This window comes from Halichoerus grypus, chromosome 4, assembly GCF_964656455.1.
Source record: "Halichoerus grypus chromosome 4, mHalGry1.hap1.1, whole genome shotgun sequence".
NCBI classification, from domain to species: domain Eukaryota; kingdom Metazoa; phylum Chordata; class Mammalia; order Carnivora; family Phocidae; genus Halichoerus; species Halichoerus grypus.
Genome location: NC_135715.1, coordinates 183,355,394 through 183,499,572, shown reverse-complemented (window position 1 = coordinate 183,499,572; position 144,179 = coordinate 183,355,394). Strand labels below are relative to the sequence as shown.

The window sequence follows — 144,179 nt, the reverse complement described above, 5'->3', positions numbered from 1 at the left end:
ATTTCTTTCCCTTCTGGGTCTTACATTTCAGTGAAGGGTGCTGGAAAATATCATTTAAAACTAACTCTCCTTATCACCCCAGAAAATCTCTCTATAAAAGTAAAAGAGAAAGAAAGCACTTTTATTACTGAATAACCATTAAACCATAATGTGATGCCCATCACAGTCAATCCACTAAAGTCATTACCATGACAGAAAGAAATCGTGTCCTCTTACACTGTAAAGCAGATAAAACCCATTACGTGCATGTTCACAAGATAAATAATAACTAGTCCTCAAGTAGGAGGAAATGAAAGCAACACTCGTCATATAATCTACCCTAAATTTACTTGGTAATTGGGATAGTCACCTGTGTTTGCTAATGCCTTTTAAAAAATAACTTTCTCATATCTCTATGATCTGAAGTAGTTTGCAACTTGGAACCAGGCACCAGCTAAAGGTAAGGGTCCTATCCTCCCAGAAAACTAGGGACTAAGGGTTCTACCTTCCTTGATGATTGCATTGCAAAGAGATGGCTCCCAGGTCCTTAAAGAAGCCTTCCTAAGTCTTAAATTCGCAGGAGGCTTATTTAGCTTTTAAAAAGATTTACATACATTTCAAAGAGACAGGGAAAGAGCTTATAATTACAAGTTCTCTAAAGTAAACACGTTAAAAAGAGGGAGGGAAAGTCTCTTCCTTCATTTTCAACAGAGTGAATTAAGTTTCTTATTTTTAATTTGTATTTGCCCGGTAAAGGGAGATAGGCCATCAATAAGTGGATTAAAAAATGAATAAACATATTTAAACATCAGAAAAATTTCAAAGGAATGTGCTATAAAAAAATTAAGTAAGTTAACGCATCCTGGAGGTATGTCCTGGAGCTAAGCATCAAGGATGCACTGTCTGAGCAAGTGACATTTGACCAGAGACCTGAAAATTCCAAGCACAGTAAGTACCGAGGCCTTGAAAGAGGAAAAAGACTGAGTTGTTCAATGGACTAAATGGGTCAGGATAAGTGGGCTGGAGTAAAATGTGGGGAGAGGAGAAGAATAAAGGTGAAGAGGAAGATGGGGGCAAGATCCTGAAGACTTCATAGGCCTCAGCATGGCGCTGAGATTGTATTCTGGTTGTAGGGGGGTTTGCAAGCAGAGGAATGACATGATCTAATTTATGCTTGAGAAAGATGCCTGGCTGCCCTGTAGCCCGTTGACTGCTTGGAATTGGTGACAGTCATTGGAGAGACATGTTGAGGAAGGAGTGGGGGCAGCGAGTAGATACAAAGCTGTTGTGGAGTTCAAACAAGCAAAGAGTTTGCAAGGGACCAGGGCTGGGGCCGTAGAGGTGTCGAGTAGAGGGACAGGTTTGCAATACAGTTAGAATCAGAACTTATCAATGAACGGGATGCATCCTGCGTCATGGAGGGCATGAGGGAAAGAATGGAATTAAGCATGCTTTCAAGGCTTCTGGTCTGAGAAATGTGGTAGGTAATGGTGCCATTTATGAAAAGGGTGCGCACTTCGAGGGAGCTACAATTGGCAGAGAGAATTATGGTGTGCGTATCAGGCATTCAGGTGGCGATCTGAGAGTTCGGAGACTCTGAGGCTAGGAGAGGAATGTGCATTTGCATTTCCTGCTCCATGTTTGCTGTGATTTAATATTCCCAGTGGCCACTGTGGACTCTGCTGGACACCTATGCACTCCACGTATCAAAGTTACAGAATATTCTGTCGCCTATAGGTGATGGACAGATCTCTATTTTTGCTGTTACTTCCTCTTTATCAGGTTCAAAAGCAATGTTTCATGTGACTCCTTGTACTGACAAATTTGAATAAAAACCAATAAGCTAAAGTCAGCATCACCCCTCCTGCTCACTATACTTTCTGCCTGAATCAAGGCTTGTTTAGCCAGACGTCTTTTCCTTCTTGGCGAATTCTTCCATGTTCAGTTCCTGTATCAGGCACATCCTGGCTCAGCTGGATCTCTTCTCTGGGTAGCACAAGGACAACTCAAGGTTCTGGCAGAGTTGAGATCCTCCTGGGGATGAATATGTTTCCAAGGATTTTGACCATTCAGGTTGTTGGCAGAATTCAGTCTATGGGGTTGTAGGACTGCACTCTGTTTTTTAGCTGGATAAAGAGCTTGAAGTCACTCTCGGCTTCTAGAGGCAGCTCACATGGCTCAGCCTGTGTTCCTATCCTCTACCTTCAAAGCCAACCAGGAGTCCTTCTCATCCTTGAAATCCCTTTGACATCTTCTTTGGCTCCATCTTTTCTCTGCTTACCTCTTCTGATACCCTCTTCTGTAACCAGCTAGAGAATATTCCCTGCTTCTCAGGTCTTTTGTGATTACATTGGTGCATCTGAATAATCCCAAATATTCTATTAAGAACACTTATGTGGTAACCTTAATTCCATCTGCAAAATCCCTTCAAAGGGATTAGATTCATGTCCAACTGAATAACTAGAGAATGGAAATTTCAGAGGGAAATCTTTTGAGTCCTGCCTATCCAGTTCTTCAGTTTTAAAGGGTCTTTTTAATTTTTTTTGAGCTTTTACACCATCTCAAAGGGCAAACTGATTAAGAACAAAGAGCGCCTACCACACTGCCTATGACCTAAGTAAGTTGACTTGCCAACATCATTTATTTTACATTAAAGGTTATATACTGTTGAGTTCCTTGAAATTGCCCACCCTACAAACAGGAGTTATTAAGAAAGGAGTCTAATAAACTTTGAAAACAGACTGATTAATCTGACTTAGATGGGTTGAATAGTTTTGTTTTGTTGCTGTTATTTTTAGTGCCAAAATTATTAGGCATATTTAATTTATAGCAAAGAGCAGATGGGAATGGAAGGGAGGCTCAGAAGAGGCAAAATGTACTTAGGTTTCTGCTTTAACAATGAATGGTTGCATTGGCTTTGAAGCCTGAAAGGTGAGGGGCTTAGCAGAGTCCCACAGTTCTGTGAGTTCCAACTGTGCAGCCGCCTTTTGAAATGATGAACCGTTGCCAACATGGTATTTAGAAATCCCAAAGAACTTTCTTACTCCCTTTCACTCCAGTCTTTCAAAAATATTTTTGAAGTGAAGACAAGTACCAAAGTCTGATAAAAAACCACTGTCAATGCGTTTGAATGAACTTTTACCCAGTCTCTACTAAATCCCAAGCACTATCTTGAAATTATCTTAAAGTCCCAGATCATTCGGTGGGGTTGTGGGGAAGTCTACACTTAAAACAGAAATAATACCTAGTAACTGGCCCAGGTCTGGTTGACCACACCAACACTCTCTCCTTTCATAGTTCTGTGGAAGGCAGACAATCCCCCCAAAAGTGCCAATGGTATTCGGGATCGGTAAGAGGCAAGAGAATTCCAAGGGTAAACAGTTAAAGAACTTTAGCTCTTCCTGATGTTAAAAAATCCGATGAGCTTGTTGGCTTATTGCATTTTCATTTTCAAAAGATATTTATTTATTTTTTTAATGGACAGGAGAGAGGTATGCTGTCCTTTGTCATGAACAATGAATAGATTGTGTAATCACTTGGAGTTCTCCCCCTCTCCCACCTCATGATAAAAGTTTGAGAGTTATTCACATGCTATCTATTTGTAATCCAAGCTCAGGGAGAGCCTTGTGTTCCCACATAAAGATAAAATTCCATCAGAAAAAAAAAAACCAAATGTTTTGTGTACTTCTGTTCCTCACTGTTTCCTTTCTCTTTGGCCTCCCAAAACATTTGTACTCAAGAATTTTTACAGGTTAATAAAAAGAAGCGGGTCTGGAGTGATAAATAAATGTGACCTGTAATATAGGCAGACACGATAAAGCTTATCCTCTGGGGACTGTGCCCAGATGAAATTATAAACGAACTCATTACCTATTTGGGAAGAGAGAATAGGCAAGCAACATGAAAGCAACAAAAGAAGGTTTATATTATTTTAGTTTAGTTTTTGGCTCCCAATGCTCATCCTTGGCCCTAGAGACAATTCCGTGACTCTTCTTGGGAAAGACAGAAATGAGACCTAGGAATACTCACTTTGTTTTTTTGCTTTGTTTTGTTTTGTTTTGTTTTTTTAAAGAAAGGCAGACTGCCACATGCAGTGCCTCATTTGGATGTGTCTGGAGTCTTGGAAGCTTGACTACCCTATGTTCCCCTATAAATGGATCTTGAGAGTTTGCTTGGAGGTTCTAGCAGGGGAGCGCCATTCCTTGTATGCCCCTGACCAAAGAACAGTCCTCCTCTATCTGGGAAGGTCATCCTCTTTGAGTGACAGCTTCGGGAGGGATACACCTGGAGCCATGAGGGAGGAAGGGGACACCTGCCTAGCCAGCCAGATCAGCCAAATCAACCCTGGTGATCAATGGGGTGACAGATGTCACAGCCAGATCACCCTCACACCTGAGGACTACTCACTTTGATGCTTGCACTTGTGGTAAAAAGCCCGGACACACATCACCCACAGAGAGTAGACAGTCACCGCCAGCTCTATTCACACGCAGAGGAGACTGGCATTGTCTAAGACCCATTTGCCTCTTCTTACCACCAGCATAAAGCCTTCAGGATCGGAATCTACTAGGCCCCTGAGTAAGCTTGGTGTTGAGGTTTATCAGCTCGGGAGAAAGTGTACCATTTCCAAAGCCCAGGCAAGGAGCATTACACAATGTCATGATCTTTGCATGCAGTTCCAAATGCAAGATAATAAGAAATGACTTTTTTCAATGATCAGACTGTTAGTGGACTTGTGTCTTTACCTTGTATTTATTGACTTCTGACTCTACAGAATTTCTTGCCCTTGTTCATTAAGATAGACAAAACAAATGCCTTCCACTCAAGCAGGATAACCCCTGCTGGGAGAAAGACACGTGCATCAGTGAAGAATTCAAGATGTGATCTACAGATAACATACAAGCAAATGTTATGGGAGTAGAGAGAAACATTTGATGACATAAAACTGGGGAGACCAAAAAATGTTTTGTGAAGGAGGTGGCTGCAGGATTGAACCTTTTCAATAACCATAGACATACGTGATTTGAAAGATTGGAAAGAAGGTATTCCCGATTTGAGATTAGCGGCAGCACATTTCAGATGTGCAAAAGCACTTTGAGTGTTAAGAAATTACATGTGTGTCTGTTGGTGTGATGGTTAATTTTATGGTCAACCTGGTTAACCCACAGTGTTAAGATTTTGGTCAAATATGATGTTGATGTAAAGGTATATTTTAGGTGAGATTAACATTAAAATCAGTAGGCTTCGAGTACAGCAGATTATCCTTAATCAGGCGGGTGGGCCTCATTCAATCAGTTGAAGGTCTTAAGAGAAGAGCAGAGATTCCCTAAGGAAGAAGGAATTCTGCCTTCAGACTGGCCTGAGTCCAGCTGGAGCATCAGCTCTTCCTTGAGTCTCCAGCTTGCCATCCTACCATGCAGATTCTGAATTTACCAGCCTCCACAACTGCATGAGCCAATTCCTTACCTTCGCTCTCTGTTTCCCTCTCTCCCTCTTCCTCTCTCACCCTCTTCCTTTCCCTCTCCCTCTACCCTCTCTCTTTCCCCTCACCCCCCCCAACCCCATCTATTTCTATATCTGTTCTTCTTCTCTGGAGGACCAACACAGTTGGGAAATTTTCAAGTGAAAAAAGGAAAATTGTGGAAGAGGAATGTGGGAAGTACACTGGAGCTCTGTCATGTCCCGCCTGAGGTTCTAGTCTAAGGAACCTACTCTTTATTATTTGATATAGTAAAGCCACTCAGATTTTTAAGCAGAGGATTTTGGTGATGAGTTAAAAACGTTTCTATTATAAAGGGTGATTTTGAAAGCACTATTAACTAGAAAGAGTAGTAACGGTTTGGTTATTACTAAATAATTAGTAACAGTTTAGTTGGTTGAAGGCCTGGAAAAGGGTATTAGCAATTAAGAGGGAATGTTAGCACAGGCATTTCCAAAGTTTTGGGCCTCCAGTAATAAATATTATGTAGATCAGAGTCATTTAATGGCACCACGTCAGTAGAATTTAGGGATTTGGGATGACACAGAGTGGACATACTGTGAAGTGCTTACTAACTTCCACTCCCACCGTTGGAGGCCACATGTTTGCCACCTGGATTGCTCCAACTCATCCAGTAGCAGGAATTCAACATCCTGAAAGTGTCATCTAGATCTTTCTCACATGAACCTAAAAGCCAATTCGAACAAGCTACAGCTCCTACCCTCCCATCATCCTTTTCTGTTGCTATTTCTCTTCTACTCAACTTCCTTACTTTCAAATTCCTACTCAAAGCCCACTTGGAGAAGCCAAATTTACTACTGCCTAGCTTTATAACGCCAGCCTGTGTGTCAAGATGTTACCTCTGGATGTTCTACTTAGAATCCTTGGGATACCAAAATGCCATGAAAGCACAAGTAGGGACAAGAGAGACCCCTTGGTTCATTTATTATGTCCCCTGTCTTTTGTGGACACAGGAGCAGAATCTCACAAAGTCCCTCATAAAAAGATTTGTCAGCTTCAGCTTCTTACTCCTATTTGTCTTTAAGATGCTCAGCATCATCTTATCTAGTTGCTCATGATGGAGTTTTCTTCATTAAATCTATTCCCACTAGAGTTTGAAAGATAAATATTCTCTTTCTATTCATCTAGTTGTCACTTCTTAATTTTTGAGTGACATATGGAACAAAACATTTTTATCAGCACGTAGATAAAAATCTCACTTCTATCCTAAGAGAATAAACAAATATGCATTCAAACATTGTTAAGCAAAGATTTTTCACTGAAGACATTTTAACATAATATAGAAAAAATAGAAAGACCCTAAATATGTAAGGATATCAAAGTTTTCTAAAGCAAATATATGCTCCAATCAAATTGAAAAGGTTAAATAAATGTTTATACACTTTTATGATATGTATCCATACATCATGATAATAATTTCTTAAAATGATGAAGTGGAAGATCATTTCTAAGAAATATTTACTGGGAAATGCAGGACACAAAACGGCACATGTTATTTAATTACAAACATGCATATATGTGTCTTCATATATTTCATGGCAAATTAAGTACTTCCTTGTATTATAAGTAACAAAGTTGAACTAAATATACCAAATGAAGTAATGATGATCTCTCTTTGGTGAGATATTTTTTTGTTTGCCTAGTTTTCAGCTTTGCACATCGATCATATATTACTTTCATAATCAGAGAAATGTAATCAATATAATTTTTAGGAAGGGCCAAGTTAAGCGAAAGTAGTGGAAGGGATAGTTACCCTGAGTGATTGCCCTCATTACATCAATATAGAAATCATTTAACCACCACGTGGATGGTACACATTTAATAACTCACACATTACTCATAAATCTCTTGCTTTATGGTGTCTCTACAAAGGATCCAAGGTATACCAAGCAAGTCCATCCAACATCATGCAGTGAGAGAGGCAGTGAACCGTGGCGGAGTCAGACACGTGACTGTGAAAGCTGTACCCGGTGTTGCCACTGACATTACCAATGGACTTGACAGGACTCTTACCCTCTCTGAATCTGTTTCTACATCTTTGAAATGAAGAAGTAATACCGACCTTGCAAACACTTTGAAAAAAGTAAAACATAACATAATATATGTAAAGAGAATAGCTCATTACCTAGCGCATAGTTTCAATTAATGGCAAATTTAAAAGTAGTTGAAGTCATTACTCCTTCTACTATAAAATTAACTTGCTATGGTGATGCCACTCCGCAAGACAGGGGAGGTAAAATTTCGGTAAAAATCCTTATGATCATCATCAAAGTAACAGTAGTAATAATGTTAACATCAGTCAGGGGTTTGGCTGAATGTTTCTCCATATTGAGATGCTGTACATACAACACAGGGAGTCAGCATTTTTGCTTGGCAAAAAAATAAAGTTAATAATAATACAAATAATAAATGGAACCAGATGGTTATAACTAAAACAAACAAACAAACAAAAAAAAAAAACCCACCTCCGATACCGATAATTTATTTGGATAAATAATTCAATTATAACTGCCTAAAAAAAAGAATGAAAGCTTTTAAAATATTAGTAACTCAAATCTCATGCAATGTAGTGAAAATAAAACATACAAGTGTAACCACTAATTGGAAGCTATTTCAGCAAGAACGTCTGAAGGCTATCAGGCTGTGGTTACGACATTATACTATACATTATCATGCAGCAGGAGACAACAAGCATTAGGTGTTAGGTGGTTGCCTAGTGGGCATGAGGTGTAACTGGAACTGAGGGCACAGGAGAGAAAGTAGTGGTTGCCCAATCTTCGTTTTTTGTTTTTAATATTTATTTATTTATTTTGAGAGAGAGAGAGAGAGCACATGCGCCCCTGCACGAGTGGGAGGGGCAGAGGGAGAGAGGATCTCAAGCAGACTCCACACTGAGCGCGGAGCTCCACACGGGGCTCGATTTCCCGACCCTGAGATCATGACCAGACGCTTAACCAACTGTGGCACGCAGGCGCCCCTGGTTGCTCAATCTTTGTGATTCTACCTATGCTCACATTAATTAATGTCTAATCATTTGGTAACAGACTAAATTATTTCTGTTATCTCTTATTTTCTACATAAGACTATTAAATATTAGGGGATGATATCTGAGACAAAAAATATATATATAACCACTCAAGAAAGAACGATTTTCAAAGCAATGAAATAAATAATGTATACATAAAGAAGAGGGGAGCAGGGTAACATTTATTTTAAAAACTATGTAACAACACAAAAGAATAGACCCTAATTTCCATTTTAGAAGTAGGAAACTGAGTCTCAGAGAATTCAAAGTTCTGCAGCTGCTTAGTGGCAGAGACAGAATTCTAGCCCTCATTATGAAGTGTCTGCCTTCCTACAAAGGTCTTGATTATTTTTTTCACAACTAAAGTATAAAATGCCTGAATCCTGCTTATCTGCATTGCTGACAGGTGTGGACAACGCAGCTCTGCATTTATAAACATGTGAGACAGTAGATAAGCAGATGTGTTCAACAGTTTTCTCGTCTGCCAAACCTGCCAATTGTTTGCAAAATGTTCACATGCCCCTGACTATCTTTGATCTTGGTATTATTAAGTATCTCAAAAACTAAATTGCAAAAAAGCTGAAGTATCCTCAAACCCAGTAAAACAATAGCTGCTATTTCATTGCCCATACAATCTTCATAAACGGTTCCGTGCATAAAGCAAATTCACATAGAATATTATGAGTAAAATATTTTACAGCCTTTTGGGATTTCCTTAGAATCCAGTGAATCATCCGTGGCCAAACACAAGGACAATCTGTGCTCTCTATGGGCATATCAACATTGCATGAATAGAACCAAGAGGTCTGATGATAAATCCACTTTTTTTCTGGATGATAGAAATTATTTCATGAGAAAAATTGAAAAGAGAAGTGAAGGATAGCTTTTAAAACCCAAACTGAAGCCGTATTCACTTTGTTTCACTGCTAGCTTTATACTTGAGCACAGTAAAAAAAAAATATGATTCTTCTCAGTTTCCTTTGTACTGGTCCTTCCCTTATTCACATACCACCACCTCTGGTCTTGCTGAAACACAAGATTTTGAAGAAATTGTAGAGCTCTTTAATTTCAATAGAAAATAATAATATAGGCCACTATTATTTGGGTTTAACTTACTTGAAGAATAGCACAGTGGTAAGAAGTGGTAAGAAGCATGACTTCTTGTGTCAATTGTCTCTGTTTGAATACTGTTCTGCAATTTACTAGCTATCGGACCTCGGCAGGTTATTTATCCTCTTGTTTCTTTAGCTTTTCTGGGCTGTGAAATGGTGATAAATTGTTATGAAGATCAAAAGTTAACATTGTATATGTTTAAACACTTAGACTTTCATTTTGGACTAGGACAGCACATTTGATCTCCTACCAACACCGTTGCTGAGAGCAACTATAAAAGCTGGATAAAATTAATTTAAAAACCATTGGAATGTGTCAGAAGGCAGTCAGGACTTGAGACGCCAAGATCCCAAATAGAAGGGAGACCCATTGAGGTGAATAAGACATTCTGCACAGCTTTTAACACTCAGGGGTTTGCTGATTCTCAGCACAGAGCACAGAAAGCAAAAATACAGTGTTTCCCTGTGGTATGCAGCCCCCTCCTTGGGCTGGGGAGGTGAGTACTGCAGCCCACCAACATGGCTGGAACACAAGAGGCCAGGATGACAGCAGAATGGGAACCCACAGAGAAGTGAGCAGGTATTCTAAAATCAACTCAGTCTTGAAGTATTTGAAAACTCCTAAGATGTACTTGAAATGAAAGAAAAAATAATTATAGAAGAAATGCTCAGAAAAGAAGCAGAAAGCTAAATAAATATCTAAGCCAAATTTTGACAGTCTTAGGATGCTAGGAAAATGAAAATTAGAGTTTAGGGCTGCCAATGAGGGAGAGGGGTTCAGGATTTTAACTGAAATTTCTAGAAGGCTGCATCCTAAGATAATGGGCAAGCTTCAACTACATCGTGGTTTTATGCCAGTCTTCTATTTGGCTATTAGGAAAAGCATGTCCCTTGAGGAAGAACATCTACAAGTTTTCACATACAGTGTTCAAGATTAAATTCTTAAAAAAATACATTATGCCAAGAAGTAGAAACAAAAAGATGAACAATAATAAAAAAGATTATAGATGTAGAAACAGCATTGAAAGTGATCTACATATTGCAGCTATCAGGTACAGATTTTCAAATATTGGTAAGTACTATTTTTAAAAACAGAAGAATATGGAGAATTTTGCCTCAAAGCTGGAAATTCTTTTTGAAAGTGGAATTCCTGCATCTAAAGAATTCAATAGCAAATGAAAAATTCAACAGATAGTTTTAATAAGAGGAAAGACTAGACAGAGAATTAGCAGAGTGGAGAACATGGCTGTGCGAGTTTGCTGGGGCTGCCAGGGGCTGGGAGTAAACAACAGACCTTCATTTTTTCACGGTTCTGGAGCTAGAAGTCCACTGTCAGTAGGTCTCGTCTCGTCTGGGCCTCTCTCCTTGCTTTGCAGATGGTCACCTTCTTGCTGTGTCCTCACAGATCTATTCCGTGTGTAGGCACCCCCCACCAGGCCTTTGTGGGCCCAAATGTCCTCTTCTTACAAGCTCATATGTCAGATGAGATGGGGGCCCACCCTCATGGTCTCATTTTAACTTGATCTCTTCTCCAAAGGCCCTGTGTCCAGATACAATCGCATGCTGAGGTTACAGGGCTAGGGCTTCAACATTTGGATTTTGGGGGGGCACGATTCAGCACATAACAGTAGATTAAAAGAAAGTGTCCAGATTGAAGTAAAAAGAAACCAAATAAAATAAGATACAAGAATAAATAAATAAAAGGAGCATAAGAGGCACACGGGGCATGGTTTGTAAGGCTGCCACTCTTAGAAGGAAGCCTAGAGGAAAGGGTGGGAGAGATATGGCAGGAGCACTATCAGAAGATATCACGGCCAGGGCAATTTCTAAAACTTATAAAAGATATTATGCTGCTGTTACATGGATTTCTAAACTGTTCCAGCAACATAAATTCAAAACAAAGCACCTCTCGCTAGATCACAAGAAAACTGCTCAAAATTAAAGACAAGGGGAAGGTTGTAAAGGCAGCCAAGGTAGGGCCACATGCACATACGTACACATGCACGTGCACACATCCACACAATACCTTCACAGAAATAACAGCAAGAGTGAGAGTTAACTTTTCTATACAAATGGTATAAGCCAGAAGAAAAGAAAATACCAAAATGTATACCAAAGTTGTTATGAAGTGCGTATTCTATTTCTAGTTTCTGAAAGATGATATAAAATACTGGTGGTTTTCTTAAATTGACTGCAAATATAATGGATAGATGATAGATGTAGATAGATAGATAGATAGATAGACAGATAGATAGACAGATAGATACATGCATAGATACATAGAAAGTAGGATGTCACCAAGTGGTGGTATTCCATGAACAAAATAGATCTTTAACAGGTGAAATAACATCCATTCTGATTTTCACAGTTGAATAAAGGGGAAATCCTATATTTGTTATTTTTTAAATATTTTATTTATTTGAGAGACAGAGAGCAGAGTAAGAGAGAGCACAAGCAGGGGGAAGAGCAGAGGGAGAAGCAGACTCCCCACTGAGCAGGGAACCCGACAACATGGGGCTCGATCCCAGGACTGAGCCACCCAGGTGCCCCAGAAATCTTATATTTGTATAAAATATATAGAAAATATATAGAAAAACTATTTTAAGAAAGTCAATATACATTCAAGAAAAAAGCACTTAGTAGGTTGAAAATAGGAAGGACCTTTCTTAATCTCATAAAGAACACTTTTAAAAACATACAGTAAATGTCATACTTAGAGAGAACAATATCAAATTTTTTACCCCAAGAAAGGAAAGAGAAACTGATGTTTGCTATGGCCCCTTCTATTATAATTTATACCGGCAAGAAAAACAAACAAATGGTGTAAGCTATTAAAAGGAGGAACAAAAACTCTAATTTTTCCCAGAACCTTTGATTGGCTATAATATAGACATACAAAATAATCTACCTATTACCCATTAGAATAAGTTAATTTAGAAAGTCACTGGTCGTAGGGTCAATATAAAAAATCAAAAATGGTATTACTGCAGATTACACAATGATTAAAATTTCAAAAAAAACTCCATTTCTAGTAACATTAAAATACATCAAATAAATAGCAAGTTAATATAATGAGAGATGGGTAAGATCTCTCTGCTGGAATATATAAAACATTAGTGAATGTTTTACTTCTGGTATAACCGAATAAGTTCTTTCCAGGACAACTTCCCTACAGATAACAAACAAATGCTGGGGAGAACACTCTGAAATTACAGGAATGCAACAAAAGCATATTTTAAATGGGAGACATCAGGTACAAGAAGAGCATGGCATGGCATCAGGTTCCTGTATTTTAATGAATTTTAGCTGAGGGCAGGCTGAAATCAGCAACATGCAGAGCAATCCAAAGGTCCAGTAGAACCAGAAGACTGGGTTTTGGTGCTCCCTGTGCAATGAAGCTATTATACAATGTTCACACTTGGGATTGTCCTGTCCTGTTGATGAATCAGCCATTTTATCATTATGAAATGCCTCTTTCCCCCCTCTGGCAATACACATTTCATGAGAACTACCTTGGCTTATATTATTACAGCATTGTTTGGGAAGGTATGACTAGAAGGGGTCATGAGGTGGGGTCTGGGTTGCTAGGATCTTCTGTTTCATGGTCTGGGCACTGGTCACATGGTTGTGTTCCATCTGAAAATTCATCAAGCGATACCTTTATAAACATGCATTTTTCTGTATGTGTTTTTATGCTTCAATAATGTTTTTTAAATGTTTCTAGTTAGAAAAATAGTTTTTTGAAAGTTCTTAGAGTTGGAACTGGCAGAACCCATGGAATAAGAGATTTATTGATATTTGAGAATTTCCGTTGCCTTGGAGAACCTACGGTTCCAGAGCTTCATCTTACGGATAAAGTAGATCAGGCCCAGAAGGAAGCAGGGCTGTGTGTAGGACAGAGCCTGGAGCCCAGGTCCGCCACCCAGGCTACAGTTCACAGTGGGGCTGGTTGCTGGTAGTGTCACCACCATCCATATCTGCCAGTTACCCTGGCCCTCCTGGAGGCTGTGAAGGGAAGTGGCTCATGTACCTTTTGGTTTTGGATAAAGTAGGCAACAGAGGACAAAGCTTCTCTCCTTCATTTGTCCTCCGAGTTAGCATTGGCCTCAATTATGTCCTTATTCTGTTCTTGGAAGGGTTTTCTGTGAAGTCACTCTCTCCCAGGCAGAGTGGATTTACGTAGGAAAACACTGAGAATGGAGGAGAGGTTGAAGATTTTGTCCAGAAAAAAATGCATTGAACAAATGTAGGGATCCGAAGGGGTACGTGCACCCTGATGTTTATAGCAGCAATGTCCACAATAGCCAAACTGTGGAAAGAGCCAAGATGTCCATTGACAGATGAATGGATAAAGAAGATGTGGTATATATATATATATATATATATATATATATATATATATACACAATGGAATATTATGCAGCCATCAAAAGGAATGAGATCTTGCCATTTGCAACAACATGGATGGAACTGGAGGGTGTTATGCTGAGCGAAATAAATCAATCAGAGAAAGACATGTATCATATGATCTCACTGATATGAGGAATTCTTTATCTCAGGAAACAAACTGAGGGTTGCTGGAGTGGTGGGGGGTGGGAGGAATGGGGTGGCTGGGTGATAGACACTGGGGAGGGTATGTGCTATGGTGAGCGCTGTGAATTGTGCAAGGCTGTTGAATCACAGATCTGTACCTCTGAAACAAATAATGCAATATATGTTAAGAAAAAAAAAAAAAGAAGAAGATAGCAGGAGGGGAAGAATGAAGGGGGGGGAAGACGAACCATGAGAGATGATGGACTCTGAGAAACAAACTGAGGGTTCTAGAGGGGGTGGGGTGGGAGGATGGGTTAGCCTGGTAATGGGTGTTAAAGAAGGCACGTACTGCATGGAGCACTGGGTGTTATACACAAACAATGAATCATGGAACACTACATCAAAAACTAATGATGTAATGTATGGTGATTAACATAACAATAAAAATTAGAATATAAAAAAAAAGCATTGATCCTATAAAATTCTTACCGACAAAGACTGAGGAATAATCCCTAAAGAAGTTGCTAACTCTTGTAGTATTTGCTGGATTGTGAGTTAAAGAGGCACATGAAAAACACGAGATGAAATTTAGAAAACAAGCCAGGGCTAAAGGATCCGGGTTCTGAGAGAGGAGGCAGGATGGTTAAGGTTTTACAGGTGGAAACTCATCACGGGACTTTTGTGGTTTTTCAGTGGGTTTTAATCATCTTTCTCAAACGAGATGATGACGGATGTCTTAGTGTGTTCAGGCTGCTATAACACAGGACCACAGACTGGATAAATTATAAACAACAGAAATTTATTTCTTACAGTTCTGGAGGCAGGAAGTCCAAGATTGAGAGGCCAGCACCGCTGGTCTCTGGTGAAGGCCCTCTTCTGGGTTTCAGACTGTCAGCTTCTCACTGTGTCTTTGCATGGTGGAAAGGATCTCTGTGGTGTCCCTTTTACAAGGGACACTAGTCCCATTCATGAGAGCTCCACCCTCATGACTTAAGAACCTCCCAAAGGCCCCAGGTCCTCATACGACTCCCTTTGCAGATTAAGACTTTCAACATACGAATTTGGGGGTGGAGGAAACAAACATTCAGTCCATAGGAATGGATACTTTTGTAAAAGTCAGACACTTAGCATTTAGTGTGTGATCATTATATCAGGTAGTTAGGGTAGGAAAACAATGCCGCACGAAGCATCAACCAGAAATTTTGGGCAACTATTCATTTACCCAGTTGGTCACATTGAATTTTGGCATCAACTGTGACACCAGCTGCTTCCTTAGGAGCCAGGAGGGGCAGCTGCACACCCAGGACAACCTCAGCTCGCCTCTCAAAGCTGCAACATTTCCATGGGCCGCTGCTATGGGGACAGGGCTAAATAAGTGCAGTCTGGCCATCAGCTTCTGCAAATGCTTCCCAACACCATTTTCAGAACCGAGGGTGTCAGGCATGGGTATTAAATACATGGAGCCTGAGATGCATGCTCACAAAGCAGGGATCACAAGAGGTCTGAGTGAGAAAGTAAAAGTTTAGTCATCGGATAAGGAGAACACAGTCTCAAGACATGGCCAAATCAAAGCCAGTGGATGTCAAAATCACAAAATCAGTGCCAGGCTTGTAATTGGAGGAAAGATAAAGTTGGAACAGGTGCACAGCTGAGACAACAATGGAAAGCTGTTTTAACTATTAATGCCTCAATTAAAAAAAAAATTTTTTTTAATTCTTTTTTTTTTTGTAAAGAAGTGACCAGAGCTTGATGTCAGGAGCAGGCAACAAGGGAGCAAAGGGAATTTGTCGAAAGGTCCCGCTGCTCTCTACAGCCCCACTCCCACTCACCATCTATCTTAGTCCCTTGGGCTGCCACAACAAAATACCATTGACTGGATGGCTTAAGCAACACAGACATTTATTCTCTCAGTTCTGGAGGCTGGAAAGTCCAACACCGAGGCTCTGGCAGGGTTCCATTCCTGGTGAAACCTCCCTTCCCGGCTTGCACATGGCCACCTTCTCGTGCTCTCAATGGTGGAGAGAGAGCCCTGGTGTTTCCTCCTCGTCTTACAAGGACACCTGTGCTATCCGATCAGGTCTCCACCCTTATGACCTCATTTAACCTCCATCACCTCCTTAAAGGCCCTATGGCCCATACAGTCCCATGGTAGGGGGCTGGGCTGCAACATGTGAATCTGGGAGAACACAATTCAACCCATAGTGCCACCTAACTACTGAGAAGTATTTCTCTAAACCAGTGCATGTAAACACCTGCGTAAGCAATTTCCTGCACTACATTTCTCTTGAAAAAAAATCTAAAGTGGATGCCTATTCTGTAGTGACACCAACTGTCATAGTGACCAAAGGGAGCTTAAATCAGATGAAGGTTTGCAGAGTCCAGAAGCAGAGATTCTGCTTTGGCACATCTAGGGTGAGGTCTGGATGTCTGTTTTTAATATTTTGTGTTTTACTGCAAAGTGCATCAGGAGCTTCTGCTGGAGGTGGTCCATGGATCATATTTTGAGAAGAGATTCTTTAAATATGTTGAAAGTCTGAGATCTATCCACATCACAGACATTTTGGCAAGACCTCTTTGCCCACAGGGACGCCTGGGTGGCTCAGTCGGTTAAGCATCTGCCTTCAGCTCAGGTCATGATCCCAGGGTCCTGGAATTGAGTCCTGCATCACGCCTTGCTCAGTGGGGGAGCCTGCTTCTCCCTCTCCCTCTGCCTGTCTCTCTGCCTACTTGTGCGTGCGCTTTCTCTCTGTGTCAAATAAGTAAATAAAATCTTTAAAAAAAAAAAAAAGACCTCTTTGCTCACAATAAGTATAAGAAAATGAGCCTTCTCTACTAATTGTCCAGGGTAAGCTTTCCACGTGAATGGTAGTCTGAACCCGAGTGGATTTGATTGACTCACCGGGTAACATCATGAGCTGTGCAAATAAACGACATGAAGTTTATGTGTCATGTTGGCCTTCAACTCCTGTCAAGCCTCTGATTTCAGGCAGGTGGAAATTCTTAGACAAAGGCCATGGAATAATCTCTGATTGCATTTCCCTGACTCCCTTGGTAGCCAGGTTCTGGTGTTGTTCACCAGCAGGAGGTACTGGTAGGACCTTGGGAAAGGGAGAGAGGGACAAAGATGGCGGTGCTTCTGGGCACACCAGAGCTGTGTGGGCTCCTGAGCTTCTGTGTAGCTGCATTGGCACATTTCCAGGGCAGGAGCAACGGTAATGGTGCTGCTTCCAGAAGAGCAGGGACAAGTGAGAACTAGATTCCTGAAAGGGATGGCACCAGCTTCCATAGCTCTGGATGAGCGCATCTCCTATCTCCTCTAGAGGTCTCTCTGCCTCATTCACCCCTCCAGCCCTTCTTTTTCTTACTCTTTTTTTTTCTTTGTTAAGGATTTTGTTTATTTATTTATTTATGTGAGAGAGAGACAGAGAGACCCTGAGCAGGGGGAGGGGTCGAGGGAAAGGGAGAAGCAGACTTCTCACTACATGGAGAGCCTGATGTGGGGCTCGATCCTCGGACCCTGACATCATGACCTGAGCTGAAGTCAGACATTTAACTGACTGAGCCACCCAGAAGCTACCCCTTCTTTAAAAAAAAAAAAAAAAAAAAAAGATTTTATCCCTCCAGCCCTTCTGACACCTGAGTGAGTCCCTGAATTATACCCCTCCTTGCTTGAAAGATAGAGTGGTCTCCTATTCCCCTGGCTGGACACGGAGTGTTCCAGCTGATAAGTTATTAAACTACTCCAAGTTCAATTTCTCAGCAATCTCACTCTATATTTTAAGAAAAACCAGAAAACAAAAGGGATAAATAGGAGAAAATGTTACTTTTTATAAATTGTTTAATTCAATCCTCATGTTAATACTGGGGTTCAGATTTTTTTTTTTAAATCACCATTCGCTTCATTGATAATAGAGTGTAAATTATTTGTGCCAGGTCATATAAGAAATGGCAGAAATGCAAGTTGAACTGTGATCTTTTGACTCCAGGAACAGAGCCCTTAGTCTTAAAATTCCATCACTATTTAAAAGAAAATGACATTTAAAAAAATAAATTTTGGGGTTTAATAAATTTTGCTGATCCACAAGAAGATAATCTATGTGGCAGCACAAATGCACACATTTCCTCTATACAAATTGTTACAGTATTTTATTTGGGTATACTCAAGAGCAAATTCCTTCTCTGGTCTTATTAGCGTTTTCTTAAGATAGCTGAGTATAAATATGATAAAAAAATAGAAAAGATTTCTTTCTAACCATCAAATTCTTATGCTTCCTTGACTCTAGTCAGTGATTCTTAATTGTTCATCTCAATGATGTGTTGTTGGGGAAAATACAAAATTTTAATTATTTGGGATAATGAGAGACAGCATGTGGCCTCTACAGATAATGTCCCAAGCTTGCAGAATTTTTTTACACAAGATCACACTTATGCTTTGTGACAGGTTACACCATTTCCCAAGATGATGCACCATCTGGCTGAGGGGAAAAATCAAGTACAGGCTCTGTTGTTGTTTAAATATGATGCTGTTTTCAAGCTGAGATTCAATAAATATGTACCAGGCCATACAAGAGACTCATAGGCTTTTTATATTCCAATCTTTATTTAGATTTGTGGCAAGGCCATGGAATGAGGCAAAGATCGGCAATTCCATTGTCTTGAAATTACTAACAAGTCACTTTATTTTTAAACCATAATAATGATGATTTACAAACTGAAGACATGAAAACTTAAAGGGATTTTTTTCTCAGTTTTAGTTTTGGTCCATATAACTTTATGAGATCTCTTGTACAATACTAAGATATATAAAAAGACATTAAAATGTCCCTCACGAATTGTTAGCACAGAAGTATCTCTTGTAAGTGCTTTAACCAAGTTCCAGTTGCTTTTGACTAGAACCCTGACTTGTGATGATTTTATATCCTATCAGGGACAAAGTCAGATATGTTTTAGGAAATTTCCTATTAATAAACAGAATGAAGCAAATGATCTTCCAGTTGTTTTTATAAAAAGTCTTGTTATTTTGTATTCTTTAATTGTTCATTTTCTAAAACTTCCAAAGTTGAAAATAAGTCAAGGTAGATCTTGTCCAAGATAGGTCTTGAAGATTAAGCATACTTTAAACATGAAGACATACAGGAAAACAAGAAAGGAAAGTCCTAGGTAAATAAAATAATCAGACTGAGATATTTAGTTCATTTTTTCCTTAGTATCCAAACAGATCTCATCTGTCATGGATGTCTTGGGGTTTGAAGTCAGTGACTATAGACTTTTGAGAGTCTCATAGAACTTTACATTTGCACCTGGTTGTTGGGAGCCTAAGGAGGGTGGTGTAGCCTCGTAGTTAAAAATGTGGGCTGAGTAGTCAGATCATCCAACTCACTGTAATTGATTCTTGCTCCTGCTTATTCTTTGAGTTTATGCAAATTACTTGCCTACTCTATACTTCAGATTTCCCTGTCTATAATCTATACCTGCTGATTACCCAGGTTGGAGAAACACTTTATGATGTTGGGAAGACCTGGGAAAGCACTCAAAGTAGGAGGCTGCCATTGCTAATCGCCCAAGCTAATTTACAAACACTACCACACCAAGAGATTGAGTTCAAGAGTTCTCAATTCTATTATTTCCTCCAGTATGGCAGTGGTCATATATTTAGACCACACAAAACAGTACAGACACTTAAAAGTATTAAAATTTCATCATTGGACAAATCAGTGGGAGATACTCCAAGTCTAGAGTGTTCACAAACTTGAAAGCTAAGTTGTCTTATTTTCAAGCACTCTGTTCTTATCCTCAAACTATCAACAGATTTGTCCTCTGACACTTTCATGATGGAGCTAACTAGAGCACAGGTTTTATTAAGCATGGGTTTTATTTGCATGTAGATTTTTATGTTATATTTAACATTAATTGGAGGCTCAATTAATATAATGGTACATACACAGTTTAATATTTACGGCTAGCTTTGTCCCATTTACTACATCCTAAATGTGTTCTTGGCTTCATTGCAAATATTATCAGTCTTTATCTTTATTTCATTTCTGAAAACTATTCTTAGGAATTATTTTTCCTTTTCTTGGTAATTGAGAAAATTAAAGCATATCATTTATATTCCAAATATTTAAGTCTGCATGCTAACCACTTTTCTCATTTTTAAAGAATAAATATAATCATAGCTGATAGCATTATGCAACTTTGTTATATTATGTATTATGTATGCTATTTTTCTTACATAATTTCCTACTATATGATAGCATATTTTATAACTTCCCATATGTATTATGAAGACAGTTCACACTATCTGTCTTCAAAGGTAAATATTTCATGAGATAGTCCAGGCAATGTTCTTAGCAAACTGGCTGCACATCATTATTCAATAAATGAAAATTAACCAATATGTAATTTAAAATGTTAAGGTGAACTTTAATGAAAAACTTATGTAAAGAAATAGATTTTCATGGTAGCTCTATACATCTTACTTTCCTCTATTTCTATTTTGGCCATTCCTGGGCTCACTTCAGGGAACTCAGGCAGGGCATTAACTCAAGACTGAAATGGCAGAACAATTGGTTGTTGGGGTCATTCATCAATGTCACTCAATGTTATACAGAGGAAGAGACTAATGAGCAATGTAGAGAGACTAACCCTTGACAGAACTTCTAACCTGAAGCCTCCAATAAAGCACAATTCAATTCAGGTCAATAAGTAATATTGAGTAACAAGTATGTCCTCCCTCTGAGCAACAACAAAAGAGAGTGCCACATTTAAGATTTTTCTTAATTTTGGGTTTGCTTAATAATGACATTTCATAATGCTAGGTTGATTTGCTGTACTTTCAAATACTAATATCTACTAATAACATAAATTTTGTTCCTACTAGAAACGTATTTTCCTAATAGAATTCAGAGTCCAGATGGAATAATAATTATGTCTGAAAAAAATTTAGAAAACACAGATCAACATACCTTTAAGTTAATTTTGTATGGGGAAGGCAGATATGCAATAAAACACATCACAAAAAATAATAAATTTATTTACTTAGATATAATAAAACTTTAGGACTGTAGAAATTAAAAGAATAGCACAATATTGGAAATACATCAGCCACAGCTCTTAAAAGATTAATAAGCAAATCATTTGGAAAACTATTGAAACTTACATTGAAAGATAAGCAACATGAAAACAGGATTAACAAGTAGGAAAGAATACAAATACCTAAAATAAACACAGAAGTGATGTTAAAATTCATTACTAATTAAGTAATACAGAATAAGATAATAAGGTATTATTTTCATCTATCAAATGAGTGGATATTTAATAAATGATAATTCTCAATGATGGTAAGGGTGCTGTAAATAGACATAGTTCTACTTTCTTGGTTAGAATGTAAGCCGGTGTTAATTCTAGAGAGAATGGCTATATTAATATGGACATTGCCTGACTCATTATAAGAAATCAGCATAGGGGCGCCTGGGTGGCTCAGTCGGTTAAGCTTCTGCCTTTGGCTCAGGTCATGATCCCGGGGTCCTGAGATCAAGCCCGCATCCAGCTTCATGTTCAGCCAGGAATGTGCTTCTCCCTCTGCCCCTCCCCCTGCTTGTGTGTGCTCTCTCTCTCAAATAAATAAATAAAATCTTAAAAAAAAAAAAAAGGGAGAGTTGCCTGGGTGGCTCAGTTGGTTAAGTGTCTGCCTTCAGCTCAGGTCATGTTCCCGGGGTCCTGGAATCAAATCCCGCATCGGGCTCCTTGCTCATCCAGGACCCTGCTTCTCCCTCTGCTTGTTGCTTCCCCTGCTTGTGTGCTCTCTCTCTCTCTCTCTCTCTGACAAATAAATAAAACTCTTAAAAAAAAAAAGGGGGGGAGAGAGGGAGATCAGTATATAACCCTAACAACTTAACTTGACAGACACTACAGACACTTAACACTTACTGGGACCTAATCATGACAACGTGAAAAAGTCCTAGGTGATAGAGTGCAAATGGAATGTTTATTGTATGATAGCAGAAAATTATCTTAAAAAGATCTGACTCAGCTGGACAGAGCTCCTTTTTGCCTGAAGGTTGGACATGAAGGTTGGAGCTACACAGACATTATGAATCCTGAGTGACCTTGCAGATGGAAACCATCTCTGATCACACAGAGGAGACAAAGAGATGCCCCCAACCCTGATGAAAATGTTATGCTGCATTCCAGTCCAGTACTGCCTTCCTGTGGATTTCTTTGACAGGAGAGACTAAACTCTCATGAGTTTAAGCCGTATTGTGTCTGCTAATATTCACAGCTGAAAGCAATTCTTAACTTACAGAGCCAGCAATTTTATTTCTAGGAAATTATCATGTAAATACATTTCCACATGTGTGCAAGAATATAAATTATATTATCATTTATAAATAGGCAAAGTTTTTTTCAAAATACCTAAGTATATACCAGTAGAGGACTGTTTAAATAAATAATAGTAAATATTCATGTGATATACTAGCAATTAATAAGTATGACCTCCTTTTTATGACTGATAGGGAATAATCTGTGATATATTACTTAATAAAGAAGATAAAATATAGAGCTATGTGTATAGGAGAGTGCCATTTTTGGTGTATACATTTAAACAAAAGCATAAATGCACATACACATAAATGCAAATGCACATACATGCAAATATATGTATGCTCCCAGCAACCCACCCTACACAGATATACTGGCTAAATGTCACATACTAAACACAAATACACACACACATACTTTCGTATATGCTTGGAAAATTTGTGAAAGGATCCTCAAGAGACAGTCAACAATGGCAGTAAGGGGGTTTCTTGGAAGGTAAGTTTTCATTATTATGAAAATTTTAGAGTTGATGATTGTGAGGGTTTGAAGGGAATCAAAAGCCATCATAATGCCAAGAAAAAACTCACCAGTGACTTCTCCTTTTATAAAACAGGTACCTTCTCACCATTACCTCTTGATTAAAATAATTGGTCTTCCTGTTCATTGAATTAATACCTTTATCAGCCTCTTGCCCATTATAGGGCATTTCCAAAATGCTAATTACAAAACAAATCAACTGAAAAGTAAAATTGAAGGCTTGTCAATGATGCAAGTCTTCCTGAATCAACGCACATGATAGTGAAGCTGTTCAAATCAGCAACAATGTCATGAACAGTTAGTGGTTTGACCAATAACAATTGGAGAAAAGAAAGTGGATACAGGCAACAGAACTATCAGTCCTTAAAAGTAAAACAATTTAAATATCAAAAGACAAAAATCAGTCTTATATTAATAAAACCTACTCAGGTAATGTTTTAATTTAGGGAGTAAAATGTAAAGAAGATGTCCTGTTATGTTTATATACAATTTTGAAGTAAAAATATCCAAAAAGGAAAAAAAAAAGAACACATGATTCATTTGAAAAATTGATACATTATTATGACTATATTATATTTTTTGGTGAAATGCAAGATATAACTTGTATATATTGTATTGTATATATAACTTGTGTATATATATATATATATATATAGTATATATAACTCGTATATATTGTATTCAAACCAAGTCACAATCATCCTTTTTCCTTATGTATCATAGGATTGCCAAATGAAAGGCAGTATGCTCAGTTAAATTTTATTTTTATAGAAATAACAAAAAACATTGAGTATCTGTATGTCTCATATGTATGTCTTATGCAATGTTTACATGGGACGTACTGATATTAAAAATATTATCTCTTGTTTATCTGACATTTGAATTTAGTTTGGTGTCATGTATTTATGTTTGCTAAATCTGGGAGCCTCAATGCAAAGAAATCCTAGTTCCCATTTTAATTGGATTTTGTTTATATCATTTTTCTAGTACAAATTATTTCAGGAAAATATGAACTTTCTAAATTGTATTTAAAGGCTGGAAGGAAATATCATTATATTTTTTTTTTGACTTTCCAGCATTTTCCAAAGTTTCTGCAAAGAAGAAGTATCACACTTGGATTCAGAAAAATAGTACTTCAAAGCAAAATAACCAAACAGCATGCTAGACTAGTCAGTAACACCTGGAGTCTAAAAGGAATTGTTCCAATTATAAAGGGAACATGTTTTTTTAAAAAGTCAAGGATTGGAGGATGGAGCAAATAGCAAATATATTTTTTCTTTCATTTTATTGCATTTTTGTTATGGTTTCATAACTCATAAATGGTGAGTGTTTTGGTCTGAACTCTCTGTAAGCTTATAAAATGTGTTTGTGCTTTCACACCCTGATAAAGTGAGAAACAGAACTGAACAGATTGATAAAAAGTCACATTGTGGATGACTCCAAACATTTCATCAAAAGTATCATTTGTATAGACCAGTATATTTTAAAATATACATGAGAATGAATAAAAACATAGGAAGGAAAACAACGTTAAATAAAGAGTAGGTATTTGCTGGTATCTTCTGCTATCAGGGAGCACTTGCAAATTTATTTTAATGCGAACCATTTTGAAACAACCCATGGCTTCCTTGAGTGGCTGCAATTGTGTTTCTAACAGAAAAGATTATCAAGCCATGTTGGCTGAATTCTTAAGGAATGAATAAATGAATGAACAAATTGCATAAAAATCGGTTTGTGCCTGCTCGAGTGTTTAGATCTGAGTGCCAGTCAATAGCCATTTCACATTTTATATGAGTTACGAGCTCTCAGATCAGCACAATTACTAAAAGTGCAGCATATTTTCAGAAATAAATTGATAAGACATACCATTAGGGATGCTTCTTTCTTATATTTCCCAGATGGAATTGAATATTGAACAACAGTGTCTCAATTACATTCATGTTAATATAATGAAATAGCTTTGGAAACTCTCCAAGCTGTTCATGTCACAATATCTAAAAATCTACTTGAAGGTTTCCTTTAAATCAATCATTATCATGATGGTGTCCCTCCTATCACATACTACTAGATCTACTAAGTTACTCATTATCTAGATCTACTAAGTATGGTATGTGTCACATTAAGGATCTTATAGACAAATAGGTTCATTTTTGTCAACTTCCTTGGTTTGCATTTTCCCTGCTAGGATAATTTTATTCTGTTATCATCATCAATAATTGTGTTGATGCCCATGGCTGATAGAACACAGCTGGTACTGAAGAGATTTGCATAACTGAAGTGGAAAATACTGTACTTGATGATGTGAGTGCAAACTCAAGAATGATTTTTTTTTTTCTGAACTCATTTTATTTTTACCAACTTTCCACGATGGAATATTGCATTTATCTTATACTCCCTCCCTTTAAGGCTGATTCTAGTAATATGAGCTACAAGATCCAGTTCTTGTTATATTTTAGCAAGAGACCATTATATCAGAAATCAACTAGAAGAAAATGAAAACGTATCTCCCTGCCTCATAATTGGCAATTCTCCTGTTTAGGTAGTGATAAATTGAATGCAAAATGCAAAAGGCTTTGTTGATCTTTCTTCGAGGCTTTATTAAATCATTTTTATATTGAATTTTGGTTTTGCTGTTAAAATGTCGTAAGGAAGGAATAACCTGCAATGAAGTTCTAATAGTAACGTTTTTTTTTTTCTGTTTTGCTGAATACTTCATATAGTCCCTTCAAAATATAACATTTGAAGGATAGAATTTTGAAGAGATTTGTTGCTTCTACCAACACTGGTAAATTTTCCTGAGTTTTCTAGCCTCATCTAAGGAAAGAAATCCACAAAATCATCAATAACCTGGGCTTTCCAAAACACCCTGTTTTGGTCTCAGACTTTCTATCCCAAGCATCACTGCCAGCAGATGTTTCTTCTTTGGAAAGCCTTGGGGGTTCAATCTATGCCAAGCTACCCAGTAGGAGTGGCCTGTGCCGTAGTGGCTCACGAGTTGGAGTATGTCCCTCCAACAGGATGTCTCGTGACTTGATCCAAAATGAAAAACATGCCCAGACATTCCTGTGCAAGAACAGGTTAATTATGAAGGATGTGAACAATAGCTTGCTTCTAAGGATGCATATTGAATCCATGAAATACATGCAAAAGCATGTCCTTAAAAACACTGAACATAAGGCTCCAAAGTGGATTTGTTGGTACGTAGACAAGGGAGCATGTGGAGAGGTGATATTTGGGCTTCTGTCCTCCATACTCTTTACATGGATTACATTTTCCTTACTGACCCAAATTTGCATCGAAACTTAGTATTTATTTTTGACCGTGCCTACAGTCTGTGATCAAGTCAGATATCATCTCAGCTCTATTTTTTTTTTTCCTATGTGCACTGAACTAGTTTCATGGTGAGATTTATCACCTTCTTGCTTGGGAATTGATGATGTGTGAAGGACTTAATAGTCAAACAGTATCCCATCCTCCCAAGGATACTATGTAGAAATAAAAGCTGTTTTATTTCAGAAATCTGTTTTACCATGTGAAATGACTGTGCCTAGGGTGTTTTTTCTGTCACTTTAATTTATCACATAAATTAGTTTTTCAGACACTTTAAGTTGGCACAAAAATAGAGCTATCTCATCATGAAGGCGAGCTGACTTTTAGATGACCCTGGGATGAAAAGAATTGCCAATTGAGTCCAGGGACAGCAGCTCCATGAGAGTCACAATCAGACTGGTATTTAAAGATTCATTGAAAAGGACACAAGAAGGTGCAAAATAGAAAATAAAATGATGGTGAATACATGTGATAGTCTGCAAAAAAATGTGATATATTTTCACAAAGTAGAAAATGTGTTATCAGGTGGATAATAAATAAGTCTTCTCACTTTTTCTGGTTGAAATGGCATCTATTAAGATCACCTGCTCTATCCTTCTTAACTTCCTATTAAAACAAAAAAATCAGGATCTTTCAACACTAAGAACTAGGACTGAGAGTTAATCAGTTTTCAAATCTGCAGGAAATCTATAATAGTCACAAAACCTATGGTCTGGCAAGTGGCATTGAACTGAGGCATGCCGTGGGCGATCCCAGTGTGGTAAGCCTCCAGACAAGGAGCAGAACTTTCTTCTAGAAAGGAGGAAAGGATCCTGTGCCCTGCTTGCAGATGTAAAAAATACCTCCTCTGCTGTTCAGTCTTTCCTATTTGAAGGACATGAAGCTGATCCCACTTTTACTTCATGACCACCATCCTCAGGGAGGCCTCCCTGAAGCCTTGCCACATTACGACATTTTCTCGGCCATGTATTGTCCTGTTGTCTCACTAAGCTGTTCCACACATTCTCTTCTATTTTCAATCCCCAATATCCTTCCTTTCATTCTCAGATGATGACCCTTCCTCTTTAACAGAGAAACAGCAAAAAGTGGTGTGGTGTGGTGCTCCCACCACAAAACTCACCGATCTACCCACGGGTGTGTCCATCTTCTCTTTCCCTTACAGTGGATGAACCACTCATCATTTTAAACTGGGTTCCAGACTCTCTCGAAGACCTGCTTCTGTAATTAGCCTCTTCCCACCTTCCTGTCAAATTTCTCTCCACATCATCATTCTTATCTACATCAATACACACTGTAGAAATTCCCTTGGTAAACACATACACACGCATGCGCAAGTACACACACACACTTCCCTTGATCTCACACTTCTTCTCCAGCCAGTATCACCTTTCTGCGTCCTGATTTCAACAATGAATCTTTGAATATAACTGATTACGATCTCTATTCCCATATCTCCTTTCATTCCCTCTTGACTGCCCTCCCGTTAGCTTTTGGTTCTAACCACGCCAATGAAACTCATGTTGCTAAGGTCACCAGCACTTCCATGTTACTGAAGCCCATGATCAACTTTATTTACATCATCCAAGTCTCAATTAGTATGCACATGATGAAAAAGCCTCAAAATATGTTAAACTTTACAAATATGCAGATACATAAAATTGGACAGAACTAAAAAGAGAAATAGACAAATTCACAGTCTTACTGGGAGGTTTTTGCACACCTCTCTCAGGAACTGGGGATTCAAGTAACAACAGAAAAAGCAAAAAGTGGCACAAAAAATTTGAACATTTCCATTCATAAATGAAATTGAATTGAATTGAAATTGTATAGCATGAAATATACATTATTTTCAAGTACAGAAGGAACATTTACCAAAATCACGCATATGAAGCTCAATAAAGAAAATCTTAATTTCTTTTTTTTTAAAGATTTTATTTTATTTACTTGAGAGAGAGAGTGAGGGAGAGCACAAGAGGGGGTAAGGTCAGAGGGAGAAGCAGACTCCCCTGCTGAGCAGGGAGCCCGATGCCGGACTCGATCCTGGGACTCCAGGATCATGACCTGAGCTGAAGGCAGTCACTTAACCAACTGAGCCACCCAGGCACCCAAAAATCTTAATTTCTTAAATTTGAAAGAATTATAACAATTCAAAATATGTGTTCATACCACAGAAAAAAAACAAAAGAAAATAATAACAAAAAGATATTTTAGAAAATTGAGTTTAGACACTAAGAAATATCTATTAGACAATCCTGCATTGTAAGAAGCAATTAAATGGAAATTAGAAAATATTTAACATTAATAATTATAAAAAACATACATATTAAATGTGCAGGATGCAACCAAACAATGCTTAAAAGAAAATGCCTCAGGCACATAATTACAATAGAATGAGGCCAAAAAATCAAGGATCTAGGTACCTATCTCAAGAATCTAGGAAAAGAACAACAATTAACCCACAGACTGTAGATAGAAGGAAACAATCAAAACTGGAGCAGAAACCAGTGAAGTGAAAAAGAAATACACAATGGAGAAAAACAACAAATCCAAAATATTATATTTTAGAAACACTAACAAATTTCCTAAGTCTCTGGAAAGTCTAATTTAGAAGGAGAGGAGAGACGACAGAGTAGAAAAGGGAGAGGACAGAGGAGAGGGGAGAGGAGGGAAGGAGGGAGAGAGGTGGCAAAATGGGGAGAATTGGCTCAGATTACCAACATTGGAGATAAAAAGAGTGATATATCTACCTATATATGGGTATAAGTGGTATAAAACATTTGAGAGTAATATGAACAACTACATGTCAATACATTTCATAATTTAGATAAAATATTTAAATTCCCAGAAAAAGATAGCAGCAATACTGATCTAAAATAAATACATAGGAACATGAATAAACCTTTATATATAACAGAAATTAATTCTGAAATTCAAATCATCCCACAAGAACTGAGTAAATTGAATCCAGCAGTGTATAAAAAGAATAATATATCATAACAAAGTGAGATTTAGTCATAAAATGCAAAACTGCCTTAACATTTTAAAATTTAATGTTATTCTTCACATTAAGTCAATAAAAAAAAAAAAAAGCCTTGCGACTGTCTGAAAAGGTATAGAAAATGCTCTTAACTCATCAGAACAGCTCTTAACATACTAGGAATAAGAGATAATTCTCTAATCTCATAAATAATATCTAAGAAATTTTATAGCAAAAATTATACTTAATGGTGATGTATTTAAAGTTTTCCAATGAGACTGAAAATATTGCATTATCATCACTTGTATTTGACATCATACCAAAGGTCCTTGCAGTGGTATAAGACCAGAAAAAGAAATAAGATACATGGTAATTGGAAAGAAAGAAATAATTTGAAGATCAGTAGTTGAGTCCCTAGAAAATCCAAAGATTAATCTATTAAAATTCATATGTAAATTTAGCAAAGCCTCTGAATCTATTATGAATATGGAAAAATCAGTTGTATTCTTATATAACAGAAAAAAGAACCAATAAAATATTCCAAACATTACCTTCTAAATAGCATCAAAAAGAAATATCAAATATCAGTATCAAACATCTAATGAAAGAGTTCACTTTGTTTACCTTGTAGATACTGGAAAGACTGTCCCAATTTAACAATAAGAAAAAGATAAACTACAAAGTCATAACTCTTTTTGTTTCAAGTCATCGGAGAGCTGAGGTCACAGAGCAACAGAGTAGCATGAATTCCAGTGAGTCACAGGCTTCCCCTCAGGAAAGGGGATGTGTGACTGGCTCACCTATGGCGGGCATGGGAGGATGAGAATTGGCCATCATATAGGAGGTAGGTAAAAAGAAATCAGCTAACCCACTGCTGCTATGGAGAAGTTAGAAGGGAAAAAATCCTACACCTTGGGGTGAAGGGTAGGAAAATATCCTGGGCCAAGTGTCCTATCCAATATCGTTAGTGATTTCCTGCTGCTGGGGAAGAGGCAGGAGAATCTCCTGCATAGGAAATGCCACAGATAGAGATCAGAGCATGACTGACATGATGAGGGGGACAGGAGAGTTTAGGCTGCCTCACCTGCAGAGCCCAGGCACATGGGATCAACCTAAGTTTGAGGATAAAGCAGGAAAGCAGAGAACAGACCCATGCTTCCCACCACCAGCCTAGCGAGCACTGAAGGGCAAGAACATGGGCACAGATTCTCTCTGAGATGTAGTAATTCAGTAAGCGGACGTTACAAACACTTAGGAAAACTTTCTGGCACCTCAGCCCCCAGCCTAAGCACAAAATGACTCTAGAGGAATCTGATACTTGTGTATGTTGAAAATTACTGGAGCAACAACAAACCCCAAACTCAGCACAACTCTTGACTACTCAACACCCCACACAAACAGACTGACAGAAGAACAGAAAAGCTCTTTTCTAAGTGTAAATACTATTTACCTCGGTCCTTCCCATTCCACACACAATATCTGGGATTCTGTAAAAACTTATGACATATACAAAAAGAAAAAAATCTGTCAAGATACATTACCTTCAACTAAACCAGACTTGGAGACCACCCAGATGTTGGAATTATTGGAGAGGGAATTTAAAGCACCTATGATTACTATGTTAACCATCTAGTGGAAAAAGGAGGTATTGTGCACTTGCAGTTTGGGAATTTCAGCAAAGGGATAGAAACAATAAGATTGAGTGGGGAAAAATAAAGAATTCTTTCAATGGCTCATCAAAAGATTTGACAAAGCCAAGGAAAGAATCAGTGAATTTGAAGATGGGTTAATAGAAATTACTCAAATTAAAGCACACGTGCCCACAAGGTACTTACAAAGAAAAGAGCATCTAAAGGCTGTAGAACAATGATACATGGTCTAACATACATGTAATTGGTGCCCTAGAAGCAGAAAAGAAAGAATAAAGCAGTAGGAAGTAGACAATCAGCAGAGAAGATCAATGGTCTCTGGGAAGGGAAACAAAGGACAAGTTTGTTGGAAGAATGTCAGGACCACAGCCCAGAGTGGGCGATCTCACTGAGCTGGAGTTTAGGGCTATACTTCACAGGGCAAAACCGTGGAGAGTAGGGGGCAGCACATAGAGAAAGCCTAGGAGAGCTGCAGAGGGGTGCCCTGGAGTCTGACTGATGTGCATGAGTTAAGCAAAGCTGGAAAAAGAATCACCATACATTTCCAGGATTTCTTCTGTTACTTTCTTACTGTTCTTGCAGCCCCTGAACTTTGTTCCCTAATTTCTAAGCCCAGTGCCTGAGAAGTGCCTGAGCTCTATTCTGTTTACTCCCCAGTGTACCCGCCTTAGGGGAGGCCATTTAATTGTGGATCTCTTCCTCTGGCTTTCCTGTCTTTCAAGGTTAGCAATCCCTCTGGTTTCTGCCTTCCTGTAGTCACTCTCCAGTACCTTTGAATAGTTGCTTCTTACATTTTGTCTAAAGTTTATCATTTTTGTCAGTAGAAGGGTTAGTTTGACACGTTACTCAGCTGCTATGGATTCCCTAAGTCCCTGCACTATATAGGCTTAAAACACTGACTGAATGTTTTCTGCCATTAGACTGTCATTGCCAAGTTATTTACTGTCAAGCGATTCAGTCAAATTGGTCCCCAACTGCACATCCATTGTTGTCATTCCTTTGTTTTTAGGCAGCTTTAAATAAACAACTGGGGGAAAGTCAAGGACTGCTTCTAATTTAAAAGCCACTAAGCCAACACCAGAAGCATTGTTGAGGCTCCTAGAGTTTTCCTACTGTGTAAACCCTGAACTGAAATTTGACTGTATTCCTTGTTGGCAAGAGCTGAAGTTTCTACGTCTTTGGGAAAACTGGGGAGAATTTTCTTGCAAGTCAATACTTCCAGCAAGTGTGTTTCCTCTGCTTTGGAAAGTTCCTATGTAAAAAATAAGAGCTATCTACCCTATCCATTTCCATTCCCACAAAAATACCTTGACTAACCTCAGTACCCTTTCATACGTACAAAAATAATGGATAAAAGTTGATGAGAAATTCATTTATTTATTTTACATGCATTAAGTACCTGATCTGCATCAGGAATCACAGTGAAACAGTGTATCAAGGTCCTTCTTTTTTTATTTCATTTTATTTTATTTTATTTTATTTTATTTTATTTTATTTTATTTGACAGAGAGAGAGAGTACAAGCAGGGGGAGCGGCAGGCAGAGGGAGGGGGAGAAGCAGGCTCCCTGGCTTGACCCCAGGACCCTGGGATCATGACCTGAGCCGAAGGCAGATGCTTAATCGTCTGAGCCACCCAGGTGCCCCATCAAGGTCCTTCTTGATTGAGAATGTCATTTTAGATATCAAGGATTTCAGCACTGGTAACTGGCTATGCAGCTATCATGAACCTTTGTATCAAAACACTAAAAAAAAAGATCCTTTTATAGATACAGAAATTCTTCATGAGATCTACAAAAATAAAATTGTTGAGAGTTGCGGAAGGCTAGATTTTCACTGAGCTAAGAATAACCATGTAATAAAATGGAGGCCAGCTTGGGGAATAAAGCAGAGTGAACAGCTTGGATGAGTAATGCACCTTTCCAAAATGCCCAACGTCCTTCCACTGACTTCATTGTACAGGAATGCAGCTTGGCAGCAAAACTGAAAAATAATGTGAACTCTTGGCATCTCCTCTACACTGCATGCTGGTGTAAAAGGCAAATAACATCAAAATAGAGGTTCAAAAAATGAAAATGTTGAATGAGGTTCATGTCCTCAGAACATTACCATATGTTTTTAGGTCCTACCAAGAAAAACATTTCCTATCCATCACATTTCTGTAATTGCTCATTGGAAAGACTGACACTCTGTTCTAAACAGAGCTTTAATGGCATCAAAAAAGATAATTGGGATAATTCGTGGAAGATAGCCCACAGAGGTAAATGAGATATGCACATTACTAAGAAAGATTTTAAACATTTTGGAAGGTGACTAAATTATTTTGTGTTTTCGTGCTAATATAAATATCTCTAGTTAGATTGAAATAGTAAATGATACTACACAAAAACTGTTTAAGTGCGGGTCCACTCATTCTAAAATAAACACAACAAATAAATGAAAAAGCTCTGTCGTTTTTATTAAACTCTTATTGTGGGATGTCTTCTTGAGAGCTATTAATAAATTTCTGGAACAAGTGCTAGAACAATACTTAAGATTCTGGTAGACAGACTGGTCAAGCCAATTAAACAGTACCCTTCACCAAGTAGGGACCTCACTGTGGTCTTTACCGAAGCTCACTGCGTCTGACATGTTTGCCACCTACAACGTTCTGTGGCCTCAGTCAATGGTCAAGGAATGGAAAGTATAAATGTGTGAAGGTATTTTCATGGCAGATCACATAAAAAGTATTGGAAAACTTTTTGCTCTGAAACTTTGAACTATTTACGATTTAATTGTATTTTAATCCACACAAAAAAAGAAAGAAATTTAAAAGCAAATTCCATCATAAGAGATCTCTCTAGTAGAAACACACTTATTCGTTCTTGTAACATATAGTTGTTGAGCACTAGTGTGCCAAGTTTTGTACCACGTGCTCCAAATAACACTGTGAACCAAACACAGTCCCTGTCCTGAGTCTAAAATTTACATTCCAATTGTTATATTCATTTGGACTTCAAACTCCAACACACAGAGCATATATCATAACCTGCAGTTCCAAAGCTCAATGTTCTAGAGACAAGAGCTGAAAAACTGATGGACACTAGCATTGACATTTATTTTTTAAATACTTTGTGTAATTTTGTTTTAAAGATTTATTTATTTATCTGAGAGAGAGAAAAAAAGAGGGAGAGCAGAGGGAAGGGCAGGGGGAGAGGGAGAGAGAGAATCTCTAGCAGACTCCCTGCTGAGCGCAGAGCCCAACACATATCCTAGATCCCACAACCCGGAGATCACAAACCCAGCTGAAATCAAGAGTTGGGCACTCAACTGACTGAGCCACCCAGGCGCCCCTAAATACTTTGGGTAATTTTAAGATGAATTTGTACTTTAATCTTAATGAAGCCAATATTTCTCAGCACGTTTGATATGCAAATGATAACTGGCAATTCAATAAGGTTGACAATGGGATGAAAGCAGAAAAGAAAGAAGTTAATTTTTGCAGAAGAAAACCTCAGTAAAGTTTTCCCAAAGAGGATGAAAATGGAGTTGAGTCTTAAACTTTAAGTCAAGTCCAACATGTGAGTGAATGGAGGAGACAGGAGTGTGATCACAGCTAGAATGAAAAGCATGTGGGAAGTGGAAGGTGGGAAACTTCTGGTAGCTGGGTTGCACAGGGTACAGGTACTTCAGCTACAAGTAAACCACAAAAAGCACAAAGTTCCACCCAGAGCTACCTGGTGCCAGAGAGCATATGGGCAAAAAATCTAAAGTCTTAACTAACAGAAACAAATGACATAACGTTGAGAGTTGGTAGATTGAAAAAATCAACAAATAAATGGATAAATACCAAAATGTTGAACCCAGGGTGTGGTGGGCAGAATAATGACTCCCAAAGAAAGGATATCCATGTCCAAATTTCTAGAACCTTAATTAAATACATTATCTTACCTGGCAAAAGAGACCTTACAGATCTGGTTAAATTAAGCCGTTTGGAATGAGGAGGTTAGCCTGAATTGTCCAGATGGGTCAAAAGCAGTCACAAGGATCCGTATAAAAGAAAGGGGGAGGCGAGAGAGTGGGTCTCAGAGTGAAGCAACTTGAGAATGCCATTAGCCGCTATTGCTTCCTGTGAAGGTGGAGGAAGGGGTCAGTACCCAGGAACTCAGGAGGCCTGAGAAGCTATAAAAGCCAAGGGAACAGATTCTGCCCTAGGATTCTTCCTAAGGAACATGGCCCTCCCTACCAATATTGTGATTTCGGCCCAGTGTGACTGACCTATCTCAGACTTCTAACCTTCAGAACTGTAAGATAACAAATCTGTGTCCTTGTCCACCACTGAATTTGTGGTGATTTGTTACAACAGCAATAGAAAACAAATCACACTCTTTACAGAGCAAGGAGCAAAAAAAAAAAAAAAAAAAAAGGCAGTGAGAATAATTGATAGTTTCATTCAATTTTTATTTTTCAGGAGCATTTTAAAAAATCACATAGTGGACTTGAGACCAGTCTTTTATTCTTTACATTTCCCAGTGATTAAACGGTCACGTGATCTTAATCTCTGAAAGACAAAATTACTGACATGAGTCTTGACTTCAATACTAGAAAGAACAAAAAACTTTGAATCTTGGTGGTTGATTTTTTTTTTCCCCATTCGGTTATAGTTTAAGTTTCTCCAAGCACACTGGCACTGTGAAATCCCTGTGACTGGTTTAAATGAAGTATGAAATAACACTGTGGGGTCAGTCAGCTGCACTCAGTGGGCAAGGGAAGGCTGCTCGACTTTGAAACGCTCTTTGCAACGGTGCCAAATGAAAACACCAACCTGACAATGCAGCTGTTGTTTCCAGTTGAAGTAAGGCAAATTTGAGGTATGACACGTGAATATAATGTATGTCATGTATTCTCAACCTCTTCCAAATTGGAACTACTAGTTGAATTTTTGACTAGGATTCAACTGACCCGTGATGGCAGTAACAGGATTTTAGAGAAATTCTTTACCTTTATAAAGCATCTGAGACAGAAGAGGAATCAAAGGACAATTTATTCAGCACAAAATGCAGCAAGGAGGTGTTTTTTCTGGTGGACTGGGCTGATTCTCTCCAAAACATTTTTTTTTTTTTTTGCTGAACCTCAATTTTGTATATGTGATTCAGGAGAATGTGGCCCCATCCCAACTGCAGGGAAAGTCTCTGATTAGTTTACACCAACCCCAGAATTATTCCGAGTCACTATTTTTGGTCCAGGAATATGCACATAACCTAAGTTAGCCATTGTATTCCACTCACTCCTATTTCTAGGGAAGGTATATTGTAACAGCTTTAAACAAAGCTAAAGTGACAGCGTAGCTGGGAGACAAACACACAAACAAACAAAAACTTGGGGCCCACTCCACCTCTGGATTTTTTATTATGTGTGAAAATAATGTCATCATTTAGGCCATTTTGAGTCAAGGTTTCTTTTATTTTTTTTTTTATTTTTATTTTTTTTAAGGTTTCTTTTATTTACAGGTGCATTTGGGATACTAATGATCTTAAATATTTATCTGTTTTCCTATAACACTGGCTCTCAGAGTATGTTAATTTGAGTTCCTAAGAGTTACGGTAAAGACTGTCACTAAACTTTGGTGTTGGGCAAAAATAGTTATAGTCCCCTTGTCCATGCGTCTCAAGAATCACTAGCATAGCTGTCATCCTCATAAAACCAGTGCCTTTTCTTGACCCAGTCTTGCCTGGTATCGTATGTAAAAACCTAGTCATGAGCCTCCAGAGTCTTGAAGAACTATGTGTATCTTTAATGCAGGTTCCTTAGGACGAATACAGTGGTTCACTCAGTCTATCTAATGGAAGGTTCCTGAAATCCCGTTTGATCATATATTCCTGTCCCTCAAATATCCTATTCGTCGCAGGTGCTAAAAGCCTCCACCTATGCTCTCTGTGTGATTGGCTCTCCCATCCCCTTCCCTTCGACACACACACACACACACACACACACACACACACACCCTTAGCCCACACACTCTCGGCTGACAACCTCAGAGCCTTCACAGCTTGTATGGTTGTCTGGTTCATGAAAGTCAGCCATCCTGGAATTTGCATTAAAATAAAAATACCCTCTTCCTTGCATCATACGTTTAAGCCTCCCCGGAGGGGAGACTCCTGCTCTTTTTGCTGTCTGGGTCATTCCTTTGTGAATTGCTCCTCCTGCCAGTCCTCCTGTGGCTATTGCCCCCTCCCTTGTGGAGACTACCCCTCTGCCAGGACCCTGAAGATACTGACTGCTTCTCCTGGTTGTGCCTATCAGAGTTCTTCCTAGAACCCCTGGGAGTGGTTAAATCAGGACTACAATGTAATCCCCTGTACCTGTAAGGACAGGTACTTCAGCTATAGATAAACCACAAAAAGCATAAAGTTCCACCCAGAGCTGCCTTCAGCAGGTTGAGAAAAAGGGCCATACCCTTAGTTTCCTCACCAATGCAGGCTCTTAGCAAAAGTGGGTACAGGTCCTCCCTACTGATGTGTGTGAAATGTCAGGGACTAGATTAACTTGATACCTTAGAAGCAATTATGTATATACAATTATAGCCTCCTGACTTCCTTATTCCAACCCCCCAAGACATGGCTTATTGAGAATATTTTAAAATATTTTAATAATCTGCCACACTTTTGATTCCCCATGTGGTAGACAGAATAACCGACAGCCAAAGGTGCCCATATATTATTCCCTGAAACCTATGAATGTCGCATTAAGTGGCAAAAGGGATTTTTCAGTTGTGATTAAGTCAATGAGCTTGAAATGAGAAGATTATTCTGGATTAAACCCAATGAAATCATAAGGATCTTATAAGTGAAAGAGGGAGGCAGAAGGGTCAGGGTCAGAGAAGGAAATGCAACAATGCAAGCAGAGTGAGTGACATGAGAAAAGTGTCAGGAGTCAGAGGGTACAGGGGGTCTTCAGAAGATGATTAAGGCAAGGAAATGGATTCCACTCTAAAACCTCCAAAAGAAAGGCTGACTGGACCTTGATTTTAGCCTAGAGAGACCCATTTCAGACTTCTGACCTCCAGACTAATAAGGTAATGAGTATGTGTTGTTTTAAGTCACTAAATTTGGGGTTAAGTAGGAAATACAAGTAATACAAGTTTGAGGTCCACAAACTGTAGCTGTATTTGGGCTTGACTAAGCACACTAGATCTACATCTTTTTTTTTTGCTCCTCAGCCCTGGAATTCTCACGAAGAACAGAAATTCAGAGGAGCCTTCAGGATTTTCCTCCTCCAGATTTTGACCCAGGGGTGTGGACTACACCAAGCTGCTCTCTATTACCCCCTAGTGGACGCTGGCTCAATGACATCTCTATTCCTGGCCCTGAGGCTAAAACTAGGGATACTTAGCAGAAAGTTTTTAAAGCTTTGTTGTACCTGAGAAACTTTTATAAATATGGATGCCCAGGTTGCACCCCATACCAATCAGCATACTTGGGGTGAAACCCAAGCATCAGTATGGTTTAAATCTCCTTAGGTGATTTCAGGATGTAGCCTAGTATGAGAATCATAAGGCCAAACAACTCATCCTCACTTGTTGAGAAGTAGGAATCCAGCTATACTTCAGCCTACTGTATAGAATAGTTTCAGTGGCCCCAATTTTTTTTTCTCTGCCACAATGCACCTCAAATTTCCCCAATGTTTGGTAGCAAAAACCTGAACCCTAAATGCAGTGTGATATCATGGGTTGGACTGGATCCTGGTATAGAAAAAAGTCATTAGTGAGTGGAGGGGAGTGGGGAGGGATGGGGTGGCTGGGTGTTGGACATTGGGGAGGGTATGTACTATGGTGAGCGCTCTGAACTGTGTAAGACTGATGAATCACAGACCCCCATACCCCTGAAACAAATAATACGTTATATGTTAATAAAAAAATTAAATTAAAAAAAAATAAAACAAGAAAAAAGTCATTAGTGGAAAAACTGGTGAAATTCAAACAAAGTCTGGAGTTTATTTGATATTAATATATCAATAATAGTGATGCACCATAGTTATATAAGATTAGGGGGGACTGAGGGAAGGGTATGCAGAAATCTTTGAACTATCCTTATAACCTTTCTGTAAATCTAAAATTATTCCAAAGTAAAAAGGGCAACTGAAAACAAAGCCTGAACTAATTGTCTCAGAGAGGCAGCCAAGACCCATTTCAAAGCTTACTTGCTGGAATACACCAAAAGCTTTGAATGAATCTGGACCTGTCTGCCACCAAATGCCATTCTGTCTCACAAAAGGATTCTAATTCCTTAAGAAATTAAAAGCTCTAGATGCTGAGTTAACTAACAATTTAAATTTGCTTATTTTAACAAGAGCATCTCATATTAATTTAGCAAAGTCACATGATGCTGCTTAAATCAAACCATCTGCTTAGAATCTTTTGCAACAAACTGTGTATGCTCACAGCACTTGTAATTGTAGAATCTCTTTAGCATTGTGGTAATCCTTCAAGAGCATAGCAAGCTTAAGTCTGGCCCATCCTCATCTTTGCCATCATTCTGTCAAGAGTTAAACTGTCCTAGGTGGGGCATTCTTCTGCTCATTCCCCAAGTAGGCTTCTCCCTGGTTAGCTGTCTGAACTTGGTGTCACATTAAACAACAACAACAACAAATAACCAAAAAACAGAAACAGACTCATAAATAGAGAGAACAAACTGGTGGTTGCCAGAGGGGAGTGGTGGGGGCAGAGGTGAAATAGATTAATGGGGATTCAGATGTACAAACCTCCAGTCAGAAAATAAGTAAGTCATGGAGATGAAAAGTACAGCATAGGGAATATAGCCAATAACGTAACATCTATGGTGACAGACAGTGACTACACTTATGCTGAGCATTGCATAATGTATAGAATTGTTGAATCAACATGTTATACACCTGAAACTAAAACAATGTTATTTGTCAACTGTACTTCAATAATAAAAATAAATAGAAAAAAAGGTAAAAGAAGGGGAAGAAAAGCAGTTTTAATCCAGAAGCCTTGAAAGTACAATGATCCATTGATAAGATGACAACAGGTTTCACCAACCACATCACAATGTGCAAGAGTTTCTTAAAGCTCCTCCGTGGACATCCCTGTCCCCAGGGTTTATTGTGCATGCATGTTAGTGCTCTCTCTGTCCACATGAGAGCCCACACTCTCACATAATGGTTTCACCCACTTTCTCTGGGAAAGGAGGCCTCACAACCATGCTAAACACCCCAGCCCCTCACTATTGTGGAAAGAAGTCCCAAAGCCCCCTTATGATTTTCTCAGGAATATCAACCCTACTAGAATTCTAGCTACCTCATTACATTTCCATGGATGTTGGTTGGAATTTGGGATCACCTTATGATGGCAAATGTACCACAAAGGAAGGTGTAAATAGAAACTTTGTTCTGGTGACAAGGTCCACAGAAAATATTTGATACCCTACAACTTACTTTCAACAAAAACAATGCTAAACCAAATGGAATTAGATTTAACAAATAAAATAGAGGACTACAAGTTAAATTGGAATTTCAGACAAAAAATAATACCATTTTTAAGAACTAGGCAATACTCCAATATCCCTGATGAACATAGATGCAAAAATTCTCAGTAATATACTAACAGGAGTACCTGGGCAGCTCGGCCAGTTAAGTGTCTGCCTTCTGCTCAGGTCATGATCCCGGGGTCCTGGGATTGAGCCCCACATTGGGCTTCCTGCTCAGTGGGAAGTCTGTTTCTCCCTCTGCTTCTGCCTCTGCCCCTGCCCATGCTCGCTCTCTCTCTCTCTCTCAAATAAATAAATAAAATCTTTAAACCTGTTACAAACAAAAAGCAATATACCAACAAGCTGAATCCAATAATACATTTAAAAAATCATTCACCATGATCAAATGGGATTTATTCCTGATTTGCATGAGTGGTTCAATATTCACAAATCAATCAATGTAATACATCACATCAATAAGAGAAAGGATAAGAACCATATGACCATTTCAATAGACTCAGAAAGAGCGTTTGACAAAGTACAACATCCACTCATGAAAAAAAAAATCCCTCAACAAAGAAGGTTTAGAGGCAATATACCTCAACATAATAAAGGTCATGTATAAAAAATCCACAGTGACCATCATCCTTAATGGGAAAAAAACTGAAAGCTTTTCCCCTAAGTTCAGGAACAAAATAAGGATGTCCATTTTCACCACTTTTAGTCAACATAGTACTGGAAGTCCTAGCCACAGCAATCAGACAACAAAAATAAATAAAAGGCATCCAAATTGGTAAGAAAGAAACAAACCTTTCACTATTTGCAGATGACATGATACTATATATAGAAAATATATACAGATACTATATATAGAAAACCTGGAAGACTGCACCAAAAACTACCAGAACTAATAAATGAATTCAGTAAAGTTGCAGGATACAAAATCAATATACAGAAATCTCTTGCATTTCTATATGCCAATAATGAAGAAGCAGAAAAAGAAATAAAGAAATTGATCACATTTAAATATGCACCAAAAATAATAAGATACCTAGGAATAAACCTAACCAAAGAGGTGAAAAGCCTGTACTCTGAAAACTATAAAATGCTGATGAAAGAAATGGAAGATGACACAAAGAAATGGAAAGACATTCCATTCTCATGGATTGAAAGAACAAATATTGTTAAAATATCTATACTATCCAGACTTTGGGCCGGGGGGCCAGGCTCCCGGGCAGTTTTACCACATCCCACCTACTCCTGGTGCCTCCGAGGAGCCGGCGTCCGTGCCCTACGGGGGTCCGATTATGCACACGCAGAACCCCATGGTGACCGGGACCTCGGTCCTGGGCGTTAAGTTTGAGGGTGGAGTGGTGATTGTGGCAGACATGCTGGGCTCCTTCCGCTCCTTGGCTCATTTCCGCAACATCTCTCGCATTATGCGAGTCAAGGACAGCACCATGCTGGGTGCTTCTGGAGACTACGCAGATTTCCAGTATTTGAAGCAAGTTCTCGGCCAGATGGTGATTGATGAGGAGCTGTTGGGAGATGGACACAGCTATAGTCCTAGAGCTATTCATTCATGGCTGACCAGGGCCATGTACAGCCGCCGTTCCAAGATGAACCCCCTGTGGAATACCATGGTCATTGGAGGCTATGCTGATGGAGAGAGCTTCCTTGGTTATGTGGACATGCTTGGTGTCGCTTATGAAGCCCCTTCGCTGGCCACTGGTTATGGTGCATACTTGGCTCAGCCTCTGCTGCGAGAAGTTCTGGAGAAGCAGCCAGTCCTGAGCCAGACTGAGGCCCGAGAGCTAGTGGAACGCTGCATGCGAGTGCTGTATTATCGAGATGCCCGTTCTTATAACTGGTTTCAAATCGCCACTGTCACCGAAAAAGGTGTTGAAATTGAGGGACCACTGTCTGCAGAGACTAACTGGGAGATTGCTCACATGATCAGTGGCTTTGAATGAAATACAGATGCATTATCCAGAACTGCAGTTGTACCCTTCTTCTAACTTTGAACTTGGCTGGTTCAAAGGTATACTTTTCTATTGTAAAATAAATCAATCCTTTGAAATGAAAATAAATAAATAAATAAATAAAATAAAATATCTATACTATCCAAAGAAATCTATACATTTAATGCAATTCTTATCAAAATACCAACAGCATTCTTCACAGAACTAGAAAAAATAATCCTAAAATTTGTATGGAACCCCAAAAGACCCCAAATAAGCAAAGTAATCTTGAAAAAGAAAAAGCAAAGTTGGAGGCATCACAATTTTGAACTTAAGTATATTACAAAGCTGTAGTAATCAAAACAGTATGGTACTGGCACAAAAAATAGACACATAGATCAATAGAATGGAATAAAAAACCCAGAAATAAACCCACAGCTATATGGTAAATTATTCTTTTTTTTTTTTTTTTTAAAGATTTTATTTATTTGAGAGAGAGAGAATGAGAGAGAGCGAGTACATGAGAGGGGGGAGGGTCAGAGGGAGAAGCAGACTCCCCGCCGAGCAGGGAGCCCGATGCGGGACTCGATCCAGGGACTCCAGGATCATGACCTGAGCCGAAGGCAGTCGCCCAACCAACTGAGCCACCCAGGCGCCCTATGGTAAATTATTCTTTGACAAAGCAGGAAAGACTATCCAATGGGAAAAAGTCTCTTCAACAAATGGTGTTGGGAAAACTGGACAGCCACATGCGAAAGAAAGAAATTTGAACACTTTCTTACACCATACACAAAAATAAATTCTAAATGGATTAAAGAACTAAATGTGATATCTAAAACCACAAGAATCGGGGCGCCTGGGTGACTCAGTCGTTAAGCATCTGCCTTTGGCTCAGGTCATGATCCCAGCGTCCTGGGATCAAGCCCCGCATCAGGTTCCCTGCTCCACGGGAAGCCTGCTTCTCCCTCTCCCGCTCCCCCTGCTTGTGTTCCCTATCTTGCTGTGTCTCTCTCTGTCAAATAAATAAATAAAATCTTCAAAAAAAATTTTTTTTTAAACCACAAGAATCCTTGAAGAAAACACTGGGAGTAACTTCTTTGACATTGGCCATAACAACTTCTTTCTAGTTATGTCTCCTGAGGCAAGGGAAACAAAAGCAAAAATAAACTATTGGGACTACATCAAAATAAAAAGCTTCTGTATAGCAAAAGAAACAATCAACAAAACTAAGGCAAGTTACAAAATGGGAGAAAATATTTGCAAATGACATATTCAATAAAGAGTATCCAAAATATATAAAAAATTTATACAACTAAATGCCTAAAAAACAAATAATCTGATTTAAAAAATGGGCAGAAGACATGAATAGACATTTCTCCAAAGAAGACGTCCAGATGGCCAACCAACACATGAAAAGATGTTGATCATCACTTACCATCACGGAAATGCAAATCAAAACTATAATGAGATAGCACATCATATCTGTCAGAACGGCTAAAATCAACAACACAAGAAACAAGCGTTGGTGAGGATGTGGAGAAAAAGGAACACTCACATGCTGTTGTAGGAATGCAAACTAGGGCAGCCATTGTGGAAAACAATATGGAGATTCCTCAAAAAGTTAAAAATAGAACTATCTATGATCCAGCAATCATCCTACTGGTTATTTACCCAAAGAATACAAGAACATTAATTAGAATGGATATATGCACCCTTATGTTTATAGCAGCATTATTTACAAAAGCCAAAATTATGGAAGCAGCCCAAGTGTCCATCAATTGATGAATTGATAAATAAGGTGTGGTATATATATATATATATATAATATATATATATAATATATATATAATGGAATATTACTCAGCCATAAAAAAGAATGAACTCTTGCCACTCACAACAATGTGGATGGATCTAGAGAGTATTATGCTAAGTGAAATAAGTCAGTCAGAGAAAGACAAATACCATATGATTTCACTCATATGTGGAATTTAAGAAACAAAACAAATGAGCAAAGGGAAAAAAGAGAGAGACAGAGTGAGAGAGAGAGAGAAATCAATAAACAGACTCTTAATTATAGAAAACAAACTGATAGTTACCAGAGGAGAGGTGGGGATGGGGGGGAAGGGTTAAATAGGTTTTGGAGATTAAGGAGTGCACTTGTCGTTATGAGCATTGGGTTATGTATGGAATTATTGAATCACTATATTGTACACCTGAAACTAATAAAATCCTGTATGTTAAAAAAAAAATCAGGTTATACTGATACTTAAAAAATTGTCATTTACCTGAAATTCCAATTTAATTGGTCATCCTGTATCTTATCTGGCAATTAGAAGAGTAACTCATGTGATCCAAGGAATGCCTTTCTGTGTAGGCCAGTACACAGAACGGGCACAACTCTCTGTGGTCTGAAATGGTGTAGAAAGACATCCTTTTTGAGAACTCCAGAATATATAAGTGACTTTCACGTTGGATGATGACATCTATGACCATGAGTAATGCTTATTCTTTTTCTCATACTTTCCATATGCCTTCCTTTATCTTTGATGTTTATGAAAGTACTATAGATAGCAATTTTAAAAAGTAATAAAATTATATTTTGCTTTTTCCTTCAGTGAGGGGAGACTTTCCAAGAGAGAGAGAAATATAGTACCTATCAATAGGTGATATCAAAATAGCACACTTTAACTTTTGCTTTAAAAATAGGGTGATATCATCCTCAAGCCTTCCTGGGTGAAATATAGATGCTCTAGAGAAGTGTTTCTCTTTCATCTCAGAACTAAATTATTCCTAAAAAATGACTTGTCTAAAGTATGCTGTGAGAAAAAAATGCCATTTTTATGATTGTTATGAAGAATGACCTTTGAAAAATAGGACATCATATTTGGCTCCTGCTGATTGATGTGTGTTTTCTTTTGACCCCAAAGATCACAATTTGAGTTTTCTGGGTTTTTTTAATGAAAGTCTGAAATTAGTACTTTCAATTGACTTGTGTTTTATAATTGGAAGTTTAAACATATGCTGCCATTTAACTTTAAATTATTTTCCCTGAAATTTTTCTAATAGATTATAGAGAAATGAACTATTATTTTTTATATGTTTAAAAAGCTTTATATTGTTCATAATAATACACCAAATCTTTATATTTCATTTAAAATATACACTAATAGAGATACCACCTCACACCAGTCAGAATGGCTAAAATTAACAAGTCAGGAAACAACAGATGTTGGTGGGGATGCGGAGAAAGGGGAAACTTCCTACGCTGTTGGTGGGAATGCAAGCTGGTGCAGCCACTCTGGAAAGCAGTATGGAAGTTCCTCAAAAAGTTGAAAATAGAGCTACCATACGATCCAGCAATTGCACTACTGGGTATTTACCCCAAAGATACAAATGTAGGGATCCGAAGGAGTATGTGTACCCCGATGTTTATAGCAGCAATGTCCACAATAGCCAAACTATGGAAAGAGCCCAGATGTCCATCGACAGATGCATGGATAAAGAAGATGTGGTATATATATACACAATGGAATATTATGCAGCCATCAAAAGGAATGAAATCTTGCCATTTACAATGATATGGATGGAACTGGAGGGTATTATGCTGAGCGAAATAAGTCAATCAGAGAAAGACATGTATCATATGACCTCACTGATATGAGGAATTCTTAATCTCAGGAAACAAACTGAGGGTTGCTGGAGTGGTGGGGGGTGGGAAGGATGAGGTGGCTGGGTGATAGACATTGGGGAGGGTATGTGCTATGGTGACCGCTGTGAATTGTGTAAGACTGTTGAATCACAGACCTGTACCTCTGAAACAAATAATACATTATATGTTAAAAAAAAAAAAGAAGATAGTAGGAAGGGAAAAATGAAGGGGGAGAAATAGAGGGGGAGACGAACCATGAGAGACTATGGACTCTGAGAAACAAACTGAGCATTCTAGGGGGGGTGGGGTGGGGGGGTGGGTTAGCCTGGTGATGGGTATTAAAGAGGGCATGTATTGAATGGAGCACTAGGTGTTATACACAAACAATGAATGGAACACTACATCAAAAACTAATGATGTAATGTATGGTGATTAACATAACATAATAAAAAAAAAATCTCAAAAAAAAATTTAGGGAAAGGTAAATATAAAATTTACCTGCTAAGCAATTTATTCTACCCATCAGATTATATCTTTCCAGTTTTCTAATATTCTAGAACATTATACCTAGGTATATGAGGCTCCTGTATCATGAATATTTATTTTACAAATGATTTCTTGGAACTCTGTTAAAATGTATCAAATGTAAAGTTATATTTTTCACCAGCAACCACATTCATTTCTTTTTTTTTTACAGAGATAGTGTGCAACCTAAATTATAAAATGTTCAAATTCAGTGAGATAAATTATCAATCTGCCTTCTCAACTTTGACCTTCATTATCCACATGCATGTTTATTCTCATGAATAATATCTACGTGAAATCACCAAACATTTCTAGCTTCCTAGTTTCATGTGAATCATCAAACAATCCTGCTCCCAACAGACCAAGTCTGGGCAACCAAGTTTGAAGAATAAATGATAGTGTGATGACAAAATGGATAAACAATACTGAAGAATAATCATAGTAACAGAATTCCCTTAGATATGTGAAAATCTACAGCTGTTGAAGTTTTTCCAGCCATGACTCCATTACATAGTCATAACAACCCTACAAAACAAATAGTCAGTTATCATCATTCCATTTAACACATGAAGACACAGGCTCAGGGTGGTTAATGACTTGTGCCTGAGATTATAACATTAGTGAGAGATGGGCAGAGTGAGGACCAGCACTCATTAAGTTTTGAACACTAGCCATGTTCTTTCTGGTATTTGCAGGAGAAAAAATTATCAAGCTATAAGGAAAAATATAGAAATAATTTTGAGGTGAGGGAGAAACCTGCTGCAATCCATCTGGATAAAAAGCATGATGAGAAAATGCTCTGTTATGTAACCCTTAACAAATGGAGCCATGATATTTTAAGTGGGGCCTCAGGGTTAACCTAAGTCTAAGAATTTCCACTTTAAATAACAACAGGCACTGATTACAATGGCCAGAGCCACCAACACAAAGATGTGTTTACAGGGATATGTGCTTCCAACAATGGTTCCTCCAGATTCCCCTGTCTGAAACAACTCTCTGAATCCCATAGCACACAACATTCCACTAAAGCACCTATATGCTCCACTTTCTGAGTGACCGCAACTCTGAATCATGTGTTGCCCTTTTGAAATAATACACATTTAAGGGGCGTCTGGGTAGGTCAGTCATTAAACATCTGCCTTCAGCTCAGGTCATGATCCCAGGGTCCTGGGATCGAGCCCCGCATCAGGCTCCCTGCTCAGAGGGAAACCTGCTTCTCCCTCTCCCACTCCCCCTGCTTGTGTTCCCTCTCTTGCTGTGTCTCTCTCTGTCAAATAAATAAATAAAATCTTTAAAAATTACACATTTAATATATCACCTAAATCAGATTCTCAGAAAGTAGAGACAAGACTTTTATATTTTTTAAAAGGTTGTCAGTTGACTCTGATGCATACTTGGGTTTATTTAAGGCTATGCTTTGAATTTATAAACCGCTAATTACTTTCAAACCATGTTTATTGAGCACCTACTATATGTGAAGTATAAAAAAGAGAATCCAAATAAGGAACTGAGAACCTTTCTTCAAAGAGCTCTTGGTCCCTTAGGGATCAGAGGACTCTAAGTAAATATATTATAAATGCAACAGTAACAAGAGATACTATATAAGAGCACTATCATGGCTACACTGTGGAATGACTGTGGGCAGTGTCTATGCTTACTGTTCTCCATATTCCACACACATTTGATGGAATGTTGTAGTAAATGTTGAATAAATCCTGTGAGTTATGATTAATGGCCTCATATGCTTTTGAAATCTATTTTTCTTGAGGTTAATTCCATGTTCATAATATGAGATATACATATTTTAAAAAAAGAAACAAAGAAGTAAAGATTTTTCCTAATCCCTCTCTAATCCTGATTCTTGTTCTTGGAGGCAAACCCTTTACTGTTAGATATCTCATCTGTTACTTACCTCCAGGTGTCCAAATAACCTGCTACTACTCTGTCTCTTGAGTTTTTCGGTTTAGACATTATCTATCTGTTCTAAACATGATTTCCCTCTTGAATCACTCACATACTTCTCTTTCATCTTTCATATGATACACAATTATTTGTTACATCAATATTTGGTGTTTGTATTATTATACCATGCAAGCATTGTTAAAAACCAAGCCACTAATTCTAAATTAATATGCATTTAAAAAAAATTTTTGGTAGCAACAATTGCCTTTTTAAATTACTTTGCTATATATATATATACACTTCTTGTACTTGTATATGTGAGTATATGGATAGATGATAGATAGATGATAGATAGATAGATGATAGATAGATAGATAGATAGATAGATAGATAGATAGTAGATAGTTGATAGATTCTTAACTCAGTCACAAAGTTGACAGCTCAAGCCTAAAACCTCTTTTATTGTGGTTAAATCCTGTAACCAACTGTAACTATACATTTATTCTCTTTTTGGAGATAATTCTCCAGGACCCCATGATGGTCTGTTTGCTCTCAGGCCCACCACATGTCATCTTGCCTGTGTTGGACTGTCATATCTTTCTCTGCCTTAATTTATCCCTTTCTTTCAGTGAGCATTCTTCTAGTAGCTTCTGAGAAAGGTAGTTACATTTGAATTCTTCACTCTTCCTTCACATTTGATTGATAATTTAGATTGGTATAGAAGTCTAAGTTAGAAATAATTTCTTCCATTTTGAAGACATTGCTTTTTCATCATTTTGGTCATGTTGTGGCTATTTAGAAGTCTGATGCCATTGGATACCCAATTTTGTGAAACTTTCCAGTTCCTTTTTTTTTTTTTCATCCTCTCTGGAATTTGAATATTGTTGGTACCAGGTGTTGTGGGGCATTCGTTGTACTGAACATTTGGTAGAAAATGAATCATTTCGGGTGCTTGAATAAAACCACTAATGTTCAGATTCCCCCACCCATTCTCCTCCTGGAAGATTCTAACTTCATTGTCTGAGTGAGGGCTGGGCACCATTTTTCAAAAATTCTCTGAGTAAATTCCACTGTACAGTCAGGGTTGAGAAGCACTGGTCTAGATCAGGGTTTTTCAAACTTCAATGTACATACATACTGCTCAGGATCTGATTGAAATGCAGGTTTTGACTCAGAAGATCTGGGGAGGGAGCCGGGAATGGGCATCTCTAACAAATGCCCCGTGGTACCAATGTCAATGATACAGATGCTCTGACTCAGAACACACGAGTGAGCTCTATTCCCTGAGAGTTTGTGAGGAAAGATATACCCTGGGCTCCCAAACTACATGGATCAGTATCTGTTCTTTATTCTGATCTCTTTATGATTTTTATGCACCTTGAATTTTGAGAGCCTCTCTTCTAGAGAAAATACTTTGAAGATAAAGAAGAAATGATTCAGACTGGACTGACTCCTAATATGCTAAAGCAGTTTAATTAAGGAACAAAATTTAAACATTATTGGGCCTGACTTCTAAAAAATTCCAGTAGTTGGGGAGGCTGTGTATGCGTGCAGGCAGAGGGGATATAGGAAATCTCTGTACCTTCTGTCCAATTTTCTATAAATTTTCTATAAATCTAAAACTTTAAAAAATAAAGTCTGTCTATCAAAAAAATCCAATTAAGAGCATAGATAGGGTTTACAAGCAACACTACTTAATTTCTGGATCATAGTTTTTTCTGAGACTCATGAGGACCATGAATACGTTTTCCAGAAAACAAACAAACAAACATGCAACAAGTATTACAGACAAAATTTTGCATCAAATCAGGGATTTGTGAATCCCCTGATGACTATAATACATCCAGTTTAAGAATTCCTGGATGATAAGCTTTTAAGCATTATTTCACTTAACAAACATTGATTGAGGAACTATGATGTAGCAGGAGCACTGTTTCAGGATATCTGTGCACAAATAAATAACTCTGTCCTCATAGAACATGCAGTCTTGTGACAAACGGTAGGGTCTCCCTGGGCATGTTCATTATGAAGTTATATGTCTTTCAAAAGCCATATTGAGAAAGGCGGAAAACACATCTGGAGACAGTGTTAGGAATAGCTAAGAAACTCAGCTGTAGAAGTGTATTTTATCTGAAACTGGTAGATAGTTTATAAGACTTAGATTATATTTATCAAACACTCTGGGTGACTACTGAGACACAAAATTACATTAAATGAGACAAGGATCTTAAGATATACATGACCATAAACTTTGATTTTATCTAGTTCCTAATGATTTGAAATTATAATTATTTTTTACTTTTGAAAAAAATTTTGATGAAGATTCTTGTGTCTCCATCTTAGCAGATATTGGAGAAAAAAAGCCATATTTAATCACTTGTGGTTCATTCTTAGCAGACCTACTTTCTCTCTCCAACAGCTATTTTTATAAATACCACTTGTTGGCATTGGATAGGAGAAAGGCAAAAAAGGGAAGGGGAAGAAAGGAAGAAGACAAAGGGGTCAAAGGGGAACATAAATGAGTAAAAGGAGGAAGAAACAATGAGTGAAAAAGAAATGAGAGGGTAAGAGTTAAGAGAAAGAAATGTGAAGTGAGCAGATGTAGGGGGATACCACAGTTATCCCCAAGAGTTATTCAGTGTTTACTCATTATATATCTTATTAAGTCTATTGCCTGAGGGGTACCTGGATGGCTCAGTTGGTTAAATGACCAACTGTTTTTTTTGCCTCAGGTCATGATCTCAAGGTTGTGAGATCGAGCCACACACTGAGGGTGGAGCCTGGTTAAGACTCTCTCTCTCCCTCTGCCTCTCACCCTCTCCCTCTCTAAAAAAAAAAAAAATCTATTGCCTGAAATATAGATGGACTCCACTGGAATCATCATTATATGTACAACACTACAGAGTAACAACAAGATGTATCCTAGACTTCAATTAAGTAACTGTCTGTGATGAAATTGGGGATAACGGGATGCAAGGAATGAGGTCAACTAAATGTGAAATAACTTACACTTAAGTAACAATCAGTAAGGAAATGCCCAAGGAGCTAGATAAATATTTCCATTCTAATTTTATTAACGTAGAAGAAAGACTGGAATACAAATGGTAACAATAAAATCTTATCCCTTTTGTTTTGCTCTGCCTGACGAAAAGGTCAGGTTTTAAGAAAAGGATGATTATCAGTTTGGAGGCTTAAAAGAGGGAGCCCCCAAATACTTAGGTAGCAGTACAGTTCAAGACAAAGGATCATCTGCAAGAAGACACCAATACCATGTCTGTTAGGTAGACATATCGCCTTGGTGAAAATGATATAGGAGGGTATGACAGCTGGATGCTACAGTTGATGATCACTTCATATTCACCTGGCAACCTTCCAAATGACAAATAACATCTCATACAAGTTAATCTCTAGAGAGAGATTATATTGACCAGTAGACTATAGTGTTTGGTCCCATTCGGTGATGTATTTTCTGTACAAATCCCTAAATTGACTTTGTGGTTTCTGTATCAGTCTATTGTGATGTTGATTAGAGAACCTAAATTACTCTGGATACCTGACAAAATCAAGTATCTAAAACAACAAATATGAAGACTTTTCTCATGTTCATGATGATCACATCAATATACCTCCATCTATGCCATGCTTTGTGGTGAACCAATCACTCTTCCTACTGACACAGCAGATCATTCTGTTTTAATCACAATGTGTATGTTCTATGCTACTTTCTTTGGAGTTTACCCAAAGCTTCACCTAAAAACTTCAAAAAAGGCTAACACATCTCTAAGTTATGAAACTACAAATAAAGTTGAATTTGCTTACATAAAGTACATATTTGAATGAGAGAAGATATGGAATAGCTTCTGATTTGTCCTTATGTAGTTATAACCAACTCAGAAAAACAAGCCATGGAGAAATAATTTTCCTTTCTCCTTAACCTCCTTTAGTTTATGTGGCTTTGAAGAGCCCCATAAAATTACAATCTCTGTTTCTAAAATGTTCCATCTGTTCCTATTGCTTATTCTTCCACTTGAAGACCAAATTCTCTTGCTTCCCAATTATCCTCAGTATCCAACTGTGATGACGGCAAAGGGAGTGGTAGCAGAGAGGATGTGGAACTAAAAAAAGGTGATTGGGTTTCCATCAAAATAGAGAGAGAAAGAGGCAGAAAATCTAGACAATATCACTGGAGTTTTATAATTATCTGAAGTTTTATCTGTGTACATTGACTTCCAGATGAATTTGCTCCTGTATCCATTTTCTTTTTTTTTTAATTTTTAAATTTATTTTAGTGACAGAGAGAGTGGACAGGGGGCAGAGGGAGAGGGAGAAAGAGAATCTCAGGCAGACTCCCCACTGAACATAAGCCCAACATGGAGCTTGACCTCACGACCCTGAGATCATGACCTGAACTGAAATCAAGAGTTGGACACTTAACCGAATGAGCCACTCAGACGCTCCTCCTATGTCTGTTTCTATGGATATCTACCTATGTCCACCACGATAAATACAAAAAAAGGGTATCCAATTTGTTTTGTAAGATAGCTTGTAATGTGTGAAGATTGAAGATGAATTATTTGGTAACTTTGGTATAGTTACAAGTGCCTGATAGATGCTCAATAACTAATAACAATAGTAATATTAATAATAAGGAGAATAATAACAACTAATACCAACCTGTATCATCCTATTTAATAATAATAATAACTTTATTTTAAAGGTGAGTCAACCAAGACACAGAAGAGTAAGTAATTCTCGCAATGCCAGACTTGGCAGTAATTGTGCAGTTGGGGAAGGTTTGAACTCAAGCAATCTTACTACAGATCTTGTGCTCTTAATAGTCTATATAATTATTCTTGTCATTATTACTGTGTTTTTATTCTTATTATCATTATCATTATCAATATTATTTAGTTTCTTTTTTTAAGATGTATTTATTTATTTTAGAGAGAGAGAGCACTCAAAAGAGTGAAGGGAGGGGCAGAGGGAGAGAGAGAGAGAACAGGCTCCCTGCTGAACATGGAGCCCAGTGCAGGGCGGTGTTCGATCCCAGGATCCTGAGATCCTGACCTGAGCTGAAACCAAGAGTTGGATGCTTAACCGACTGAGCACCCAGGCCCCCCTTATTTACAGTTTCTTAAACTACAACCCAACATTCCATAAAATAAAAATGAAATTTGTTTGATCTGTATTGGCAATGCTTGGAGAGTTGATTATTTCAGTGTGGTTACAGAAACTGTATTCATAAATCATAGTGGGCTCACCTTAAACAAGGTCCTGGAATTGATTTTTTTTTAATCCAGAAAGATAATGAATTAATGTGCAAAATAACTGATTGATGTACCTTTCCCAATAACATTCCTAAAGAATTATTTTAAGTGTGGAAAGTAAATAAGACCAATTTGGGAGGATAAGCATGCCAGTATGTCCTAGAATATTCTGAGAGGGGCAATAAGGAGGAAGACACTCTCTTTTAGATATCAAAATATATTTAAGAGATACATCAAACAAGATTGTAAAGATAAGCAAAACCATGTAGAAAGTCTTAAAATCCATTTAAAATTATGTGTAAATTTAATATATATTAAAGTATGTTAATCTAGGAAAACATTGATATTAAAAATAAATGTGAAAGAATAATTTGTTAGGGCACCTGTGTGGCTCAGTTGGTTAAGTGTCTCCCTTCGGCTCAGGTCGTGATCTCAGGGTCCTGGGATCAAGCCCCACGTCGGGCTCCCTGCTCAGCAGTGAATCAGCTTCTCCCTCTGCCTCTGCCCCTCCCTCCTGCTCGTGCTCTCTTTCTCTCTCACTCTCTCAAATAAATAAAGTCTTAAAAGAAAAAAAGAAAGAATAATTTATTAAGTGGTTCTGAAATGACTGGCCAGCCATTTCTTTTAAAAATAGGGGGAAAATGAATTATGTATCCCTACATCAATCCATAAAAAAGAATTCTAGGTGCATCAAATACTTGAATATAAAACATGAAATAATATTACTCATAAAATATAGATGAATATCATAACTTTGGTGATAGAGGTAACCCTTCGAGGAATGCTATACAGCAAAACTGCACAGAAGGAGAAAAATGAAGGCCACATACATTTTTAAATGATTACACATCAAAAATGCCACAATTGGATAAAAAATAAACAAGAAAAATGATTTTAAAGTGTATAAAACTTAGAAGGTTAATGTCCTAAATTTAAAAGTAGCTCTGATAATTAAAAAGGAAAAAAAAATGCTAATAGAAAAATAGGCAAAAGATGTTAACAAAATAACATATAGAAAACATAGTCACAACACATATAAAAAGCTATTTCATCTGACCAGAAATCAAAACAATAAGAAAAAAGGTATATCACTTTGTACCTATCATAATAGGTACAAATGTTGACAAGGATGTGGAGAAAAGCAACCCTTGTGCACTGTTGGTGGGAATGCAAACTGGTGCAGCCCCTGTGGAGAACAGTATAGAGGTTCCTCAAAAAATTAAAAATAAAATTACCATATGATCTAGTAATTCCACAACTGAGTATTTACCCAAACAATATGAAAACACTAATTTGAAAAGATATATGCACCCCTATGTTTATTGCAGCATTATTTACTATAGCCAAATTATGGAAGCAAACCAAGTGTCCATCAATAGATAAATGGATGAAGAAGAATGAAAATGGATAAAGAAGAACGAAAAAAAGAATGAAATCTTGCCATTTGCAACAACACAAATGGACCTAGAGGGTATAATGTCAAGTTAAATAAGTCAGTGAGAAAGACAAACATCATATGATTTCACTTACATGTGGAATTTAAGAAACAAAACAAATGAACAAAGATAAACCAAAAATCAGACTCCTAACTATAGAGAACAAACTGATGGTTACCAAAGGGGAGGTGGGTGAGAGGATGGGTGAAATAGGTGATGGGGATTAAGAGAACACTTTAAAGTGTTTTAAAGATTCGCTTTAATATTTAAAGAATTGCTGAATCAGTATATTGTACACCTGAAACTAATATAACACTGTATATAATTATAATGGAATTTATAAATAAATAAATAAATAAATAATAAACAAAACCTTAATAAGATACACTCCATGTGATCTTATTTAATCCTCACAATGACTAGATAGATTGAAGCTGTTATATTCTCATTTTACAAGTGTGAAGGCTGAAACACAAAAGCATTATGAATTAAGTTCATATATCCTATTGTTCAAAATTATGTGTGATTTCTACCATAGAGAAACATCTCTCTAAGCATAAATTAAAAAATAAAGGAATATTTCTTCCTTTCCTTATTTTCACAACCTGGCTTATGATCCCCAAAACTAATATCATAATAATGCCTGAAATTAAGAAAGTGGGTCAAAAATGTCCAATAGTACACATGGGCAAGCTTACTTATAAATTGAATGCAAAATATTAAGGTCGATGACAATAATAACATCCTCCCTAAGTAATTTGAAAATTACAGTCTTCTAAATTATTAAATACTTATACATAATTTTATTTTTCTATAAACCAACCTTTGTATGATAATGATATAACATATAACCTTAGCAATGGAGAAAACCCATATAGACACAAACACATACCAAGAAGTGGAGATACCCAGTCTCCACTCAAGCTGTTTGTGAAAGACACATACCTCTAGTAGCATTTAATTCTCTAAAAAATGAATCACTATGCAGATTGCCAAGATAGAATTGATCATTGAAAGCTTTATATCATCTTAATAGTATGTGGACATAGATCCCTATAAATCATCGACTGTAGATTTCGAACTTTTACTAGAGAAAGTCAAGTGGCTTGGGGTTCCCATCTCGATATAGACCAGGGGTCAAAGCCTAGTTCTTCTGCTTGGTCATGGGAACCTTAGCAAGTTACTCTGTTTCTCTAAGCCTGTGTTTCTTTGTTGGCAAATTACCAGTCCTGAACTCCCCAGACTGTACTTATAATTAAATGACATAAGGAACCAAGTGAGATGCCAGCCACAAATATTTTTTTCCCCAATGTCAGTTATTGTGAGTATTGCTGGTTTCGTAAGATGTGAGGTTGCTGGGAGAGGAAGAATGCATGCTGATGGCATGCATCGGTGCATCATTTATTAAACAAAGGTCATAAGAAGAGAATATATATAAAAAGAGAAATATAAATTCTACTCTGTGTTCAGTAACAAATATTCTATGTTCTCTGAGATAATTTAATAATCACTCTCACTTACTGCTTTCCCCAAAGTACAAGAAAAACAAAACGTGTGTCACACCAAATTTCAGCTTCTTGCCAACCCTGCACTTTGCCAGCGGTACACCCACAGAGCATATGGCTAACGGAACATTCTCTTCTGCATTCTGCACTTCAATCTTCCCCCCAGAGAGGTCCTCTTCCTCCTGGGGCTCACACATTTAAGACATACTGCAGTTTTTCAATTACCACTTAGTCCGGTAGAGAAGGAAGATGCCTTCATTTGACTTTGCACTTGTAATGGAGGAATGCAAATCTGTTTGATGTGTTTTTAGCTGATGCTATATAGTACTTTTCACAGACCTGCCCAACATTTGCTGATCCATGAGAAGTTTAAGTGAGCCCACTCAAATTGAAATAGTGATCAGTAAGAGAATTTTTGGAGAAAAGGAGAGGTGACAGCTCTCAATCATAAGCAAGAGTACACTTATTCTTTTTATAAAACTGGCTTACCTGATCGTGCTCATCAAAATCAGTTCCTGCAAAGAGACTAGTTGTATAAGCAGTGTTTATGTAACCAAGCCCGGCAGACCCAGGCAAGTACCACCTTCACATATGTACCAGTATGATCAGATATTTAGTTGAATGCACCTGGAAACAGACATTTCTGCTTTAACAACACTTGCAAGGGATTCCTTAACTTTGGTCTCCGTACAAGAAGACATTGCTAATTGAGATAAACCAGAACAATATTTCATGTGGACTGCATACTGCATAACAAACACATTACAGTAAGTAGAAAGGCTATCAAATCTTTACATGATCAGTTCTTCTTCACCAAGTAACTGCTACCATATCTTAGACATTAGTGATTGTTGGTAAACTCTCAACCAGTTTTTAATTTTTTTTCTTACAGTTGCCTTTGTTATGCTGGTTGTCTTCTGAAATGCTGGACATAACTAATAGGCCAACCAGATGCGTCTCCATTGACATAATGGAAACTGACATAAGTCAGTTTCTAATGTTTGGATTTCCTTTAATGTCACTGGTGTTTTTCATCTATCTTCTCTTGATAATTTTTCATATCTATAGTTTTAAAACCCTGATGGAGGGACATTGTTTCTGTGTGACTACTCAGAAGCCCCTAGATTCTTTATTTTATTGGCTTTATTGGTTGAACCATTTGAAGTTGCCAGTACTGACCACTTTGGGTCTAAAAAAGTGATAATTTCATATAATTCTACCTAATATTTTGACTTTGTTTTGCTCATATTATACTTTCTACTTTTGACAGTAGCTTTTCACCCACTGTGCAGGGCTAGAGGCAGGGATTATTTCTCTAAGATACCCAGTGTGGTTGTATTATCAATGATTTCATTTAATGCGTCTTCTCTCTTGCTTATTACCTTGTTGACCAAATGACCAGTACAGTCATACTGGTTAGACTGGCCTCACAGACTGACCTTGCCCTGATCTTCACATTTTTTTGTTCTGTACTAATTTCCAGGTATCAATGAATCCTCTGCTTTCTGTCCTTTTCATCATCATTACAGCTTTTATTATCATTATTACTGCAGCAGAAATTTACATAATCCTTCTTATATGCCAGTGCTCTGCTCAGTGTTTCACATATATCACTCATTTAAATAAATGAAGTTATCTATTACCTCGGCTAGGTGGAGGGATGGGTGACACAGTTGAACTTAGTTGAACTGCCAGACGACAGAGAATATTTCCAAATAAAAATTTAATTGGATTATTTTATAAATAGATTTTGTTGTGTGTACATTTCTAATAATTTAAAATGAAATTAATTATAACCACAATGCATGGCTATCCGGCTCCAATTCCACTAGATAATCATACCAATGGGGTATACAACTCCAAAGGGCTCCATCAGATAGAATAAAATGCAAACGGCAACCCCTAGAATACAGCCACAAAGCATGCTTCCTGGAGGTATGCAATAGTTTGTCCCTCTGTTTACAAATCAGTGCAAGTGTCTAAAGTAGATTAAACTATAGGTTCCAATTAATGATTTATTTTTAACAGAATGATTATCAATAAGCATATGATAGCTTCACTGTGGCCAGAGTGTACTCCCCAGCCTTTGACTTTGGGCTTGGCCATTTGATTATGATGCCTTTGGCCTATGGGTTGTCAGTGGACGTGATGTAGGAAAGGCTTTGGAATGAGTTTGTGTGGTTAGTTGCTCTCTTGCACTCCTACCTCTTGCCCTGAGAAGAACATGTCACATGTAGCTTCTGGTCCAAGAAAGATGACAGACTAATGAAGCTGGCCTAGATAATGCAACCCACAGCTTGCAGCCAAGCCCAGCTGAACCCAAATCCCAGATGACATACAGATGCCTGAGTGAGATACACATTTTTACTGTTGTATGCCAAAACATGTGCAGTAGTCTGTTAAAGTGTTAATATGACAATGGCTGATTGTTAAAAACACCCTACAGCTGAAATAGCTAAACTAGGTAACAGAATATGTTTGTGGTCTGTTTCATGTGAAGGTTATGTTATTGTGAGTTTCCAAAAAGTTTACACTGTATGATTCCTGCTCTCATAACCAAAAGCATCTGTCATGTAGGTACCTTGTTCCTTGCTTAATTGCACAAACATTCATTTGGCATTTTCTAGGTTCCAGGAATCATGGCAGAGCTTCTGGGGATACAGAGATGAATAGGACGTCATCACTGACCTCAAGGAGCCTAAAAGTAATTGAAAGTGATAGACCGGTAACACAGTAATGGAAAATCGTATGATAAACCATTATACAAGAGCCCTGAACAAAGATAGCAAGCTCATTTGTTTTATAACAAACCAGCGTAAAGCTAATCTGTGACCGCGGGTCTAAGCTTTTGCCTATGTAGAACGCAGTCCACATATCTGAGAACAAAAGCCATCATTCTGGCCTCTCTCAGCCCCATGCTCCATGGAACTGTGAAACTCAGCCCTCTGGCAAACTTGCTTATTCACAGCTGAAATACCAGGAAGCAATTTTTAAAAATTTCCAAGCAAATAAAATAGATGTCATAAATTCCATGCACTGAAGTTCATATATTGTACTCCTAATATTTACCTCAAGACCCTCAAACCAGAAAGTCTTCCTTTTTTATCAGGCACAAATCTCAGCATATCATGCAGTAGTTAGTTAGCATGTTTTCAGGCAGCAGAGTGAATGCAGGTGCAGTCTACATGAGAAATTGGAATCTGAAAATGAAATGAAATGAAGGGCCACTCCATGGACCCACTGAGATTGTGTGATTTAAGGGGGAAAAAACAGTGACCTCTCTATAATAAGAAAAGCCTATGTCTGAACCAAAATAGAAATAGCAGTTTCCATCACAGGTCGGACTGAGGATGTGGCTTTGGATGGTAGGGGAAGAAGCCCAGTGAAGGTACCTGACACTTTACTTTCCTCTTCTTTCTGTCTTTTTACTTAAGTTCAATTTGGTTAACATATTGTTAACTGTATTATTAGTTTCTGGGGTAGAATTTAGTGATTCATCATTTGCATATAACACTGAGTGCTCATTACATCACGTGCCCTCCTTAATGCCCACCACCCAGTTACCCCATCCCTCTGCCTCCCTCCCCTCCAACAACCCTCAGTTTGTTCCCTGTAGTTAAGAGTCTCTTATGGTTTGCCTCTCTCTGTTTTTATCTTATTTTTCCTTCCCTTCCCCTATGTTCATCTGTTTTGTTTCTTAAATTCTACATACGAGTGAAATCATATGGTATTTGTCTTTCTCGGGACTGACTTATTTTGCTTAGCATAATACCTTCTAGTTCCATCCATGTCCTTGCAAATAGCAAGATTTCATTCTCTTTGATGGCTGGGTAATATTCCATTATATATATATATGCCACATCTTCTTTATCCATTCATCTGTCAATGGACATCTGGGCTCTTTCCATGTTTTGGTTATTGTGGACATTGCTGCTTTAAACACTGGGGTGTTGGTGCCCCTTCAAATCACTATGTTTGTATCCTTTGGATAAATATCTAGTAATGCAATTGCTGGGTTGTAAGATAGTTCTATTTTTAACTTTTTGAGGAATCTCCATACTGTTTTCCAGAGTAGCTGCACCAGTTTGCAGAAATAGATCCTCAACTCTGGTCAACTCATCTTCAACAAAGCAGGAAAGAATATCCAATGGAAAAAAGTCTCTTCAACAAAGGGTATTGGGAAAATTGGACAGCAACAGAATGAAACTGGACGACTTTACATTCTTTCAATGTAAGTTACACTGATCACATTCTTTAAAGGACCTCTGGTCTGACCACTGATACTTCACTTGCCTCTTTTGCTGTTTCTTCTGGTGTTTTGTTCATTGCTCTCTTATCAACACTGGTGCTCAAAAAACATTGTTCTAAGAGACACCGCTCCCTCTGCTCATCCTACCCTCCCCCCAATCATACCTCTTTAATTAAAGTTAAGCTGTGCCACATTGTTCATGTTTTTTAGGGAACCACTTATTTTTTCTCAGCTTATATATCTGCATATATAGAATGGGGCTAATAAAATTTGCTTTGCAGATTTATTCCAAGGAGTAGAGATCACATGTGTAAAATGCCCATCCCAGTATCTGGCACACAGAGTGAGTGGACAAATAAAGTAAACTGAATTTGAATAGCAAGGTTTCTAACATGAGCGGTCATCTAATGGAAAGGGTTAAATACGGAAACCGTGTCAAATATGAAATTATTTCACCATAAAAATGGCAGGAATACATCCTGTTGTATATTTAATTTGTCCAGGCTATCAACGATATTCAAATAAGGGAATCAATCCCTGTCTGCAATTAACTTAATATACAATATTTCAAAAAATGAAGAATATCTCGACTTTGTCAACACCCTGAAATCTAAATAGGGGTGTTTCTAGAATAACATATTTCTGCATAGGCACAAGTTGAGGCAAAAGGAGATTAGCATTTATGGTGGCTTTTCCAACTTCAACAACAGGATATTTGGTCTGATTTGTTTCATTACCTCAGTGCTAATGAAGGTCGTGCATATCAAAGGCCTTAATTACAGATGAAAGACATGACTCACAGTGGCTAAGAAAGAAAGACATTAGAGTCTCACTAGCAACCAGCTTTCCTGAGCAACGCTGTGGTCTGATGGAAGAATATTGCACTGTAATTAGGGCATCCTTTTCAGGATGATTGTAACTGCAAAAGGCTTGTCTTCTGACCACAATCTGCTTTTTGTTCATGAGCTAAATTGTCACTTGTTCAGCAACTAACATATCCTTTGTGCTTTGCCTTGATTTGCCAGACGATCAAGAACTCAACAAAATATGCAGCTAATTGTTTCTATTTCACTTAGCAAATATTGAGAAGAGTGAATATTTCCGCTAGTCATTTTGGAAATTGTTCCCACTGAGAAGCTTTAAGGAGTATTAACTGCCATTCATGTGGCATGAAAGAAACAAGTTTTCATTTTGAAATGGAATATATCTTAGATTAGGGACTCATTAAAACATTAGTAACAGCAAGGTAGGGCAAATTAGAATCACATGATCAGTTTTCCATTTTAGGGTCATTCACATTTGAATACCAAAATTGACTGCCAATCACTTATCATCTCAATTTATAAAATGTAATCAGAAATTGCCAGGTGCAGAATGTCCAACCAATCTCCATAAGATTTTTTTTCCCCTTAATGATAAAAGGGAACTCCAAATTCATACCTTAGGAGTTCTCTAGGGAATGGTTTATAAAGGTATGACATAGCGGGAGAAGTGCTATGTCCCCACAAAAATTTTCCTCCAAAATCTCAAGTCATTAATTAAACCATGCTTAGTTTTGACAGATCGGTTAATTAAAATTGCATGCTCTCTCCCTGGATCTTTTCTCATTTAAAAAAAGTGCTTTCTGAGAACAGTCAGCAACAAATTCTGAGGCAATTATCTCACTGCAGGAATTATTTCACTACGGGGAAAATATAGGTCTTGAAATAATCCCTACTTTGTGGTTTTAACACACCTTTCCCCAGCACCCTGCACTCCCCACGTTGTGTGCATGCAGGCGCGTGCACACACACACACACACACACACACACACACACACACACAATGAGCACACCTGAGTCTATGGAGGGTGGTGGAGGTGGAGGGATGTCGAAGTCACTCTTATTTAGGTCAGTTCTTCTCACTGTGGTAATCAGCTTTCAGGATCCTGGCAGACTCAGGCATATTTTAGGATTTCAATTCTGTGTAACCATATAGGCTATATATAGACTTTTCCCTGCAAACTTCTATTTTCCGTTCCTCATTACCAATCTCAAAATTTCTCCTTTAGGAATGAAATGTGGCTTATTACGTATCAGTCCAAATGTGGAACATTCAAATATTTTCCAAGATGACCATGGAAACAAAAATTTATTTTTTTCAAGTATGGGGGAATTAGTATTTCATCTTATCTTATTTTTATTGAAGTATAATTGACATATAACATTATATTAGTTTCAAGGGTGCAGCATAATGATTTGATATTTGTATACATTGTCAAATGATCACCACAATAAGTCTACTTAACATGCAAAGTTAGTATTTTGATTATTACAGAATGTCTGAAAATCAGTATTTTTATATTAGAATTTAAAAAGTTAGACAATATATAATAGTTTTGTTTATTTAAACAATAAATTAGAAATGGAAATTTGTTTTTAAAGAGTTCAATAGCAACCACTATGTATAGCTTTTTTTTAAATTTTATTTTATTATGTTATCTTAATCACCATACATTACATCATTTGTTTTTGATGTAGTGTTCCGTGATTCATTGTTTGCATATAACACCCAGTGCTCCATTCAATACGTGCCCTCCTTAATACCCATCACTGGGCTAACGCATCCCCCCACCCCCCTCCCCTCTAAAACCCTCAGTTTGCTTCTCGGAGTCCATAGTCTCTCATGGTTCGTCTCCCCCTACAATTACCCCCTTCATTTTTCCCTTCCTACTATCTTATTTTTTTTTTTAAACATATAATGTATTATTTCTTTCAGAGGTACAGGTCTGTGATTCATCAGTCTTACACAAATCACAGTGCTCACCATAGCACAAGCCCCTCCAGTATCCATCACCCAGCTACCCCATCTCTCCCACCCTCCACCACTCCAACAACCCTCAGTTTGTTTCCTGAGATAAGAATTCCTCATATCAGTGAGAACTGATGATATTTGTCTTTCTCTGATTGACTTATTTTGCTTAGCATAATACCCTCTGGTTCCATCCACGTCGTTGCAAATAACAAGATTTTGGTTTTTGGATAGCTGCATAATATTCCATTGTATATATATACCACATCTTCTTTATCCATTCATCTGTTGATGGACACCTTGGCTCTTTCCATAGTTTGGCTATTGTGGACATTGCTGCTATAAACATTGGGGCGCACATACAACTTCGGATCACTACATTTGTATCTTTGGGGTAAAAACCCAGTAGTGCAACTGCTGGGTCATAAGGTAGATCTATTTTCAATGTTTTGATGAACCTCCATACTGTTTTCCAGAGTGGCTGTACCAGCTTGCATTCCCACCAACAGTGTAGGAGGGTTCCTCTTTCTCTGCATCTTCACCAACATCTGTCATTTCCTGACTTGTTAATTTTAGCCATTCTGACTGGTGTGAGGTGGTATCTCATTGAGGTTTTGATTTGGATTTCCCTGATGCCGAGTGATGTTGAGCACTTTTTCATGTGTCTGTTGGCCATTTGGATGTCTTCTTTGGAAAAATGTCTATTCATGTCTTCTGCCCATTTCTTGATTGGATTATTTATTCTTTGGGTGTTGAGTTTCATAAGTTCTTTATAGATTTTGGATACTAGCCCTTTATCTGATATGTCATTTGCAAATATCTTCTCCCATTCTGTCAGTTGCCTTTTGGTTTTGTTGACTGTTTCCTTTGCTGTGCAAAAGCTTTTTATCTTGCTGAAGTTCCAATAGTTCATTTTTGCCCTTGCTTCCCTTGCCTTTGGCAATGTTTCTATGAAGATGTTGCTGCGGCTGGGGTCAAAGAGGTTGCTCCCTGTGTTCTCCTCAAGGATTTTGATGGATTCCTGTCTCACATTAAGTCTTTCATCCATTTTGAGTCTATTTTTGTGTGTGGTGTAAGGAAGTGGTTCAGTTTCATTCTTCTGCATGTGGCTGTCCAATTTTCCCAACACCATTTGTTGAAGAGACTGTCTTTTTTCCATTGGATATTCTTTCCTGCTTTGTCAAAGATTAGTTGACCATAGAGCTGAGAGTCCATTTCTGAGCCCTCTATTCTGTTCCATTGATCTATGTGTCTGTTTTTGTGCCAGTACCATACTGTCTTGATGATGACAGCTTTGTAATAGAGCTTGAAGTCTGGAATTGGGATGCCACCAGCTTTGCTTTTCTTTTTCAACATTCCTCTGGCTCTTTGGGGTCTTTTCTGGTTCCATACAAATTTTAGGATTGTTTGTTCCATTTCTTTGAAAAAAAGTTGATGGCATTTTGATAAGGATTGCTTTAAATGTGTAGATTGCTCTAGGTAGTATTGACATTTTCAAAATATTTGTTTTTCCAATCCATGAGCATGGAACATTTTTCCATTTCTTTGTGTCTTTCTCAATTTCTTTCATGAGTATTTTATAGTTTTCTGAGTACAGATTCTTTGCCTCTTTGGTTAGATTTATTCCTAGATATCTTATGATTTTGGGTGCAATTGTAAATGGGATTGACTCTTTAATTTCTCTTTCTTCTGTCTTGTTGTTGGTGTATAGGAATGCCACTGATTTCTGTGCATTGATTTTATATCCTGCCACTTTACTGAATTCCTGTATGAGTTCTAGCAGTTTTGGGGGTGGAGTCTTTTGGGTTTTCCTCATAAAGTATCATATCATCTGCAAAGAGTGAGAGTTTGACTTCTTTGCCGATTCAGATGCCTTCTATTTCTTTTTGTTGTCTGATTGCTGTGGCTAGGACTTCTAGTACTATGTTGAATAGCAGTGGTGATAGTGGACATCCTTGTTGTGTTCCTGACCTTAGGGGAAAGGCTCTTAGTTTTTCCCCTTTGAGAATGATATTCACTGTGGGTTTTTCATAGATGGCTTTTATGATATTGAGGTATGTACCCTCTATTCCTACACTGTGAAGAGTTTTAATCAAGAAAGGACGCTGTACTTTGTCAAATGCTTTTTTCTGCATCTATTGAGAGGATCATATTGTTCTTGCTCTTTTTTTTATTAATGTATTGTATCACATTGATTGATTTGTGGATGTTGAACCAAGCTTGTAGCCCAGGAATAAATCCCGCTTGGTTGTGGTGAATAATCCTTTTAATGTACCATTGGATCCTATTGGCTAGTATTTTGGTGAGAATTTTTGCATCCATGTTCATCAAGGATATTGGTCTGTAATTCTCCTTTTTGATGGGGTCTTTGTCTGGTTTTGGGATCAAGGTAATGTTGGCCTCAAAAAATGAGTTTGGAAGTTTTCCTTCCATTTCTATTTTTTGGAACAGTTTCAGAAGAATAAGTCTTAATTCTTCTTTAAATGTTTGGTAGAATTCCCCTGGGAAGCCATCTGGCCCTGGGCTCTTGTTTGTTGGGAGATTTTTGATTACTGGTTGAACTTCCTTAGTGGTTATGGGCCTGTTCAGGTTTTCTATTTCTTCCTGGTTCAGTTTTGGTAGTTGATACATCTCTAGGAATGCATTCATTTCTTCCAGATTATCTAATTTGCTGGCATATAGTTGTTCATAATATGTTCTTATAATTGTATTTCATTGGTGTTGGTTGTGATCTCTCCTCTTTCATTCATGATTTTATTTATTTGGGTGGTTTCTCTTTTCTTTTTGATAAGTCTGGCCAGGGGTTTATCAATCTTGTTAATTCTTTCAAAGAACCAGCTCCTAGTTTCATTGATCTGTTCTACTGTTCTTTTGGTTTCTATTTCATTGATTTCTGCTCTGACCTTTATTATTTCTCTTCTCCTGTTGGGTTTAGGCTTTATTTGCTGTGCTTTCTTCAGTTCCTTTATGTGTAGGGTTAGGTTGTGTATTTGAGACCTTTCTTGTTTCTTGAGAAAGACTTGTATTGCTATATACTTTCCTCTTAGAACTGCCTTTGCTGCATCCCAAAGATTTTGAACAGTTGTGTTTTCATTTTCATTTGTTTCCATGAATTTTTTTTAATTCTTCTTTAATTTCCTGGTTGACCCATTCATTCTTTAGTAGGATGCTCTTTAGCCTCCATGTATTTGAGTTCTTTCTGACTTTCCTCTTGTGATTGAGTTCTAGTTTCAAAGCACTGTGGTCCGAAAATATGCAGGGAATGATCCCAATCTTTTGGTACTGGTTGAGACCTGATTTGTGACCTAGGATATGATGTATTCTGGAGAATGTTCCATGGGCACTAGAGAAGAATGTGAATTCTGTTGCTTTGGGATAGAATGTTCCGAATATATCTGTGAAGTCCATTTGGTCCAGTGTGTCATTTAAAGCCTTTACTTCCTTGTTGATCTTTTGTTTAGATGATCTGTCCATTTCAGTGTGGGGGGTTGTTAAAGTCCCCTACTATTATTGTATTGTCGTTGATCTGTTTCTCTGATTTTGTTATTAATTGGCTTATATAATTGGCTGCTCCCATGTTAGGGGCATAGATATTTACAATTGTTAGATGTTCTTGTTAGATATACCCTTTAAGTAGGATATAGTGTCCTTCCTCATCTCATTTTATAGTCTTTGGTTTAAAATCTAATTTGTCTTATATAAGGATTGCCACCCCAGCTTTCTTTTGATGTCCATTAGCATGGTAAATGGTTTTCCATCCCCTCACTTTCAATCTGGCGGTGTCTTTGGGTTTAAAATGAGTCTCTTGCAGGCAGCATATTGATGGGTCTTGTTTTTTTATCCAATTTGATACCCTGTGTCTTTTGATTGGGGCATTTAGCCCATTTACATTCAGGGTAACTATTGAAAGATATAAATATAGTGCCATTGTATTGCCTGTGAGGTGACTGTTACTGTATATTGTCTCAATTCCTTTCTGGTCTATGTTACTTTTAGGCTCTCTCTTTGCTTAGAGGACCCCTTTCAATATTTCTTGTAGGGCTGGTTTTGTGTTTGCAAATTCTTTTCGTTTCTGTTTGTCCTGGAAGCTTTTGATCTCTCCTATTTTCAATGACAGCCTAGCTAGATATAGTATTCTTGGCTGCATATTTTTCTCATTTAGTGCTCTGAATATATCATGCCAGTCCTTTCTGACCTGCCAGGTCTCTGTGGATAGGTCTGCTGCCAATCTAATGTTTCTACCATTGTAGGTTACAGTCCTCTTGTCCTGAGCTGCCTTCAGAATTTTCTCTTTGTCTCTGAGACTTGTAAGTTTTACTATTAGATGTTGGGGTGTTGATCTATTTTTATTGATTTTGAGGAGGTTCTCTGTGCCCCCTGGATTTTGATGCCTGTTTCCTTCCCCAAATTAGGGAAGTTCTCTGCTATAATTTGCTCCAATATACCTTCTGCCCCTCTCTCTCTTTCTTCTTCTTCTGGAATCCCAATTATTCTAATATTGTTTCGTCTTATGGTATCACTTATCTCTCGAATTCTGCCCTTGTGATCCAGTAGTTGTTTACCTCTCTTTTGCTCAGCTTCTTTATTCTCCATCATTTGGTCTTCTATCTCACTGATTCTTTCTTCTGCCTCATTTATCCTAGCAGTTAGAGCCTCCGTTTTTTATTGCACCTCATTAATAGCTTTTTTGATTTGACTTTGTTAGATTTTATTTCTTTTATTTCTCCAGAAAGGGATTCTCTAGTATCTTCCATGCTTTTTTCAAGCCCAGCTAGTATCTTTATAATCGTCATTCTGAACTCTAGTTTCGACATCTTACTAATGTCAGTATTGATTAGGTCCCTGGCAGTCGGTACTGCCTCTTGTTCTTTTTTTTTTTTTTTGAGGTGAGTTTTTCCATCTTGTCATTTTACCACAGGAGAATAGATGAATGAGAGAACAAAATGCTAACAGGGTAACAACGACCCCAGAAAAATATACATTAAACAAATCAGAAGAGACCCAAAACTAGGGGAAAAAGAAAGGGAAAGAAAGAAAGAAAAAAAAGAATATGACCAGGCTGGTGAATAGATCAGAGCCACACACTAGATTTTGGGCATATTTTGGTCTGTTAGAAGAAACTGCCTCCCAAAATTTTAAAGAAAGAAAAACTTATATATGCATAAAAATAAGGGTAAATACGATGAAGGGATGGAACATGACTGTAAAGATGAAAATTATAAAAGATTTTATAAAAGGAATTGATAAGAAGTTGGTTGAAAAAAGAACAAAGAGAAATTTAAAAAAAAAGGAGGGAATGTGATCAGGCAGGAGACTAGAACAAAGCCATACACTAGAGATTTAGGGTATATTTTAGTCTGTTAGAAGAAACTGTATCCCAATATTTTAAAGAGAGAACAACTTATATATATACAAAATATAATTTTAACTACAATGAAGGGATAGAATATGACTCTAAAAATGAAAATTAGCAAAAAGGATTTTTTTAAAAAGTGATTGATAAGATGTTGGTTGAAAAAGGGAAAAACAAAAATTTTAAAAAAAAGAAAAAGAAAAAAAATAAAATTAAAAAAAATTAACTTTGGGAGACTAAAGAATCATGGGGAAAAAAGCCATGAATTCTATGCTATATTCCCCTAGTGCTGGAGTTCTGCCATTCTCATTGATCAGTAAACCTGATCTTGGCTGGCTGTTCTTGCTGATCTTCTGGGGGAGGGGCCTGTTGCAGTAATTCTCAAATGTCTTTGCCTGAGACGGAATTGCCTCACCCTTGCCAGGGGCCAGGCTAAGTAATCTGCTCAGGTTTGCTCTTGGGAGCTTTTGTTCCCTGAAAGCTTTCCGTACAGCTTTGGAGGATGAGAGTGAAAATGGTGGCCTCCCAATCTCCTCCCCGGAGGAGCCATGAACTCAGGGCCTGCTCCTCAGTGAGCCCCCAGAGAAAAGTAGTCAATCACTCCCGTCTCCCTGGTCTCCAGCCACACTCTGTGCTCACCTGGCTTGTGACTGAGCGTTTCTATCTCTGGCATCCGACCCCGTGTGGAGTCTCCAAACCCAGCAGATTCCTGCAGTGTGCTCCCGCACCACTCCTCCTGGGGGATGAAGGGGAGTCTCCCTGGATCTGCCGCTTGTTGGAAGAGTAGTGGCCCGACTGTGCCACGGATCATGGTTTATGGCAACCCCAAGCTGAGAGACCACTCCTCAGCTCCGTCTCTCCAGCCAGCTTCCCTGCTCTGATACCTGGGAGCTCTGCCACACTCAGGCACCCCCGGTCTTTCTGTGACCCCGAGGTTCTTGAGACCACACTGTTCCAGCGAGGGTTCCATCCCCTGCTTAGCCACTGGAGTGATGTCCCTCAGTGGAACAGACTTCTACAAGTTTTGATTTTGGGCTCCACTGCTCTATCACTTGCCAGTAGCCGGCTCCCTCCCCCCGTGGTCTATCTTCCCAAATATCACCTCAGATTCACTTCTCTGCACATCCTACCTTCCAGAAAGTGGTCGCTTTTCTGTTCAGAGAGTTGCTGCTATTCTTTTCTTCAATCTCCTGTTGAGTTTGTAGGTGTTCAGAATGGTTTGATACCTATCTAGCTAAATTCCTGGGACCAGACAAAATTTAGGTCTCCTACTTCTTCGCCATCTTGCTCCTCTACTCTTCTATGTATACTTTTTATGAGTCAACAAATCTGCAATCATTTTATTAGATTTCTTTGTTCTTAGCTAATATGAGAACATTTTTATTTTTAATAAGAATGTTTATTTCATTAGAGCTACCATATGATCCAGCAATTGCACTCCTGGGTATTTACCCCAAAGATACAAAAGTAGGGACCCGAAAGGGTACGTGCACCCCGATGTTTATAGCAGCAATGTCCACAATAGCCAAACTGTGGAAAGAGCCAAGATGTCCATCAACAGATGAATGGATAAAGAAGATGTGGTATATATATACAATGGAATATTATGCAGCCATCAAAAGGAATAAGATCTTGCCATTTGCAACGACGTGGATGGAACTGGAGGGTATTATGCTGAGCGAAATAAGTCAAACACAGAAAGACATGTATCATATGACCTCACTGATATGAGGAATTCTTAATCTCAGGAAACAAACTGAGGGTTGCTGGAGTGGGGGGTGGGGTGGGAGGGATGGGGTGACTGGGTGATGGACACTGGGGAGGGTATGTGTTCTGGTAAGCGCTGTGAATTGTGCAGGACTGTTGAATCTCAGATCTGTACCTCTGAAACAAATAATGCAATATATGTTAAGAAAGAAAAAAAGAAGAAGAAGAATGTAGCAGCAGGGGAAGAATGAAGGGGGGGAAATCGGAGGGGGAGAAGAACCATGAGAGACAATGGACTCTGAAAAACAAACTGAGGGTTCTAGAGGGGAGGGGGTTGGGAGGATGGGTTAGCCTGGTGATGGGTATTGAGGAGGGCACGTTCTGCATGGAGCACTGGGTGTTATGCACAAACAATAAATCATGGAACACTATATCTAAAACTAATGATGTAATGTATGGGGATTAACATAACAATAAAAAAATTTAAAAAAAAGAATGTTTATTTCATTTACATTTATCATGATAACTGATGTCATTGTTATATACTTTTTTGCAGAGTTTTCTATGTTCTTTGATTTATAGCTACAGCTATTAATATTGTTTTGGTATTTTCTATATTTCACCATATTGGCAGATCAGAAACATTTTGACATAGAGAGAATTTAATAAGAAGTCATGATGATGTGCATAAAAAACAAGATTTTCACTTTGTTTTCCTACAATGCAGCACTGTCATGTTATTCTCATGCCTAAAGCACCACAAAGGCTTCCCAGCAAAGAAAGAATAAAACTAAGCTCCTTGCCCTGACTTACACAGCCTTGCATGGACATCTCTTACCCCCCATCCTACAAAGTCCTCACTCTGCTCCACACACACTGGCTTCCTCTCTCTGTTTTAATCTCACCAACCAATTTCCTGCTGGTCTTTGCAATATAAAATTCACACTGAGTTGGAAGCTTAGCCGACTGAGCCACCCAGGTGCCTGAATTCTTCATGTTGGCTCCTCTCTAACGTAACATAGTGTTAGCCGCTCCACTACAGGATCTTGTCTATTTTGTTTGCCATTTTATCTTCACTTCTTTCAGTGAAGTCATTTAGTAATATTTGTTAAGTGAATGATAAAGTAAATCATACTCATAAAATAGATTTCAAGGAATCGGCATCCAAGCTGGTCATACTATTTGGTGTCAACTCTCTTGAGTTGCTATTGGTTTCTAAATAGAACTGGAAAAGTAGCCAGTTTTGAAAAGATTAGGGTTATGGTAAATTCATTTTTATTTGGCTGGTTCATTGATGGATGGATGAACATAGAAAATATATAACCCATCTCTCTGTTGTGTTATGTGTTACACCAAAGCAACAACAACAACAACATAAAAACTTAGTCCTGAAGTCTTACAGGCAAGACTTCAAGGAAACCCATGGCCAAAATACAACCAAAAGAGTTTTCCCAGAATAAATGTCTTAGTCTTACTTTAATTGCAAACATACTATTGATTGTCTGCATGAACCCAGTGAAATATACCAGAAACCCTCATATTTTGGATTTGAAAATGCTCAGACTTCCCAAGTCTGAAAGTAGTTCAAATATTATTTTTCAGTCCATGAATCCAGATGTCTTTTTACAAAATATCTTTAAATAAAAGATATCTGGATTTTCACTAGGGTTAAAGTTGCCAGATTTAGCAAATAAAAGTAGAGGACACCCAGTTACATCTGAATGTGAATTTTAGGTAAACAACAACCACTAAAGTTTAGTGAAGTGTGTTCCGTGCAATATCTGGAACAGACTTATGCTAAAAAAATTACTTGCCCTTTATTTGAAGTTCAAATTTGACTGGAAGGCCTATATTTTACTTGGTAACCCAGAACAGGGTCTATGATTGAGCAATATTTTCTCTAAGTGGTGCACTTAGAATACCTATCCCGTTTATAAAGCACAGAAAGTTAGCATCCAATTCTTGCTGCCTAGACTTCCTGAATATAAAAGAACAGATTCACTGATTGCCTTGAACTCTGGGTCTTAATGGGTGCTTTGACCCTTAGTTCAGTGTTGACTTGGGCTGGAGATATGGAAATATGCATTTGTACACTGCAAGTCCATTCACAACACAGTTTCTTTTTCTCAGAATCTTTGGAGACTCCATTAAAAATCACTTGGTTTCATCATTCTTCTAAGGAACTGCTGTTTAGTTATTCAGTCAAAACTCTAAAGTGTTTTAAGATGATAGCACTAATGGGAAATGGCTTATGATTCCCACACAGTGTTAAGTATACCATAAAGCTAATGGGACATAAAGCATGGCTGCACCAGGGAGTTCCCTCGTTTATGTGCAACGGGAGGTGGAAGTTTTCACTTAGCAGGCGGCACTTTTCATACACTGGGGAAATATGATTGCTAGATGCTGTGTTTATTTTTAATGACTGTGTTCCTGGTTTGCAAATTCAGTTCTCCTTTTCTGGTTGGAGTTTACAGGGAAAAAAGAAAACAAAAAATGTGAACCTTTCAGATTTCTGCTAATAAAGACACAAATGGATCTGCACATGGACCCAGCCCACCCTCGTTTCTTCTGTTTTTAATGGGGACAAATGCAGCCTTCAGCTTAGCTCCCTACCTGTACATTCAGGAATCTCAAGCTAATGAGTATCACTGCTCTCTGTGAGATAGACAACTTCTCTTAACTGGGTACTTCACATTGTTTTTTAGACATTTTCACGATTTCCCATAAAATAATTCTTCCTCGATCCCAAACCACCATGGCCACACTCTTTTTCCTTTCCCTCACTCACAGCCCAACTCTGCAAGGTCCTCCATCCATAGTTCATTTCTTGCCTCCTACTTCACTCTGCACCCACTGCACTCTTACTTCCACCCCTATAATTCATCCAACCCGCATTCTCCCAGATCATCTTACTGCACAGCCTGTGGAGAGATCCTTAAGCCCCTGGTAGGCAGAACAATGGCCCCCAAAGACATCCACATTCGAATCCCCACATCCTTGAACATGTTATGTTACATGGCAAAGATGAATTAAGATACCAGGTGGAATTAAGTTTGCTAATCAGGTGACCTTAAAATGGGGAGATTATCCTGGGTTATCCAGAATGGAAAATGTAATTACAAGGGTCTTTAAAAATGTTAGAGGGATGGGGCGCCTGGGTGGCTCAGATGGTTAAGCATCTGCCTTCGGCTCAGGTCATGATCCCAGGGTCCTGGGATCAAGCCTGGCATCAGGCTCCCTGCTTACTGGGGAGTTTGCTTCTCCCTCTCCCTCTACTATTCCCCCTGCTTCTGCTCTCTTGCTCTCTCTGTCAAATAAATAAACAAAATCTTTTAAAAATATATGTTAGAGGGAGGGGCACCTGGGTGGCTCAGTCAGTTAAGCCTCCGACTCTGGACTTTGTCTCAGGTCATGATCTCAGGGTCTTGAGATGGAGCCCCAGGTTGGGCTCCATTCTCTGGAGGGAGTCTGCTTGAGATTCTCTCTCTCTGCCCCTGCCTCTCTTTCTCTGTCTCTTAAATAAACAAATAAATCTTTTTTTTTTTAAATTAAAAAAATTAAAATGTTAGAGAGGGAGAGACCCAAGAGATGGCGGTATTAAAAAGGATCTGACTTGATGTTGCTGGTGTTGAAGATGGAGGAAGGGGCCAAGAACCAAGGAATGCAGGCAACCTCCAGGAGCTGGAAAAGGCAAGAGAATGGACCCATCTAGAACCTTCAGGAAGGAATGCAGCCCTACAGATGCCTTGATTCTAGCTCAGGAAAATCTGTGCCAGACCTCTGATTGACAGAACTATAAGGTAATAAATTTATATTGTTTTGAATCACCTGGGTTATGGTAATTTGCTAAGGCAGCAGTGGGAAACTAATACAGGTCCCTTGTTGCAACTCTCCCCTAGCTTTCCTCCTACCTCTCAGGCTGTTCCAGCTTTGCATGTAGACCCTCCTCTCCTGAGCCTTTGAATCCTCATCCTCTGTCCTAGATGCACTTTCTACCTACTCTGCATTATCCTCATTCAGGGCTCTGTGCACCACCTCTAAACGGATAACTCACACATTTATATTGCAATTCCATATTTCTCATTGAGTTTCAAGTCTATAAATACAACTACATGCCTGACAGCACTTCTCAGATGAATCACAGTCACTTAAAAACAAATACAGTCTAAGAATGAAATCCTGACCTTTCCCCCCAAATCGTCATCCTCTTCCAGCATAGCATGTTTTAGCTCAGTAAATGGAACCACAGTCCAGCTAGTTATACAAGCCAGATACTTAGGAATCATCTTTGACAACTCTTCCTCTCCCTAAATCCTAAATCCTCCTTCCTCTTAAATCGAACACTATCTCTTATCCATTTTACTTAGTAAATATTGCTAAAATCCATCCATCTACTTCTTTACATCTCCACTGCCACCATTCTGGCTCTACCAGTTTGCTATTGCTATATAATAAATTGGCACAAACTTAGCTCATTTATTAGGTCATAGTTCTATAGGTCAGAAATCCAGAGTGTGGCTATGTTCTTTGTTGAGGCTGAAATCAAGATGTCAGTGGGCTGCATTGTCATCTGGGGCTCAGGAGCCCCTCACAAGATCATTCCTGTCAGCAGAATTGGTAGAATTTAGCTTCTTGCAATTATAGCACTGAAATCCCCAATTATTTGCTGGCTATCAGCAAGAGACTGTTGTCAGTTTTCAGAGGCCACCCACGTTCCTGCCCATATGATCCCCTCCAACACAAAGTTAGCAATGGTGCTGTGACTTTTCTACTTCCCATCTCTCTGACTTCCTGCCCTGTAACCAACTGGAGAAATGTCTCTACTTTTAAGAGCCCATGGGATTAGATTAGTCACACCTGGACAATCTCCCTATCTTAAAATCATCTGTGCATATACCATATAATATGGTCAAAGGTGCAATCTCTCATCAAATTAACAGATACTGGAAATTAGGGTGGGATATCTTTGGGGGAACATTTTTGAAATTCTGCCTACAACGTCAGCCTGAATTATCATCATTGTTCTCTGTACTATGAATTGACCTCCTAATTCACCCAGCCAAATCCATTCTTTCCCCTACTCCAGTCTGTTCACACTTCAGCCATAGTGATCATCTCAAAACACACACCTGATAATGTTACCCACATGTTTCCTGGTGCTCTTTAGTACAGTCATGGCCTAAAACAGCACTGCCTGATTTGTCTGCAGCCCAGTGCCTATAACTGCTCCCCCAACTCTAGGAGATCAGCACAGAACTCTCCAGTGACTACCTAGATATTTTCACAGCATTTCAGAATAATTTCACATCTGATGAAACTAAACATAAATTTGGGGCTTTTATTTGCATGCATTTTTTATTTTGAAATTTCATTATTTTAGTAATTTATTGTTATTTTATTTTATGCAAATATTAGACCGTGAAAAATTTTTTTAAAAATGGCCCTTCACCACTGAAAATTGGGGAAGTGCTGAACCAGTGGGCTCTGCTCACTCTGGCCTTGACTTCTCCAGCTCCATCTCAATGCCTATGGCCTCTGACTCTTTAAACTCTAGCCACAGTGTCCACCAGGTAGTTCCTTCTGCTTTCCGTATTCCTTGTGCCATGTTGACTGTCATTTCTGGATCACAACCTCCCCATTATAGTCCCTCATTGCCCCAGAGGTCTCCAATATGTACCTATCACAATCTCAATATTAATAAATAGGTAAATATTTATTTTTTTTAAATCTGCTTTCCTCCTAAAATGTAAGTTTTGTGATATCAGAGAGCTTATCTTCCAGCTAATCGGCACATGCACAGCTGCCTGCAAATGCATGTGGAATGAGGGAATGAATCAATCAATAAATATAATCCATATTATTCAAATTTAAATAGTATTTCAACCAATCATTACCTGTTTGACTTTAATCATGATAGCTAAGTTTCCTAAACTTCATTTTTACTGTTGGCAATATTGGAATATTTTTGCCAGTCTCATAGGATCGATATGGAAATTAAAGCATGTACAAAATGCTTTGTTCGAAAAGTACAAGATGCTTCCAAGATGCAACTGACAAGTTGGTATGAATATGTCTCTTATGTAACATTGGCAAAAGGATGAAATGTATAACAAATCTATGCCTTTTGGAAATTATGTACCAAAGTCTTCAAATATATTCAATGTTTGCTTCCATCATGGAGGTTCTAAAATTTCATTCTAAAATATAATTGGGCAAATATACAAATATGTGGTAGAAGGCTGTTCATTCCAGCATTGTTTCTAATAAAAACATAGGAAAGACCCTAAAAGTGTCCTCACATATGAAAGGGCTGATGGAAGAGGCAACCTGGTTGGCATAATTTAAGAAACAACCCAAATATAGCCTCACTTTGTAAAAATGTTTCCTCAGTGCTACTAGAGGGCTGCTTCTGGTACATTGTACAGCTGATTTACACCCAGATACACAATGCTCAGAATGGGCTTTGGCTACAACATCAAGAACACATGAGTGTAAGCTAAAACTGAAGACATGATTTCAAGTATGTAGCAGTCTTCTTTTTTTTAATTGAAGTATGGTCCAAATACAATGTTATATATAGGAATTCAACAATTCTGAACGTTATGCAATGCTCACCATGTTATCATGGTGTAGTTACCATCTGTTACCATACAACATTACTACAATGTTAGTGACTATATTCCCTATGCTATACTTTTCATCCTTCTGACTTATTTTATAACAGAAGGTCTGTACCTCTTAATCCCCTTCACCTATTTTACCCATTCCCTCACCTCTCTCCCCTCTGGCAACCATCAGCTTGTTCTCTGTATTCATGAACCTGTTTCTGCTTATTTGTTTTGTTTTTTAGATTCCACATGTAAATAAAATCATATAGTGTTTCTTTCTTTGTCTGACTTATTTCTCCAGGTCCATCTATGTTGTTTCATATGACAAGATTTCATTCTTTTCTATGGCTGAGCCATATCCCATGGTATATATACCACAGTTCCTTTATCCATTCATCTATCAACGTACGCTTAGGTTGCTGCCATATCTTGGCTATTGTAAATAATGTTGCAGTAAACATTGAGGTGCATATATCTTTTTAAATTAGGGTTTCCATCTTCTTTGGGGAAATACCCAACAGTGGAATTACAGGATAGTATGATATTTCTACTTCTAATCTTTTGAGGAACCGCCATACTGTTTTCCATAGTGGCTGCACCAATTTACATTCTTACCAATAGTGCCGAGGCTTCCATTTTCTCCACCTCCTCACCAGCACTTCTTATTTCTTGTTTTTTTCATACTTGCCATTCTGACTGGTGGGAAGTGATATCTCACTGTGGTTTTGATTTTCATTCCCTGATGATTAGTGATGTTGAGCATCTTTTCATGTGTCTATTGGTTGGTCATCTGTAAATCTTCTTTGGAGAAATGTCTATTCAAGTCTTTTGCCCATTTTTAAATCAGATTGTTAGTTTTTTGCTTTTGGTTTTTTGGGTTTTTTTTTTTTTTGGTTTTGAGTTGTATGAGTTCTTTATATATTTTGGATATAAACCCCTTATCGAATATATCATTTGCAAATATCTTCTATCATTCAGTAGGTAGCCTTTTCATTTTATTGATGGTTTCCTTTTCTGTGCAAAGTTTTTTAGTTTTAGTTTGATGTAGTCCTTATTTTTTTTTCTTTGTTTATTTTTATTTTTTATTTTGTTTCCCTTGCCTGAGGAGACATATCCAGAAAAATGGAAGCATGAAGCAACTTTGATTGAATGTGAAACTGAGAGAGTAGGTTGAGATCTATACTAACACTGGTAGTAGCAGGACAGGAAACAGTCCCAGCCATAAGTTGCATAACTACTTTCATAAGAGATGACACTTCTGCAGGACAGGAAACAGTCCCAACATAAGTTGCATAACTACTTTCATAAGAGATGACACTTCTGCAATGGCCATAACAATGAGCAGAGGGTCCCTGAGGTCTTCTCCTCCGGTGGCTGTAACACCATCAGCTGGCTCTAAAGTAAATGTTTCAGAGGCAGTTGTAAGTTTGCAACCTCACTGAAAAAGTACCTCTGAGTTCCAAAATATCTATACCAATACAAGAGAAGCAAAGGCCTCTAAGTATTTAAGAAGCATCCAGAATTCTTGATTAACTCTTAGGGGCCCCAAAACAAAAAATACTGGATTACTCATTCACCTGGACAGATAGTGGCTTGAGATACTAATTTGAATACAAGAGTTACAAATTATATCTCCCCCAAATTGGTAAATAGGCCATTTGATCTATGGATCAGTCTACTTATTATGTATCATAGAATGTCGACACTTGTTTTTTTTTTTTTAATATTTTATTTATTTATTTGACAGAGAGAGAGTGAGAGCACAAGCCAGGAGACAGAGGGAGAAGCAGGTTCCTCGCTGAGCGGGGAGCCCGACATGGGACTCGATCCCAGGACCCTGGGATCATGACCTGAGCCGAAGGCAGCCGCTTAACCAACTGAGCCACTCAGGCGCCCCAGTCTACACTTGTTTTAAGTAAGAAAGTAAGATATGCTGTTTTTTAACTTCTCTCCCATATCCTTGTGTTGAATTAGGAAAGGATGGACTGGAAAAATACACCATTGGTGAAGACCCATCTGTCTGATTCCTGAAGGTCCACATGGGAAATAGAGCCCAAATGATAAAGGGTGTTTTCAGAGGGATGCTGTCTGTAACTTGCTGGAAACAACTCAACTAATGACTCTCACCCCAGAGAACCGAGTGGTGGTAGAAAAATAAGAGCCACACAGATAGATGTTCCATCATGCAGAGCTCTGTCTTCTTCCACAAACATCAGAGTCAAACCTAGCAGTAGAGATAATGGCATATTGGATAGTCTGCACCCAGCCTTGACGCATTCATGCTCAGATTTTTATAAATGCACATTAGGTCTTGGACTTCTTTAATATAGATTAATTTTACTAAACCTATCCAGGACATGGGTTAGAAATTGTGCTGGTTAGGAAAAGATAGGCTTTGGTTATAGCAAAGCATGGGGAGGGGAGAATTTGAAGAAGGTAGAAAAAGCATTGCCTGGGTAGCTCTGTCGTTAAGCGTCTGCCTTTGGCTCAGGTCATGATCCCAGGGTCCTGGGATGGAGCCCCACATAGGGCTCCCTGCTTGGCGGGAAGCCTGCTTCTCCCACTCCCACTCCCCCTGCTTGTGTTCCCTCTCTCACTGTCTCTCTCTGTCAAATAAATAAATAAAATCTTAAAATAATAATAATAACTTATTTAAAAAAAGAAGATAGAAGAAATAGGATTTTTTTTTTATAATGAGTACTGGAAAGAATTAATAAAAAGGGATTTGAAATATAGATACGAGATTTGTAAGAATAAGTGTATGTAATAAAAATGAATGCTTCTATAGGGCTTCTGATATGCCAGGTGTTCCTGTAGGAGCTTCGTGTGTAGTAACTCTTGTAATGACCCCTACATAATTCATGAGGACAGTACCATCACTAACAGAGGAATGAGGAAACTAAAGGACAGAAGTTGACAATCTGCTCAAATAAGTGTCTGAACCAAGTTTGAACCCAGGCATCTTGGCTCTAGACCAGTCTTTTAACTACCACACCTTGTCAGAAGTGGCAAAAAGAACACTTTTATATTAAGAATTTAATGATAAGCAAGAATTTGGGAATATGGCTGAATGACATGTAAAGGTCAAGGAAAAAGGTGAGTGTGCAGGAAGAACTTGGGAAGGTGGCTCATAACATCCAGTCTGGGGTTTCATATGGCAAAAATGCCTTGTTTGTAGCAATAGCAGCCTCTTGAAATTTGATCTTCCTGCCCTATTGCCCTGGGTTTTTATTAGCTGAAAAAAGCCCATTTGTTATTTCTAGTGGAGCAAATTTCCAGTGGCTATGGGAAATAAAGCTTCAATTATTCAACATTTGAACAATCTGTTAGAAATGGCAATAGCTGGTCACAACCTTGACAAACTCTAACACTGTAGGTGATTTCAAAGGTAAAAAGACAGAGTTTTAATAATATTTGTGCATTAAGCCCTGATACATTATTCTTTGTTAGTCTTCAACTGTCTACAGTATTTGCTACAATTATTTTATTTGGGGCCTTTTTTATTGGGGGACACAATCAATAACTCCTACAATGACGAAAATTTAAGATATTCTTAAATCTTATTTTTTTCTGTTCAGTGATTTTTCTGTTTTAGGATTAAAAACACCAGTGACCAAATACTGTTTTAAGCAAAGAAAGAAAATGAGCAAATGTTCACTATTTTAAGATGACAACATTTTATAAAAGAAATAATGGACATGAAATTTAACCGAATCTTGATTTAGTTATAATATTTTCCATCATATTGAACTGTGTTAACATAAGAAGCATTGGGGAGAAGATTGCATCTATATTGCATTATTATCCTTTGTTTCAGGTAATAATGATTTATCATGCTTCAATACCAAGAAATGTGTGATGATATTTTGTTACACTTACCACCATGTTACCAAAAAAAAGAAGAGAGAAAGAAAGAAGAAAGAAAGAAAAAGAAAGAAAGAAAGAAAGAAAGAAAGAAAGAAAGAAAGAAAGAAAGAAAGAAAGAAAGAAGAAAGAAAGAAAAAGAAAGAAGAAAGAAAAAAAATAGTAGGCTTAGAGCAATGGGAATATTTATATGGAATTCTGTAATAACTGTTTAATCTGATAGCAAATAATTCCTATTGAATAGCAAAAGAGTTAACTGTACAGCTTTAAGCAATATGCTGTAAGACATTAAACAATTCTTGAGAAATCAGTTTTATAAAGCAATTTACAATTTGAATGTAGATAAAGCATTTGTTATGCAGCATTCTAAAATGCAGAATTTTGAGTTAAATGTATAAAGTAATAGAAAGTTCCTTCAATTACAGAAAAAAACACCATAAAAAGAGCTATAACCTATAATCACACAGTCAAGGTATGTAGGAGAGAAATCACTTATAGTGGGTTAAAGGGAAGAGACAAAGGGAAAGGAGAGAGAGAGAGAGAGACAGAGGGAGAAAGGGAAAGAGAGAGAGAAGCTTGTTTCATGAAGAAATGCTATAGTTTATAGATACATTATAGTAGTTGAGTTTTGTGTAAATGGGAGGTAGGTAATTTAAAGTTTTGTATGTCAAAACATTTTGACATCTTAAAGTATCTATGAAATTAGGGTATTGTATAGAAACTGACACACAGACTGAGAGAAAACCGTCTCTTCTTAAAAAAAAAAAAAAAGATTACACAGTCAAATTGATCAATGGATCAGTAAATCTAGAGAATTGCACACCCAAGACCAGATGTCACCTGTATTTCATTCAGATTTTTGTCCCAGCTATAGCTTGTTAATTTAGTGGGTTAAAAACCAAAGTTTTAAGAAGGAAAAGGCAGTTCTTGTTTTTGGCGTGCTTTGCAGTTTTCCCTCATAGACTGACATTGTGATTGCAGGTATTGCCTTGTTTGATCAAAGACTAAAACTTTTTTCTCATGTTTACTTTTAGAAAAAAATAAAGAACATGTATTTCTTTGAAGAACAGAAGTAAAATAATGCTTTCAATTTATATAAATTTTTGACAAGGACAAAAATCTTAAGAAAGTTGAATCTGAAATAACTTTTACCTAAAGTCATAAATCCTATCTAGTATGTTCAAACACGTGATTTCGAATCAGAATGTTCCGAACTACTATTTAATAATAAGAACTCTGTGATTCTAATATTTGAAAATTCAAAGTTATCATAAATTTTTGTGTATTAAATTAGATTTTATAAAAATATAGATAGGAAATATTAAAATGAAGAAAATTTAATTTTTATTATTTTTTATTATTTTTTTATTTTTATTTTTTAAAGATTTTATTTATTTATTTGAGAGAGAGAAAATGAGAGACAGAGAGCATGAGAAGGAGGAGGGTCAGAGGGAGAAGCAGACTCCCTGCCGAGCAGGGAGCCCGATGCGGGACTCGATCCCGGGACTCCAGGATCATGACCTGAGCCGAAGGCAGTTGCTTAACCAACTGAGCCACCCAGGCGCCCTATTATTTTTTAAAAAGGGATTTGTCATGATTAATATTTTTCTATGCCCTTTTAAAAATTCTTCATCAGCTGTTAGTAGTCATGTTTAGCTTTCCAGTATTTTAGATAAACTAGAGTAGAAAATTAAATCCATATTTTAGTGAACATGATCTTCATAGGTGGAAAACTTTACTTCAGCGTCTGGACTGCCTGAATTATTAGTTGGATATTACTTGAGTACTCTTGATGAAAAGGGAATTATACTGTCACACTCAAAAAAATTCAATTAGCAGGTAGCAAAGCACAGAATAATTTATCTAACCACGTTATCTCTCATGTAAAATAGCATAATCATAAAAACTTCTATTCTTGGAAATTTCTGTTTACATTACTATAATTTTCTCAATGTAATAAACTTTCTCTGCATATATCATTAACTGCTTAACAATTATGTATCTAGATCCGTTATTTCCTCCTAATCATACACTGAAATACCAGAGTCACTTGAAATTAAAATAAATCATCAGTTTTTTCCCCAAGAACAGCAAGATCCCTGCAAGCATTTGCTTTCTACAAACTTGACTCTACTTTTATTTTTAATAGTATTACTTTATTTTCTTGATTATCTCACAACACAGGGACATTAAATACCAGAATGTGAAAACCTGGAAAAGATAGCAGTTTAGATTGAGCTTCAGAGCTGGGGAAAAAAAAAGTCAACTTAATAAACCTCCAAGTAATAAACTTATGAATTCTTGAATAATGATAGCAATAATTAGAGATATTATGAACAAAGATCAAGCTTCAAACATACAAATACAGTCAAGCACATGTGTAATTGGAATGCTTTCTTCTTAAGACCAAGAGAGAAGTAGGATGTCTTTCTCATCGTTCAATTTTTTTAAAGATTTTTTTATTTATTTGACAGGGAGAGACACAGCGAGAGAGGGAACACAAGCATGGGGAGTGGGAAAGGGAGAAGCAGGCTTCCCACGGAGCAGGGAGCCTGATGGGGGCTAGATCCCAGGACCCTGGGATCATGACCTGAGTTGAAGGCAGACGCTTAACCAACTGAGCCACCCAGGCAACCCTGTTTATTTATTTTAGAGAGAGAGAGGGAGAGCATGCGTGTGGGCACGTGCAAGTGATGCAAGTTGGGGGAGGGGCAGAGGGCGAGGAAAAGAATCTCAAGCAGATTACCCGCTAAGCAAGGAGCCCAATGCAGGGTTCAATCCCAGGACACCGAGATCATGACCTGATCCAAAACTGAGAATCAGATGCTCAACCGACTGAGCCACCCATGTGCCTCTTCACCATTCATTTTTAATATCACAGTGGAAACTCTAACCTGTGCAAAAAGACATAACATAAATACTGTATTAAGTATAATAGGTCCCAAAGGAAGAAATAAAACTTTCTAACTGCAGAGCATATGATTGTCTACACTGAAAGTCCCAAAGAATCTAGGCTCCTAAAGTCAATGAATGAATTTAATATGATTATAGAATATAAGAAGGCACAAAGTCAACCATATTTCTAGATAGTAGCTATGAACAGTTTGAATTTGAAATAAAAAATTACTATGTTCAGGAACACACTCCCTCAAATACATATATCTATGTATATATATGTGTATGTGTGTATATATATATATATATATATGTATGTATATAAATACCTCACACAAGATGTGCTCGGTCAATATGCTGAAAACTATAAATCATTGATGAAAACTACCAAAGAAGAGCTAAATAAATCAGCAAGATTCCTGTATGCAGCCACAGGCTGAATCTAAAAGAGCAAAGACAGTTCTGGAAAAGAAAATTAAATTTGGAAGATTTGCATTATCTGATTCTGAAACTTTCTGTAAAGCTACAATAATCAAGACAGTGTATTATTGGTGAAAAAAATGAACAACACATTGTTTACTACAAAATAATAGATAATAAGGAATTGACCCGTATAAATATGACATAGTTTACTGTAAAATAATACAGAACAAGAAATAGACCCAAACAAATATTATCAATTGATATTTACAAAGGTGCAAAGGCAATTCTACAGAGATTTAGTCTTGGGACTAAATTGGACATCCATTTGAAAATTAATGAACCTTAACATATATCTTAAACTTTTATTAAAAATTAACTAAGAATGGATCTTGATTTAAATGTAAAATGTAAAACTATAAAAGTTCCAGAGGAAAACATAACATAAAATCTGTGAATTTGCATTTGGCAAAGTGTTTTTACACATGATACCAAAAGCATGATCCATTAAAGATAACATGGATGAATCGGACTTTATTAAAATTAATGTTACTCTCTGCAATAGCTACTGTTCAAAAAACAAAAAGGTGAATCACAATTGGAACAAAATATTTGCAGATCATATATCTGAAAAGAGTGTATATCTAGGATATATAAATAACTCTAACAACTTGCTCATAAGAACACAAACCACTCAATTGAATTATGCAGTTCATATCTATTTTTATCAGTTTATTGAAGGAAAGACAGGTAACATACAGTTAAGTAAAAGGGACCTTAGTCTTCCCTGGGGCTTTTAGTCTGCTTTTTCAACTCATGCCTGTATATAGGATTTGACTTTCAGTGTGTTTGTTCACAGCAATAAATTGAAATTATTAATAATAAATAATAGATAATAGTTTCCATATATGCATTCTTATATAATATTCATGTGTGTGTGTGTGTGTGTGTATATATATAAGTACACATATAAACACTTATACACACAGATGTATGTGGTATGAAGACTGGCACAGTGAGGGAACAAAAATTCACACTGATTTTTTTTTCCTCAGTCACCATTTTCATGGGAACAGGACAGCTAAGAGAAATATATAACATCTAAACCCTTTTGCAATAACATTGGTATAATTTCCCCACTCTTTTCTTTTGTTCTTTTGTGTGTGTGTGTGTGTGTGTGTGTGTATGTGTTTTAATTTAAATTCAATCAGCTGACATCTAGTACATCATTAGGTTCAGATGGAATGTTTAATAATGTTTCAGTTGCGTCTAACACCCAGTGCTCATCACATCACGTGCCCTCCTTAATGCCCATCACCCAGTTAACCCACCCCCCACCCATCTCCTCTCCAGCAACCTCAGTTTCTTTCCTAGAGTTAAGAGTCTCTCATGGTGCCCCATTCTTTTCTTAACAAAAGTAGTAATACCTCTTAGGCTTAGGCTTTCAAAATTATGGTTTTAAGACCCAAGCTAACAGCTCTGGTTGAGAAACCTTCTCTTTTCAAGTTTAAAACAAATTCAATTGCTTATTATAGTGAATGGATTTAAAGTTTCTCCTTGAAAAACTCATTAAGCCATTCATAATATAATGCACATGAATTACAGTCTATGAATAAATACAGTACCTATGACTGCCTAGTACGATGTCTTGCAGAATGTTCACAATTATGGTTTGAATTCAAAGTTTTTTTGTTTTTTTTTAAAGATTTTATTTATTTACTTGACAGAGAGAGACACAGCGAGAGAGGGAACACAAGCGGGGGAGTGGGAGAGGGAGAAGCAGGCTTCCCGCAGAGAAGGGAGCCTAATACCAGGCTGGATCCCAGGACCCTAGGATCATGACCTGAGCCGAAGGCAGATGTTTAATGACTGAGCCACCCAGGTGCCTCTGAATTCAAAGTTTTAAATGGTAAACATTTAATATACTTCTTGATGGTGATAAAAAGTAACTCATAAATTTGGAAGTGAAAATTACAAATATTTTGAAAGAAAAGCTGCAAAATAAATATAAGGCATTACATTAGACCCAAGGCTATCTAGCATGGTCAAGAATTGAGTATATCAACTGTTTTATTTGCCAGTTACCATAAATGTCATACTTAAAAAACCTTTTAAAAGAACCATAAAGGGTCTGGAAATTTGCCATTTAAAATTTGACTTCATCTATTTTGATATCTTGAAAGCATTTTGGTATCTTGCTCCTGACATTTCAATGTACTTTTTCATTTCCAAAAATATTCTTGGGTAATTCAGCTGACTTTTCAAGAAAATAATAAATACCTCATGTCTACTAGATGTTAACTGCATATCAGACATTATTATATTTACCATATATTATCTCATTTAATCTTTAATACAACATTATGAGATAAGAGGTATCTTTATTGCCCTTTTAGATATTTTATTTACTAAAGTAAAATCTTACGGAGTCACATGAGTAACATTGTGGGCTCTGGAAGCAAAAGGTCTTGTATGGGAATGGCCACTCCCATGTGCCCTGGTGACCTTGTAGCTACCCACATTGGGCACATAGGCAAGGCTTGACTTACAGCTAATCTGAGTCTTGGTAGATCACCTTTGCTTCCCTGAGAACATGACGGGATGGAAAGTTTGTGAGTTGCTGCTTGGAGCTACTTCCTACTTCTCTTCCTAACTTCCTGGGATGCTGGGAAGAGACAGTTTTTATTACCTCCAGGTTCTGATGAGCATGAGATTTTCTGCCCCACCCCTCAAGGTATCACTGCAGGCTATAAAACTGCATAGCGACCCTGGGCAATTGTACAATTGCACATAGTGTAAAATTGGGTCCTCAGCAACAAAGTGTCCCACAACTCTTGTTGCATTACCATCTGACTCCTTTTGTTTGGTGTCATTCTTTTGGGTATATGGGACTAGGACCCAGGACATGGCCCCTGTGGCTGTTCACCCTGTCACTGTATAAATGAGTAATAAACTAACAATCATTTTATCTTCACTGGACAAGTTTGTCAAGTCTTGCCTCACTGAATGTGCTCGGCATGTTTCAGCTTCCAATTCCTACCGCACCCCTTTAGACAACTTATATATATTTTATTTTGTCCGACGTTGCATAGTTAAGTGACACTATAAGAATTCATTTCCAGGTTTCTTGAGCTTGTTCTCTTAACCACTATCCCCAGTGAATGGCAGTCTACCTCTACATGCATGTAGCTGTCCCTTCCCAAACCACTGGAGCTTTTCTAGTCACAAACCCTTTTTGAAATGGGCTTGGTATTTTTAGTTTGAGGAATATTTGAGATAATCATGTCAGTTATATATTTTCATATAATAAATCATCCCCAAAATTAGTGGCTTTAAAAAACAATAAACACGTATTGTCCTCACAGTTTCTGTGGGTCAGGAATTCAGGAGTGGATTACCTGGCCACTTTTGATTCAGAATCTTATGAATTTGCAGATGTTGGCCGACTGTGTAGTCATCTGATGGTTTGGCTGACATTGGAGAATCCATTTCCAAAGTAGGTTACTCACATGGCTGTCAAGTGCATGCTGGGTACTTGCAGGAGACCTCAGTTCCTCCCCACTAGACTCCCTTTATTGGTTACTTGAGTAATATCTTTATAGCATGATGAATGGCTTCTTCTAAAGCAAGCAAGTCAAGAGAGAGCTACATGGTAGCCACGTTTTTTATGATCTAGCCTTGGATGTCATAGAGCATCCTCTCTGCCATATTCCATTCAATAGAAGCAAAGTCACTAAGTCTGGCACACATTCAAGGAGGGAGGGTATAATTAGTTTTGACTTTTGAGGGAAGAGTGTTAAAGAATTAGTAGGCATATTTTAAAATCACTACAGATGTAAATCATCTATAATGCATTTCATTAAAAAGTGCTGCCCTTTTTATATGAATATTATATTAAAGATTCACTGTCTATTTCTGATCATCGTGCTAGAAATGAGTTGATTTAAGGACTTGATTTGTGACTCTTGATGAAAAAAATATGGTTTGCTTTCATGAGTTGTCTCTTATTATTATAAACTTTTTCATGTTTATAATATGTGGTATAAGGTCAATTTGTGCATGTGTAACAGTGGAAACTACATATAATTCAGGGATCATCACTCTATTGCCTCCTATTTTAGGCCTTTTAAAAGTTCTGTACTTAACTCTCTGCATTTAGCTGTCCAGTGAGAAAAACGATTGCAAGAAAGACACATTTTTAAGGCGACCTCATGAAAGCGGCTTATATTACTTCCACACATATTCCTTTGGCCAGGACTCAGTTATATGACCAGCCCAACTAGCAAAGAAGGCTGGAAACTGAGGAACCACAGATATGGGGGAGAACAATCCATTCTGCCAAAATAAGAACAGAAGTCATTTCTAAAAATATAACCCAAAATATTCCTACATGTGCAACAGTATATTTACTACAACATTGTTGCAATAGAAAAAAATTGGAAATAACCTAATAATGCTTGAGCAGGTGAATGAGTAATTAAAATATGACATGTTTACAATATAGAATATTATGTAGAGTTAAAACGAATAAACTAGGGCGCCTGGGTGACACAGTCAGCTAAGCATCCAACTCTTGGTTTTAGCTCAGGTCCCCATCTCACGGCAGTCCGTGGGATCTAGCCCGGCGTCAGGCTCTGTGCTTACTGCAGAATCTGCTTCAGATTCTTTCTCCCTCCCCCTCTGCCCCTCCCCGCTTTTACTCTCTTTCTCGAAAGAAATAAATAAAATCTTTTAAAAAAAAATGAATAGGGATGCCTGGATGGTTCAGTCGTTAAGCATCTGCCTTCAGGTCAGGTCATGATCTCAGTGTCCTGGGATCGAGCCCTGCATTGGGCTCCCTGCTCAGCGGGGAGCCTGCTTCTCCCTCTCCCACTCCCCCTGCTGGTGTTCCTTCTCTCGCTGTGTCTCTCTCTGTCAAATAAATAAAAATCTTTTTTAAAAAAATTAATAAACTAGACATATACCAACATATATAAGGACATCTTGAAAATAAAACACAATGCAAAAGCTAGATTTACTATGATACATTTTCAATTATGTCATTTGTAAAAATTTTAAAAGAGAAATCAATATTGTATTATGAAATAATTTCTTTAAATTTTACAATGATAAATATCAAGTCAATTAAATCAAGGGCATCTGGTCAGGGAGAAGGCATTAGGTGTTGGGAAGGAATCAAAAGAGGCTGTAAATGTGTCTGTAATGTTTTATACCTTAAATTTCAATTCTTTAGAAGAAAATATGAGAAATAAATAAGACAAAATGAATTTAATATGATTTAGTTAATTAAAACACAAAATATACAGAAAAGTCATGTGTCCCTATAAACTATTTCAATCATCATTTGCTTGGTGAATGTCACATTTAATTAGACTGTGATTCTCCTACATTTACCAAGTGGAATTACCATGAATTTTTTTTAAAGTATTTCTTTAAACATTACATTCCCAAACACCAATGATTTATGTTTTTTTTCAGCTTTGCATATCATCATGTTTAATATGATAAAATGCCAAACTACCTTCTAAATATAACTTATTACTAAAAACAAATTTTTTAAATCTGACAAACTACGTTTTTTTTCTAGAAGTTAAAGATAGAATGGGTAATATACATCAGATGTTCCTATTAAGTAACATTTTCTCTATAGAGTTTGAGTTTTTACCTAAGGAAAAAAAGGAGTTGTTTCAGAAAATTCATCTCTCTAATCAAGTATTTATATTCTTCTAATTAACGTCTTAACCTACCTTGCTTTAATGTTTGCTAAGAAGGAAGAAAAATTAAATATGTATTTTTTTACAATTTAGCAGGAGTAAACTTTCTTTTGATGTTCGATCAGCATTCTAAACAAGTAAGCTAATCTAAATAATTAGTCAAGGATTTCAATTTACAGATTATGTGTTTTGTTGAGAACATTTATGCCTCACCTCCCATTTCATTTCCTAGGCATTGAGTGTTGCTCCCAAGAACTTCAGGACTATAAAAGGCTAAGTTTGTGTCCTTCCCAAAATCTGTATGTTGAAACTCTAACCCCCCAGTGGGGCTGTATGGAGGTGGGGCCTTTCAGAAATAATTATGTTTAGATGAAGTCATGAGGGTGGAGTCCCCATGATGCAGTTAGTGTCCTTACAAGAAGGGGAAGAGACTAGAGCTCCCTTTCTTGGCCATGTGAGGACACAGCAAGAAGGCAGCCATTCACAAGTCAAGAAGCAGGCTCTCACCACAACCAGACCATGCTGGCAACAGCTTCCAGAACTGTGAGAGATAAATGATTGTTGTGTAAGCCAACCATTTATGTTATTTTTTTACAGCAGCCTGGGCGGACTAAGAAAGTAAATGATTGGAAAAACCACTTTTTTTTTTTTTTTTGCAAATAAGCAAAACCAATATATCATAAAACGCTGCTAAAGAAAATCCAATTTGGTGCGTTGGCAGAGTTCCAAATAAATGTTTTATTTTAAGCAACAACTCAGTGAACTTATTCACCTGCAAGAAAAGAAAGAGACTCAAGTAAATTTTGGGGGTAAGCATAATTATAGTATCCTGTTGTTATAGCTCAAAAGAAGAAGAAGAAGAAGAAATAAAGAAAACAAGTTAACCACAAAATGCTACCATCAGTCTGATAATTTCAGCTACAGATTCAGTAATGGTAATAGCATAACAGACAATTGATGAATAAAAGTAAACAGACTTCTTCTTAGGTTAATGGAAGTTTCAAATTAAATATTTTTTTTTGTCCGGATACATAAAAATGTAGGAATTTTGCTTTGAGTAAACACATAAAATGTACAACAAATTTTCTTCCTAGAATGAACATTTATGTTAAGGGTAAGTGAGGGGATTATATGGGACAAAAAATTAAGATGAGGCTTAGGAAGAGCTGAGATTCAAAAATGAGGTGATTTCAGGAAAAAAAAAAGTCACAGTCATAAACAGGGTGAGTTCCTGAGATAGGACCGAGATGAGGCTTGGGAGTAGCATGGAGCTCTTAAAGGTGAAGTTAGCTGTGGTATGAAATTAAGGACCTGGGGAAAACAAAGGGAAGCAAGAAGCTCAAATGAGAGGCAGCAGTAGAGTCAAAAATAACCCCTAATAATTGGTAAGGATGTTGTGGTGATCATTCCTTCAAAATAAGACACAGTAGGCTTGGGGTGCACTAAGATATTCCTCATGCCAGCAACCATGTCAAAATAGCCATTATGTACACTCTTCTTTGGCTTTGCATCTATACTTGGAGACAGATTCTAGAATGCAACCTTGCAGGATAAAACAACACTGACTTCTGGATCTGCCTAAAATGGAATAGGCACAGTTGCTGATTACAACGAAAATTCTGGAAAGATCATATAAGGCATAATCTGAGAATTCTGAAAAGTAGATAAAAATAGGCAGACTTGGAAATATGGGGTGTGGGGGGTGTGGTGGAGAATCCAAACTTGAAGTATCACTGGTAGGATGATGAGATTCCTGTTTGGTTTTTCTCCATTATCTCCTGACCTAGACTCTAGAGAGATCTGAATTCCGGAACTGCATACCTGGAATAGACAGAAAATTCTCCAAGAAATAACCCTTTATTTCTGGTCAGAGAACAAGAAACAAACCCCCATGGAAATAAGGGTGTGAGAGAAATCCTCATGTAATTGTTTTCTCTTTTTACCCTCCTGGACCTGTCCTGAGGAAAAGCCCAGGCATAAAGTTACACTTGTGTGGTGACAGTGGTGGTTGTTCAGCCTTCTGAAACTCTCTCAGACAGACTGAGTTCCAGTCTGAATCTGAAGGCCTGAGAACCAGGAGAGCCAATGATGTAATTCCAGTCCAAAGATCAGCAGGTTTGAGACACAGGAAGAGCCAGGTTTCAGTTCAAATCTAAAGGGGAAGAAAAAAAAGCTGATGCCTCAATTTGAAATGGGAAGAATTCTCTTATGTGGGGGAGGGTCAGCCTTTTATTCTATTTGGGCCTTCAACTGATTGGATGAGGCCCACTCCCATCATGAAAGACAATCTGCTTTACTCAGTCTATCCAATTTAAATGTTAATCTCATCCAAAACCTGCCTCACAGAATCACCCAGAATAATGTTTTACCAAATACCTGGACACACCTTGGCCCAAATTGACACATAAAATTAACCATCACAGGTATAGACCAGTGCTCCAGTCCCAGAGAAGCCTGAGGGCACACCTCATGAAGCAGGTGAGAACAGCACTGTCAAGGGTTTTGTGAACTAAAATGACACAAGTGTGCACAAGACTTGGATTCATGGCCTGCCAAAAAAAAGAAACCATATTTTACAAAGATTACAAAGGTGCCTGCATTTCATTACATAATATTCACAATGTCCAACATTAAAACTTTTTAAATTAAACATTACTTGACATATAAAGAACCAGGAAAATACCTCAAGGGAGTAACTGTCAAGGGAAATGGCAATCAATAGACAGACATCAGGCCCAAAATAGCCCAGATAGTGGAGTGATCCAACAAAGACTTTGAAGCAGCTGTTATACCCAAGTCCCATGAAGTAGGGTAAAGCTTTCTTGATATACACATAAAAATAGCAACTCTCAAGAAAGAAATAGAATTACAGAAAAAAAATTGTTATGGAAAATAACAAAATGGCAATTTATCATTGGAAAAAGTTACACACTGGAAATTGAAAAATTCACTGAGAAGGACCTATAGTATACTGGAGTTAAGAGAAAGTAGTCGGTGTCCTTAAAATATAGATCAATACAAATCACTTAACCTGAAAGAAAAAAAAGTTTGGAAAATAATGGAGAGAGACTCAGAGACTTGTAAGATAATATCAAAAGACCAAATGTGCATGCAGCCATCTGAGTCCCAGAAGAAGAGAAAGAGATTACGATGGAAAATATTTCATGAAATGATGTCTGAAAACTCCCCAAATTTGGTGAAAGACATAACCCAATGGATACAGGAAGCTCATCAAACCTCAAATAGATTAAAGTCAAACCACACCCAGGTATATCACAACTGAACTACCGAAAATCAAATATAAGGAGAAATCTTTAAAACAGACCAAAGACTGACACATTACATGGAGAGAATTGAAGATTTGGAGACTACAAATTTCCCCTCAGTCACCAAGCATGCAGAAGAGAGTGAAACCATATGCTTAAAGTGCTGACAGGAAATAACTATCATCCCAGCATGCTATACCCAGTGAAAGTATGCTTCAGGAATAAAGGGAAATAAAGACATTCTAAAATGAAGTAAAACTCAGAGAATTGGTTACCAATAAACTTGCTCTGAAAGAAATGCTAAAGGAAGTGTTCAGGTGGAAGAAAAATTGGTAAAAGATGAAAAGTTGGCACTTCGACAGTGAAGGAATCCAAAATGATAAATATGTGGATAAATGTAGTAGGCTATTTTTCTCTTCACATTCTTTAAATTAGGTATAACTATTGAAAACAAAATGTATTTCATTGTTTAATGAACTTTTTAATGTCTGTAGATACAGACATACGACAACTACAACATAAGGAGCAAGATAAAGGACCCGGTAGGTTGGTAAGCTGACGACATTTATTTGAAGTGAGAAAATATTTCTAAGTACACTGTGAGAAGTTAGTCCCTAATACCACTAGTACAAAATTATACAAAAATATGTAGTCAAGATTTTCAACAAGCTGAGTCTCACAATCCCATTTACAAAACAATCCCCAAAATAATGACTCCCAAATTTATATGAAATGGCAAAAGAACTAGAAGAGCCAAAACAATTTTGAAAAAGAACAAAGTTGGACTACTCACACTACTGAATTTTAGGACCTGATATAAAGTCACAGTAATCAAGACAGCATAGGAGTGCAAAAGGGCAGATATACTGATCAATGGGGCATAATACCAAATCCAATAACTCATCCACACAACTACAGTCCCTTACTTTTGACAAAGTTTCAAAGATGGATCAAAGGAAAAAGGATAGCCTTTTCAAGAAAACACGCTGAAAAAATTGGACACTGACAAGCAAACCAACCCAAAACAACAACAACAAAACAAAAACCAAAATCCTTTGACCTATATACCTCATGACTTATATAAAAATTAACCAAATGGATCATCAACCTAACTATAAAACATAACATTATAAAACTTTTGGAAGAAAACAGGAGAAAAATCATTTGATTGTATTGGTGATTACCTGACTCTATGCTTTTGTTAAATTTCATAAAACTCAACATCAAAAGTGTGAATTTTCAGTATGTGAATTTAAAAAAATTAAAATTAAATACTAGTCATTAATAATAGATAACAACTTTTACCCACTAATGTCATACCAGTGCCATTTCTCATACTTGATTATATACCTGTGGGACTCTAACCTCTTTGGGTGGCAATGCTGAGTAAAGCAGTTTTATATACACTAGCATCTCTACATATCAGAGAGTGGAGCCATTAAAAACAAAGCTCCCTTACAAGGCTCACATGACTGAGTTTGGAGGGTTAAAACCTGACTCTTAAGCATAACAGCACTGTTATTTCCAATCTATTTCTAATCTACTATAATCTAGAGCATGCCAGCATGCAACAGTTATTAACATGCTATTGTTAAAATATTTAAAACTTTTATAACAGTTGGCAAATAGCATCTGCTCCTAACTCTGCAAGTGCCCATCATCACCCTAGTCACCCAACCACTTCTCCAGATTCTCCCTACAATCCAGCAACTAAGAAGTTAATGTCTGGCACAGTAAGGAACCCCTAAAGACTGCTCCAGCAGCGAGGCTAAGTCTACTTTGGTCAGTGCCCAAGCCAAGCCGGGTTAATTACTTTCATAATGACTCCTGGTTCAGCCTCTGTCAGGTGCATCTTAAATGTCCTAAAACATGATAGGCCCTTATATATTGAGCAGTCTTTCTCTTCTCCTGGACATGGTGCAGAATAATGTTAACAGATGAAGCAAGTTGAAGTCATAATCCGCTGTAATCCTGAAAGAAACTCTAATCTCCCTGTAACAGTTTGGTTATGGTGGTGTCCTGAAAGGAGAGAAAGGTGCCCAGCAAATTCTCAGGTTACTCCTCTGTCAAATTCAATATTATGCTGAGGATGACTGCCTTATTCTTTGTCTTCAACCCACACACCCGTCAAGTTTTCAACTAATGCTTATTGAGTGAACTAATTGAATAGAAATGTTTGTACTTCTGAAAATATAAAAACATTGTAATAGAAACATTTAAAAGTAGCAGAAACACATTGATCACTCAAAGTATGCAGATATATAATATTTTATTGTATTAATATTGTATATTATACAGAGAAATAAGCATCTTTGTTATGCTACTAATAAAAATTATAGAGTACATTATTTTTAGTCTGTATCCTAAATCTGCTTTAGTGGAATAAAAGCTGTTGGACAGGAGAATTTTACAACTATATTTTCATGTTCACATGTGATATTTATATACAGAAAAATCTATTTGTTTAGGATTTTTTAACCACGTTGTATAATTGATACACAAAGAACTGCATATATTTAATATGTACAATTTGATGAATTTGGGCATTTGCAAACACCCATGATACTATCATTAGAATCAAGGTAATAAACATAGCCAACATGTTCCAGAAGTTTCCTTGTGTCCTTTTGTGTTTTGTTTTGTTTTGGTTTCATCTTGTATGTGTGGTAAAGAATACTTAACATGAGGATCTACAGTCTTAAATTTTAAAAGTGTACAATATTGCATTGCTAACTATAGGCACTATGTTGTACAGAAGACCTCTAGAACTTATTCATCTGGCATAACTGAAACTTTATAACCATTAGGATTTTAAATGCATGCTCAATTTATTGATTACAAACTCAAAAATTTATTTTCCTTGAGCCTGGAGTACACTGTGCATATAGTATTCTATTTATAAATCTAGTAAATTTTAACAGTTAATTTCAATAATGTCCTTGATTAATATTTATCAATTCAAGTTAAGTGGACTAAATCCCCTTAATTAATTGTTTCCACTTCTAACTAATTTACATTTCCTCCAACCTGACTTGCCAAGCAAAATCTGTCAATATTAAAAAAAAACACACACATTGTCTCATAAATTAAATCAACTGTAAAATTCAAATTCTTCCATCATTCCAATCTCATTTACAAATTCAGTACAATTCTTACACACTTTTCAACTAAATGTCACAAGCTTAAAATCGGTCAGAGTTTACACTGGAATTGTAAAGCTAATTTGTTAGACATTTTTTTAGGCCCATTATCTCACCCATTTTAAATGCCAAATATATGCAAATTGTTCCCAGACTTAGAGTAGAATTATTAATGCCATAGATTTTTAAGATTTTATTAACTACATTTACTTCTAGTACTTTCCCTGATTTGACATTCATTCACCCACTAAGCAAACATTGTTATCATTTCAAATAAATTGATGTCACCATCCTAACAATTGGGAGCTATCATCTTAATTTGGCTGACTGCATGTAGTAGCCATATATATTCAGCAAAGTAGTGAGGTTAAATAAAGGGTTTTTATCCAGAGATTCTTATGGTCCATCAATGCTTGCTTCTATAATTGCTGTGAAAACATAAGATTTAATTTAGGTTCTTCAAAGGGAGTTTGTTCTGCAACTCATCTTCTTGTTCAATTTTTGCCATAATCTGATTCTTTTATCTGACTTTTTAAAACAGGAATCTGTAACCTCCTACTCACAGTGTTGAAAACTTTAAAACACACAGCCAAGTATGGTTCTGGCATAAAGATAGACATATAGACCAAGAAATAGAATTGAGGGTCAAGAAATAAATCCATACATCTATAGTCAAGAGATTTTCAACAAGGATGCCAAGACCATGAATGCGGAGAGCAATCTTTCAATAAACAGTGTGATAAAAATTAGATAATCATATGTAAAAGAATGAAGGTGGATTCCCTACTTCATATCATTTTCAAAAACTAGCTCAAATTAATCAATAACCTAAATGAAAACAGAGGCATAAATCTTTGTGACCTTGGATTATGCAATAGTTTCTTTAAACAACACCAAAAGCAAAAGCCACCAAAGGAAAAATAAATAAAGTAGATTTCATCAAAATGTAAAACTTTTGTGCTTCAAGGAATACTATCAAGAAAGTGAAAAGGCAATCAACAGAATGGGTGACATTTGTAACATTTGCAAATCATATACCTCATTAAGTACTTGAATCTAGAGTATAGAAAGAATACTTTACAACTCAATAATAAAAAGACAATTAACCCAATTAAAAACTGGACAAAAAATCTGAATAGGCATTCTTCTCAAAGAAGATATACAAACGGTTAATGAGTATATGAAAAGATGCTTGACATCATTAGGCATTAGGGAAATGCAAATTGAAACCACTATGAGATACCACCTTATACCCACAGCACTGGCTTTAATCAAAAGTACATACATTAAGTGTTGGTGAGGATGTGGAGAAATTGGAACCCTCTTGCATTGCTGGTAAGAATGTAAAATTATGCAGCTACCCTGGTATGGCAGTTCCTCAAAAAGTTAAACATTAGGGTTACCATATGACCCAATGACTCCATTCCTAAGTATATACCCAAGAGACTGAAAATATATGTCCACACAAAAACATGCACACATATGTTCTTAGCAAAATTACTCTTAAAAGCAAGAAGGTGGAAACAACCCAAATGTCCATCAACAGATGAATGAATAAAGGAAAATGTGGTAAATCCATGAAACACAATAATATTTGGCAATAAAAAGAAGTGTTGGTGCATGTTACAGGATAGATGAACCTTTAAAACTTCATGCTAGTGGGAAAAAAACATGCAAAAAGCCATATATTGTATGATTCCATTTATATGAAATGTCCAGAATAGGGAAATCCATGGACACAGAAATTAGATTTGTGGTTGCCAGGGATATGGGAGAAGGTGGGATGTGACTCCTCATGGGTTACAGAGGGTCTTTTTGAGGTGATGAGTGTTCTGGAATTAGTGGTGATCGTTGTAAAACTTTATGAATATAAGAAAAAAAACACTGAATTGTATACCTTAAAACGGTGGATTTTATGGTATGTGAACCATATATTTCCATGATAAAAGAAAAATAAAAATGAATAAACTAGACTGAAGAAGTTTGAAGACAAAAGGATAAGAGAAGCCAACACTGCTTGAGTGGATTAAGGTGACCAGGAGCAAAGGATCCACAGCAGAAGATAACTATTACACCTACTCTACTTTTTGGAAGTACTGAGGTTCAGCATCATGGAAATGGAAATTTCTAGTTAAATAAGTATCCCTCTGGATGTCTGTACAAGGGAAACTTAGGTCCAAAGCAATTCTAGGTTCAACACTCTACAGTTAGCATGGAATTTTGGCCATTTGGAAGCAAACTGCTGTGACCTTAAATATATTTGGGTAGGAATGATTTGTAATTACACCCAAACATAATGTCATCAAGCCAGAGAACTATAGTACCTTATAACTTAAAGGTTAAATTTAAGTTATACTGTAAATATTAAAATAATTGCATTTTTCCCTGAGCACTTGTGCAGGCTTTACTTATTTCTTGACATTTCAATGGCCTAAATTATAGTAACTATTTTGTTTCAGTTGTCAAAACTACACATTTATGTCTATCTTCACTCAAATGTATTCAGACAATACAGTATTTCCACTAGCCAAGACTTTATTTTTTGTCTTTGTGTAAATGTGGTTTATAGGCTTTTAATCAAGAGTTTAGAATATTTAAGAGGTAAATTGTTACTATCAGTCTGAATTTCCAACTGGTTATTAATAATTACCCCCTGAAAGTACAGGAAGTATCCCAAAATCAAAATGTATAAAGAGTAATTAATGTTTTCATCATCATGTTCCCCATTTCTGCTTGACTCAACACCATCCTCATAACCCCCTTTCACTTGCCTTACCCACAGTGCAACCAGTTAGTTCCCATTTAATCAGCATGATGAAATATCTCTCATGTCCACTAACTTTTCTTCATTGTCAGTACTATCACAATGTGAGCCTTTTTACCTTACATGTGAACAATTATAATAACCTTCACAACCTTCTTTCCAGTGCCTATCCAACTATCTACTTTGGGAGGACTAGTACTCCTGAATCATTACACTGATTGGTTTACTCCCCTACTCTAAAAATTCAAGGACTCTTCTTGCTCATAAAACAATCTAAATTCTATAGGGAGGGAAGAAACTCACATGCTATGCATATGGATAATAAAATAACCTCTGGAGTCTAATAGACATGGGTTTAAATTCTGGTTTCACATTTACTAGAATACCTTCGTCAAGTTACATTCCATAATCTCAAACTCTTTGACTATAAATATACTCTTACCACTTACCTCAGAAGAGGTGTAAGGATCAAGTGAAATTACCTTTGTGAAGTAGTTAACACATCTCAGGTTCTTAGAATAGTGCTTCCAGTAAGAAATCAGATCTGGAATCTTATCTCAGTCCCTGGCTCTGTAGGGATGGGAGTTGGTTTCCTGGTTCCAGTGCACAGAGGTCAGAATCATGAACAAATGTCTACTGAAGACAAACCAACAAGACTGTGGATAAGGTGGAATTCATCAGTGCAACAATGTGCATGTCACTCCTCACCTCATCTGGCAAACCTCAAAAACCACAAAGCAGTGACCTCTGGTTCTGAGCATGCTTGCAAATCCTGTTCAGAGGAAATAGCTCTTTTGTGTAACCCGTTCACCTGGGAAGCAAACATTTTAAAAGTAGGAATAGGGGCATCTGGGTGGTTCAGACAGTTAAGTATCTCCCTTAGGCTCAGGTCATGATCCCCGGGGTCCTAGGATGAGCCCCGTGTTGGGCTCCCTGCTGAGCAGGGAGCCTGCTTCTCCCTCTCCTCTCTCCTTGTGCTCTCTCTCACTATTTCTGTCTCTCTCTCTCAATAAATGAATAAATAAATAAAAATAATTCTTTTAAAAAATAAATAAAAGTAAGAATAACTTCATAAGGGCACTAACAAGAACAACGGAAACAATGAATATGTCAGTAGAAGATGGAGTCCTGGAATGTTGGCAAAGATTGTCGAGTTTAGCCTTTTCCCAATTTCTTAGTCTTTTATCTCTACTACACATTAAACTTACTACTTGACAACTTTTTCCTTAGTTTGCCCAACATATGGATGAAACACTAAAATAGCAGTTTATTTTCTGCAGTTTCTATGTTGGAAACGTTCAGTAGGTGTTGGAATCTGCATTTGCATTTGCTGCACCAACAATTTAAGATTACTTTTCCACATTTCTTTGCTGGCAAACAAATGCAGTGTGGTAATAATAACGTCAAATAATGTCTCATTGTTAATGTCCCTTGTATTATGTTATGGTGCAAGTAGAAGTTATGTTTTGTTCTCTTGCTCTGAGAAATATGCTGAATAGCCTGCCTGACTTTGGAGGAAGATGCCATGGCAGAAGACGAATTTACATTTCTCTCAGCTTTCATATGAAAACTAGCCAAGCTTTTACAGATGTAGTTTGTGGCCATGTGACAGGACAATGATCACCAGGTCCTGTTGCCTGCCTTAAACTGGGTTTCCTAGAAACAGACCCTGAGACAAGAACTATGCACAAATGGATTATTAGGGGGTGCTCTTGGATGATACCTACAAGGAAATAAGAAAGGTAAGCCTGGGTAGAGGTAAAGCTGATTTGAACTTCTGTTGCAACCAAGGCTTTAGCCAATTCTATGGGGAGCTCTGAGGCTGGGATAGTATTGCTCCAAGTTAAGAAAATGTGGCTGGACCTTTGTATCTTTGCATTGGCCAGTCACCATCAGCAAGCTACCTCCTGAGAGAACCTATAGCCCTGATTGAGGCAGCTCTTTATGGTTGAGGGAAACTCCCAGTGAGGGATGGAGTTGTATCAAGTGTTAATATTTCCAGGGGTTGGCAAGAGAGGGAAATGAATGTGTCATCTCTGAAGAAGAGATCCGGTAGTTACTATAAATTCCCGGAGAAATTAAACCATATGTTATAGACTCATTGGGTCTTGTCTAATGAACTAACCTGTCATGAGACTTGATCACATTGTAAAGGAAATGAAGTTATCCAGCTTATTTTAATGCTCAGAGCACCACTTAATCTATTTAAATTATACAATTCAGGGAGAGGAAAAAAAACATGAAGAAAATGAAACTCTTAAATTTTTTATGGGCATAAGGTGTTAGGGAGTAACATCTATTTTACTTTAGATACTCTAAACACAACTTTGTTTGGTAAAACAAGAAATTAATATGAATTAATCCAGAGTGCTTAGGCCTTACTTCAGTGTGAGGAGTGACTTCAATATTTTGTTCACTAGTATTGCAGTATCAACCCTAATTTGAAGCAGATAAATAAGCAAGATTGATCTTGACAACATATGATTATTTCAGATTTTGGTAAGCAGTTTCTTTGCATGAAAGAAGTTTACAGATGAGTGTTCTCAAGAATAGCACATGTGAGGGACTGAAGGAAGCTGGATTTCTCACAAGTAGAAGTTATACTTCAATGCAATTGTAGCAAAGGCTTTGGGGCTGATATGCTATTCAGAGATGTATTGAATTTAGTCAGAGGAGTAGGCCAAACACACTGACCAGCCGTCATGTATGACTGTCCTCAGGGAGAAAGTATAACTTTGGATGAGGTAGTTCCTTTAAGCCATGGGTAATTTCTGTGGATGGACTCAGCTGTGAGCCATCAGCAGGCAATGCTTCTGGCAGCTGAGGGAATTAGTACCTTAGATTTGGAAGAGGAATCTTGATAAAACAGAACAGCAGTTGCTATAGTCACACTCGTACCACATGGATCTAGTTGCTTCCTTCACCTCCTTAAGGATTTTGGTTGGCTTCTTTTCTTGGGGAAACTTATAAGAATGTTAGCGATTCTGGTGCTTCAACTGGTACCAATCACTCTCTCTTCCGCCCTTTTTAGGTTCCCCTCAACTTTAGCTAGCACGTCTGCTGCTCAAGGTGACTTACTAGGTGGGACAATTCAAATCTTCTGTGACTAAAAGGAATGAGCCCCTAATCATAATGACTACCCTATAAAATTTTACCATCAAAATTTGTTAGGTAAGTAACAAGAGATGTTCAAGTGGATGACCTAGGTGAAAATAGTGACACCTTTCTGTGTCATCTGATCTCTTGGGAAACAGCTCAAATAAACCAGGTGGCATCCATAGCTTATAGTTTGATGAAACTCTTGCTGTGTTCCCTAATGAAATCATTCCAGCTCTGAGAACCAGGACCACTAGACCTGCAAAGCCTAGAATTGAAAGGATAGGAAACACAATTCCTTACATGGTTCTCTGGGAGTGATGGTAACTGGAATATATCAGGTAATGTCCATCTGGGGATGAAATCACATAGTAATTTAAACAGGAGTAAAAATAACTCTAAATAATATAGAAATAGACATAAAAAACCATCACTACCTGTAGGTATAATGCCTTTTCTCAAATACTGATGCCTGGGAACCTATCCTGAGGTCATGGAGTCTAAGGAATCTAGAGGTTACTTAAATCCTTAAATAAATACAGCATATAATTAGTTACTATATGCTCAAGACTTTGGTTAACTGATATTACTTTTCTACAGCTATTTCCCATATCTACTAAAGATAAGAATAGTAACCCAGTTCATGCCACTACTTTAAAATTAGGCTTCTTATATAAGTAGCCTTATACAAAGCACTTGAAAGCAGAGCCATTCAAATATACCTTGGGGCTATAGGGGAAAAAATAGGTAAAAAGTCTTCATGGATATTCTAGTGATGCATTGTTGCATAATAAACCATCTTAAAACTTGTTGGGTTAAAATGACAATTTATTATTATATGTCATGTTTCTGAGGACTGACTGGGATCAGTAGGGTGGTTCTCATTTGTGTCCATCTTTCACACAGTTGCAGTCACATAACAGATGAAGCTGTGGTGATCTGAAAGGTAGACTAAGCTGAAGGTCCAAGAGGGTGCACTCACATGGCTGTCTGCTTTTGCTGGAGATCTTCTGTGAACTTAACTGGAGCTGTTGACCAGAGATCCTAGATACAGTCTCTTTATGAACTTGTGTTTCTAACAGTGGGGCAGATGGGTTCCTAGTGCTCCAAGAGGCAGGGAGCTTAAGCTGCCAGTCTTCTTAAGGGCTACAAAAAAAGCTGTATGGTGTCACTTTATTCAAATCTTTTGCTCTAAGGAATTTCAGGGTCTGCCCAGATATCACAGGAGGTAGAGAACTAAACTACATCTCTTAATAGGAAACAGTAAGTTCACATCACTGAAGACCATGTGAATGCAATCAGCAACAATCATTTAATTCAATAAAATCTGTGACAAATAGTACTTACTCAAATTTCATGAGCTAATTTCATGCAAGAAGCAAATGTCATGACATTTGCAATCTGTTTGCATAGAGAAACACTTTTCTGGTATGGATTTTGATGTATTTCACAAGAATCATCAAATTAATTGGTAGTTAAATGGAAGTGTTGCCATCTAAGGATTTAATGAGCTATAGTTTCCTTTAAAACCAGTTTATTTCAATAGGAGATCCTTATGTAGATCTTCTCCCTATGAAATGTTCTGTGAAACAAGCTAGGCTCTGAAATGACTTTGAGAGGCAAAAGGCTACATAAGCTGAACAAATCACTCAATGAGTAGAGGATGGAAAACTGAAAGCAGTTAGACCATTGCAAAAGCGGTACATTGTGATTAGGAAAGCAGGCTTTGCAGTCATTCAGAATTGGGTGTGAATCTCTGTATGCCCTAAGACAATTCCTTCTTTTGAAAAATGTGTATATTACTTCAATATATCCTGGCAAGCAATAAATGACACCATTTTTCTTATTTACAACTTTTATTTGTAGGGGAGAAAAATTCACCACTCCAAAATGTGTCTCTTTGGCATGTGGATTATCTTAAGCTGATTATTTTTAAGAAACAGAAAGCTTAGGAAGAACCTTTGACCGTCCCCATAACTGCCTAAAAGAATTTAGATAGAGAATTTTCTCCAGGAAGGGAGCTATCACCACAGATTACTATAGTATATCAGGAACTAGGTGTGGTAGACAGGGAGGAACTTAGCAAAGTCTATTTCTAAAAAATTCTTCTCTATGTCCCATTATTTCTGGATGTCCCAGCAAACATTTATTTACCAAACTTTTACTCTTTTGTATCTTCCTATGAATTGCTTTCTTTCTCTTTGAAGTTGCAGATCCCTACTCCCTTCTCCATAGTTCAAGATAACATACCTCATTTTGCCTGTCTTTGGAATCTCTCATATTTATGTGGATTCCCTGTACACACATAATTACATTTTATTTACTCCAGTTAATCTAATCAATAGATACATCTCAATTTAATTCTTAGACCAGCCAGAAGAATCTTGAACAGTATAGAAAAAATTTTTCCTCCCAGACACATTGTAATACTTTTTTTCAAAAATTATGTTTTCCATCATCTTCAGTGAGGAAGTAGTTCACTCATACACAGAGCACCATTTTATCTACTCTCTGTAACTTCTTAAAGCAGTTTCCTTGTGAAAACCATTTTCATGGTTAAATAGAGCTCTATTTCTAAAGAGTTTATTTAAAAGTGGAGAGAATAACATCACTGCATTTCTCTAACTAAAGCTAATATACTTATGAGATAACATTTCCTACGCCCTCTTTATTTCCAACACTGCAATACTTCTTATAGCAGGATTCACAAGTACTTGGTAGATATTAGACATTATATTAATATTTATTAATTTAATAAATTTTTAATACAATAACATTCATCACATCAAACTGTACACTTTAAGTGACCATTTTCTTGCTCCTAATGAGGGACAGAATTATGCTGCTAAAAGAGTCATTGCATCCAAATCATTTTAATATCTTCTAATAATTCAAAGTTAATTTCATCTGTCATTAAATTACTTTAATGGTTTTCAGTCACTAATTGCCTCACCCCTGTTCTGCTGTCATTCCTTAGCATTATCAATCAGGTATCTGACCCTACACTCAGACAGAAATAGCACTTGCTAAAATTGTGAGTGGCATGTCATAGTGCTAATGAGGGTTCCCTAGCCCTTTGGGGACAGCCAAATTTCAGTTCTTATTACTGATGAAACTAATCACATGTTGGTCTGGCAAACTATATGTTGGTTTGAAATAAGAATCAATGGTTGTATTTATGTAAGTATTAGCAAAATCTCTTTCAGCACATGGCAGGCAGACTAAGCTTTAAGAAAATCTTACCCTAGGAAAACCTGGTACAAAATTAATAAGGTTAAATTCAATAGCAGTATGTGAATAATCCTACATTCAGATTCAAAATAAATCCTACAAGACTGAATGCCAGAGATCCTTTTTAAGATCAACTCATGTGAAAAAACTACACAAAAACTTAGCTACAGTCAAGATGATATCAGCACATTAAAAATTGAATTTTTAGGCCATATACCAAGAACTAGACCCTGGCTTGCCTGGCTTTTACAAACTTAAGAAAGCTAATGTAACATTATAACAATTTCATGAATACAGACACATAGACTTATGCAAAGGAGAACAAATGGGAATGATAAAGCCAGCAGGAGCAGGGTTTCCTTTCTGGCCCTGATGGAATAGCTGATAGTTAAGCGGCCATGCTGCTACAAACAACTGGTATACCTGACTATACAGTTAGTGAACAACACAGGGGTCAGGGGTGTTGAACCCTGTACAGTCAAAAATCCACATATAACTTTGACTCCCCCAAAACATAACTACTAATAACTTCCTGTTGATAAGAAGCCTTACTGATAACCGAAACAGTCAATTAACACATATTTTGTATGTTATATGTACTACATACCGTATTCTTACAGTAAAGTAAGCCAGAGAAGATAAAACATTATTAAGAAAATCATAAGGAAGACAATAAAAACATATAAAACCCTCAAAAAAAAAAAAAAAGAAAATCATGAGGAAGAGAAAATACAGTTCCAGTATTACACGGTATTTATTGAAAAAATTTGCATATAAGCACAACCATGCAGTTCATATCCGTGTTGTTCAAGGGTCAGCTGTATATATTTGTGATACCATTTGAATGTTTGAAGGCACTGGGCAGCGATCAACACTAAGGTCCTTGAGAGAAGAGACACACAACAGGTGATTCACATCCATTCTGGCTTTTTCCTTCAAGACATTTTTCAAAACTATGGTGCAAGGAAATAGGACACAGACTAGAACACAGACTGAGAATAGAAGTCTTTCAAGGCATTTGGGGGCAAGTTATAAAGAGGAGATACCTGCAGAAAAGGAGCTGTGAATATTTTCCAAAACAAAACTTACTTCAGTTCTTTGGATGACTCCCACCTGCACATGCACAGGAAAAGACTTCAGAAGGTTTAGCAGGGAACAACCCCTGGGAATCTGGAGAGATGAAAACAGATTTCAGAGATCTCAGCAGGATGGGGAGATACTGAAATTTGGATATACCTAGACGGAGAGACCTTGGCGAACATTCTGGACTTCCAGTTGAGCCTCCAATGGAGCAACTAATGCCCTCCAAATAAAACCATCACCTAGGGTAGTAAAGTCTGTTATGAATGCACCAGGTGGAAAGCAAAAGCTGTAATCTTGTACTTTGAGCACTGAACACAGCAGCAAAATGTCCTTGACCATGGGGTCTAAGCAGGTTAGCCTGGGGTCTTTTGAGGAAGAGTCTTCTGATGGCTAGTGGTTTATAATACATTATCTGGCCTTCCACAAAGGTGAAATAAGATTTAGTGCTGTTGGGCAGTTCACAGGGAACTTACAGTTTTGCAGGCATTTTGATAGAGGCAGGTTTTGAGGGGCAAGTGGTTAGGATTTCAGAAAAATAGTACATTATTCTAATAGGGTCCATAGAATAGATTAATTGGAGACATTTTTGCAAATTTTTCCCCAGGTTGAAAGTCACCTTAGTCATTTCTCTTCTGGTGGGAAGGGGACCTGAGGCAAGGGGAGGAGGAATTGGAATATCTAATAAGTTTGAGGTTCATTGTCTCCCTCATTGTTCTTTTGGGCTGGGGTGACAACATCTGAGGCACTGTGTACTTGGGGGTGATGGAGGCCAGCCTAAGGCAATGTGGACTTCCCAAATGGACACCCATGAAAGGCAGGAGTGGATGGATGGTGTTAGATTCTGAGCATATATGCTACTGGCCTGGCTTCAGGATGGAATTACACATAGGGGCTTTACTGCTGGTGGTCTGTAACTGAGCTTTGTGGGGGCTCCATCCATAATGCATACAAATTCTGGGCACATTGATGAGTTCATTGTAAGGACATTTTTGTGGATGGCAGTTTTACAATCTTGAGATTGCTTCATTAAAATTATAGTAGAATCATTAGCACACAAACCTGTCAGCCAGATGGGTCTGATTTGGTTACTTTGGGAGGGCCATTCTGCCTGGGATGTAATTTGAGGCATAATATAAGGAGGGAGCAATTTATTTAAGCATCATTCCCATTGGCATCATTTAATGTAGGGGGAGGTGAGCTCTGGTGCAGCATCCACACCCGGTGGCACTGTGGCTGAAACCCTTCTAATAGAGCCTGCCAACACCTGGTGTTCAGCCATCCTGCACTGCCATTATATACCTGGCTGAACTCCTTCCAGCACATCTCCCAGGACTGGGTTAAGCCTGAGGGGTCTACTAGCAATCCTATTAGTCCAGGTTGTATACAATAACAGCAAAAGCCACAACAAAGAATAACATTTGCATTTGACTAGCTTGCGGGGACTACCTTCAGAGCAAGTAGCTGAATACTGACTAAGGGAGGAGCAGGGTTGCTTCAGGGCAAGGGGCCATTTACTTCCTTGTGTAAAGTGTGTTAGGAATCTGGCTGAATCTACTGATAGGACACTGGATTCTGGGTTTTTTTTATTGTATAGGGGAGAAAAAGTAATTTTCCCTCTACCCTTCAGGCTCTTGGCTGAGACACCCTTGTAATAAAAGACAGATTAATAGAAGACAAACAAGGTTAATAGCATATATACTTCCTGAACACATGAGAGAGACCAAGAAAAACTGAGTAACTCCCAAAATTGGACCAAGCCACCACTTCAAATACCATCTCCAGCTAAAGACCAAAGATGTTGGGGTTGGGAACCAGTTATGGGAGGTTTCCATGAAAAACACAGTAAATGAGGATAAGGTTGTACAGATTTAAGTCTGCCTTCCCTGTTGATGATCACTTCCAGAGATTTAGTCATCTCCCTCTTCCTGGTACAGAGAGGAAGACAACCTTACAAATGGAGATTTCCTTTATAAATGTAAATTTCTCTTACGAAAAGGTAACTTTTACTCAGTTTTTGGAGCTTTTCCTGTGTCTGCTGTTTCTTGAAAATAAGCCTAAAATAATCCTTATGCCAAAGGGGCATATTTTGGGATGGCAAATTCTGCTCCCTTCAGTGGATTTCATTTCCTAATGTGATTGGCAACCACTAGGCAGAGGATCTCTGTCCCTCTCTCTTTGAGATCCACACAGTTCCACTAATGGGTCCTGGGGCTAGAATTCCGAACTCCTGCAAGATTTTTGATGAATTTGGTTTAATTAACCAGCCTTTATAACCCGGAGAGTGAGGCAAAGCTGGTTGTCTTAGTTTTGCAGCTGGCATGGGGCCATTGTCTGAGCCAATACAATCCGTATAATCATGATCTCTAAGCAATTTGGTAGCTGTTTGTCCCCTTGAGCTATTATAAAGGGGTCATATTGCACAAGGACACAAGTCATAAATGATGTGGTTTGGAATATAGGTGAGGTTCGGTGGGGTGAGGTCCGGAGCCAATGACCAAGAAAGAATTCTTGAGACATCTTAGGTGCAAAAGGGTGGTTACTGAAGCATGGGGACAGAAAGAGCTGCTGCCCCGGATTGTGAGGGGTAGCTGATTATATACTATGGGGTTGGGGAAGGTAAGGAAAAAGGGAGGTTTCAAAAGAACTTTCATATGCTAAAGAGGACCTATAAGACAATGGAGGCCTTCCATTGTCAAGTTATGGTCCTTTTTCCTTCTAGTAAGGAATTAAAGTAAGATAGTTGCAAGCTTCCTGGAGGAACATTACACTTTGCTGGTTTCAAGTATCTGTCAATGGGAGGCAGATTATAAGGACATTTAATTGTATCTACATTCCCCTCTGGAAGCTAGGCCATTGATAGAAATGCTTTGTTCTTGTAAATTGCTAAGACTTTTGTAAACTGAGGGAGACTCATATCTTGCAGGATTGTGATCTCTATAAATTAACTATTTGTTTTTCCTTTAGGGCAGCCAGGAGTGCCTGAGCAATGTCACATATATCCCATGGGAGGGTGGGAGGGGGGGTTGTGGGGTGTCAGCTTCTGCCTGTCCTCAGCTAGCCTTCTGCTCCCTCATCAATAAATATTTGTTGTAATGGTTTCCTTTTAATGCTATGCTAAATTACAACAAATTTAGTGGCTTAAAAATACACAAATATACTATCTTAGAGTTCTGTAGGTCAGACGTCCTAAAATCAACAGGGCTAATATGCTGAGCTGTGAACACAGCAGCAAAAGGTTCCTGACCATGGGATCTAAGCAGGTTCAAAATCAAAATCAAAAGCAATTAGCAGGGCTGTGTTCCTTCTGGAGTCTCTAGGAGAGAATCCATTTTCTCACCTTTTCCAGTGTCTAGAGGCTGTCTTCATTTCTTGGCTCATGATCCGGTCCTGTCAACAGCAATTTCTGCTTTTGCCTTGACATCTTTTAATCTGCCTCTAACTCGACTGCCTTGCTCTTATAAGGACCCTTGTGATTATGATAGAGACATCTGGATAATCCAGGATAATCACCCTATCTCAGTATCCTGAATTTATTCACATCTGCAAAGTCCCTTTAACTTATTCACATATGTATAGGTTCTGGAAAGCAGGACATGAACCTCTGGGCGGCGGGCGGGGGGGGCGGGGAGAGGAGCATCATTCAGCCTACCACACCTTGTAAGTTGAACAGTCACAAGAGACACAAATGATAGTGTAACATAACAATCAGCAGGTTCTAAGTGTGGCAACATGGGGGTGTGCGACTAGGATCTCCCTTCAAGAAAGAACTTGCAAGATAGGCCCTTAGCTGGCAGCCTCTAGTTACAGCTCTTTCTACAGCTTTTTTTTTTTTTTAAATATTTTATTTATTTGACAGAGAGAGACACAGCAAGAGAGGGAACACAAGCAGGGAGAGTGGGAGAGGGAGAAGCAGACTTCCTGCCGAGCAGGGAGCCTGATGCGGGGCTCGATCCCAGGACGCTGGGATCATGACCTGAGCTGAAGGCAGACGCTTAACCATCTGAGCCACCCAGGTGCCCCATGGCGTACAGCTTTTGAGCAAATGTCCGGCTCCTCCTGGGCAACCTCCAGACCATGAGCACAGGGAGGGTCCCAGAACCTGCCCATTTCTGCCCAATGCAAGGTTCTTCTACCAGGCAATCTTTGTTCCTGATTCCCTTTTCTGCTGGCAGACAGTCCCAGATCTGCACCACAGCCCATGTTTCCTTGTCCCCTTCTGCTTTCTCCCTCTTTTATCATGGGTGTCGGATCTACATCACAATCTGAAGGCTTTTCCTGCCCCACTTTGCATTCTTCCTCCATTATCTTTCCCAGGCACAGCCCCATCCCTACGTTCCTCATCCCGTCTCTGTGTCTTCTTGTTCAGCAGACACAAGTCAGTATCCTAGGATCCCCTGACTGACCTGTGGATTTCATGTGGTTTAGAAGGAGAGTGAAGGAAGAGAAATTTCCAGAATGGAGTAATCTGGTAGAACTTCATGGAGGGACACATTGGATGTGTATGTAGAGGCTGAGAGAAGATAAGGCAATTTTGGTGGAGGAGCACAAGAAAAAGTGGGGAAAACAAGGTATTCTTGGAAGACAGGAGATAGGTCCTTCCTGAGTTCCATTGCTGACAGTTAGAAGTGAATAGGCTTTACACTAACTGTTATGGGAGTCCTGATACCAGTGACCAAGATGTGACAGACTTGGACTCTGAGCATCATTATGGGTTCATCCTAAGGTCTAAATACATTTATGTTATTTGTATTTATTGCAACCTTTTATTTTGTTAATTCAAAAGAGGAAGCAAAAGTAAGGCAACCTTATTCTTAGCTGTTACCTTGAATGGACTCCATTATATAGTGTCCTCTGACTCCCTTTCCTATAGAATCTTAGAGTGAGACTTCACTGTATAGTTATATATTTCTCTCTTATAGGGCACAAGTAAAACATTATTTTTTTCGTCTCTTTTCACTGAAGAAAGACCATGGTCAATCTAACCTCTAGGGCTTTAAACTGTGAGGGAGAAAAAAAATGTCATTGGGCTAGGAATTCACTTATTGGATATTCCTTTTAAATTCAGGTGTTAGGTTCACAGCTGCATTCTAGATGTGGTGGAAATGGACACTTCTGTTTGAGTCTGGGCTTTCCTACTCATGGATTATTATCAGACTATATTTTCAAATCAGTATGTTCCCTGCAGAAAGCATGATATCCTCACTCTTCTTTTTAATTGCTTTTACTTTGTATTAGTGTCAAATGTGTGTGTTCTATCATCCCCTGCAAGCATACCCAACCCCCCGAAAATGTAAAATTATCTTCTTACCCCAATAATTCCTACTTCTAGTGAAAAAGAGAAGGAATTCAGTGGCAGGCAGGAAAAGTCTTGGTGAGTTATGAATTTCATTTTAACCTTAAGAACAAGCCTGAAAATTATTCTCCAAGTGGACCAATGGAGTCCCAAAATAGTAACACACTTGTGCTGACAGATGGAGCTGTGGATAAAGGAATGTGTACAGCAATTGCTGCCTGGAGCATTTGCATCTCTCACCAGGTCTCTGCTCTGGCTGTGTATTGGAAACTACTCTGTCCACTAACAGGCACCTGCGCATGCTCTCTTCATTCATTTTTGCTATGATGCGGACCAAATTGTTCACAAGGATCTCTGAAGCAATAATAATTAAAACTATAGCCAGAGAGTTCTACCTCTGTGGTCCTAAAATGTTATCATTTAAAAACACCACCTCTTGTGGTTTTCCCCAGACAACACATCTAGGGAAAAAAAAGGAAGCAGATGAGTGGAATGAGGAAGGGCAGGGGAAGGAGAGAAAAATCTCCCACTCAAGTGTCAATAAACTTGCTTTCTTTCCTTAAAAAAAAAAAAAAAAGTACTTTCCACTTTCTCTTCCTATCTACAGAATAAAGAGTAGCCATATTCATGTTAGGATCTCATTTATTGGTCTGGTTTGTAGGCAGCATAGTAAATACGAACTCAGAGTCTGCATCCAGACTATTTCAATCCACCACCAGCACTGGGAACTTGGGCAAATTTCTGGAACTTTTGGTGCCTCGATTTTTTTCACCTATAAAAATGAGGGTTAATAAGCAGAATTATTCCATTGGTTTGATGAAAGTTAATCTATATGTAAATTTCTCAAAGCTGTGCCTGCCACATGATAAGTTCTGACAAACCTTGCCACCAGTGCAGACCTGACCGGTCCCACAACCTTTACTGGGACTTGATATAAACACAGCAGAGGCTTCTAGTACCTATAACCTCAGGTCGCTCCCCACGACCACAGCAGAGCATCTCCAGCCTTTCTGACCACAGGCCCTATAGTGGCCAGTTAATCAGCAGTGCCCACCAGCTCTGCTTTCTTAATACAAGAATTTCATGGCCTTCTGACCTTGAATCACCTACCTCATTTCTCCCGCCCTGAACTTCGACCCCAGAGTCTAGACTCTCCTTTCAGGCTCCAAAGTAAAACCGCTCCACTCAGGGCTCAGGCTCTTATCACTTGGTATTTTTTTTTTTTTTTAAAGATTTTATTTATTTGACAGAGAGAGACACAGCGAGAGAGGGAACACAAGCAGGGGGAGTGGGAGAGGGAGAAGCAGGCTTCCCGCGGAGCAGGGAGCCCGATGCGGGGCTTGATCCCAGGACCCCGGGATCATGACCTGAGCCGAAGGCAGACGCTTAACGACTGAGCCACCCAGGCGCCCCTCTTATCACTTGGTATTTATTTACTTATTTTAAAGCTAAGTAAAGTATTAGCTTTTATTATTTGAATATCTATGGTAAAAAAAATTACTAGGATCAACAAAATTAAGAGTAATTGGAATAGGTAGATTTGCGTTTCTCACCTGGGAAACATTAGATACAACAAGTAGGTGATGGAGAAAACACCAAGGCATCTGTGCAGCTCTCAACCTATTGATCGTATATAAATGAATAAACCCTATGGTAGTGTTTTGTATTTAAGAAATATTTTTAGAAATAAATTTGATTTACTTATAATGTGTATTGGATTTATTTCAAGAAAATTTTTAAGAGATTTATTTATTTATTTATTTATTTATTTGAGAGAGAGAGTGGGGGGAGGGGCAGAGGGAGAAGGAGAGAGAGAATCTCAAGCAGACTACATGCTGAGCACAGAGCCCAACTTGGGGCTCAATCCCACAATCCTGGGATCACGACCTGAATCAAAACCAAGAGTCAGACACTTAACAAATTGCACCACCCAGGCGCCCCAAGAAAACATTTTAAAAGAAACATTCCCACTGATTTCTTCCAATGCATATTAGATACATTTTTTAATATTTGAGTTTTGATCACCTGGAATTTCTTTTAATGAATCAAATGCAATAAGAATTTTTTTCTTATTTTTATAAATGGCTAGTTATACCAGTATTAATAATTGATTAAATTCATGTTTTACCAAATATTTAAAATATTAGTCTTTATAAGTAAAATTTTCATATATTCATATAACGGTGAGAAGTCTCTCTTTAGCTTCATTGATTTGTTTGTGCTTCTTCTTTCCAAGTGTCTTCATTAATGTAAAATTTTAATATACTTTAATATTTCATTGAACCAGGGCCCTGTGCCTATGACTCCTTATTTTCAGAGCAATCCTGGACATTATTGAATGATTCTTTTTACAAAAAACTTCTACCTTCAATGCTATTTCCTGAAATCCCACAAAGCAAACAAGCTCCTATAGTCACTTTAATTGGGATGGCTTCAATTTCTATGCCAATGTAAGGAAACTACATCTTTACAAAAGAGAATTTTCTATTCTATGATGAAATATGTTTTCCCGTGACTTCCATAATTCAGTAAAAAACACCATTTAAGGGGTGCCTGGGTGGCTCAGTCAGTTAAGAGCCTGCTTTTGGCTCAGGTCGTGATCCAGGAGTCCCGGGATCAAGCCCACGTCAGGCTCCTTGTTCAGCAGGGAGTCTGCTTCTCCCTCTGTCTCTGCCCCTCACCTGCTCATGCTGTCTCTCTTGCTCTCTGTCTCTCTCAAATAAATAAATAAAATCTTAAAAAAAAAAAAAATGCCATTTAACTGCAACCAAAGCAGGACCTCCCTGAGTCTGATTGTGTTTGGGAACGGATTGAGCAACAAGAGCCTGGAAATCCACCTACCTATGAGATCCATTCTGTGAAGATTAGGTTGGTCAAGGACTTCTCTAATACTTTTGGCAGTAAAGGGTTGGCAAAATAATTTATGAAAGTGGATTGAGAAATATTTCAGAGACAAATTGTGGCATAGGAAGACATGGTTTCTGTTCATGTGTAAAGTTACTCACTCCCATCCCTAAAGTGCAGGGAGCTCCTTCCTTCACAGTTGATTTGAATGTCACTGAACCATCCACACTTTGTCACTTGATTCCAATTAAGAACGATATGCTTTTGTCAAGTGGCTGTTTGTGGCTTGTCTGGGCAGGCAGCTTGAGGCCGTGGAGCTGCTCTTAACTAAATGGCCACTAAGGAATTAAGCTGATGCCTTGGCCAGCAGTAACTCTTCTCTAACCAGCTAAGCCAATCAGCCGTAAGTATCTTCTATACAATTTTCTTCTCATTATTTTTATACGACCTACAATTTTCTAAAATAGGATAGATGCTGAACTCCTTTGATCCATATTCATGTTCATTCAGACATGTAAAGTTCAGTAGATTCAATAGTATGCAGTGAAACTTTTTTTAAATGTCAGTTATTGGAATTAGAAAAGTAACACATGCTTATTTTAATAATTTAAACAATAATTTGAACAATGCCTTAATAATGAAGAAGCATCTGAATTAATGCCAACCCTCTCAAGTAAGCACTGCTATATACTTGATTTAGATGCCAAAACATATATACATATATGTGAAGCTGTGGATTTTATGGGGCAACTGCCTGGCTTCTCACCTCTGTGCCCCGCAGTTTTGCGCAGAACTGAGGTAACCACCTTCATCCATTGCAGGGCAGGGCCAGCACCGTAATAGCACCTTCAATGTGAAATCTTTTATGGCATTCTCAGAGTACTGAGGAAAGGTATGCATTCTCTTCTTTAAAAGAAAAGACACAGTTGGGGCCCCTGTGTGGCTCAGTAGGTTAAGTGGCTGCCTCTTGATTTCGGCTCAGGTCATGATCTCAGGGTCCTGAGATCAAGCCCAGCGTGGGGCTACACACTCAGCCCTGAATCTGCTTGAAGATTCTCTCCCTCTGCCCCTCCCCCTGCTCTCTCTCTCTCAAATAAATAATCTTTTTAAAAAGAAAGAAAGAAAAAAATCACACGGCCAATCAACAACAGCCTTTTTTGTTGTAGAATCATCATTTTCCCTCCAGGTTGGGAAAATACTGCAGAAAAGCAAAGGCGTAATCCTTGCCATTGAGAAAACTGAGACCCCCCTCTCGGTTCCTTTCTGAGGAGCCTAGAAGTCCTGACCCAGTATTTCTTAACTTTGACTGGGCCTCCTGAAACACCCTCCCACCCCCCCGATTCTTTCCACCCACAGGAACCCATGACATTTATTGTCTCTCCCAACCATTTGATGCTTGTTCTCAGTCTTTTGGAACTGCTGGCATTATCAATTTTAATGCTATTTACTATTAGGCATGTCTTGTCTCTTTAACTAGGATACAAATTCCCTGAGAAAAGGGACCTTGTATTTTATTTCTTTATATCTATCACAAAGTCCAAGAGGCCATTATGCTCATAATATACACTTGGTAAAAAGATACATACAGGTAAGTGGTCTCAACGTTTTACACACACACACACACACACACACGAACACGCACACACACACACACACACACACTTGGGTTTGAGTCTCACTTTGGCCAATTACAAGCTGTGGAATGTTGACAATTTCCTCCTTGATAATATTGGGATAAAATACCCACTTCACAGAATTGTTGTCAAGACTAAATATTACATGTAAACACTTCACTACTTATTATATAAATGCCAGGCATAAATAGGGTTGGTAAATATTTGTTGAGAAAAAATACAGAGCTCCTGGTTTGTAATCATTCATATAATAAGAGAATGAGATTTGAAAGTGAATTAGAGGGCACCTGGGTGGCTCAGTTGGTTACTGCCTTCAGCTCAGGTCATGATCCCGGGGTCCTGGAAGCAAGTCCCATCGGGCTCCCTGCTCAGCGGGAAGCCTGCTTCTCCCTCTGCCTGCCTCTCTCTCTGACAAATAAATAAATGAAATCTTAAAAAAAAAAAAAGTGAATTAGTGATTATCTATCTTAATCTTGTTTTACAGATGAGAAAACACACAGAAGTGATGTGTTTCAAGAGTATACAACCAGGGTGCTACTATACATACTTAATAAAAATTCTGTTAAATAAAACCTCACACCTTCAAGTGCAAGCATTGTTAGAATAATTAATATGCTTCGAGGAAATCTTTTATTCATAATTAACCTATAGTTGATGATTATAATCATTTTAGTAATCTCCCTGGTTAAAAAAAAATCTTTGTCTTTGAGCTGTTACATAAATACATAAGGCTAGGAAATGTGAAGGTACCTGATGGTGAGTTGAAAAACTGTGTTCTCATCACATCTAATTTATGCAGATTTAAACACGCTTATTGTGAAATCAACCGTATCTGCCTGATGTTGAGGGAAGAAATACACGAATAGGATTAACAATGCCCTATAGAATACCCAGCTCCTTGTTATAGAATAGTTACATAACTAATTATAATACTGAAGTGAGAAAAAAAAACCAATAAAGAAAACTAGTGTTCATTTCTTCTGATTTTGTGGCTGACAGCCCTGGGCAAGGCATGCTGGCCAAGTATGGAGATACTGGGCCCCTGAAAGGAGGGGCAACTGCTCACCCATCTTCACAATTATCTTCATTCTCTTGCTTCCTCTGTATTTAAATCTGCATGATTAAAGTACAGGCTTGCCAATGGAAAAAGGTGGGCCAGGAGTTCTGACAACCTTGCATTCAGCCTGCCTGCAATGTTCGTGTGCACCACCAGGCCTGTCGACCCTGTTACATGTGCCAGGAGAAAGGGCAGGAAAACTGTACTTTAAATACCAAGCTCGGAAATCATTAGGCCATCAGCCCATTTTAATAAAGAATAAACATGCTTTTTCCAAGGAAAAACAGAGCCTTCATCTTAGGATTTATTTGCCTTTTAAAACTCTAATGGAATCTTCATAGGGAATCTGTGTTATACCACCTCATAATGCCGGCTTCTGAAATCATATGTTAAGGAGTCACCGAGAAACTCGCTGCCATGTGAATCATCTCGCATAAACCATCTCTGTTCCCATGGCCGATCTTCCTGGACAGGTAGGCTATATTCTTTTAATTACGGATTTGAACACTTTGAACACAAAAGGCACAAATGCAGTTAAAAACCTCCGAAGGATGACCTGGAGGAAGAGTCTCCCAACCAAAATTTTACTTCCTGTCCTAGCTTCCCGCTGCATGGTTACTAAATCCTTTTTCTTTTTCTTTTTTTTTTTGTTTTCATAATTCAACTTGAGTACATCCAAGTGATCTTTGGAGGAAAAAAAAAATCCAAATGTTGAACTGGAATTGGATTAAAGGTATGAATAAATGATACTCCATCCATCTTTCTCTCCCACCCCTTCTTTTCAAAGACAGTTAAGGCAGTTAAGGAAGCAGTCCCTGCTGGGCGCCTGGCAAGGAGATAATGGTTTCCCACACGGGACAAACAGCTTCTGGAAAGAGCCTCTGACAAGCCCACAGCCCGGTGTTGCTTTGTCTGGCTCACAGCTTCTCTCAGACCTGTTGATAATATTTATTTTACTTCTGTAGAAGAGTCTTCCCTTCTGTGTTGAACTGAGACTGAAATGGCCTCAAAAAGGTGGTTAAAGGCAGCTTGTCCTTTGTTTCAGCGCCATGATTTCACCTTCCAAAAACAGGTGGCAGTTACTAACTGCCGAAATCTCTCTTTCCCTAGCCAAAGACAAATGCTAAGTTCAACAGCCAAATTTAATGGAAAAACATAGGCCTCACTTCATTCTGAATTTGGCAGATTTAGTACACAAGCAGGTAATCTTCCCTGTTGTAGTTAGAACCATAAATATCCAGATGCTGATATTGTGAGACTTCCAAGTCAGAAGCTTAGGGGCTTATTTCTTATGGAAATAGCAGCACACCCCTTCCTTTCTGCATTTTTTCACTGTATATGAATTATTCATAAGTATAAAATACTGAGATTTATTTTTCAGCATGAACACACACAAAAAAAGAGGGAGGAGAACGTATCATAAGCCGCTGAATTTACATTCTTTACAAATAGCTTGGGATCTCAAAGGATTCTTAAGTGAGAAAAACAGGACAATTTTAACATGACTTTTTTACAGAATATTTCTACAGGAACGTCTGGGCAGCTCATCAGTATAAACAGACTCACAGAGGAAATTAGTTCTTTGTACCAGAAGTGAGATCAGACAAGTGTCAGAAAGCACGGCAGGGCTTTTCATGTTTGTGTGGATGAAGAAACAGGAAGAAAAAAAAAATGCAGCATCTGAATCCTGTCACTCATTGTTAAGCCAAATTCTTCTTTCTCCAGTTATTTCTTAGGATTTTGGTACAGGTCACATGAAAAATTCCTCCTTACCTGCCCCACCGCCAGAGATCCTGCCTCAATACTTTTGGAGCTGTGCCTGGCCATGTGTTCCACAAGGGCCTCAGATTTTGGTGCAATGGACCCCTGGACCAAATTCTCAACACCTCAAAAGGCTAGGAAGAGCTTGAGACTTGAGTGCTGTCTGCTAGAGTCTTTATTTTAACAAGACCTTCCGGGAGGTTAGCATAGATGGCACGTTTTGGCAAAAGCCAGGCTCAGATCCAACTAAAGTGAGGGGTGCCCAGCATCACAAAGTTCTCTGCTGGTTGCAGGGCCAGCAGTGTAACGGTGCTGGCATGGGCTGGGCGGGCGGGCGGGCGGAGGGGGGAGGTGCATCATTGATGTCAGCCATTGTGAAGTGAAACACCATTCATCCTACCTCTCAATACTCTGTCACTCTGGTCAGCAGCACACGTTGCCTTATGGGTAGAAATGCTTACATTGGTATAAAAATCCTTTATAAATAGAATTCTGCAAAGCACTGTAAACCTTATACTTGGTGCCTCTGAAGTACCAAGGCCAAGGGCTCAAGCCTTAAAATTTTCAATATTTGGTAATTCGGAAGTCATTCGGAAATGAATTAGTGTATTAAACACTTGGGAAATTTATCTTGTAAGGTAGCAGGACCAACTTCCCTGGAGAGATTAAAGAGTGGAGATGCACTTATATGTAGGTTTTAAGATTCACTTTACAGGCTTCTATTTGGTGTTCAGGCAGTGAATATACCTCAAAGGAGATGACACTTCCCTAAAGTTTTCCTTCTTTCTGGCTTCCTTAAGCTATTTAGGTCCAAGATGCCTCTATTCCTAACCTGTCAACCATGACACTCTACTTGGGATCTGAAATAAGCAGGTGAAGATTAACATTAGAATTTCTCTGCCTGGGTTGTTTCTTCTTAAACAGAAACAAACAAGATGGTCAAGAAGATGGGCACAGTCAATTAATGGTATTTCTGTCTTTAAGTTTTGTATTTAGGGTAAAAGTGGAATGGTACTCCCATGAGAAAAATTTGGAGGAACACCATCTTTAGGTCATGGCTGTCTTATTACGGGGGCATTTGAAAAACTCAAAAACCTGTTTAGCAAAGTACAAAGAGGACAATGGATGTCACCGTTCAAGAGCTGTGTGCAGCTGTGTGGAAGGTAAGAAATAATTGATACAGATTTTGTTTTATGGTTGAATGGGACTTTCTCTCCTCTCCCCACAGTCTGATTTCCTGAATAAGAGTCGATATATAAGGCAGTGGAAAAAACACCAATTAAATTAATTAATGCATTAATGCACTAAATGTGCATTGGATCCTTGCTATGAACAAAGCACTTTTCTAAGCACTATGATTGTATCAGTGAAGAAAGCAAGAAGGAAGATATTCCTGCTTTTGTGAAATTTACATGCTAGTGTAAGGATACAGAAAATATACATAGTAGGTAAATACTATCCTATGTGAGAATGTGGTTAAGTACTATGAAAAAATACAGCATAGTTATGGAGACTCCATTCAAGTAATAATTGCCTTTTGACATTCCCCATCAGGTATTGTATTAGATAGAAGAGCTCCAACAGAGTCTTGACCTCTAAGGAGTGAGAGCCCCATGTTGTGACTGTCATACTCCAGGGCTGGCCAGGAAGAGGACTTGTGGATTGCCACTCAGCCTTGGCTGGTCATGGAGGGTATTGCTCATAGACCATGGCACCATTTCTCACTGGGCTCCATAGTTCATTTCAATACAGTGTTCCAGGCAGTCTCCACCCGTGAATCAGAGCTGGCCTTCAAGGGGAACCAGGAATGGTGTGAAATTAGACATGTTACCTAACTACACCTCAACCCAGCTTGCTCCTCTTTAAAGGAAGTGAGACTATGTTTTGAAAAGTTCTTGCTAGTTCTGAAATATAACATTTCTCAGGAAGCATATATCGACCAAATGAATTGTATAGAAACTATCTGATATAGGACATCAGAATAGGGGGAAAAAATCCTCATTTTCAGTTATAAAATTAGATTATCTCCTATCACTGTTGTTCCTGTAATCTGTTTCCTAGAATATTCCCACAAGATATTTCTTGGAAAATGTCTAAACTTTGTCTCTTAGGGTTCCACACAGCACTTTAGTACAAAATGCTCAGAAAAAAAAAAAACAACTGTGCTTATTCTTCATCTGGGTCTATGAATACAACATAGATAAGGTAGGATGTGATTAAGAAGAGGACGTCAGAAAAATCAAGGTACGACCCAGAGGTTCTCTAAAGGCATCTGGGAATAAAGACTTAGAAAGCAGAATAGCAGAGAAGGTGTAATGTTTGGCCCTCATGGCATTTTTTGTCATAGTCTGACCCTGTTAGGCTAATACTTTGTTTTGTCTTTTTCATGTTTCACTGATGAGTTTTTATTAAAATTATATCCTATTCTCATACATAAATTTAAAAAATTTTCTCTTCTCTTAGTATCCATATTGTTATCTTTTTAAATACCTATAAAAGCTTTCCTACAATTATTTTGTTACATATTAAATATTCTCTTAAAATCTCAGTCATTTCTCTTCTATCTCTCTGTCCTAGATTCATGCCTTGCCATCACTACCATTTTTCATGGATCTTTAATTCTTTATTCCAGAGAAGCATTAAAAGCAAAAAAGATTTTCCTAGATCCACTATTTTAAAAAAATAGATTTAAAAAGGAAAAGCCAATGGCAATATTTGATATGATATTGAAGATTCTCATTAATGAGGCTTCCCTACAGAGTTACACATTTTTAGGTTAAAAAATTAGACTGGAGGGGGCACCTAGGTGGCTCAGTTGGCTAATCGACTGCCTTCAGCTCAGGTCATGATACCAGGGTCCTGGGATCCAGTCCCACATTGGGCTCCCTGAGCAGCAGGGGGTCTGCTTCTCCCTCTCCCTCTGCTGCTTCTCCTGCTCTCTCTCTCTCTGTTAAATACATAAATAAAATCTTAAAAAAATATTAGACTGGAGAATTACTTCCAGTTCAGGCCAAGATGTACTAAGAGTGACTAGATTTATCGTCCTGCCTAAACCAACTAAAAAACTGGACAAAATATATAAAACGATGGTTTCAAATATTGGTATTGGGCAGAGTAGGACAGGGATCACTGAGAGGAAACAGAGGTGCCCTATGATTGCCCTAGATTACTGTCAGGTCATACATGGGGTTGAAGGGTGATGGGATCTCAGCTTAATGGTTTCCCTGAGTTGAGCAGGTGGAGTAGGCAGTCAAAGGAGACCAAGGTGCTAAGAATCTGCCAGTGAGAGTACCTGAAAAGAGAGAACTGCACAGAGATCGAGATCCAGGGGTCTGCAGTTTTCCCCTTCAGTTTTCAGCCGAGTATGATCAAGTGCATGCATATGAATGAAACCTCCTGTGGCCAAAGAGCCACTCAAAAGGATTAGGTGAAAGAAGAGCCAGAGATCACATCTGCTGGAATAGTTAGTGCCCCCACCAGCCAGAGTGGGAAAACTTCACAGTTCTCAGTGTATGAGCTAAAGTGCTCAGGAAAGTATTGACCAAGCATTGGGGTAAAATTAGCTCCTGGATAAAGGCAGCTCTAATCCCACCTGAATAAACCTTTAAAGCAAAGGATTAAGTTATTTGCATGTAGTTTAATTGCAGAACAGTTAATGAAGAGTGGAAGAATACTTATAGTAGTACAAAAATATTCAGCAAACAGTAAGGCAAATTTCACAATGTCTACAATCCAGTAAAAATCTTAGGCATGCAGAGTAAGAGGAGAAAAATCAATCAAAAATGATCCAAAAATGACACAGGTGAGAGAATTGGAAAAGGACATTAAAAGTTATAATAATTAGGGGCACCTGGGTGGCTTAGTCAGTTAAGCTCTGACTTCAGCTCAGGTCATGATCTCGGGGTCCTGGGATCAAGCTGGGGTTGGGCTCACAGCTCAGTGGGGAGTCTGCTTATCCCTGTCCCTCTCCCTCTGTCCCTCCCCCTACTAGTGTTCTCTCTCTCCCTCTCTCTCAAATAAATAAAATCTTTATTAAAAAGTTATAATAATTATATTCCATATGTTAAAGAAAGTAGATAAATTATGGAATATATTAAATAGAGACCTAGAATATTTTTTAATATTTTTATTTTGAGGTAATCTTAAATTTACATACAGTTGTAAAAAATAACACAGAGAGATCCCATAGAAACTTTATCCAATTTACCCCAATGGTAACATATTGCAAAACTATATTAAAATATCATAACCAAGACATTGAGATTAATGTAGTCAAGTCTATCACCACAAGGTTCTCATGTTGATCGGTTATAGGCACACCCATTTTCCTCCCAACATACCCTTTCAACCCTAGTAACTACACACCTGTTCTTCATATCTATAATCCTATATTTCAAGAATGTTATATCAACAGAATTATATAGTTTTAACCTTTTAGAATTCGCTTTTCTCACTAAGCCTAATTCACTCAGGATTATCCAGGTTGTTGCTTATATCATTAGTTCATTCCTTTCATTGCTGAGTTGTGTTCCATGGTATGATTGTTAGAACAACTTAACCACTCATCATTGAGGAGCATCTTGGTTGTTTTCAATTTAGGGTTGTTATGAATAAAAATGCTACAAACATTCATGTAAGAATTTTGTGTGAATATAAATTTTCATTTCTCTGAGATAGATATCTGGCAGTGCAATTACAGAGTCAGATGACCCAGCTGCCTGTTGTATGTTTAGTTATTTTAAAAACTGCCAGGGGCGCCTGGGTGGCTCAGTCGTTAAGCATCTGCCTTCAGCTTGGGTCATGGTCCCAGGGTCCTGGGATTGAGCCCTGCATCGGGCTCCCTGCTCTGCGGGAAGCCTGCTTCTCCCTCTCCTACTCCTCCTGCTTGTGTTCCCTCTCTTGCTGTGTCTCTCTCTGTCAAATAAATAAATAAAATCTTTAAAAAAAAAACTTGCCAAACTGCTTCCTAAAGAGCCAGTGCCATATGACATTTCTACTAGCAATAGATGAGTGATCCAGTTCCTTCACAACCTTATCAACTTTTGGAATATTGATAGGAATTGTACTAAACCTGTATCAATTTGGAGAGAATTAAAATCTTTGCCATGTTGAGTATTCCAATCCCTGAGCATGGTATGTCTCTTCATTATTTAGATATTTGATTTCTTTCATCATGATTTTATAGTTTTCAAGATTCAAATCCTATACATGTTTTATTAGATGTACACCTATGTATTTGCCCAAGTAGTCCTTTGTAGCCAGGTTCTTTTCTCCATAGAAAATTTGTGTGAATTTGGAGCTACCAAAAGTTATCAATAAAAAAAAAAAATCAAATGCAAGTATTCATCTTTAAAGATTAACACACTAACCATTCTAAGACAAGACATCATGTAAGTACACTTAGAAGAGAGACTGGTCATACTTTTTTTTTTTTTTAAGATTATTTATTTATTTATTTGACAGAGAGAGACACAGTGAGAGAGAGAGGGAACAGAAGCAGAGGGAGTGGGAGAGGGAGAAGCAGGCTTCCCACTGATCAGGGAGCCCGACGCGGGGCTCAGTGTGGGGCTCAATCCCAGGACCCTGGGATCATGACCTGAGCCAAAGGCAGATGCTTAACAACTGAGCCACCCAGGTGCCCCAAGACTGGTCATACTTTTATTGGGTATTGTGATATTTGTTTTGTGGGTCTTTTTTTTTTTTTTTTAACTGGATAACAGCAAGATACAAACATGAGGATGGAGGGTCTTGAAGAAAATTTTTACTGAAGTTGATATTTTTATAGTCTGGCATCAGACTTTGACACATGTATTCTCTGTCAGCAACTTAACAAAGTTGGTAACATTCTTAACACGCGATAAGTGCCCTGTCAATCAGTGCTTCAAAGTATAGGGAAGCCTGAAAGATTTCAGATGAGATAAAAATGCAACTGAACTTGTGAAAGCAGCATTATCACATTATTATTTCCAAGATCAGCCATGAAAAAAGCTAGTCTTTATCCAAAGGGCTCTATTAACTAGGACCCAAAATGATATATATTTTTAAATAGCCCATAAAACTTCTACCTTTAAAGGCTGATGGGGATTCCATCTCACATTTCTATAGAGAATATTTTTCCTTTAAAAAGAAAGTTCTTTTGAGATTAGATACCACATTGTTACCTGAAAACATGAATATGTATTTTGAGTACCCATAAAATAAATAATAGAAGAAAAGCCCTGTTAGCCAAGCTCAATACTATTCATCCACTTGAGGATAGAGTTTAGACTAAATTTCTATGGAATCATGTAGAATAAAGTGATTTCAGCTACCAAACTGACCCTATATTCTCCCACAGTGCATTTCACTGGTTGTACACTAAAGCTGCCTAATAAATGTCTTCCCTTCAGTTATTAGCAACTTTGCTTTCTTCCACAAAGATTTTCATAAGTCCCTGAAACATTGCCCTCACGTAATGGCTCATCTCATCCCATATCCAGATGGTCTCCGTATTGGGCTGGAGGAATACAACCCTAGCAAATTAAATGAATCTTAGTTCTTGAAGAAGTGATTTTATGCATATCAGGACTCCCATAATCCTTTCTCAAAGTGTTATCTCTCTTCATACATCAGTGATTCAGTGGGATTCTCAGGTTTTTTAAATCTATTTAAACAAAACAAAACAAGAGGTGCCCAGCTGGCTCAGTTGATAGAGCATGCGACTCTTGATCTTGGGGTTGTGAGTGCAAGCCCCATGTTGGGTGTAGAGATGACTTAAAACAAGACAAAAACAAAAAACCCTTCTCTAACTTCTGATAGCTCCTTGCCCTAGGGCAACATTTCTCATCTACATCAGACTTGATCATTGCTAATCAAAAAATGCCGATTTCTAGATCTACCATGAGTCTCAAAACCATTGCCTATTTTTAAGTAGGATGGAGGTGATTAACAGGCATGCTGAAGTCTGTAGTCCTAGGAAGCTGAATTCAGTTCCTCACGTTCTCGCTCCCACCTCTTTCTTCTGGTGGCCACAGTTATTAAGAGCATTTTAATATCAGAGAGACCACTGTGTGTTTCTGTGCCAAGGATATTAATTCAATTGAAAATAAAACTTGATGGGGTGCCTAGGTGGTTCAGTGGGTTAAGCATCCAACTCTCGATCTCAGTTCAGGTCTTGATCTCAGGGTCCTGAGTTCAAGCCCCATGTTGGGCTCCATGCTGGGCATGGAGTTTACTTAAAAAGATAAATAAATAAAATGTGGCAGCAGGGAAGGGAATCCATAGTTCATAACATAGTTCTGAATGAAGTAAAACAAGAACATGATTCATTTATTCCATAACATTGTTGAATGTGCTCCAGGTAAGTATGAAATGATAGTAAAACAGTGCTGGATTGTGAGCTGTCTCATGTATGAAGTGGATAATGGTGTAGCAAAGGAGAGAAAATGTGACAATGATTAGAAAGATAGCTTAGAATACTTCAAGACTTCCAACATGACAGACAAATTTTCTAAGAGTGAGATTTAAAAATGTCCTTTTTCCTGTCTTATTCCAAAGATAAATTTTTAATCTTCATATTCATGTTTTATTGAATACAAATTCTGTTTCATTCATATAAATGGCAGGTCTCTGCATTCAGCCACTGTAGTTAACAAAAGCTTGGACTATGGACCAAGATTATGACTCAGTCCCAGCTCCTCCACTTAAAACCATATGAACTTGGGCTTTTTATTTCAACCAGACTAGTTCTAACTTCTCGCAATAATAAAATAAGGATGTATATTGTTTCCTAGAGTCCTGGTAAGGACTAGGTAGGCTACTATACGAAAACAACTACAACAGCCCTTGGTGCAATGTAGACACTCATTTACTCTTAGTTCCTTGTGGAGCTGCTCTCTCCTGCCTTTGTGCGGCATCCTGTAATGACAACGGAGAGAGCCACTTCATGAGAGCTACTTTTATCTTTTATGAAAATCTGTAGTTGTGAACTAGATTTCAGAAGATAAACTGAGATAATGGAATTTTTTTCTCCTGATCATGATATTGAATATGCGGCAGATAAACATGAAGTGAAAGCAAAACTGTGCTTGACTATTTGTGGCTTCATGAGTAACTACCCAGTGAACGATGGTGTCTCCCTAACTTGTGTTACATATTCCAGGATCACAATTAGAGCTTAGGCTGAATATCTCAATTGGAGAACTAGGAGCTATTCTAGACTCTTTCTGAGATTTAGTGAATAAAGATATATTAAGAAATGTTATGAGTTTAGGGGCCCCTTGGGTGGCTCAGTCATTTAAGTGACTGCCTTCGGGGCGCCTGGGTGGCTCAGATGGTTAAGCATCTGCCTTTGGCTCAGGTCATGATCCCAGGGTCCTGGGATCAAGTCCCGCATCAGGCTCCCTGCTCCTTGGGAGCCTGCTTCTCCCTCTGCTTCTCTCTCTCTCTGTCTCTCATGAATAAATAAATAAAACCTTTAAGAAAAAAAAAAAGCGACTGCCTTTGGCTTAGGTCATGATCCTGGAGTCCCGGGATCGAGTCCCATATCGGGCTCCCTGCTCGGCGGGGAGTCTGCTCCTCCCCTCTCTCATGCTCTCTCTCTCTCATTCTCTCTTTCTCAAATAAATAAAATGAAAAATCTTTAAGAAATGTTATGGGTTTAATTCATTCACTCCACTACAGTGCCCAATTTCAAACTCAACCCGGGAATCCGAGTTTATCATTTATACAATAATTCTCATACTTGATACCTAGATGTAATAGTTTTTTCTTCCACTGAATAGGGAGAAAAATAATTTTTCTTTTAAGTATCCATGGTGCAAAAACTTTAGGCCTTGGCTAGACATGATAGAAGGATGTACCATCTGGAAAGTGATTATACTAATTTAATTTTGTAAGTACCTAGTAAAATCTATGCTCTGCTTGTTAGGTGCATTTATTATTTTTGCAAATTGAGCAACCCCCCCAAAAAAAGCATAAAGGAGACAGTAGTTCCCTTTCCAACTTAAACATGAGGATTCCTTACACCACCACTTTATAGTATTAAGGTAACCAGCTTGGCTTTAAAAAAATCCAAAGTCCAAATGTACATTACTGGCTTTCATCATATCACTACCTCCATTCCTCTCAAATACTTTCCCTCAAGTTCTGACAATTTCATGCCCCTTTCCTGTTAGTGTTTTATTTTTCATCAGCTTCTTAAACACAATGCCTTGGGCGAATGTCATGACCATCCCCTCTTCACACTGATGCCAGCTAAAATAATGTTTAAAAAATAGCAAAATGAATATTACTCCCTAAAGTTAATATATTATTCTAGCTTTTTAGTGCTTCTCTAGTGTCTGATAGAGATACTAAAGTTTTGTCAATGTTTTGTCTTATTTATTATACAAGTCATAGTTCAGTTAAAAGTCACATACAACATCTACCTGAAATCATTACAAAATAAACTTGAAATATTTTGACCAACTAAATATGTAACATGTAAGAATCACCCTGGATAGTTTTATTATTTACATGGTAATCTACTGTGCAGAAAACAGTTAACACAGCAAGCCCGGGGCTGCTATCTCTAGAAGAGATTGCTTTCGAGGTTGGCTCTTGGCTAACTCTTGGCTAGGCTTCTGGAACTTTCCCTAACTGACAAGGTTGTTTTCTTATGCCTATACATACAACATGATTTATTGTTAACATTTACTGGAAGTCTGGAATTTTGCTAGTTGCTAGCAAAGAATGTGACATAGGTGACCTGCTTCAACTGGGCTTCCCTGGGCAGAAACATCATATATATGTATACATATATATATACACACATTGCTGTATTTTTGCTACTAGAGGCTAGAAGGAGAATGTGCTCTGTGTGAACACTTACAGGAAAGAGGGAGCATGGGAAAGTGAATGTGTATGTAACCAGACAACTCCTGTATTCTTTTCCCTTACAGATTCAGCTGTGTCTGTGTGTTGTGTTGATGTAATTATAACTCCATGCTGAATTCTGAGTTTTTTCTAGCAAATCACTGAACATATAGGTGGTCTTGGAGACCCCCCCAAAAGAGTCACCTAATTACATAAAATACCAATTAGTATGAAATAAAACAGTAGAAGTTGCCTTTTTCAATCCCTCGAGAAGCAAATTCTCTTTTCTCATAGCACATATGTTACTTCCCTGCTTAAAAATCGGCCATCATTATGTGATGTATTTAAGATCCTAATTCTTCATGAACATCTACTAATTTCCTCCCCAACCTCCTCTCAATTCCCTTGTTCCCTTGCTCACTGGAATTTGGCCATGTTCTCCACCCCAGAAGAGAATCATGCATTATATCCACTCACCAAATGGGCCTGCCTCTCTCCTCCATTCTCCTGGTGCCATTACGAATCCATTGCTCTGCCACAGCTCCTAAAATTCACTTAATCTGAGGCACAGAAATGTGGGCATTGGATAATCTCTAAATCTGGTACTTTCCTCATAATTATTTATGAGCCATGGGACTCCTGAAACTAAGTTTAGCTGGCAATTCCTTTATAAACCATTGCAGTTGGTATGATGTTTGCCAAAATGTCAATATACACAGTTCTTATCACTTAAGATGTGTTGACTGAAAATAAAGGTACCTCTGACTACCCATGACTGAAACCATAAGGATATTTATTACAACTTACCTACCAAGAGCTCTGGGACAGGTGACTTCCAGGTCTGTTCAGGGGCTGGGCAGTATCAGACCACCGAGGTGACATTTCTGCATTTCTCTTAGCCTTCCCCGTTTAGCTACAATTTGGCAGCTGCTATCACAGACATCACACAACTAACTATATTCACACAGAAATCAGGGGTTAGGTGAGGTGTTGGTAATAAAATAGCTTTTTCTTCGCAGGCTGGCTCTCTCTTTTATCAGGAAGCAGAATGTCTCCCACAAGGAAACAGTTGGCTCCTCTTATAATGCATGAGTGGCCAGAAGTAGTTGGCATGCCATCCCCTATACCAATCCTGGTGAAAATAAATAGCATTCACGAGACTGGCTCAGACTAATCATAACTTGATCCCGATGATGGGAGGAAAGCCTTGAGCATGTTGCTGCTAAATGAAGCAGGGGTTATGTTAGCAGCAGCTGTTGGGTAGGCCAGTGGTTCATCTGGAGTACTAATTAGAACGCAGATCTGGAAGCCCAACCTCTTACGTCTGCTTCAGTAGGTCTCATGTGGAACCTGAGAACCTACATTTCTAATGACTTCTAGGTGATACTGTTGATGCTACAACTTTGGGAGGCAAGCACCAGCCTCTACCACACAACTCCATAGGTTGCAGATGAAGTCAGGGTCATCAAGTTATTTACACACCTAGGTAAGGATTCGTGCTGATATCATATACTGATTCATGACACCTTGGTCTCACCTACAACCAACAGGCAAGCGTTAGTACTACCCTCCCAATCAGAGTGGGAACATAAACTGCATCAATTCCAGTTTTCATAGTTTTAAAATCAATTTTGTGATGTGCTTCATCATGTCAAACATATAAGGGAATGAGCTATAAAATAACACACACTTTGTGCAAAAACAAATCAACTCTCTAAATCAAGCTATGAGCCAGTCCAGATCATTCAAAATAACAGGAATTCTCTTATGAAATTTAAATGCAACATAATATTGTATTTTTCTCCAAACACCTGACTGTATAAAAATGGGAAGGATAATAATGTTTTACATTTTCTAAAAATATTACATCGTAGGAAATTGAGTCTTGGCGTGGATTAATGTCAAACCAAACAGAGGGCTGGAAAATCAGCTGGTGAATACATTTTTATTGGTAGAGTTTAAGAAAATTGATATATTATGTCTAAGAGACTCCAGAACAAATGCAAAAAAGAATGATTTGGATACATTATGTAGAATAAGTTTTGTATTATAATAGGCAGATATGAAGGTAGCAGGTAACATTATTAAAGAATGTCTATTAGTACCATATGCTATCAATATGGACTTGTTGATGATTTATTATATATCTAGTGTGGTGATAATGTCCTGTTATATGCTTGTAGACAATATATAGAGGCAAAAAGTTTTACCCACACGAAGTGTCTAAGCAATAAAGGAAGTTATAAGGAACGGGATATTTCAATGGCCATAAGCCCAAATACTATGATAAAGAGTGTGCACATGCCCTGAAGTAGATGGGAAAGGCTCCATAGAGGAAAGTTCTGCCTCAGGTTCTTTATCATTAAGGGAAAAGGAAGGAATTTTAAGTTAGGATAACAGAGAGGGGTAAGAATATAAAAAAAAGAAAAATTAGAGAATAAGGAGGAAGTTTGTCTGATTCTAGGGTGAGAATTATGAACAATTAAGAGCATACTGGCTTTTGAATTCTTTGCTTTATCCTGGTGAACTACAAATGTGAATAAACAAGCCTATGGCAAAAACCTATTCAACCAAGCATTTTCACAGGGCAGATTTCTGAGATTAGGATTTCAAGATTAAAGAGCTATTGAGTGTAAAAATAAGTTCTATATAAAATAGAGAAATGCTTTGCCATGCCATAAGGGATTATCTTATAAACACACATCACATTTTACATGTGTGAGGAGCCAAAAAGACCCATCTGTGCTCCAGATATTATTTAACCATCTAGAAAGAACTCAGGCTCTGCCTGAGCCCTATATTTGGATAAACACTTATGATCCCATATAACTAATTGCTCTTTTGTCATGGATACTTTTATCTTCCTCTTTATAAGCCCCATATTTTTGTTAATTTTTATTAGCACTTCCTACACATTGCCTGTATTCTTTACATAAGAAATCTGGGCTAATATCATAAAATAGCCCTTAAATGTTACTTCAAAGATAAAGAATTTTTGAAAGAGTACAAGTGAAGGGAAAAAAGCTTTCTCTTTTTACTTCATGCACCTCTGTTTTGTTTGAAAATTTTAATTACCATTTTGGATAAATGTTTAAACTAATAACTTTTTATTGTGGTAAAATATGCATAACATAAATTTATCATGTAAAATTTTCAATGTACGTTTCATTGGCATTAAGTACATTCACTTTGTTGTGCAATCATCATGACTATGCACATCCAGAACCTTCTTATGATCCCAAACTGAAACCCATTAAACTATAACCCCCATCCCTTCTCTTCTCAGCAACTAGACACCATTATTCTACATTCTGTCTATATGAATTTGACCACTCTAGGTATCACATAAGTGAAATCATACACTATTTGTCTTTTTCTGTCTGGTTTATTTCACTTAGCATAGTATTTTCAAGATTCATCCATGTTGGAGCATGTAGCAGAATTTCGTTCTTTTTTAAGGCTGAATAGTCCACCGTTTGTCTATACCACATTTTGCTTATCCATTCATCCATCAATCCATTCATCCATGCAAGCAACACCTGGGTTGCTTCCACTTTTTGACTATTATGAATAATGCTGGTATGAAATGGATATACAAATATATGTTTATGTTCTTGCTTTCAATTCTTTTGAGTGTATATCCAGAAGTGGAATTTCTGGATCATATGGTAAGTCTATGTTTAAGTTTTTGAGGAAGCTTCATACTGTTTTCCTCAGCAGTTGTACCACTTGACATCCCCACCAGCTAGGCACAGAGTGCAGTTATCCCACATCCTCACCAATACTCATTATTTTCTGTGTTTTTTGTTTGTTTTTAGTAGTAGCCATTTTAATGAAGTGAAGTGGCATCTCGTTGTGGTTTTGATTTGTATTTCCTTAACAATTAGTGATGTTGAGCATCTTTTCAGGTGCTCATAGGGCCATTTGTATATCTTCTTTGGAGACCTATCTATTCAAATTCTTTGCATATTTTAAAATTAGATTGTTAGTTATTTTGTTGGTTTTTATCCTTTGGCATGTGGATATCCAATTTTCCCAAAGCTGTTTGTTGAAAAGATTGCCATTTCCCCCCCGAATAGTCTTGGCACCCTTGTCAAAAACCATTTGACCATGTATGCTAAAGTTTATTTCTGCACTCTCTATCCCATTGGTCTATAGATATGCCTTTATGCCATTACCACACTGTTTTGATTACAGTAGGTTTGTAGTAAATTTTAAAAACAAGAAGTTTGAGTTCTCTTAGTTTGTCCTTTTTCAAGTTAGCTTTGGAAAGTATGTATTTCTGCCATTTTGTTATTTGTTTTCAATATACCTTATAGCTCTATTGTCCCTCATTTCCTGCATTACTTTCTTCTTAGAATTTATTTGATTTTTTCATAGTGAAATTTTTAAATTCCCTTCAGATTTTCTTTTTAAGTATATTCTTTAGCTATTTTCTCTGTGGTTACATCAGGGATTACACTCCTATTTGAATTTACACCAGCTTGATTTCAACAACATACAAAAACTCTGTTCCTTCACAGCTCTGTCAGTTACCCCCTTTCAGTAACTGATGTCATAAAATTCTACCTTTATGCTTTGTGTGTCCAAAACATGTAATAATAATTTTTAATGCATCAGTTTCTTAAATCATGTAGAAAACAAAAAGTCAAGATACAAAAAGCAAAATTATAATACTAGTTGATCTTATATGTATGCTGAGGATAAATCTAAGCATCATTTACAAATTTTCTAATTTAGAAAACTTTGGTATAAATATATATATTAAAAATTAAATATGAGATGGCAGCTAGAGGTTATAGCCATTTATACATTAAGTGTTTCACTTGAAATTATACATGTAATAGAAATAATAGAAATAGAGTATATCCACAGAACATATTTTTATATAAATAATGGTTAGGAAAATCACTCTATTAAGGTAAACTGATATATTTTAGTTTTAAATCTCTTCTCACAGGACAATTGATTTTTGTGTTTAAATTTCAAGATTAAGGCCTGCAAAATGTTTTCAATTCTGTGATAAATGTCTTCAATATGTTTTGAGGCCTTAGGAGCAAATAATAGAAAAATATATTAAATAAACGTCATGAGGAAAGTAGAAACAGTGAAATACATAACATATTAGAGCTCAAGCTCAGAAAGACAGTTCTGCTTCAGGTGAATATATTCCCACCTAAAACAAGCAGTTTTAATTCTTTTAAATGAAGTTCCAGTTTTAATTTGCTTGCACCTGTTAAAAAGCCAAAAAGCTTTGTTTCAGTCTTTTCACTATATTTTAAAACACGACAGTATCTATAACCTAACTATAAACTAAAGTGTTTTTATGAGACTTCTCATTGAAATATATTTATTTTGACCATTTTTATTTTAGCAAACTGCATGGTTTATGGTGAAGTAGAGAACTGAGTCCTAATTTTTAATTCAAGCATTCCTTACATGAGTAGAATTGAAAGTGGATTAGAAAGTAAAATCCCAACCCAGGATGAAAATATGAAAAAAAAAAAAGATATATATATATATATATATATATATATATATATATATATATAGTTTCTTGAAGGGAAGTGCAAACAGAAATGATTCTATCATTGAATCGAAATAAAAAATTCAAAAAGCAGCTACTAAATTTAAATAATTTTCATACATAGTATTCAAATCATATTAAGATTGTTAATTTTAAAAACTTATATTCCAAAAAAAACAGAGCAAAATATTAATGGCACATAAAAGAGATTATTACCCACTTTCTGCCCGTGGACGCGTCCGAGTAAGCATCGTTAAAGTCTCCCCTCCCACCGCCGTCATGTCTAAGCCAGAGTCTCCCAAAGAGCCTGAAGAGCTGCGGAAGCTCTTCATCGGAGGTTTGAGCTTTGAAACAACCGGTGAGAGTCTGAGGAGCCATTCTGAGCAATGGGGAACGCTTACGGACTGGGTGGTAATGAGAGATCCAAACCCCAAGCGGTCCAGAGGCTTTGGGTTTGTCACGTATGCCACTGTGGAGGAGGTGGATGCAGCCATGAACGCAAGGCCACACAAGGTGGATGGAAGAGTTGTGGAACCAAAGAGGGCTGTCTCAGAGAAGATTCTCAAAGACCTGGTGCCCACTTAACTGTGAAAAAGATTTTTGTTGGTGGCATTAAAGAAGACACTGAAGAACATCATCTAAGATTATTTTGAACAGTATGGGAAAATTGAAGTGATCGAGATCATGACTGACCGAGGCAGTGGCAAAAAGAGAGGTTTTGCTTTTGTAACATTTGATGACCATGACTCTGTAGACAAGATTGTCATTCAAAAATACCACACTGTGAATGGCCACAACTGTGAAGTAAGGAGAGCCCTATCTAAGCAAGAGATGGCTAGTGCTTCATCCAGCCGAAGAGGTCGAAGTGGTTCTGGAAACTTTGGTGGTGGTTGTGGAGGTGGTTTTGGTGGGAATGACAACTTTGGTCGTGGAGGGAACTTCCGTGGTCGAGGTGGCTTTGGTGGCAGTCGAGGTGGTGGTGGACATGGTGGCAGTGGGGATGGCTGTAACGGATTTGGTAATGATGGAAGCAACTTTGGAGGTGGCGGAAGCTATAATGATTTTGGCAATTACAACAATCAATCCTCAAATTTTGGACCCATGAAAGGAGGAAATTTTGGAGGCAGAAGCTCTGGCCCCTGTGGTGGTGGAGGCCAATACTTTGCCAAACCACGAAACCAACGTGGCTGTGGTGGTTCCAGCAGCAGCAGTAGCTACCGCAGCGGCAGGAGGTTTTCATTACTGCCAGGAAACAAAGCTTAGCAGGAGAGGAGAGCCAGAGGAGGGACGGGGAAGCTACAGGTTACAACAGATTTGTGACCTCAGCCAAGCACAGTGGTGGCCGAGCCTAGCTGCTACAAAGAAGACCTGTTTTAGACAATACTCATGTGTATGGGCAAAAAACTCGAGGACTGTATTTGTGACTAATTGTATAACAGGTTATTTTAGTTTCTGTTCTGTGGAAAGTGTAAAGCATTCCAACAAAGGGTTTTAATGTAGATTTTTTTTTTTTTTTTGCACCCATGCTGTTGATTGCTAAATGTAATAGTCTGATCATGACACTGAATAAATGTGTCTTTTTTTTTTTTTTAAAAAAAGAGAGATTATTACCCAGACCCGTACTTAAAGATAGTAGTGGTATGCCAGCCACAACCACAACTGTTTTCTACAACTGAGAATTATGCATGAAGGGAGAAATGCATAAATGAGGTTAAGGTTCTAGGACCAAATTCTAATATGAGATAGGGAGGTTTCCACACACATCCAAGCAATTCCTGGACACCAGCTGGATAGCCTATTAATTCAGCTCCATTCTGACACTATTTGAAGATAGCATCAGATCCCAAAGGTTAAGGACTCAGTCCTACAAGACTGCCCCCCACTTCAGACACCAGTTACAAATCCAGGTTATTGTCTGTGCTTTTGGTTTTTTATGGAGGCTTCATTTCATAGACATGCTTGATTAAATCATTGGCCAATGGTGATTGATTCAATCTCTAGCCCTCTCCTCTCCCTGGAAGTCAGGGGCTGGGACTGAAAGTTTCTACCCTCTAATCAAAAGGTTGATTCTCCTGGTAACTAAAAGGTGTGTTACTAAGTCACCTCATTAACATAACAATAAGCACATTATATTTTTTTGCTCTCACACTTAGGAAATTACAAGGGTTTTAGGAGCTCTGTGCTGGAAATGGGAAAAAGACCAACCATGTATTTCTTATTATAAATCACAATATTACAGTAGTACGCATAGTAATTAAGAGCAATCACCTGGAGCCATGGCCAGGTGTGAGCCTTTCTTGCTCTAAGACCTCGATCAAATTTCTTAACCACTTTGTGCCTTAGCTTTCTTGTTTGTCAAATAAACTTAACAGTAGCACCTCAAAGGTGCTTAAAGGTGGTAAGAATTCATTACTCAATATATGTAACATAACTAGAAGGGTGCATAATATACATATTAATGTTTTAAAAATGTAAATTGTAGTGATGATGATGATGCCTGAGATAGGAGAGAAACCTTTAAGAATGGAAGGGTATACACTGTTATAGGTTGAATTGTGGCCCCTAAAAATTTATATGTTGAAGTCCTAGACCAACCATGTATTTCTTATTATAAATCACAATATTACAGTAGTACGCATAGTAATTAAGAGCAATCACCTGGAGCCATGGCCAGGTGTGAGCCTTTCTTGCTCTAAGACCTCGATCAAATTTCTTAACCACTTTGTGCCTTAGCTTTCTTGTTTGTCAAATAAACTTAACAGTAGCACCTCAAAGGTGCTTAAAGGTGGTAAGAATTCATTACTCAATATATGTAACATAATTAGAAGGGTGCATAATATACATATTAATGTTTTAAAAATGTAAATTGTAGTGATGATGATGATGCCTGAGATAGGAGAGAAACCTTTAAGAATGGAAGGGTATACACTGTTATAGGTTGAATTGTGGCCCCTAAAAATTTATATGTTGAAGTCCTAACCCCCACATGTAAGAATGTGACCTTATTTGGAAATAGGATCATTACAGATAAAAGGAATTCATTTGGTAAGTCATACTGGAGTAGTGTTGGATCTACTCCAGTATGACTGGTATCCTTTTAAAAAGGAGAAACTTGGACAGAGACATGTACACAGGGAGAATGCCATGTAAAGATGAAGGAAGAGATTGGGTGCTATTCTGCAAGCCAAGTTATGCCAATGATTGCTGGCAAACCACCAGAACCTAGGACGGAGTCATGAAACAGATTCTTTCCCACAGACCCTAGACATCACCAACTCTGCCAGCACCTTGATCTTAGACTTCTAGCCTCCAAAACTGAGAGAAGAAATTTCTGTTGCTTAAGCCATCTATTTGTAGTACTTTGTTATGGCAGTTCTATTAAACTAATGTAATGTTATGTTACTGGTAATATATAAAGCCATCTATATTCTCGATTTTCTGAAGTAGAGGTACAGAGAAGAAAAGGAAAAACTTCCCTGCTGTATTTTCCTGTGTTTTTACTCTTTGGTAAGTTGTTGCTCACACCATGTTGTTTTGTGAACCTCACACAAGCTATTGAGAGGGTCTCTAAATGAACCCTTGAAAAAGACCGTGCTTGCCAGGAGGAAAGGAAGATTGGCCTTTATCTATTGGCTGAAATCCTGAAGGACTGTAGAAATACATCCACCACTTGAGGATGCCATGGACACAGACAGAACTAGGTGTGAGCCTTTCTGAGATGCCAACATAAAACTTTCTGGAGTTTGAGGTTGCACATGAGCTCTAGACTGGTGCCTCTTTCTGTGGAGAACCCCATGATGTTTGACTACTTTGACTTGTTTTTTAGAGAGGCAGTGTATCCCAATGTTTAAAGAAAGCTGGCTCTGTAAAGAAGGCTACCCAGGTCGATACTAGAGATGTTACTTTGGGCAAGATACTTAATTTTATTGTGTATCAATTTCCACATTTTGCCTAAGTGGGGATTATGACTGCACTTCTTTTATAAGTACTTTGGAGAAATTAACTATAATGTAAAATGTGTAGGATAGTATCTGCGTATAGGAAGTGTTCAATAAATGTTAATTGTTATTATCACTCTATAATATAATTTTCTAAACAAGTCTGTATTCAATAAAATGTGAAAAGAATCTCACAGTCAAAACTTAGTCAAATAATTCTCATGTAGATCTTTTGTGTTCAACATTATGGCTGAATAGAAATACAGTCTTGTGGAAGAAAATACAGGATCTGCATAGTTTCAAAAGAGGAAAGAAAATTCTCCTCAAAACCTCCTCCTCACCTCATCACCCATTTTATTTTTTTCCTAATATGATCTGGAGTCAGATCAAGGAGTTGGGACCGAACAGTGAACAATCAAGGAAGCAGTGCTATCCTTAAGGCAAATGCCAACAGTAACTCAATTATGGGAGAGCCTTAAGAGATAGTTTGTAAGGAATTTGAGTCTAAGAATCCCATACTGAGTCACAATAAGGAGGGAGGTAGAAAGAGACCCAGATTGAGGATGTTCCTTGGTATTGACAAAGCAGGGGCAAGCCCTTTTTAGAGAACAGTTACCACAATTAAAGCATACAAATCTTCCACAGATGAAGTCCAAACCGTAAGTCCACAAGCATCAAGTATCAAGGAGACAAGCTACTATACAGAGCCAACAGGAATATAAAATGATGTTCTTACACCTTCAAGATATTGGAACTGCCAAGTTCAGCTATGTGTGCAACTATTACAGAAATAAATGATTCAAAGATGAGCATGCCACAAGAGGTCATCAAGAACATAATAAGAAGGGTTATTTAAAAATAGGATCTAGTGAAACAAAAATTAAATTTTAAATTAAAAAATTCAATAGATAGCCTAAATATCAGCTTAGAAATAGTTGAAACATTTAGTGAATTAGAAAATATAGAACTAGAAGATATATCGGAAATTATACAGAAAGACAAATTCTGTATGATTTCCCTTATATGTGGGACCTAACCCCCCCCCCAAAAAAAAACAAGCTCGTAGAGAGAACAGATTGATGATTGAAAGAAGCAGGGGTGGGGGTGGGAGAAATGGGTGAAGGAGGTCAAAAGGTAAAAGGAAAAAAAAAACTCTTAGTAGATGGGGAAAAAACTTAGGAAAAGGAAAACTTAGCTACTGGGAACACACAGTAAACATGATAGTGGTGTAAAAGTAGTATTCCCACAAAGATAGGGATAAGATGGTATTATCTTCTACTTCTGCTACTATTCTGGAAATTACTGAAAGTCTTGCTAAATCAATCAATTTGGTACAAAAAGGAGTATAAAGTTTGAAAGAAAAGATTCAATTGAAATTGAATTGAACTTCCAGTTCAGATACAATTACTTGTTAGCAATATCATTATCTAGATATAAAATGCAAGAAAGTCAAATGAGAAATCATCAGAAAGTATTAGATTCATAAGAGAGATTAAAAAACAACACCAACAACACCCAAGATCCCACTCATTACTGTCACACACTAAAATTCTAAAATATTTAGACATAAATTTCAAAAATATACAAGATATAAAGAAAGTTATAAAAATTTATTGAAGAACATAAAAGAAGACCAAAAGAAATGGAAAGACATTTAGCTGCTGAATGAGGTTATTGCATAGATTTTCCCTCAAATTAATCCATAAATTCAATTCAATCAAAATTTTAACTGAATTTTTTTTGGTAGAACTTGATAAACTTTGATAAAACTTGATAAGTTTTAAAGTTCATAAGTATGGACTATTTCTAGAAGGACAGATGAGAAACTGGTAACATCAGTTGCCTTTCAAGGGAGAACTGAATCATAGACTGACTATATGGGAGGAAGACTTATTTAGTTACTATTTACCCTCCTGTGTTTTTGTATATAATATCATGTGTATTTATTCCCTAGACAACAAACTAAATAAAATTAAAATATAGGCTTCATGTGGAGCAAATCTATTTTTTTTATTTTTTATTTTATTTTTATTTTTTTTTTAAAGATTTTATTTATTTATTTGAGAGAGAGAATGAGATAGAGAGAGAGAGCATGAGATGGGGGAGGGTCAGAGGGAGAAGCAGACTCCCCGCGGAGCAGGGAGCCCGACGCGGGACTCGATCCCGGGACTCCAGGATCATGACCTGAGCCGAAGGCAGTCGTCTAACCAACTGAGCCACCCAGGCGCCCTCTATTTTTTTTTAAAAAACAAGATGTTTTTTAAAAAATATAATAATGGCAAACAAGAAAATATATAATAAATAAACCCATAATTAAAGGCTTTGGTATTGAGGCAGAAATAGTTGAATACATCAATGGAGCAGAATAGAGTTAAAAACAGAGTCATGTATAAATGGCAATTCTCATTATGATAAAGGTGGTATTTTAAATCAATGTGTAAAAGAATGGACTATAAATAAATATTGAGCTTCTCAGTTCCCTCTCTGTAAAATGAAGATAATGACTTCATAGGATTCTTGGGAGAATTAGTTGAAATAATGTAAAAAAAAAAATGAAATGACAGACAATTCATCACATACAGTGTCAGGAAATTGGCAAATGTGAACAAATCTTAAAAGATATGAAGGATGGAATGAGAATGGGGTACATATATCTAACAGCAGTCTCAGAAGGAGAGAAGAGAGAAGTAATATTTGAAAAGAAGTAATATTTGAAAAGAATAAAAATGCAAATATTCTAAACTGATGAAAAACACAAATATATATGTGAATACTACACACCCATGATGATAAATTAAATCCTGAAACTAACAGCATAAATATTGGAGAAGAACAAATGGAAACTAATTAAACTTTTAATTTGCAGGTGATAAAATTACCTACATAAAACTCCTAAAATCTTAAAATAATAAGGATCATTTTGGGGCACCTGGGTGGCTCAGTCGTTAAGCGTCTGCCTTCGGCTCAGGTCATGATCCCAGGGTCCTGGGATCGAGCCCCACATCGGGCTCCCTGCTCTGCGGGAAGCCTGCTTCTCCCTCTCCCACCCACCCCCCTGCTTGTGTTCCCTCTCTCGCTGTGTCTCTTTTTGTCAAATAAATAAATAAAATCTTTAAAAAAATAAAAAATAAAAATAATAAGGATCATTTTAAAAGATGGCTAGATATAGGATAAATACATAAAAATCAATTGCGGGCGCCTGGGTGGCTCAGATGGTTAAGCGTCTGCCTTCGGCTCAGGTCATGATCCCAGGGTCCTGGGATCAAGTCCCACATCGGGATCTCTGCTCCTTGGGAGCCTGCTTCTCCCTCTGCCTCTCTCTCTCTCTGTCTCTCATGAATAAATAAATAAAATCTTTAAAAAAATAAATAAATAAATAAATAAAAATCAATTGCATTTCTAAATGCCAGCAACAAACAGAAATTTCATTTTATTTATTTTTATTATTATTATTATTTTTTTTAGAGAGAGAGAGGGTGGGGAGAGGCAGAGGGAGAGGGAGAAAAAGAATCTTAAACAGGCTCCATGTTCAGTGCAAAGCCTGATGCCAGGCTCCATCTCACAACCCTAAGATGGTGACCTGAGCTGAAATCAAGTTGGACACTAACCAACTGAGCCACCCAGGCGCCCCAACAAACAGAAATTTTTAAAAACATACCATTTATAATTAAAATAAATACTGAAATGAATCAAAGAATTCGTCAAAAAGATGATAAACATCACTTATATCAAGAAAGTCATATAATTTTATGTAAATATATTTTAGAGACCTAAACAAATAGATATTTTATTAGATAGGTAGAATGATTTTTCAATTCTCCCCAATTTGACCTAAACAGCATAATTTCAATAAAAATCCCAATAGCATTTTATGGGAAACTTGACAAAAATATTTGAAAATGTATTTGGAAAAACAAAAGGCAAAATATACGCAGAACAATCCTAAATAATAAAAATAACAAAATATAGCTTTCCCTATCAGACATAAAAACTTACAAATCCATAATAATTGATATAGCTAATTTTAGTGCAGGGACTCACAAATGAATCACAGAGTCCAGAAAAGGAATTACAATATATGATAAAAATAGCATTAAAGATCATTAAGAAATGAGTAATTATTCAGTACATGAAAAGTAGATAAAAGAATGCACAATAGAAAAATACATAAAGGACATGAAACAGGTCTTATATGGAGGAAAAAATACATAAGGTGACATATGAAAAGAAGTTCAATCTCATTAGTGATCTAAGAAATGCAAGTTAAGATCACAGTGAAATGCTATCTCACATCCATCAGCCTGACAAATACTTAGGAACCTGACAAACATCAAACGTTGTTATCGATATGGAGCAACAAGAGCACATATACTCTTGTGGAAGTTGTAACTGGTACAACCACTTTGGCAAAGAATGTACTTCCCATTTTGTGGGAAATGTGAAGAGAGATATATCCATGGTCCAGCAAATTCCTATCCTAAAGAAACCCCTGCATATTGTACAACATGAAAAGGGTACAAGAATATCCAAATGGTTAGGGGAGATAAAAGTCCATCTACTGGAAATTTACAATTTTTGTATAATCACCATGGAGTATTATACAGCAATGAAAACAAATGAGTCTCATTTACAAATGACTAAGATGAATTTTAGAAATATCAAATTGAGTTAAAAATACAAGACCTGGAAGAATACATATGAATTTCACAAAACACACACACACAAAACCAAAAAAACCTAATCACTGTATTGTTAAGCATAATTATGTCTGTCCTAAAATTATTTTTTAAAGCAGGGAACTTATAAACATAAAATCAAAGTATTAGTTACATGTAAGAAAGAGCCAGGGGAGTAAGATGAGGATCCCACACAGAGATTAAAGTTGTTATTCAAGGGTATTGATTATATACTTATGCGTTACAAGAAAAAAAAAAGCCTCTCATTTAAGAAAACTACATACTGAATTCCCATTCCTAAACGTAGAAAATAAAGCTAGTATTTGGTCCTTATTAGGCACCCTGGGAATCTCAACCAAATGTTATAAAAACAAGAAACCATCCCATAAAGTGGATATATCTGACCAGTCTCATTCCACCGTATGACATAGTAATATAAAAATACCAATATATTCAGGGAAAAAAGTCTTGCCTTCCCAGGAAACCTACTTAAAATGATAGCATTTTCCTAGTGATTTGGTTGACTTTCTAATTGGAAGCTATATAGTTTTAAATGGCAGTTAGTTTATTCAAAGTGTGCTGGCTCAAGGCTGGCATTATGAAGGATTACTTGAGGGTATGTACAATGCGGTGAAAGACAAATAGTCAGAAAAACATGTGGTGACTCACTGGGTTGGCCAGAAACATCTGTCACTGAAATAATAGAATGTGGTGAGATGGAGTTCCTCCAGAGTTAAAATTAAAACTTTCTATGGTCTT

General features: G+C 37.6%; 1 protein-coding gene, 1 long non-coding RNA gene and 1 pseudogene across 2 annotated transcripts; all 3 read left to right on the top strand.

Moving 5' to 3' along the window:
- The first annotated feature begins 41,635 nt into the window (after positions 1 to 41,635).
- LOC118549478 (proteasome subunit beta type-4) lies at positions 41,636 to 42,518 on the top strand. The gene has a single exon (XM_036113886.2). The coding sequence runs from the start codon at positions 41,736 to 41,738 to the stop codon at positions 42,399 to 42,401; it is 666 nt and encodes a 221-aa protein (XP_035969779.2). The 5' UTR covers positions 41,636 to 41,735; the 3' UTR covers positions 42,402 to 42,518.
- A 58,550-nt stretch (positions 42,519 to 101,068) lies between these two features.
- Positions 101,069 to 120,605, top strand: LOC118530810 (uncharacterized). The gene is made up of 3 exons (XR_004914816.2): positions 101,069 to 101,188; positions 102,478 to 102,617; positions 120,430 to 120,605. It is a non-coding gene; the product is annotated as an uncharacterized LOC118530810 (long non-coding RNA).
- A 14,387-nt stretch (positions 120,606 to 134,992) lies between these two features.
- Positions 134,993 to 136,392, top strand: LOC118530811 (heterogeneous nuclear ribonucleoprotein A1-like; annotated as a pseudogene).
- The last annotated feature ends 7,787 nt before the right edge of the window (positions 136,393 to 144,179 follow it).

What these genes read in the sequence shown, in the direction of transcription:
- LOC118549478 (XM_036113886.2), top strand. Translation starts at nt 41,736, where the DNA reads ATGCACACGCAGAACCCCATGGTGACCGGGACCTCGGTCCTGGGCGTT.